The sequence below is a fragment of the Lissotriton helveticus genome, chromosome 4_1, assembly GCF_964261635.1.
Source record: "Lissotriton helveticus chromosome 4_1, aLisHel1.1, whole genome shotgun sequence".
NCBI lineage: Eukaryota > Metazoa > Chordata > Amphibia > Caudata > Salamandridae > Lissotriton > Lissotriton helveticus.
In genome coordinates, this window is record NC_136063.1 from 436,579,519 (window position 1) to 436,723,697 (window position 144,179).

A 144,179-nucleotide genomic window follows, 5' to 3' on the forward strand; every position below is an offset into this window, starting at 1 on the left:
GGAAGTGCGGTCGAACTAATCATTTCGAAGCGATGTGTGGGGAATACAACAAGGAGAGATGAAGTAGTGCAACCAGGACATCTCAGTCTGACACACGCAACAGCACTTCGAGAGTATCCCGGTCCGACACTCGAAGACACCATGCGCGAGCTGTCCAAGAACTGACTGAACAGTCCTCTGGGTCGTCACACTCCAGCAGAGAGTCACGGCGGTCCAGGTGGGAACGGAGGTCACCATCCAAAGACTCGAGACCCTCATCCAGAGACTCAGCATACACCATCGAATACCTGAACCTAGCTGCAGATCCGGACCAACTGAAAACATATCCTCGTTTGGACATCACAGTTGGCAATCATGACACAAAGTTCGTACTGGACTCCGGTGCATCCTTGAACCATATTCCGGTCACCGAATATGAAAGAATGAGTCCACGTCCTCCTCTGACATTTGCACCAGTGAGAGTCTTCACGTGGATGGCAAAGAAGCCACTTCCCTGCCTTGGGAAGTTTTCGACGACCCTCAAGCACGAGGACACAAACATATCAGCGGTCATCCATGTCATCAAGGGCCCAGAAGCAGACTGCCTGCTGAGCCTTCCGACAGCTGAACGTCTTCACCTAGTGGAAATCCTTTTCAAAGTTAGCGGCAACCAAGATGTGACCCGTCAATTTCCCAGACTATTTCAAGGACTAGGCAAATTGAAAGTCTGCCAAGTGCGATTACATATCAATGAACAAGTCAGACCCATCGCTCAACATCCGCGAAGGGTACCGTTCCATCTTCAGACTGCTGTTGAGGAAGAACTCCAGGATCTGTTAGCTGCTGACATCATCGAGCGCACGGATGGTCCAACACCGTGGGTGTCCCCAGTAGTTATAGTACCCAAGAAGGGCACGGCCAACAAAGTCAGACTCTGTGTGGACATGCGCCTGCCCAATACTGCAATCGAAAGAGAACGACATCCGGGACCCCATCTGAGCGATATGATCTCCGCCCTCAATGGTGCAACAGTGTTTTCCAAGTTGGATTTAAATAAAGGTTACCATCAGCTAGAACTAGATGTAAAGTCAAGATACATCACCACATTCGCAACCCATCTGGGGTTGTTCAGATATAAGAGACTGAGTTTTGGAGTTTCCTCCGCAGCCGAAATATTTCAGGAAGCAATTCGGCAAGTTATCCAAAACATTCCCAACACGCTTAACTATAGCGATGACATCCTTGTATATGTTCTGATCTACAAGAACACGATATTGCACTCAATCGTGTTTGTCATGCGTTATTGGAGGCCAACTTGACTCTAAACAAAGAGAAATGTGAGTTTCACCAGAACACACTGAAATTCTTTGGCCATATTTTCTCAGGCGCTGGCATGAAACCTGATCCTGACAAGATCATGACCCTGAACAACACCAAGAGTCCCCAGGACGTCAGTGAACTCCGATCGTTCTTAGGCATGGCTAGTTACTGTGCTCGCTACATATGGAACTATGCGACTATCAGTCATCCCCTCCGCATCTTGACCAAACAAGGTCAACCGTTTGAGTGGACTCCTCAATGTGAGCAATCCTTCAAGGAAATCAAGAAGGCGGTGGAGTCTGCGGATCACTTGTCATATTTCAACCCGCAAAGAAAGACTGAGATAACTGTGGATGCCAGCCCTGTCGGGCTCGGAGTCATCCTGGCCCAGTATAACAATGACTCAGATCAACGTCGTATCATTGCTTATGCGAGCCGCAGCCTGACGGACCCGGAGAGGGCTTACTCGCAGCCCGAGAAGGAAAGTCTTGCCGTTGTGTGGGTATGTGAACATTTTCATGTCTTCATATACGGCAAACATTTCACTTTAATCACAGACCATCAGGCCCTTGTCACCATTTACGGAAACCCACGATCGAAAATGCCCCCAAGGATTGAAAGATGGGGCTTAAGGCTACAGGAGTACACATTCACCATTATCCACAAGCCTGGCAAATCGGAAAACCCGGCTGATTATATGTCCCGGCACCCACTTGCATCGTCAGTCTCCAAATCATCCATCGCGGAAGAGTACATACATTTTGTGACTGACCAAGCCCTACCCCCAGCTATCCCCATGGATACCATCCGGAGAGTACGGCTCAAGACATTGTCCTGCAGAAAGTCCTTCGCAGGGTTCGAACCAACCGGTGGAGACATGATCCTCAGGATGAAGAGACTGATCCCATTATCAAACGAGAAATGCAAGCCTTCCGGCATGTCTGTGGTGAACTGTCAGCCACCACTGATGGCATCCTACTGCGAGACCAGCGAATCGTGATCCCCACTCAACTAAGGCAAGGAGTGGTTGCCCTTGCACATGAAGGACATCGGGGGATTATGTCGACTAAACGTGCGCTACGGGAACGAGTATGGTTTCCGTATCTGGATCAACTGGTAGAAGATACCTTGAAGGACTGTCACCTCTGTCAGCTCACCAGCAATAGTGATCCTCCAGCACCACTGCACATGACCACTTTGCCACCTGGAGTATGGCAAGAGATCGCCATTGATTTCTATGGACCCCTGTCATCTGGCAAATATGTGCTAGCCATCATTGATGAGCATTCTCGCTATCCCATGGCATACTTTGTACCATCCACAAATGCCTCTAGTACCATCAAAGTCCTTGATGAAGTCTTTGCCACATGGGGTGTTCCCACAAAGGTGAAAACGGACAATGGACCTCCTTTCAATGGGCAAGACTTTGCAGCCTTTGCGAAACACCTGGATTTTCATCATCGCAAGATCACACCCCTCTGGCCACAAGCTAATGGAACAATCGAGAGATGCATGGCCACACTCAAGAAGACTTTTCAACATGCTACCACGGAGGGTAAAGATCTGCAAGTGGCTCTCAACGAGGTCCTCCGAGCTTACAGGACAACCCCTCATGCAACGACTGGGCAGTCCCCGGCGACACTCATGCTAGGACGTCCCATGAGGAATCGCATTCCAACGTGGGAAGGGGCCTTGCGAACATCATCGCCCGCGCGAGACCATCAAGAGATGGTGATAACGGACAAGCGCAATAAGGACAGAATGAAGTCATATGCAGACCGCCGGAGAAGAGCGAGGTCACTGTCCTTACATGAAGGGGACCATGTGCTCGTCAAGCAAGAACAGCAAAGGAAGACCGACTGCCTGTTCAAGGATGAACCTTTGCTAGTCACGAAAAAGAAAGGAACGATGCTGACTGCGGAATCGGAGCATCGGCGAGTCACGAGAAACATCTCGCATTTCAAGAAGTTATCACGAGACACCACCGGAACCGTGGTGAGTGAAATGGACACTCCCAGTTCGGATGAACCACGTTCAGATGGTTGCGATAACACTGGTCCAGTCAATGAGACACTGAACAATACTAGTCCGAGAGCCCGGTCACCACGACCTCATCGCGACACACATCCACCCAAAAGACTTATTGAAGAAATGGACTGAGAAGTCAGTATGTTTTGTTTGTTTGTTACAAAGGGGGGAGATGTTATGAAGTTAGCAGGCTAGTGGTTGTGGGTGGAGTCTAGGGGTGGACAGGAAGAGGAGGGGACGGACAAGGGAAGAGGCAGTTAGAGTAGGGACAGGGAAGGTAATAGAAGCAGACAATAAAGCTCCAGTAAAACAGTAAGCAGAGTCTGTATTTCTTTGTAGCACGATGCTACAGCTATATCTGAACTCTATTGCAAGTTGCTATGTGGAAACATACAAGTTTTTTTTTTATAAAAGTCAAACAAACCAAAAAACGTTCTTTTCAGATTTTGCATGATTATGTTAACTTGTTATTTTTGTAAAATAAGGTATTTCCTTTGTAAATGAGGAATGGCATTATTTATTGTGGCTATATGGTTGCATCCCCATATGTTTGGGGTATGTCCCCCGGGCTCCTTTATATCCTCGTGTGAAGAGGTTCAATAAGCTCATTACAAATTTTGATTATTAAACTTCATGTTTTATTTCTCATTTCTCACTGGTCATTTTATTCATAAACCAATGTTTTCATTTTCATTGTTGTACTAAACATTTCATCTCTCCCAATGCATTTCGGCATATCACGTGCCTTCTTCCAGGGGATATTTCTAGAAATCAAAAAAACGGAATAACGCAACATTTACCATTTGTTTCGTGGGTCTATACACAATACATATAAAAGTAAAACACTGTTTAAACCAAAAAGCTTCCCCTGTTTCTTCATAGGTCGTGCCTTACTGTCTGAACTCTAAATGAATCATAACAAAATCAACAGTGATCACTCTTGTGTTCATAACAGAGAATTCTCGTGTCGAGTGTCCGTGTAAGTGTGTTTGAACTAAATCTCCAAACGTAATGTACGTCAGTTAAACCGAAGACGGTGATTATATAATAACGCTATGAGAGTTGTATGAACTAACTGCCAAAGATAAGACCCTGATATTCCTTAAGGGATGTTAGAGCTATGCTATATTACGCTTAAGAATGCGGGCTTACCGTGAAGTGTTTGTTTCTCCCGCGACCGCGCTCCTCACCCGGAAGTGTTTGGTATACCGTATATATGGTACCCCCCAACATTTACATGCACAAAGCGGCAGGCACCGCGCGGTGCCTGCCGCTTTGTGCATGTAAATGTAACACATGCAGTTTTAACATTGCAGCGGGTGCTGCTTCAAGCAGCACCCGCCGCAATGTTAAAACATACAGGATGTGACCGCCAGGGTGGCGGTCACATCGTAATTTGCATGGAGGGACCGCCGCTGCCCCTGCGGACGGTCCCTCCACCTCTGGGGTGGCGGACGGACGCAAGTCCGTCCGCCATCCTAATCGGCCCCTAAGTACTTGATCCCTGCTCTGGGGCTTCAAGATAAGACACCTTGGCTGTCCTGTGCTGGTTGGGGATTGGTATACAAAACGGATAGAATAGTTTCTACATGGTTCTCTTGTCTAGGGCATGTGGTAATTCCCTGTCCTTTTGCATAGACACCTGAGTCAAAACACCCTTGCAATTTAACATTCGTACAGTAGCTCCAATGTCCTAAGCAATGGCCCCACCAATATTTTGATCACTTTTCTCATACGGCTGTTAATACAGCCTTTTTTTCTGTGCGGGCTTGGGTATGTGAAATTGCAACATACCATCTTGCCCAGGGCGCAAGTCCTAAGAAAATAGTGTGGGGACTATTTTCACAGAAAGTGACGCCACAATAAATAATCAAAAAGGATAAAAGGGCGCACTACGTGTTTTTTAACTGTCTTTGAAGTTGTGTGGTTCTCCGGGGTATCACTCTCCGTTACAAGTGTAGATTAATAGTTATATGGTTGCATCCCCATATGTTTGGGGTATGTCCCCCGGGCTCCTTTAAATCCTCGTGTGAAGAGGTTCAATAAGTTCATTACAAATTTTGATGATTAAACTTCACGTTTTATTTCTCATTTCTCACTGGTCATTTTATTCATAAACCAATGTTTTCATTTTCATTGTTGTACTAAACATTTCATCTCTCCCAATGCATTTCGGCATATCACGTGCCTTCTTCCAGGGGATATTTCTAGAAATCAAAAAAACGGAATAACGCAACATTTACCATTTGTTTCGTGGGTCTATACACAATACATATAAAAGTAAAACACTGTTTAAACCAAAAAGCTTCCCCTGTTTCTTCATAGGTCGTGCCTTACTGTCTGAACTCTAAATGAATCATAACAAAATCAACAGTGATCACTCTTGTGTTCATAACAGAGAATTCTCGTGTCGAGTGTCCGTGTAAGTGTGTTTGAACTAAATCTCCAAACGTAATGTACGTCAGTTAAACCGAAGACGGTGATTATATAATAACGCTATGATTTATTCAGAAAAAGCACAGAAAGAAATAATACATTACATTATTCGAGCTTTCATCCACAACCGTTGAAAGAACATTTACCATACAGTCAATTATTGCGAGCCAAAAGAATAGTTTCTGATCCAAACAGACTGGAGCAACAGATCAAAGATATGACATTGAGGTTCAAAAAATGGGGGTATCCTGATCATATCCTCCAACAGGCGCAAGAACGTGTCAACACTAAAACCAGAACAGAACTAATGACCAAAACACAACCTAAGGTTAAAGAATCCATTACAGTAGTCTCTAAATATTCTACAGTCAGTAAAAAATACAAAAACATCATCATGAGACATTGGGACATTTTGAGAATTGAACAAGATTTTCAACACATGTTTGATGAGGATCCTATCTTTGCCTACACAAGAGCCAAGAACTTGGGTGAAAGATTGAAACAATCACAGATTGCACCTATGATACATAAGGGGACACTCCCCTGTTGGAACTGCAACCACTGTAACAGTATAATTAAAGGTACAGTTATAAATCATCCCATGAAGGGCAACAAAATTCACATAAGAGCAACAGCGACGTGTGATTCCGCCAGCGTAGTGTACATGTTGAAATGTCCATGCGGAAAGACATATATGGGCCAAACTGATCGTAAAATAAAAACGAGACTTTATGAGCACAAATCGAACATCAGGACTAAGCAGATAAAATCAACAGTGGCTCAACATTTTGTGGAAATGAACCACAACATCAGTCAACTCAGATTCTGTGTTCTAGAGAACGTATATCGAAGGGAAGGACAAGACCATAAAAAAAGACTATTACAAAGAGAAAACGATTGGATTTCTTTATTAACCAGCATGACCCCATACGGCCTTAATGACCGTATGGAATTCACCTGTTATCTGTAAATAACGCCTGTTGTTCCTTTAATGCGTCAAGTGACTATGTAATCACAATAGAGCCGTTTTGCATACACATACATTACCAAGATTTAACATCATACTGTTTGAACACAACATGACACCCTCTTAAGAAAGCTCAGGATTTTTTTGACTTGAGACGCCCGGTAACTCACACACATTTTACAAGTGTACACCCTATTATTTTGTTTATCTGGTAATTTTTCAATTCAGACTCGCAGTAGCCTATACTTTATTGTTTCACACTACACGAGTGCAACAGCGCGCATACAACTAACGAGCGTTGCCTAGCAATGAGTGCAACGAGCGTAGCTTAGCAACGACAGCCCTACATAGTTAGACCTTCTGGATACGGTATACCAAACACTTCCGGGTGAGGAGCGCGGTCGCGGGAGAAACAAACACTTAACGGTAAGCCCGCATTCTTAAGCGTAATATAGCATAGCTCTAACATCCCTTAAGGAATATCAGGGTCTTATCTTTGGCAGTTAGTTCATACAACTCTCATAGCGTTATTATATAATCACCGTCTTCGGTTTAACTGACGTACATTACGTTTGGAGATTTAGTTCAAACACACTTACACGGACACTCAACACGAGAATTCTCTGTTATGAACACAAGAGTGATCACTGTTGATTTTGTTATGATTCATTTAGAGTTCAAACAGTAAGGCACGACCTATGAAGAAACAGGGGAAGCTTTTTGGTTTAAACAGTGTTTTACTTTTATATGTATTGTGTATAGACCCACGAAACAAATGGTAAATGTTGCGTTATTCCGTTTTTTTGATTTCTAGAAATATCCCCTGGAAGAAGGCACGTGATATGCCGAAATGCATTGGGAGAGATGAAATGTTTAGTACAACAATGAAAATGAAAACATTGGTTTATGAATAAAATGACCAGTGAGAAATGAGAAATAAAACATGAAGTTTAATAATCAAAATTTGTAATGAACTTATTGAACCTCTTCACACGAGGATTTAAAGGAGCCCGGGGGACATACCCCAAACATATGGGGATGCAACCATATAACTATTAATCTACACTTGTAACGGAGAGTGATACCCCGGAGAACCACACAACTTCAAAGACAGTTAAAAAACACGTAGTGCGCCCTTTTATCCTTTTTGATTATACGATTCGTCCGATCTACCAAGGGCGGCACACCCCAAAGGAAACATACCAAAAAACAACAATGCAGCATGAGGAAATTTTCGGTATGACAGACAATAGAGCTGAAACATTTGCATATAAAGATGACGAAGCTTCCAGGATTTATGCTCTCATTAACGAAGAAGCAACAGACATAGCCACGAACCGTACAAAGGAACAAAATATAAGACAACTACTTTATCTATCTAAAAAAGAAATAAACCAACGCCTGCATGCAAGTACTATGATCAAATACCACAAGGCGCAGAGGATACCGAGAGGCCTGAGGATCCCGCTTAAACCTTCACTGTGTAAAAATTTTCAGAAATTTAAGGACAGATGGTATGCAATTTTAAATAAATGTTCATTAGACCTGATATTATTGATAGTTGAAGAACTCTCAAGTATCTTAGAAGAACTCGCCAGAGATATCAGCATAGTAAAAACAGAATTGGAAAACAGTTACACACCGGAAGAACTAACAAAAATTCTTGAAGACATCAACATTCAGTTATCCAAACACACAACTGAAGTAAGCGAACGTAAGATAAGGAAACTGAGAAGGGACACCATCGACTATAAGATGGGAGAAGTTTACACATGGGCGGACATTTACGCCAAACGACGCCAAAACAAACCATATACAGCCAACACCGATACGTCCTCCTCAGAAGGGGAAACCACCAACCAACAGAGAAGAGGGGACCGTTACCAACCACAAAGGACACAAACAACGTCTGGTGCAGTACAAAGACACACTGAAATAGCATCAACTTCTACAGATTCTTTTTTAGAGGCAGGTCAAGACAGACAAGAAGACCCAGGAGGGCAAAAAGAAAAAACAAAAGAACCCCCACAAACACGGACAGTAACGGCCAAGAAGGACAAACCAAAGACAGTGAAATAGTAGAGAACTTAGTAATCAACATCTCGGATGTTCAATTGAGCCAAATTCAGATCCAAACATTACAAAAGGGAACATCATTTGTCCCAACGTCCAACACGAATAAACTTGAGATTGATATCTCATTTTTTAAACTAATGAGAAAATTACGTTTACGCCACTTTTTCAACAACGTAGTCCAAACAACCATGGAGACAACAGAGGATCAATTAAGAGGACTAAGACCAACTAGTGTATATATGGCTCCAACGTCTCACAAAACGCTTGACACATTTGAAACTCTGGTAAGAAACGACATAAACAAAATGAATTGGCAAAGAGTATCAAAACATAAGAACTTTACTCAGAAACAAATGAACATTCTCAAAACCATAGCTTCTAATCCTGACATAACAAGCACCAAAGCAGACAAAGGAGGAGCAATTGTAATTATGAACACTACATATTATAACAGCCAAGCAATCCTCCACCTCTCGGATCAAGAGACATATCTTAAACTAGATGGAAACCCAACAACACAATTCAAAGCAATTATTGACACCATTCTTTCAAACGCATTACAAGAGGGGATTATCACTGAGAAAACAAAGAAATACCTCACACAGGAACATCCCAAAAGTCCAAGGTTTTTTTTGGTACCTAAAATACACAAAAATCAGAAAACTCCTCCGTGTAGACCTATTGTCTCCACGCTAGGCAGCATACATGACCCAGTTGGAAGATTTTTGGACAAACATCTACAACCAAGCGTGATATCAACTCAAACATACATCAAAGACACTACAGATTTTTTATTGAAGTTACAAAGGCTAGAGTTAACAAACATCGAAGACATACTTTTATGCAGCATTGACGTCACAGCTTTGTACACATCAATACCCCATTCAAAAGGAATTGAAGCAATAGAATATTGTTTATTGAGAACAGAGTTGGATGACAGTTTCAAAATATTTCTGATGCAACTAATGGAATTCACGCTATTTCATAGCTACTTTACATGGAATGACCAATGGTACCAACAAAAGACAGGTACATCAATGGGAAATTCGGCAGCCCCGGCGTATGCCAACATTTTCATGAGCAGATTTGAAGAAGAGAACATATTGAACAAAGAAATTTGGAAAAATCACATCAAGATATTTTTAAGATTCATTGATGATATCTTTTTGCTCTGGGAAGGTCCAAAAAACATCTTGGAAACACAACTGAAGCAACTGAACAATATAGATTCACGCATTTAATTCACCTATGAAATACAAGAGGAGTCAATATCATTTCTGGATGTGAGAGTTACAAAAACAGCGACTGGATTTCAGACTGATTTATTCAGAAAAAGCACAGATAGAAATAATACATTACATTATTCGAGCTTTCATCCACAACCGTTGAAAGAACATTTACCATACAGTCAATTATTGCGAGCCAAAAGAATAGTTTCTGATCCAAACAGACTGGAGCAACAGATCAAAGATATGACATTGAGGTTCAAAAAACGGGGGTATCCTGATCATATCCTCCAACAGGCGCAAGAACGTGTCAACACTAAAACCAGAACCGAACTAATGACCAAAACACAACCTAAGGTTAAAGAATCCATTACAGTAGTCTCTAAATATTCTACAGTCAGTAAAAAATACAAAAACATCATCATGAGACATTGGGACATTTTGAGAATTGAACAAGATTTTCAACACATGTTTGATGAGGATCCTATCTTTGCCTACACAAGAGCCAAGAACTTGGGTGAAAGATTGAAACAATCACAGATTGCACCTATGATACATAAGGGGACACTCCCCTGTTGGAACTGCAACCACTGTAACAGTATAATTAAAGGTACAGTTATAAATCATCCCATGAAGGGCAACAAAATTCACATAAGAGCAACAGCGACGTGTGATTCCGCCAGCGTAGTGTACATGTTGAAATGTCCATGCGGAAAGACATATGTGGGCCACACTGATCGTAAAATAAAAACGAGACTTAATGAGCACAAATCGAACATCAGGACTAAGCAGATAAAATCAACAGTGGCTCAACATTTTGTGGAAATGAACCACAACATCAGTCAACTCAGATTCTGTGTTCTAGAGAACGTATATCGAAGGGAAGGACAAGACCATAAAAAAAGACTATTACAAAGAGAAAACTATTGGATTTCTTTATTAACCAGCATGACCCCATACGGCCTTAATGACCGTATGGATATCACCTGTTATCTGTAAATAACGCCTGTTGTTCCTTTAATGCGTCAAGTGACTATGTAATCACAATAGAGCCGTTTTGCATACACATACATTACCAAGATTTAACATCATACTGTTTGAACATAACATGACACCCTCTTAAGAAAGCTCAGGATTTTTTGACTTGAGACGCCCGGTAACTCACACACATTTTACAAGTGTACACCCTATTATTTTGTTTATCTGGTAATTTTTCAATTCAGACTCGCAGTAGCCTATACTTTATTGTTTCACACTACACGAGTGCAACAGCGCGCATACAACTAACAAGCGTTGCCTAGCAACGAGTGCAACGAGCGTAGCTTAGCAACGACAGCCCTACATAGTTAGACCTTCCGGATACGGTATACCAAACACTTCCGGGTGAGGAGCGCGGTCGCGGGAGAAACAAACACTTCACGGTAAGCCCGCATTCTTAAGCGTAATATAGCATAGCTCTAACATCCCTTAAGGAATATCAGGGTCTTATCTTTGGCAGTTAGTTCACACAACTCTCATAGCGTTATTATATAATCACCGTCTTCGGTTTAACTGACGTACATTACGTTTGGAGATTTAGTTCAAACACACTTACACGGACACTCGACACGAGAATTCTCTGTTATGAACACAAGAGTGATCACTGTTGATTTTGTTATGATTCATTTAGAGTTCAGACAGTAAGGCACGACCTATGAAGAAACAGGGGAAGCTTTTTGGTTTAAACAGTGTTTTACTTTTATATGTATTGTGTATAGACCCACGAAACAAATGGTAAATGTTGCGTTATTCCGTTTTTTTGATTTCTAGAAATATCCCCTGGAAGAAGGCACGTGATATGCCGAAATGCATTGGGAGAGATGAAATGTTTAGTACAACAATGAAAATGAAAACATTGGTTTATGAATAAAATGACCAGTGAGAAATGAGAAATAAAACGTGAAGTTTAATAATCAAAATTTGTAATGAACTTATTGAACCTCTTCACACGAGGATTTAAAGGAGCCCGGGGGACATACCCCAAACATATGGGGATGCAACCATATAACTATTAATCTACACTTGTAACGGAGAGTGATACCCCGGAGAACCACACAACTTCAAAGACAGTTAAAAAACACGTAGTGCGCCCTTTTATCCTTTTTGATTATTTATTGTGGCGTCACTTTCTGTGAAAATAGTCCCCACACTATTTTCTTAGGACTTGCGCCCTGGGCAAGATGGTATGTTGCAATTTCACATACCCAAGCCCGCACAGAAAAAAAGGCTGTATTAACAGCCGTATGAGAAAAGTGATCAAAATATTGGTGGGGCCATTGATTAGGACATTGGAGCTACTGTACGAATGTTAAATTGCAAGGGTGCTTTGACTCAGGTGTCTATGCAAAAGGACAGGGAATTACCACATGCCCTAGACAAGAGAACCATGTAGAAACTATTCTATCCGTTTTGTATACCAATCCCCAACCAGCACAGGACAGCCAAGGTGTCTTATCTTGAAGCCCCAGAGCAGGGATCAAGTACTTAGGGGCCGATTAGGATGGCGGACGGACTTGCGTCCGTCCACCACCCCAGAGGTGGAGGGACCGTCCGCAGGGGCAGCGGCGGTCCCTCCATGCAAATTACGATGTGACCGCCACCCTGGCGGTCACATCCTGTATGTTTTGACATTGCGGCGGGTGCTGCTTGAAGCAGCACCCGCCGCAATGTTAAAACTGCATGTGTTACATTTACATGCACAAAGCGGCAGGCACCGCGCGGCAGGCCCGCAACGGCCCCCAAAAGCCAAAGTCCACATGCTTTTCCACGGCGGAAAAGCCGCCGCGGAAAAGCATGTGTTCGTGCAATTCCTAATTTGGCTGATGGTGTCTTGCAGACACCGTCACCAAATAGCCCTCCTCACACCGCGGATCAGCGGCGGACGGACCTGCCGTCCGCCGCCGGTCCAACCGCACTCCCACCGCCATCCTGATCTGGCGGTGGGTCTTCTATTTCACTGCGGCGGATAATCCGCATACTCCGGGCCGGCAGTGGCTTCCGCCGGCCCAGAGTATGCGGATTATCCGCAATCATAATGAGGCCCTAAATGTGGGAGCTATCAACAGGGGCACTAAAGTCACTCCAACGTCGAAGAGCTGCCACAGCCTTATTATAACCATCCTTGCAGTCATAACTAATCTCGTTTTGCTTATTATGTATGCATGCAAGCATATGATAAACAATGTGTGTTTTCATTTATAATGCACACCGTCAGGTTTATCAATATTTCATTGCTAATCAGTGAATGAGGCAAAACACGAGACTAAAGGAAAAAACAACAATTTATGCTTCAATAAACAATCTTATCAACCATACAATAAAACAGCGAGGAGTGAGATTGTTGCTTTTAAAAAGATGCTGTTGCCCAGGGAATTTCAGTGATGATAATCAACCTATTTACAACTTTTAGATATTCTTTTGGAAAACAGGTACCTGGCCATCCATTGAGCTCGGTCTGTAAAAGCTCTCTCCTGTCTTCTTCAGCAACCTCATCTCCTCATCCTTGTGGAACAGGAGGACACCCCTGCTGCTCCCTTCAGCTTCAAATAGGTCATACCTGGAGCGGCTGCTGAGTGGATGTAGTGGTGGGGCAGAGGATGAAGGGGACAACGGACGAGGGGGGACACGGCGGAGGGAGAGGAAAAGGATATTAAACATTTAGAAATAAAAATAAAAATAACTTACCTTTTGCCTGCTGCCTGACATTCTTCTCCATGTCCTTTCCTTGCTATAGCAGAAACTCCTAGCCTCCCCTGCGGCCAATCCTGATGCTGCTTTCATGTTGGAAAGCAGCGTCAGGATTGGACTGAGCACTGGGACTTTGCACTCCCAGGAAGACTGGAAACAATGAAGCTGGGTTCAAGACAGCCCAGTGCACATTTGGGTTTGGCCGGCCTGAGATGGCCAGCCAAACCCAAATGAGCACTGATAGCCGTGCTGCCCTCCACTCCATCTCATGACTGCCCGCGATGGCCCTGCCCCCAGGACGCAGCAGGGAGAAGTTGAAAAATAAAACGATAATAAACTTGTTTTATTATCGTTATATTTTTCAACTTTTAGGGTGGCAGTGTGGGCGATGAAGGAGCTGCCACTGGGTCATGCCAAGATAAACAATGCACCAGGTCCTGCCCTGACACTTCGATTCATATCATAAAGCATTGTTGGCATTCATGCCCCAAAAGTCAGTGGAACTTGGCACTTTTATGTGCAGTTTTCAGTTGTAATATGGCCTTGTCCGGGACGCACTGCTGGTGGCACCAGGATGCATTTGCCTAGACCTGACATATGTTTACCCCGGCCTTACCAACAAATACTACTATGCCCACGCTGATAGTCTGGCTCTCTTACAATGTTTGTTCACTGTGAAGCATATGGATAACATAGTATAACGTTGCAGGGTTGCTTTTATCCTATGCAAACTCTTCAACAGAACCTTTTTACTAGACTGATATGCATGACTACATTTTCAATTACAACGTAATATCAGTACAATACATGGTGTTCTACAATCCCTGTATAAAAACCTGTCTCTAATTTATTTATAGTAGGCGACTTGTGACGCACCCAGTCGCATATTATATAGAAATGAAGTGAGAAATTAACTGTAATAAATTATTACAGTTGAGTTCCTATGTCACAGTGTCTTCTGCCAGAGCCAGTAGTCAAGGGGAAAGGCAGGTAAGATAATTGAGCATAATTAAAGAACTATTCAAGGAACAAAATGAAACATTACTTTTTTTTCTTCTGCTCTGTTTTTCTAGTGACATGCAGCAATGAGATATTTATGGTAACATGTTTATTTTTTACACTCTCAAAGGTAATTATAGAAAAGTTAGAAACCAGCTGGATGTTTCTACGCATTCTGAACTTCTGGGCCTTCATAAAAAAAACTGAGTTATAATAAATTCATTCTATTATCATTTTGCAACAAATATCTAACAGATTTTTGACGTGTTTATTTTAGTGCTAGAGATTCTACTTTTTTTTCTTTATGTGTGCTAACTTGGTCTCTCTTTCATATGAGTGATCTATGCACCAAGGATTTAAGTGATTGTGGGAAAGGTGATGGTCTAACCATGTATTATTATTAATAAAGTACCCCTTGCACATCATAACAATATTGCAAGTTATTTTGGGTTTGATAACTTTATAAAGCAACTCTGCCTTCAACCTCATTCCTTATGTATGGTAATGGAACTCCTCTGTGACTTGCAATATCATTATAATGTGTAATATACAAACACATTTCACTTTTTCCCTAGACCATTTTGGTCCCGGAAACTAACACCCATGCAGTCTTATTACGGGTTTACCATCCAGTCAGATGCTACAATGTGAATTCTGAAACTTCATTCTTTTTTTTAGGTTTAGCAAGCTTTATTAGCAACAAAGAATGTAAAGCGTAAAAGACAATTATTACATATGAAGTACAAATTGATAAGAATAGTAACAAAGCAGTAGAAGAGGAAGCTGTTTGCAATTTTTTAATATAAATAATGGTAAGGGGAGGATAGGAAGAGAAATTAAAATAAATTATACATCATACAACTGAGGGTTGAATAACATTACACAATACTATATAATAACCTAAATTGTTGAAGTACCTAGAAGATAAATATAATGGCAAGAACTAATGAAAAAGAGAGCAGAGAAATAACAGTTCATGGGAGTTTAAAATTTTCAGAGCAATTGCAAAGTTAACGATAGCCAAAATAAATCTCAATTTACATGCTGTTTACATGAAGAAGCAAATGCAACATCTTATCTATGATCATAAAAAACATTATTCCAACAAGCTTTAATTGAAATTCTAGAGGCACATTTCCAATTTAATGTATTATGCTGAAAGGCTAAAGCTATCATTAAGTAAAAAAAAACATGTTTGCAAGGAGTTAATCCAAAAGTATCTGATAAACTATGAGAAAGAGTAATACATTGGACTAGGGACATTGTAAATTGAAAATGAGCGAAAAATGGGACCAAGCCATTTTCTGAAAAGAGGAGATAAGTGTACAAAGAAAAAGAAGATGCAACAAATCTGCAAAAGGATGGCCACAAGACCAACGCAATGAGTTATTTGTGTGAGAAAAAGTGGCAATAGAAACCTGCGTGTAATATAATCTGTGATATAAAAAGAACAAGGTTTAAGTAGTGGATGTAGATCTAGAGATCTTTAATGATCTAGTCCAGATCTTCTCCTACAAATCAGTGCTCCAAACACATCCCAAATCAGGTTCCCAAGCAAGTTCCAACTTAGTTTTAACACTTTCAGGATTTGGGGCTGGCAGACATTTATAAATCAAAGCAGCTTTTAGGAAAATAGTAAGTATCTTGAGGAGGGAATCATCCGTGGGGATAGTAATAGATGCCAGAAATTAATAAAAAACATTTAGAATAGCCTACATAAGAATTGAGTACTTATACCAAAAGGTCAACTAAAAGTAACCTGAAATTGCAGAAATGAACAAGGAGTCACACCATCAAACAAACCTTGAATTAGAAATATACCCCTAAGTCTCCACGCTTTCCAATAAAGAGGTCCATTATTGACAGTGATAAGACAATTGTACCATAAGGGAGATTGGAGAAAATCATCTCTATAAAGAACTTTTAGGTGATGATAAGGGGTCGCAGCAAAGAACAGATATGTTTAAATAGTGGAAGAGAGGTAACAGCAGTCTTTGAGGAAAGAGCAACAACTTCTTTTAGAGAAAATGGTTTAAATAAGGAGTGCTCAATAATACACCATAAAGGTAAAAGGTGGGAGGAATCAGAAAGGAGCCATTTAGAAGCCTGTTGCAAACAAAAAGCTTTATGGTAAAGTCGAAAGTCAGGAAATTTGGAAAGTAGCGAATCTATGTTTTTAAAGTAAATGGATGGAATATGAAGAGGAATTGTAGACAAAATCTATAACAAAATGGGAATAATCATAATTTTAATAGAGTCAAGATGTCCCCACCATGAGAGAAATAACGGATTCCAAAAAGAAATAAGTTTTTGAACTCTATTGAATCCTTCCTTCATATTGATTATACTTGTATCCAAAACAGAATTAGTAAACCAAATACCTAAATATTTAGTTCTAGAGCTGTTCCAGAGGAAACCAGTGGAGTTGAAGGATTGCTTTACACAACATTTGGTAATAGGAGGATTTCTGTTTTATCTGAATTGATTTTGTATCCTGAAAATAAAGAAAAGTCAGAAATGTCCTGCAATAAATGGGGGATAGACACGTGGGTTAGAAATAAAGAGCAGGATATCATCAGCATAGGCGGACTACTTTAAATGTCGATAAACGTACTGAAAGCCAGAGATAAGCTTATTATTACAGATACGGTATAAAAAGGGTTCAAGGTCTAGAATAAATCAGAGAGGTGATAAAGAATCCTGACAAACTACCCAATGTAATGGAAAATACTCTGTGGTACGCCCATTAACTAAACCTGAAGCATGAGGGGCTATATGGAGTAGAGAGATAAGGGAGATAAAAGAATGTCCAAAGCCATGCCAGGTAATAGCTTTAAGTTTAAGCAAAAAAGACCAGTCAACTCTGTCTAATATTTTCTCCACATCAATGGAAACCGCAGCCAAAGGATAAGAAAGATAAGGAGCTTAATTTAAGACATTAAAGAATAACTGAGAGTTAACTGAAGTTAATCTGCCTTTAACAAATCCACATTGTTCTTTACCAATGAGATGAGTTAAAATAGGATCCAGTTGTAAAGCTAGCGCTTTAGCAAAGATCTTATAATCCACATTCACCAAAGAAATAGGGCAATAATTCTTACAATAAACAGGATCACGACCTTCTTTAGGGATTAGACATATTATGGTCTCCTGAAACATGCCTCCCGCTCTACCCAACTCATGAAAAAAAAAAAGTTCTAGAAGCTTAGAAAGTAATAAATTTTAAAAAAGTAAGTACAATTCCAGCGTAAAACCATCCGGCCCTGGAATTTGGCCTTTTTGAAGAGAATTTAAAGCTTTAGAGATTTCCATAACCGATTACTCAGATTGAAGAGATGCAAAGTTAAGAGTATCCCAAAAAGGAGAGGGAATATCCCTAAAATAGGTATTGTTAAAAGAAGAAGAGGCAGAAGATTCAAGGGTATATAACTGTTGATAACATTGCGCGAATTTGTTCTAAATCTCCCGATCTTTAAAAAGGAGGGTCCCATCTGATGACTGAATAGAGTTAAGGAGGACATGCTATTACCAAGACTTAAGATAATTACCCAAAAGGGAACCCACCTTATATTGCCACCATAGTAGCGAGCACTACTACGCAATAATATAGAAGAAGTTTAGCGCAAACAAGCTCGGAGTAGTGTCAGAAGAAATAGTATAAATTGGTGTTCCAGGCATTTTATGTTAGCTAAGAGAATTTTGTGTAGATTGAGAAAATGTTTCTTTTTTTTGGAGACATAATCAATAATAAAGCCATGGGCACCAGCTTTAAAGGTATCCCACAATCATTGGGGAGAAGTATCTGGTTTTGTGTTTAATAAAAAGAATTCATTAGCAAAGGAAGTGAATGAAGAAGAAAAAAGAGGGTCCTGCAAAAGAGAGTTATTAAAACGCCATCTATTGACCTAGGGTGTGGAGGGAGCAAATCAAAATCCGTGACAAATGGGGGATGATCAGAAATAACAATAAGTTTGAGTGAAGATGAAATATGGTTTTGAGACAAAAACTTAGAAAGAAAAATATAATCCAGTCAAGTGAAGGATCCAATTGGGGGAGAAAGAAAGGAAAATTCAGTTGCATCTGAGTTACACAGGCACCAAGCATCTACAAGGTGAGTTTGTGAGATTGTGGTATTAAATTATGACTTATGGGAAACAAATCGGACACTGGATTTCTGATCCAGAAATTGATCAACAATTTGATTGTAATCACCATCCAAAATTAAAAAAAAAGTTTTATATTGAATGCATTTTTTAGTAATATTAGGCCAGTATGTGTAGTCAGGATGAGTCTGGCCAAAAACATTAAAAACAGTTGGAGAAATATCATCAATAAGTAATTTAACACACAACCACCTATCCTCAGAATCAGTTTCTTGGAATAAAACAGAACATTTCAACTTTTGATGGAATAAAATGATTACCCCATTTTTCGTGGTGGGCGTACCAGAGTCTAAACCTGTACCAACCCAGTTTTGTTTAATTTTAAAAGCTTCCGTCTCTGTGAGGTATGTTTCTTGCAAAAGAACTAACATGCGCTCCCCTCCCTGAGACTTTATTCTAAAGAGCACAAGATGAGACATAACTATAATGTAGAGATAGAAAGGATTATGAAACAAGTTTACAAGAAGAATAGGAGAATGCTCTGCCCAAATGGAGAGAATTAAATCTGAACCAGATGAAATAGCACATTTAAAGATATCTCATATTTTCAAACAAAATGAAAGAGATTAAGCAATGATAAATTATATAATCTGACCCTAAACTGAATAATTTATTTCCATATGCGCCACCCTTTAAAGAACATGAGGGAGGAATCTGAAGGATCATCTAGCAAAGTGTGAAATGGGGTCCAAAATAAGCCATGTTCCTGAAATCCAGACTTGAGTGAATGATGGCTTTAGCAACTATTATTGTGAGAAAAAGATACGAAAGGGAAGGAAAATTCTCTGCAGGCAAGATTTTGTTACCTCAGATATCTGGGGTTCTAATGAAAGTTTAGTTTCAAGAATGATACTAAGATTATGGTCCGGGCCTGGGCTAAGTGTAGAAGAATACAAAGATGAATCCCACTTACGGATCTATTTAAATATGAGAAGAATTTCGGTTTTACTGGGATTTAACATCAAAATGTTCAACTTCATCCTTCTTTAAGTGACTTCTAAAGCTAATACAAAATCAAACTAATTATCAGAGGGTTAGTTGAGAGGCTAACAGATGAGCTGAGTGTTTTCTCCATAGAAATATGACTTCACTTAAAATTTCTGTAACAGATAATATAGAGGTCTCAGGTATTAATTGAACAGCAACAGCACCGCGGCCCATGGAGGGAGTTCTGTGGGGCAGGCAGGCGGGGAGGGGCAGGGTGGGGGATGGTAAACACCGGAATATGGATGATTGCAGGTAAGTAAACAATTAAATTAATAAAACGAATTTCGAAGCGCGCCCTGCATCGCATTTTGCGATGCAGGGCACGGAACGAAATTCGTTTATTTAATTTAATTGTTTATTTACCGACAATCATCCATATTCTGGTGTTTACCACTCCCCACCCTGCCCCTCCCCCGCCCCACCTGCCTGTCCCACGGAACTCCCTCCACGGGCCGCGGCTGAGCAACAGCACTATTTTAGTCCACTGTGGGGCTTCCTGATGGGAGAGGTTTCTACTGAGATTGGAAGTGTCCATTCTATTTGGTAGAAAAGAGGTAATCCAAGCTAAATACGTGCCATTAATTAGCAAAATAGCAAGGAATTTTAAATGAATTGTGATTACTTTCTTAGATGCCATTGTCATCACAACATTAATGAAACTGATTTTAAGCAAGCTATTTGGGTGGTTCACAGGAACCTTTAGAGATCGGCGACACACTCAAGAAAGTCCTGAACACCTCCATCACCATTGCCTCCTTCCCAGCAAACTGGAAATATGCTGAAGTGAGGCCCCTGCTACAGAAACCATCCGCTGATCTAGCAGAACCGAAGAACCACCGGCCCCTCTCCCTGCTCCACTCTCTGGCAAAAGTCCTTGAAAAGGCACTCAATCAGCAACTGACTGAACACCTGAAACACCACAATCTCCTAGACCCCTCTCAATCTGGATTCCAAGCCAACCACAGAACTGAGATAGCCCCGATTTCAGCCTCCAACAACATCAGAGTCCTCCTGGACCATGGCAAAACAGCAGTCTTAATCTTCCTGGACCTGTCTACTGCTTTCCACACCATCTCCCACCACATATTGATCAACACACTACACCACATCGGAATCCAGGAAAACTCCCTCAAATGTATTGCTTCAGACCTAGAGAATCTGCCTCCGACTTTTTGTCTCAGAACCCAAGAAGTTCATATAAATCATTCCACAAAGATCCCCCCTCAACTCCACCCTCTTCAACATGTACATTACCCCTCTATTCAATACCGTCAGATCGTATGGCCTCAACACCATCTCCGACGCTGATGACACTTAGCCTCTTCTCACAGTCAGAAGACACCTTCACCACCAGAGCCAAATTCCACATATGTATGATAAACATCGCCGACTGGATAAAGGACAACTGTCTCAAGCACAACTCTGATAAGACAGAAGTCCTTATCTTAAGGAACAACACCTTGCCATGAAATGACGCCTGGTGGCCTGCTGTACTCACACCCCAACCCCGTCAGACCACACCCGCAACCTCAGCATCATCTTGGGCAGCAAGTTATCCATGCAGAAACAGGTGAATGCAGTCTCATCCTCCTGCTTCAATGCCTTAAACATGCTCTGAATATTTTTAAGTGTCTCCCAAACAATACCAGAAGGTCCATCACTCAGGCCCTCATCACCAGCAGTTTGGACTATAGGAACACTCTCTTTGTAGGAATCACTGAAATCCTCTAGAAGAGACTACAGACAATAAAAAGCCCTGCTGCAAGACTCATCCTCAACCTCCTCAGATGAACCCACATCACTTTGCACCTCAGAACGCTACACTGGCTCCCGATCCAGAAGAGATGCCATTTCAAAATGCATACAAAGCCCTACACAACAAAGGACCAGCATACATGAACAAATAAATGACCTTCTACTAACCAACGAGACATCTTTGATCCACCGCCCTTTCCCTCACAGACACACCCCAGATCCACCTAGCCAACAGCGGAGGATGCTTCTTCTCTCACCTGGTGGCCAAAGCGTGGAATGACTTTCCCCTGCACCTCAGGACCATCTCATTGCTCTTGGAATTCAGGAAGGGACTCAAGACCCGGCTGTTCAAATGATGAAGAGCACCGTGAAGCAGCAAGCAACGTCAGTGCCGTGAAACACTCTTGGGTAATTTGCTATGCTTTATAAATCTTGATTGATTGATTGATTAGATCCAATTCAAGATGTCTCACTTGCTTATTAGATCACCCACATGTGATAAGAGATTTGGTTGACATTCTGGACTTGCATGCAACTGGATCGACTTGGTGTTGCAGGAAAAATTGAACACTAATCCAAAAATATGACTCCTTCTGCGATGGGTCATTCAGTAACTACAAACTTTTTTGTCACCATTCAGTGACTTGGTTGCGGATTCAGGCTTGTAATAGTATCCTGGGTTCTATGGGAAGATGGCTGTCAGATATTTTGCTTTATTTTATAGAGTTCTACCTAAAACAGATATTACTTACATAACATATTGAGATTAACATAAAATTCTCTAAGAGTGCACCTACAGAGCCATTGACAGTGCTTCAAGTGCCATGTACTCAGAGTAACACCTGGCTTCACTTACACCCCAGTGTCTGCACTGGGCCCTGTAGACCACAACAAGCTGCTGTGCCATCCAGAAAAAGGACTCAGAGAGTTAGAGCTCACATGTACTGTGACACCTGCAGATCCTGCAAATTTCACAGGCCAACTCAGTTCTTTATCTTTTTGAGGTCAGTCAACGTAGAACCATTACATTGGGTATTTAGAGCACATGGAAACAGCAAGAGTCATTGTAAGAAGCTATATAAAAGAAGTTTCCGTTCCTGTTATCGATCACTGCACCCAATCTTTTGAGTGCCTTCAATGCTGTTGTCGAAAGCTGGGGAGGGACTCCTGCAGAGAAACTCAGAGCTGTAGCTTTAATTGCTGTTATACATTTTCCTGCTTGATGTTCTTGAGCACTGGTGCTAAGTAGGCCTGGTTTGTTCCTTGGGCACCCAATAAAGGTGTGCGCAGGTGTAAAATGGAACCATAATCTAGATCAGGAGTCAGGATATAAAGATATTGCTCTGATGGATTCAGTGCTTAAGCAATCACATTTCAAAGTAAACAGCAGTAGTCTGCTAAGCATCAGCATCTATTTAATTGGGTTTTACTGGCACGTCTATCTGTAATATATAAAATCTTGTGGACGTGCTTGTAACCTACACAGGAACACAAGTTAGCCACCTAGCTGTGACTCTCCAACAAAGTCAGTCAATCAGCTTGTACTCTCCTGTGTCCTTGTGAATCCTTGTCACATAGCTCTCCCTGCCACCTACCCCTTAAAGCAGTCCATGTAAAATAAAGCAGCCCCCTGATGCAATCCAGAACAACAGGTACCCCATTGCTACAACATAACAATGATTATAATCCAAAACACAAGTTCTAATATGAGAACCAAAAAACTCCATCACTACTGTATACAAAATAACATGCACCAGTCACACTCACATCATATAGTGCGAAAAAAACTCTACAGGTATCGCTACCATTGAGTAGACCTCCAAGAATGGCTGTATACTAGAGACCCTCAAGTTGACAAACAAGACAGAATAACAGACAAGACACAAATCCTCTGCATTCTAGCACATTTCCATTGAAAATGAACAGTTCGGACACTGTTATAATTCTCTCTGACTGTGGTACTGGGTTGATTCAAACCAACAAGTAGAATGTGAGAGCATCCTGAGAGAATCTGATCACTGGTGTTATAATACAAATCCCTCAAAGATGTGAAGACAGAGACCTTTTGGATACAGTAGTATTAACCAGCAACAGACTGCACTCCCAATGCATTGCATTTACCACCCAAATACTCTCTATTGGAAACGGACATTTTTGCTTGGTGTCACTACAAATTTTTTGCTTTGACTATCTTTGCTGGCTTTAGAACCCTGTGCACTTTACCCCTTCTAACTAATGTTAAAGGGCCTGTGCTTCTTTCCACTGTCCTGTATTGGCTTACCCTGAATGGCACATTTAACTTGCTTATAAAATCCTGGTATGTGGTACAACAGTGTATACAGGTCACACGCGGACTGCAGCACCCTTTGTGACATCCACTACATGTAAACACTGGCTGTGCAGGTTTACACTGCAATTTCGACCTATCAAAATAACCCCCCCACCCCTCACCCAGAGGCCCAAACCTTCCACTTAAATATTAAATGGTCTCCCATGAGTAGGGTTTACTGCCCATAAGGCAGGGTGCATGGTACTTAAAAGTAGGACATCTAACAGGTTAGTGTTAAATATGTCCTTACAGTGAAATGGCCCTAACTGCCATTTTCACAGTAGCAGGGTTGGCTATTTCATAAGAAAGCATTTGATACAGTATTGCATTTACTATTGCTATCTCTGGCTAGGAAGATGCAACAAAATTATTTTTTGGACTTTTTGACATTTATTTCAAGCCTAATTCCTTGGTGAAGTAGGGTTTGAAATGTATATTTTGGAAGAGCTTCTTTTAGAAAATTACCTTCACCTTCCTATTACCTCTAGGAACTCATTTGTATGACCTGTTACTGCTACCCAGGAGTTGAATAGCCTCCTTAAAGCAGTGTGAATGTGTTCCCAGAGCTGAAAGGAAGGCATTGGGTGTGATGAGGTGTTCTGTTTCTCTGACAGGAGGACCAATCTGGCCTACGCAGGTACTTAATTAACTTCAAAGATGCCTACCCCATCACAGACCGATGTAGCTAACACCTGGGCTTGCCCCATCCTTTTTCCATCTAGTCAGCCAGGCACCAATCCTAATGGGAAAGGAGCTGCCCCCAGAATTGGTTTTGAGTTACCATAGAGGAGGGGTTGCTCATTTTCCTGGCCACACCTCTAGGACAGGCATAGGAGCTCTGCACAGGAGAGTAAAGGTTATGCCATCTTAATTTTAGGTAGAGAAGACAGTTTGCGATTGTTTGCAGTAAGACACACAGGATTTGCTGCAAACATGGGTATGGTCAACATTGGGAAGTGTTCCCACATTGGTTTTGAAATAACCAGAGGTTTCCCACATCCACATGGTGGTGTCAGATATAAATGTGATACTCAATGTACCCTACTCAGAACACCTCTGGACCTGTGGAAGAACAGAAGAGGAATGGACCTGTAATTATGTGCATTGTGGCTCCTTGAGCGCTTTTAGCCTCGTGTTCAGTATATATAAAGAACTATTTTTCTATAACTACTTGTGGTGTCTGTTTGTAGCGTCTTTCCTGCGTTATTGTGTATGGTCATAAATGCTTCAAATGCTGCCTCTGAGATAGGCCTGTCTGCTCGTGCTATGTTACCACAGGGTTGAGCAAGGGTTATCAAAGGGTGTAGCCCCCTTACTCTGACTTAGGAAGAAGGATCCCTATTTGGACCTCGGCCCCAGCCACTGCCAACTAGAGATCCCCCATTTCTAACAGGCTCCATATTTTTTGTACCTGCCCAAAGCTAGGACAATTCTGGGAGAGGATCTTTTCGGCTTTATGCTGGGGAGTTCAGGAACGTTTGAATCTTGATGCAGAGATTGCACTTTTTGGTTTTGCAAGCCAGAGACACAACCTTGGAAGGTCAAGAGGGGAGGAGACTTTTGTAGCAATTGCCTCCCTTGTGGCACGTTCTCTAGTATTTCAGGATTAGAGGTCACAGAATATACCTACTTATTTGGAATGGTTGAATGAATTTATTCGTACAAGGTAATTTGAGGAAGCATATGCCAAAAGAGTAGGTGCCAATAAAAGGTTTAATACTGTATGGAAATATATGGGGAGGTTAGAGACCTTTACGGAGAAGTAGGCCTGAATCTCTATTAAAAAAACTTTAGCACCAGATTTTAGAAATTGGTAGTTTGGAAAGTACTGTAGTAAACTGCACTGCCTGCACTCTTTGGCAAAGGTTGCCTGGAAGATGGAATTTTCTACATCATGTTTTGATGGTAAATCAGCACATTGCACTTTATAGGGAAAAGTATCCATAAGAAACCAATGTTAATTGGATGGGAATAGTACATATTGGTTAAATATTGCATTTTGCATTTTATATGTATATGGTATTTCCGAATTGCACTTCATCAAATTTTCTTCAAGATTAATTTCTATCTTCATGTTCAGATGGTAAATTGGCATATGGAACATTTTATTGGTAAGATCTACCGATAGTAGTCAACATTAATTTTATTGAAAGGACATATAGTGGTTACATATGGCACATTGCACTTTATGTATGTTGGTGTTTAAATGTTATATATACAAGGATGCCTATTAATCAAATCGTTTGCAGCAATTCTTTGTACTCTCTGTGTTTCTGCTCAATAAAAATAAAAATTGTGTGTGCATACATTATGGCAATTCTAGCTTATGGGCTAAGTATCTACAATGGGTAACAAAATATAAATGGTCAGATTTCCCTCACCAGGGTTTATAAAACATCTTTTATAAGGACCCCGCTTATAGTTACATGACCCTCCCCCCCCAGGGACACATAGGGGTGACCTTGGAGATACCTAATATGTGTAAATAATGTAGATTACCACTTCTAAAGTGCTCTTAGTGCCAAATTGGAGTTTGCAGTGAATTTACTTATAAAAGCAGTGCTGCAGAACAGGGCTGCTTTTAAAATGGCCTTAGGCACTCAGCAGTAAACACAAGCAGGTGCAAAAAAGGCTGCTGGCCTCTAAACTTCCATGCCCTATTATGTACTAGGGTCTTATAGGTAGTTTCAATACCCCTGCCCTATTATCTTCGAGGGACTTACAGGGTAGGTCATGCCAATTGTAAGAATTTACTTTTAAAGGCAGTCTGCAAGACTGCATAAAGAAATGACAAAAATCGACTCAGCAGTGCACACATGCAACGTGCATACATTCTGCTGGGCTTCTAAACCCCATGCCCTATTTTCTACTAAGGGCTTATAGGTAGATTAATCCCCCTTGCCCTACTACCTACTAGGGACTTACATGGTCTGTCAAATGTACCCTCATACATAGTTTACCCTATACATGTGGTATATTTTAAACATAGCACTGGCCTGGGCCTGACAGTAGAGTACAGGGCACAGTCGGAGTCAGGTACCACCAGTATCATTCAGCAAAAACAGAATGAGGGTAAACAGGGCAAAAAGATGACTCTAACACTCGTATATTATAAACTATAATATTTTCATATTTTATTAAAACGCTATCCCAGTCTCATCTCTGCCGTCCATATCAGTGACTCATTAGCAACCTATGAGATAAAAGTCTAGGCCCAGCAGACATTGATCCAGCATGTTCTGACCAGCTTCATGACTCTAAAGTGCACGGACTTTGATGCAATTCAATGTAGCTTCGTGTAGTTTTCTAAATGGTACTGACAAGTGCCCCTGATTCAGTCTCCACCTGCCCAGAGAATCTAACAAGATGAGTGGCTGATGTTTCCTAACACACGCCGCTTGCCATGCTATGTATAGGCAGGAATAAGTCCCAACACTCCTCCGGTCTCAAAAACTAGGGTTGTTTACAACTATTTATCACTTTCACTTCGAGGTTGATTGGGAGCCCCTCCTTCTATCTAAATAGTTCATGTTGCTGCTTAAGGAGGGCCACTGGAATTTTGGTAGGCGTGAGAAGCAGAGATGCTTTAAAATCTGTAAATATGTGATGGCATGATGTGTATTAAAACCCCTCTTTTCTCTAGTGTACATTGGTGGTGCTTGCCTGGTACTTAACATTAAAATACGTCTCTTTTGTTGTTATCTGATAAACGGGCATTACAACTTTATGATGCAAACAATGTATGAGCCCTTTATTTACCCATAGGTGCATTCAAAATCGAACTGGGGAGGGCCAGAAAATTAGCTAACGATATACACTACAAATCTGAATCCCATCTGCAAAACAGTACGGTAGGGACAGGGAAATCACAAACATTTTGCAATGTACTTGGTACTTATCTGAGCACCTAGCTTACAATGGAATGTGTCGAGTGCCCGTTGTTTATAGAGTGCAGAAATCGATGCAGTTTTTTCAAGAGGTGTGTAAGAAAGGGTGCCATGTATGTTAAAAAATATTATTTACTAGAAACCTGCACTACTGGAAAATAGCTTTACAATCCTATAATAACCTATACCTAGGTATGCACAATGTTCACACAGCCCTACTACAGGTAAACAACATTACTAAAAAGCCATGTCAAAAATTGGCACAACACATAACAACAAAATAATGCAATAATAACAACACAAATGTACAACAAAACAACACAAAAGCCAACAAAAAATACAAAAAAGTGACAATGATGGAACAGTACAAAATACATCTCAACAAAAGAACAAAACACCAACAGAGCATACCAACAAGCATACCAACATAATAGCACAAAACAACAATACACTAATACTAGTAGAATACTCTATTAGTAGAACAGAAGTGTATAAATGCCACTTCTATTCTACTAATACAAAAAACACATCAGCACACATTTGCAATTGCAGTGTATTATGTTGTGTTGCGTTTTGAAGACCTGCTTTGTGGTGTGGTATTCTTGTGTTTGGTGTGGTTGTGCTTTTGATGCTTTTGTTTTGTTTTATTGTGTTGCTTTGTGATTCATTGTTGTGTTACTGTTAAAATTTACTATTTTGGTGTGTTGCTTTGATGTCGTTATTCTGTTGCCTAAGTGTGTTACAGTGTTATTTTGTTTCATGACAATTGTGTTATTTTTATGTTGAATTGCAGTTTTTTGTGTTGTATGTGCGTTTAGGTTGTGTTGCTGTGGTGGTGATATGCTGCTGTTTTGTGTTATTGCGCTGCATTTAGTTGTGGTGGTGATGTGTTTTTTTTCGTGCTGTTGTCTGTGTTGCCTTATGGCGTAGTGCCTATTATAGTTGCTGTGTTGCTTTCTATTTTGAATGTTTTCTCGTGCCTTGTTTTTTTTCTCTTATTTGTTGTGTTCTGTAGACATTTTAGAAAATTCAACAAACGCTGCTACGTTGCCAATCAAAATTAACATACTTTGCAACAAATATACATTTACCACTGTCTAAGATGGTAACATACCACTGCTACAACTCTTCAATTGTGTAAAACAAGTTTTCCCAAATCTGATAGAGACCATTCCTTACATTGGCACTTCCAGTGGTTTCTTTGTGTGAGCCAGCCCAGCTTCAAAGAGCATTTTTAATTTATGTCGTGCTTGATTTGAAATTGTGGCTAGGTGTGCAGTCTAGACATAGCTTCAATAAATATTTGGATTGTGTGATTGAAAATATCTTCATGGCCTAAAGTATGCCTATTTTTTCTTACATTAGCACAATGTATATTATTAGATTATGCATCTAACAAATCATTTCTGCTTTTCTTACATTTATACTGAGCACATAATTTTGCGCGCTTGGAACCTGGTTCAAGCGGAAAATATCTTGGACAAACTAAAGGCTCTGTGTCACTGCCGCACAAGCTTCACGAGCAGTGTTGATCATAGAATTTTGAAACAATGTGGACAATACACGTGGACAATGTGGACGACTTACATTCCTTTTGTATTGAGGGCATAAGTACTTCATGTACATTTTTCATGAAGATGACCGCTCATACTTAATGCACTTCAAGCCTATAATTCTTATAATATATGCATGTATTCAGCATAGAAAAAATGACACAATGTCGCCCACCTCTATCCTTGACTCCCGGGATGAACGTCTTTTCTCCTCACTCGTCTATGTTTGTATCAGGAACTTCCTTAAAACTAAGATTACGGTATATTTATTTCTCATACGTTGACATTTCTTTTTGTTCCTGAAACCCAAGGAAACCTCCCAGACGTGTGTTTGAAGAGAAACCTTTTTTGTGCATCCAGTGATACTGGAACTGGTCCTTGGAATGTGTCTGAGTGTTGTCGGAATACCGCAATCCAGACATAAGGGCAAGTGAACACGTACATATATAGATACTGTTTTGGCAAACATCCCCTGTTTAAGGTCGGCCAACTAAACATGTTATTTATTCACTGAAAGTGGGAACCAATTAACCGAGCTTGGCATATGCAAACATGACTGGAAAGAGCTGGAAAAGCAGCTGTTTTGTGTAACTGACTGGTGGAGGAACTGAGGGAATCCACAAAAAGGACATTTTTACACCATTAACCAACAACCTCTTATTTGGCCCTGTTCACTTTGACACGGTGATCTTTCACCCGGACACACATTTTCCCGGCCCCTTTCAAAACTGTCTGGGAAGAAAACAGTAATAGTGCAACATGCACCAGGCTGTATTCGAAATATTGTACCAGGGCAAATGTTTTCAACACACATTTGAGCAATTAATATATTGACATTTCACTCTGATGCACATCTGCTGAACCTCTGTGGACAAAAAGTGCGACAAAGATAATTAATATGCACACATTTGCACAGTTGTCCCGGGGCAAAGGTGCCCTGTGTTTTTTGGCCACAGAGTAATTTATCGACAGCGCAATTACTCTGGGGAACTTTTGCAAAATTGCCCCTGTGCAGGAAGGCACTAGGGTAAAATTGGCCCTGGGGGATACCAAAAGAGTGGATTTGTGTGAGGGATGCTAATGGCATCTGAGGGGCATTAACATGCTGAAGGGATCATGGGAAACCGGAGTGGTGACGATGAGATATTAGGCTCTATTAGGGAGGATGGGGCAATGGGGTGGTGATTTGGGCATTAAGAGCTGGGTGGGGCAAGTGTTGGTACAAGGAGGGAATTCGGTTGGTGTCCGAAGGGAATGTTGTGGAAGGTGGTGATCAAACCGGACCAAGGCTTGAGTTCCACAAAGGGGTCTAGAGGTTCCGAGTTGGAATCTTCAGATAAAGGTAGTCTGGATCTCCGGGTGGTGACCCCACACACGGCGGATGACATTATGTAACAAGAGTAGCTGGATTGCGCAGCTTCAACGCTTCAAACCTGGGCCAGCGCCAAAGGAGGTCGTGTATTACTGTTTATATTGACTGGTTTGCTGCATCTTAATATAGCTTTCCCAAGGTAGCAGTGCTGTGATCCCCCTGGAGGTCTTCACCAAGTTAGGTTTGGCCTTCACTGTTTGAGTTTTGTGCGGGTGGAGTTTGGGCGGATGGCCGTTGCCATATTGCCCTGGGCCGGAGAGTTGTTTTGTGTTTGGGGGTGTTACAGTCCTTCAGATATGCCTCTCATGCGGGTGGGGTTACCTTTCTATTGGATCCTATTGCTTTGGGGGGGGCTTGCCTGGGGGGGACTCCTGGGACGTATTAAATGGCGATGGCGCAACAGGACATGAAAATAATTACCTGGAATATTAGAGGCATGGGCTCAATGGCTAAGCGTTATAACATTTATAATTATTTGAAGCACCAGGGAGTACAGATCGCCCTGTTGCAGGAAACCCATTTGACGCATGAAGAAGTGGGCCGGTTGAGGAGACGATTGAGGAGGCAGGGTTATGCCACAGGATATTCTGCGTTTGCCCGGGGGGTGCTGGTGTGGGTATGCCCTGGGGTTCCCTTTGAGATGACCCGCACCCTGGTAGATGATGCCGGCCGGTATGTACTGGTGGCGGGATGACTAATGGGCCAAGAAGTGACTATCTGCTGCTGTTACGCTCCCAACCACGGCCAACTGACATACCTGACATCTTTATCTGCACCCATAGCAGACATAGCCGTGGGACAGTTGGTGTTGGGGGGTGATTTTAATTGTGTAGTAGATGTGTGGCTGGTCTTCTCTCAATCCCCCCTCCCCACCCCCGGCAGGCACACAGTCACATATGACAGCAGTGGGGTTGCGGGAGCGTATGGCACACTGGGATCTACACGACATATGTCGACTGCAGCATATTGGGGACAGGGAGTACTCTTATTACTCACACCTTCATCAGCTCCACACTCGCATTGACGCATTCTGGTGCTCACAACTGATTGGCTACCTTACACATTCTACCGAATACATAGGCTGTACTTTTTCGGACCACAGCCCTCTGCTGTTGCCCTCCGCCCCCTGAAGCATAGGCCACCGATACCTGCCTGGCGGCTTAGCCCCGTAGCCTTGGATGATCTGCCATTTGCGGAATCATTGCGTGCGGCAGTAGACACATACTTCACTGAGAATGTGGACACTGCATCTACAGCTCTAGTTGAGTGGGAGGCTTTTAAGGTGGTGGTGAGGGGGCATTGTATGGGCCAGATCATAGGGATACAGAGGGAACTCCATTGAGAGCTTGCCGGTATTGAGTGGGATCTGCGAACCTTGGATAATGTGCAGGAGCCAGACCCCGGGACCCATGAGCTATTACTGGCAAAACATGTGCAGTATGACGAAGTTCTAGATAGGCTCCGTGCACACCATTATAGAGTCTATATGAATAGAGTGCAGAGTGAGGAGGGGAAGGTGGAGCGCTTGCTGGCGTGGCTTATTAGACCCGAGTCCAGGGGATCCCCGATTACCCAAATAAGAGTGGCGGAGGATAGGGTGGAGTATGATCCGGAAAAGATTAATGGGGCCTTTCAGACATATTATGAAATTCTCTATTTGGCTCCACCTGGCCAGTCACGGGAGGAGGTTGCTGCCTTCTTGGCTCCCTTGGTCTTGGCGGAGGTAGAGAGGAATGCTGAGGAGGAACTGGGGGGGTCTGGTCACACTTCAGGAGGTCAGGGGTGTCATAACCCTGCTGGCTGGTGATAAGACACCGGGCCCAGATGTCCTACCTGCTGAATTTTATACGAACTATAGATCTGTGCTGGCCCCTCGCCTGGTAACTATGTATAATGAGGTCCGTCGGCTGGTGGGATTGCTGCCCTCCATGCAGTCCACTACTGTGATGCTACTCCCCAAGACAGAGCGCCTGGAGGCCGGAGTGCGGGATTATAGACTGTTGTCTATGCTTAACACTGACTTTAAGTTGCTTAGGAAGGTACGAGTGCTCAGATTCCTCCTCCACATGGAGCACCTGATTCACCCAGATCGGAACGGGTTTGTCCACTCCTGCAATACATTGTTTAATTTATGCCGGCTGTACTCGGTTCTGTAGTATTCTGAAGCGAAAGACCTGCCCCGGGCTGCCCTTCTCTCAGTAGATATGGAGAAGGCATTTGATACAGTTAACTGGGACTTCCTCTTGGAGGTAATGTGGAAGATGGGGCTGGGTGAAGGCTGGCTGCAGTGGGTCCAGTTATTGTACAAATCCCTGACGGCACAGGTTAAGATGGGCGGCACTATCTCCCCAGAATACGTGATAACTCACGGCACTCATCAGGGATACCCCTTGTTACCATTGCTGTTTGCACTGGCAGTAGAACTGCTGGTGGCGCTTTTTTAGAGTGGGAGGTGAGGGATTAGGAATATCGCTGAATAAAACAAACTATATACTTTCCCTGTATGCAGATGAGTTGCTGATTTACCTGAATGATGCTGCCAGAGGGGTGGACTCTGCTTTTGTGCTGTTGCAGGAGTTTGGTAGCCTTTCTGGATTACGGGTGAACCATCGCAAGACGCATCTGTTCCCAGTGGATGGAACCTCTTTTCAAACTGATAGTCTTCCTGCTGAATATAATTGGACACCGGTCTCTTTTCAGTATTTGGGAATTCAGATTTTGCATTCCTTGGAGGATATGAGGAAGGGTAACTTGGGGAAAGCAATACGCTCCCTGTGCTCCAGTGTGGCCTTTTGGAGTTCATTGAGACTGCCCCCGATGGCCAGGATATCCCTAACAAAGATGGTAAAGTTGCGCCGGTACTTTTTTGCCAATTTACCGGTTTTGATGCCTGTGATCTGGTTCAGGTCGCTGGATGCACTTGTGTGTGATCTTATTTGGGGGTATGGGAGACGCAGAGTTGCATTGCGAACGCCAAGACGTCCAATAGGGGAGGGAGGCTTAGGTGTGCCGGATTTTGAATTTTACCAGTTGACTGCTCAACTGCAGTGGCTGGTGCAGTGGTTAGGAGTAAACCGGGAGGGCACCTACTTGGCAGATCCAGGGCAGCATTCTAGACTATTATTGGCTACGTTGTTGGTCGCGGCAACCAAAGTACCCTATGCGTCGACCTTACAGACCACCACCTTGCTGGAAGAGGTGTATGGCCGGCCTTCCGGCTGGTCCAAGTTACACCCCGATGTTGCCATTGATAGGGTTACCCCATGGAGAGCCGCAGGTGATCCTGGGGGCAGAAAAACTGCCTGTTTGGGTAGAGTCAGGGATCGATATGACTGGGGAATGTTTTCAGGATAAATGCCTACTCCCATTTGCGGAACTGGTGGAGGGTTGTGGATTGCCTCCTGGCCAATTCCTCATGTACGAGATGCTGGTTAGAACGTTTGACTGACTATGGGGAACAGTGTTATGCAAACAAATGATGGACAGAATGCTGAACAAATCATACATTCACCCCGAGTCATGAGATCTGGGTTAAATCCATCATTCTTTTGCGCACCATGCCACCCCGGTTTAGACCTAGCCATATGCAAATCAGTCTTGACCCTGTGCCTCATGGGAACAGTCCAGACCAAACTGCCAAACCAGGTCCTCCCTGGACCAGAAACAAGCATCCTGAGACCGATTTCTGGGTAATACCCTTCATCAGCCAGGCTAGCTTGAATCCAGTGGCACAGTGAGCAAGGGACCCACGTCTGGGCATACCCATCCCATATAGGGTAAAAAGTGCTTCGCAAACAAATGATGGACGGAATGCTGAATAAATCATACATTCATCCCCAGTCAAGAGATATGGGTTAAATCCGTTGTTCTTTTGTGCACCATGCCACCCCAGTTTAGACCCAGCCATATGAAAAGCAGTCTTGACCCTGTGCCTCATGGGAACAGTCCGGACCGAACTACCAAGCCACGTCAGCAGGGCAGGAGGAACCGGCAACGCATGGGTTTCTTCACTTCCTGGATATACTGGGCACGACTGGACATCAAATTAAATGGCTTTATGCATCACTTGTGGAGACATCCCTGTCTTCATTACTAAATTTGCGGGGGAAGTGGGAGAGATGCCTTAATAGACAGCTCACTGCTGCAGAATGTAGGTGTGTTTTGGGATTCCCTAAGAAGATCTCCCGTAATTTCCGTCTCAAATACCTACGGTTTAATTATGTCCATATGACATACATGACCCCGCATCGCCTACAGGCTGCATTTGGAGGTGAATCTAGAGAATGCCCAAGATGTCGACACCTAGATGTTAACTTCCTCCACATGACGTGGAGTTGTACGATGCTGCAACAATTCTGGGAGGCAGTGTTGATTAAACTCAATGATACTCTAGGACCTGCGCTGGCTCTTTCGGTGGAGATCTGCCTTCTGGGACTATATCCCAGGCCATCTAAGCGTAAGGTGGGAAGTCGGTTAATTGATTTGTCTTTGGCATTACCCAGGCGACGAATTGCGGTCTCCTGGAAATCAGCGATGGGGCCTCGGTGAGGGACCTGGATACGGGAGGTCTAGCGCTGGGCTGCGGCCGAGGGCAGGTCACTGCGCATAGAAGAACTGAAGGGCTTGCATAAGCGCCCTATCGCCGTAGCTTGGAGTGATGTACTGTTTAATTGGGAGCACCCGAGTCACCCTAGTAGTGAGGGGGAAGCGGGATGGCCTCGGCACAGGAGAACTAGCTATAGAACGCACAGGGGAGAGAGTGGAAGACTGTTAAGAAAGCGACAAACGTGAATATTGACCTAGGCCTGGACTGACCCAGACCATCTGCCTTGGAGAAGTGTGGCTCAATGGTTAGAGCAGGCAGAGTGGAGAAGTGTGGCTTAATGGTTAGAGCAGGCAGACCTTGATGCAGAGCTCTGGCCAGGGACCAGGGTTCGATTCCCGCCTCGGCGGGTCTCCGGCTCATTAATTCCCCTGACTGGATATTCTCGCCTCAGTGCCTGTTCTGATCATGGGTCCCATGCTGCAACTCTGGGCAATAGCTTGCTTAGTCTCCACATCGGCCCCAAAAGCGCTGGGATGCCTGGCTGCACCTGGGGGGTGCCCAGGAGTGGACATTGTCCGGTGGAGGTAGCTGTGCGCTTTACAAATTCCGACATTTACATTTACATTTTTGCTTGTTTGTGTTGTGCCTCCCTCCTGGTTGCCTCCTGGTATACCTGTGGGCTACCGATGGATTCTGAGATTGATGTTGCTCCGAGGACGACCGGGTGATACTACCCAGGTCGGCTAGGGTTAGAGAGCGAGTCCCCCAGCGTGGAGAGTAATGGTATTGAAGATAACGTCTGTGAGGACTGGTTGAATGTTTTCTTTTTTCAAGTTATAGTTTAATGATTTATTATGTAATGCCATGTGCATTTGACTCCCATTGACAGAGTTTCGTAATGTTTTTTATCTATTCATAACTTTCAGGCCGCAGGGACCATGAGCAGATGCAGTACAGATATGGTTAACTGTTAGATGGGGTGGTTTGAGTTGCCCACATATGTGAATGGAATATTTGTGGTAGCGTGAATGTTGGTCCACTGTAAAGATTGACTTTTTGCATATCCCCATAGGGTACGAACTGCAGCATGTTGAGGGCTGATTGCCCAAACCGACAGATATTAGATTGACATATTATAATTGTCAACTATTGCATCTAGAAGTTCTCCACGGGAGTGTTCTTTTATATGCTTACAAATGCCAATAAAAATATTTTTTTTTTTAAAAGAAGGTGGTGATTAAACAAGGCATCAGACTGCTAAAGATGTGCTGGGGGACATTACAGGGTGTGGAGGTAAGCTGATGACAAAGTGTGCTCCGAATGGAAAGGCGGGCCATTGGGATGCTGTGAAAAAAGTAATCATTGTTTTTGCTACCAATTTACATCTTCCACATTCATGTAAGTGACATGTTGCATTTTGTTATGATCACTTATGTAGTGCTTTTAGAGCTTAATTTTTCTATAGGTGCTTTTAGCAGGTCACACAGGAATAGAGAGTAATTGGTCGCACTACTGCCCTTCCGCATTTCTGTTTGTATATTTGCATCATGAACATTGTCAGGTATTTGGTTTATTCATGAACCCCATTTTGCATTCCTCTGATGATGTTGCAAGGGGCTGAAAATTCCAGGTGGACAGCTTGTGTCTATAAAGCCTTGAATCCTGTACTGTAAATGTTAAATAGGGCTATGTCACCACAGTGTCTTTGTCCTGAAGCAAAGACACCTACATGAGTTTCCGTTATGAAAACACTGATTGGCAGGCTCAGTGCCTTGAAGACTATCTTCATGGGAACAGGTGACCAAAGATGCAGATCTCAGGGCAGGTGTTAGTGATACAATTACAAGTATATCACATGGGATGCAAGTGGAATAGGTATGCCATGAATGTGATGTGCACCCCACGTGTATCATTTCTCAGTTCGAATTGCTTCAGATATTGTCCTGCTCCTGCAGCAAAGTACTCTCTCCACAATTTTGCCTCCTCACATTTTTACCACAGAGCAACTGCTCCATTCTGTATTTGGCCCTGGAGTAGTTGCTTTAGTTTTTGTGCCAATGACCATAGGATATGGTCTATGCCTATTGCACTCTCTCACCAAAAACTGACCACTGCTGCAGTATGTGGTTTATGTGTACCACACAGATCTAATAACCAGAGCCTGTTGTCTTTTCTTAATGGAAAGGCCCAGCAACAATGGACAGTAGCTTGGGGTCTTGAACTATATTTACGCCCACAGGTGCAGTAAAAACACATCATTTTCACAGAGTGGGGTCAAAGCTAGAAAAGTGTACTTATGTGTAATTTTGGTTGGGTAAAGTTTGTAATTACCAAACAACTGAAGTTTGTGATGGTGTCTAGGAAAGAAACAAAGCAATCTGGGTATAAACATCAGAAATTCCATTAAATTATTTTATAATTTAAGTTAAGATTATAAAGGCACCAACTTGTCCCAGTGTAGCTAATCATTCAGCCTTTACTTCCCCTATTTACAGTACATTGTCTCACATATGAAATCACAGATAACATCCCAAAATAAATCAGAAATTACTTTACTGGGAAAACGACTCACTGGAAAGGAATTCCCTATTACTTACCAGTATTCTTCATTACTCCTGGTCCTGCTGTCCTCGTCCCATTCATAACATATGAAGATAACCATCCACCAGACAGAAAAAAGAACAGAGGAATGCTAAGACCCTTACCCCACCCCCTCTCACTTGGAGCACTTAACCAGCACTTACCCAGCATTCTTACTGAACTACAAAGCCACCAACAGGAAGGCTGGCCGTCAGGGAGGGGAGTCATGAATGGGACGAGGCAGCGGGACTAGGAGTAATGAAGATTACCAGTAAGTAATAGGACATTACCCCCAGGTCCCTCCAGTCCTCGTCCCATTCACGACATATGGAGCATATCAAAGCCAAGAACCCAGCCTTCCAAGCCCACAAAGAACACCCAGGACACCACGCCGAAAGCAGCATCCTAAGCGAAGCAACGGGAGAACCACAGGAAAAAACAGGCAGGACCACACAGCCCACAGCGCTCCCAACCAAAAATGGGCCGCACCACCCAGAACAAGCAGGAGACGACCCGGGTGAACAAAAAGCAGACCAGCAAGCTCAAAGCATTGCCACACAACCAAAGAGAAGGACAACCAACTCCACACAACGCGGAGGGCACTCAACCCACACCAGGAATGCCCCTGAACCAACACTGGAGGAGAAGCCCCCGCCAAGGAAGCACCCGAGACAGCCATCAGAAGGACAGCGATGAGGCCACAGATGGAAGAAGACCAAAGAGGCAAGACACACCAGCAAAGCCAGGGACAGACCAAAAGGGACTCAACCAAGGCCCGGAACAACCAGGTCCCAACACCACAGCAAAAAACACCAGCCCCAGAGACAAATGAAAAGGAGAAGCCGTCACGGGCACACACAATTACTGCCAAAGTCCCCTGATCGGGAGCAGGGGACAGGCCAATAGGCCAAGACCGAGGCAAACACAAAGAATGCAGTGGAATCCGGGACACAACAACAAGAACCCTGCCAAAGGAAGCCACAGCTGAAACCACGGCCACAAGGAAGCAGGTCTGACGAGCACCAGAACTCCAGTAGCCCGAAAACCAACCAGGAGAACCAGGCAGCCGGAAACTCACAATGCCACCAGGAGAGGAAAATACAAGGGGAGAGTCAGAGGCCAGAACCCAGAGAAGCACAACACTCCACCAGGAAAAGAGGACAACAGGAAACCAACCGAGTCAAGGTAAGACACCCCCAAAGGGCGGACCCTCAAGACCCGGAACTAAACCTAACCTGACCGGGACTCAAAAACTAGAGAGGACCAAGGGTGGAGGGAAGGCAAAACCAGAATGCCATTAGATCAAGGACATTCCAACACAGAAAAAAGCTAAGCTGGGCATCAGACACCCAGAGCCAGCAACATTTTAAACCGCCAAGCAGAAAGGAGCCAGCCCAGAAAACCACCACAATGGTGACTAGGCAAAGACAACTAAAACCAAGCTCGGAAAGGAGGCACACCACAGAGAATCCAAGCCCAAAGGTCAAATCCCAGAAGGGAAGTGGTGGCTGAAGCTGTCACGCCACCAGAACCACAGGCAAAAGAAGGACCAGAACAGACCAAGCACCCCATGGGGCATGAAAGACCAGAAAAGGCTCCCACAGTGCCACAAGGCCGCCAACGCCCAGCGCCACTCAAAATCTAGAGACATGGCAGCAGAATCAACAGAGAGCGATCCAAAAAGTCAAGAGCAGAAACATACAGCAACGGTGAATGCTCGCACAATCAAACCTGGAAGAGAGGCGAGGGGAACCAGTGGAACAACCAAAATCCACCTGCCCCAACCAGGAAATGAACAGTGACAGGGCCAACAATGGGATTAACCCCACCACAACCAGGGAGACCCACAGCAGAGCAGCTGAAAAAAGGTGGGAACGGCCCACCACTGGGGCCAAGGCACACTCCTAGAGGACCAAACCAAGACAGTACCACACAACCACAGGCCAAATACCCCCACCCCAACCCCAGACAAAAAATTGTGACGCAAGTGCATGAGGAGGACAAACTAAGCCAGAAAAGACCAAACCAGGAAGGGAGGAAGCACCAACCAAGGAGCAAGCCCCCACCAACCTGACGAATCCGGCTACCAGAGAGCTGAGAGGACACCACTGTCACTGAAAACTCCAGAGAAGGACCAGGTCTCATGGCAAGAACGCCCAGTACCGACCACCAGCGTCGACAGACAATTACTGCTAAAGTCCCCAGATCGGGAGCAGGGGATAGGCCAACAGGCCTAGACCGAGGCACACACAAAGAATGCTGTGGAATCCGGGACACAACAACAAGAACCCTGCCCAAGGAAGCCACAGCTGAAATCAGGGCCACAAGGAAGCAGGCCCGACGAGCACCAGAACTCCAGTAGCCCAAAAACCAACCAGGAGGACCACTCAGCTGGAAACTCACAATACCACCAGGAGAGGAAAATACAGGGGGAGAGCCAGAGACAAGAACCCAGAGAAGCACAACACCCCACCAGGAAAAGAGGACAACAGCAGGAAACCAACCAAACCAAGGTAAGACACCCCCAAAGGGCGGACCCTCAAGACCCGAAATCGAACCTAACCTGACCAGGACCCAAAAACCAGAGAGGACTAAGGTCGGAGGGAAGGCAAAACCCCAATGCCATTAGATCAGGGGAACCCAAAGACCAAACAGGCACTCAAGGGAAGACCCTGCCTCAAACAACCATAACCCCGGGGGCCGACCCAAGGCGGACAAAACAGCTCCAAAGAAGACAAACCCACTGGCCACAGAAGACATGCCACACAACGAACAATACAAACAATGATCAGCCACTGCACACCCCAGACCCAACAGCTGGGGCAAGGGTAACGGAACACCGGGCCAAACAGCCCCCAACCGAACAACCAGCCGAACAACCAGCCCAGAGGGCAATGAGGAACACCCAAGAACCACACCAAGGGAAGCCCAACACCAGCCGCAGAAGGGCCAAGACAAAGCCCAGGACCGCCACAGAGCAACCGGAGAGGCAGACAGCCACAAGCCCCAGAGCCCCAGGCCACAACACTGGAAGGAAAACAAATACCCCCAGGACACGACCACAGGGACAAGGGAGTCAAGAAGCACACCAGAAAAGTGGGGCGGCCAAGAGCCTAACACTGCCGACAACCGCAGAGGCATAGGACAAGCCAGCAACCATAAACCCTGACCAGCTAGCAGAAACAGGAGGAGGTACCCCTCCACCCCCACTGGCCAGCCGAAAACCAGGCACCAAACCAGAAGGCCGAAGCAGCCTAGGTGAACAAGCAACAGCATGCAACACCCAGGCCAGAGACACAAGGCCCATCGGAAGGGGCATAGCCAGCACACCCCAACCGATCAGCAGGGCAATCATCAACCACCCCAGGAAACAAGGAACCAACATAGAAGACCCCGGCGCTGTCTAAAAAGGCAGCAGTAGAAGAACTCCCAAAAGAAGGCCAGACACAATTGCCCCCAGAACGGTAGCAAGGAGACCACCAACATGATGCCCCCCCTCCACAGAGCTGGAAAGAGTGACACAGATAACTAACCAGCCATCCCCAGAACCACTCCACCCCTGAGACAGAGAGAACATCCATCAAAACAAGTCACAATCAAGGTCACAGCAGCAACACACCACAATAAGAGGCCTGGAAGTTAGGGCCGAAATGAACAATCCTGCGTGGGGATCCTTCCCCATGACACGTTCCACCCGCAGGGATGTCAGACACTGATGACAGGCCCATCGGTAAAGACTAGGAGTGAGGTCTGGACCCAAGCAATGCCCTGGCACAGACTTTGGATTCCAAGGGGGCCCATAGCACCCACTCCCATGCAAGACATCCAGAAGAGGAAGGCAAGCCAGACCAGCCCATGGGCAGACGCCCAGAAGCCCACCCCTCAAAGCCCCCAAAGGCCAGGACTGACCCCCCCCTGCCGACCAGCCCCTTGAAACCAGGACGCAACCAAACCTAGAGACACGTGTAACCACAACAATTAAAGGCAGAGAAAAAACGATATGAGGTACTCAACCCCTGGGCCAGCAGACTCCTGACCGCAACGTTTGCCTCAACAACACCCCCAACAGCCAGCTCAGGCGCACACCACCAGCCACACCACCTGGGCAGCAGGCAATTAACCACACTGGCAGCCAGGAACTGCAGGGGCTCCTCCAGCACAGCCCCTGAGCCACCATCTAGTCTCCACAGCATGTCTACCACCCGGCCCAGCCACCAGGAAGATGTGCCCCCTCAACCCGGAACCACCTGGGAGCAATTGCGCACCAGCCACAAAGGGCTGGTCAGTAACATCCACGCCTCCTAGCAAGCTCAGCAGGCTAATAGGCACACAAACAAATCCCGTCCAGGTCAGCTTAGCAGTCAGACAGGCTCTCCACTGAAGACCTTCACTTTAGTCCAGCAGGACCCAGCATCTTGTACCATTCTGTCGGCAGACAGAAAAAAAGACCAGGAAGAATGCTGGGTAAGTACTGGTTAAGTACTCTCCGTGGGAGGGGTTGGGGCAGGGGTCCCAACATTCATTTGTTCTTTTTTCTGTCTGCCATATGTCATGAATGGGATGAGGACTGGAGGGACCTGGAGGTAATTGCAAAGTTGGGGAGTTTCTGAACTAGTGAGTTTGCTTTCATGGGCACTTTCTACTACTCCTCGTACATCACACGAGATCCTGAATCAGAAGATCACAGCATTGAGTGCACAATAGAATACTAAAATCCCTCTCATACATTGTAAATCATATGTACACACATGATTTAATCAATTAACACAGAACATATGATTTACATCACTGGTGCAGCCACTTTTTTTCTTTCTTCTGATGCCTGACATCCTCATTTACTAAGTAACAATATTTCATGATTGTTCTTCTAATTCGGATTTGTATCTATATTTAACACTTTTTCTGCTGTCAACCACCTTACAGCAATGCAATTGAGGGTCACCACTATCTAAACCTACCTTACAGCAGCCAGCCATCCCATTGGTGTAATATTGGGGCACTTCTCTCCTCTCTTTGGGTGAATGCCCTGTAGAAATGCTGACTGTGTTTCCATCTTGGGACTCCTTCCTGTCCCAGGACATTCTTCTGGGACTTAAGAGGATACTGTTTCAAGATGGCCACAATGTAATTCTTCTCTATGGTCCTTTACTTGATTCAAAATGGCGTTGTGGATCCTCAATTTAACTTCCTGCTCTTACCCTATAAATCCATCCGCTCCATGTTTCATAACGCTCTGAATAGTTGATTTTGTCATGTTCCTCACTCCTGGCTTCTTTCCTGATGTCTTTTCTCCTGAATTCATGCCAGTTGTCTTCTTCCCTTATTTCTCTTGCACAGCCTCTGGAATTCTGTGCCTCCTTCTAGTTTTCTGTACTTCCTCAGCAGTGCTCCAAGTACTGGACCTGGTTCTTCTCTTCAGAAGTGCTGCAGGTTCCTTGTTGTTGCGTTTTCGATCATCTACAGGCTAGGCTCCACAAACTACAGGGTAGTTTATTTTGCCTCCATGGCTTTTTCCTCCCTGGGGCTCCTTCATGAAGGCACGATGTACATGACAAATACTTGTCAGCAGCATCATGACTACTGGAAGGGGTTGCCCTTAACTCAAGAAGACCAAGTTTGAGAAGATCAGGTTGCCCAGAGTTGAAGAGTTTATCCAGATATTGGCTCAGTGTGACTGTTGCCAAAACCACTTGTACAGTTCAGAAGAGGCGAGATGGATCAGCCTCAAGACTTGGCCCAGACCGTCCAACAGGAGGTACAAGAACTTTTCATTATTTTGGTGATCCAAATAAATTGAAGGAGTTCCCAAAAAATGTATTTAACTTAGTCCATGTATTTATTGTAGGGGACCCAACATGGTTACAGTTAAGAACAAATATCCCCTTACTCTAAACAAGGATATATTAGACAGTTAGAGGCTCTAAGATCTTCACTAAATTAGACCTCGACGGGGCTTATCATCTCCTCCGCATAAAGAAAAATGGCCTTTAGGACTTCCCTAGGAAATTTTGAATACTGTGTTATGCCTTTTGGTCTGACTAATGCGCCAACAATTTTATAAAGTTTTATGTATCATATCTTTGTCAACATAATTAATTTGTAGTAGCCTATCTCAACAATATATTGGCCTTCTCCAAGGATCCTCGCTCGCTTTAAAATTAAGGTCAAGTATTAACCAGCCTTTATTAGAACCAAGGGGCAGATTTATGTTAACTGGCGCATCCCCAGGGATGCGCCAGTTAATGTGCGCCACAGTGCGCCACAGCTCCGCCACCCATGGTGCGCCGCATTTACAATGCGGCGCACCAAGGGGCAAAAACGGCACAGATGCGTGACGCATCTGTGCCGTAAAGGCGGCGCATTGCTGGAGTTGCGTCGCAAGCGCGACGCAGCTCCAGCAAGGCTCGGGGGGTGCCCTATCTGACCAATGCTGCATCAAGACTTACGCCTGCTTCAAGCAGGCGCAGGCTTTTGACACAGCATTGGCCTGAAAGTGACTGAGTGAAATCTTATAGATTTCACTCAGCCACTTTTGCGAGGCGCACCTGCCCCGGAACGCCCACCCTGCGCCGGAACGCCCACAAGCGGCGCAGGGCTTTACAACGTGATGCATCTGCCTAGATGCGTCACGTTGTAAATCATTCGTAGGGATGCGCCACGTTTACGCCGCCTTGCGTGACGCAACAGCAGCGTAAACGTGGCGCAAGGGCCTCATAAATCTGCCCCCAAGTATTCTGTAAACTAAAGAAGTGTGAGTTTAACCAGTCTGAAGTAGAATATCTTGGATTCCATTTGAACAGTACGCAAATATGTATGGATCCATGAAAGGTCTCTGCTATCATGAATTTGCTAACCCATTCTTACATCAAACCCCAATGCTTCTTGATGTTTGTCAACTTCTAGCAACAATTCATTAGTAACTTTGCTCAGCTGACCAGTAATATCACTCACGTTCTAAAGAAGGAGAAATTGAACAAAGATTTTCAGTGGGACTTCCTCGCTGAGGAAGCTTTTAAAGAACTGAAACTACCATTTACCAAAGCTCCAGTTCTATGATATCCAGACCCAACCAAGAAACTCATCGTTGAAACTGAAGCTTTGGGTTGAGCCTTTGGCGCCGTACTCCTACGGTGGCAAGAAGACAAAGGATTGGAACATCCAATTTCCAATCTATTTCACATTTTGTCTGGTTCTGAGAGGAAACATTTGATTCTGGAAAATGAACTTTTTGCCATGAAGGCAGCCTGTTCTGAATGGAGACACTTTTTGATGGGGGCTCAGGAGCCTTTTAAATCCACACAAATCATCGTGACTTAGAGTGCCTTCAAAGTATACAATGTAGGAACAGCTGACAAGCCCAATGGACTTATTTTTCAATCAATATGATTTCGCTGATGTCCTTTAACGTAGATACCCCGCAGCTCCACCAACTATTGGTCAACATATACTCCCTCCACAGAGACTAGCTGGAGAGACACAGTATACATATTTATAAGCAATCCAATCATGAGGTAGTCCAATAAACACAAGGGGATGAGTCAACCCTCTATATAAATCCAAAGTGTGTATCCAATTTCTTTAATAGTGGTAATGTTCCATAAGACTCCTCTATTCGGTGACGTCACGCAACAAAGCAAGGTGGCTCGATGCACTGTGTAATTTCTTGATAAATGTGCCCCTAAATTCTTTGCTGACGACCGTACCAATTGGACCCCTGATTACAAAGTGGGAGGTCACAGTTTGTTAGCCTCAAAAAAAGTTCTGCCTTCTCATCTCTCCCTTAAAAAATGTAAACCCTGATTCTATGGGCCTTTGAAGATTAACCAAATGATTGACCCTGGTGCCTTTAAGATCTGATTGCCACTGAACTAGGAGGTTGATTCTGTATAATATTCCACCCAGTTAAAACCTTATCTAGCTGACCCTTTTCGGCGTCTGTTTACCATGCCTCCACCTATTATTGTAAACAATGAGCATCAATTTGAAGTACAAGAAATTTCTGACTCTCGTATATTTAGAAGTAGACTGCAGTTCATTCAAATGGATATTCACCCTGTGAAACGTCTTTGGAGGTTGCCTCCTAGGTCCATGCCCCAGTACTGCTACAATATTTCTTTTCAGAAAGGGGGTGGTGATGGACAGAGCATCTGAGTTAAACAGAACACTCATACCCAGTCAAAAGATCAGGGCTTGATCCATCACCGTTTTTTAGCTCACTGCACCATCCCAGATCAGAATCTGGCTATATGCAAATTAGTCTGACTCTGGCCCAGTGCATCATGGGAACAGGGCAGACCAAACTACCAAGCCAATTCTGTACTGGAAAGGAAACAAGCTTCCGGGGACCGGTTTCTGGCATTACAGCCGTCTTCGGCCCGGCTTGCTTGAATCCTGATGGTGCAGTGAGCAAGGGACTCACATCTGAGCATACCCTGCCACTCCTATAGTGGCCAAAACGATTCAGAAAGGGGGTGGTGATGGACAGAGAATCTGAGTTAAACAGAACACTCATACCCAGTCAAAAGATCAGGGCTTGATCCATCACCGTTTTTTAGCTCACTGCACCATCCCAGTTCAGAATCTGGCTATATGCAAATTAGTCTGACCCTGGCCCAGTGCATCATGGGAACAGGGCAGACCAAACTACCAAGCCAATTCTTTACTGGAAAGGAAACAAGCTTCCGGGGACCGGTTTCTGGCATTACAGCCGTCTTCGGCCCGGCTTGCTTGAATCCTGATGGTGCAGTGAGCAAGGGACTCACATCTGAGCATACCCTGCCACTCCTATAGTGGCCAAAACTATTCAGAAAGGGGGTGGTGATGGACAGAGCATCTGAGTTAAACAGAACACTCATACCCAGTCAAAAGATCAGGGCTTGAGCCATCACCGTTTTTTAGCTCACTGCACCATCCCAGTTCCGAATCTGGCTATATGCAAATTAGTCTGACCCTGGCCCAGTGCATCATGGGAACAGGGCAGACCAAACTACGAAGCCTCTTTACTGGAAAGGAAACAAGCTTCCGGGGACCGGTTTCTGGCATTACAGCCGTCTTCGGCCCGGCTTGCTTGAATCCTGATGGTGCAGTGAGCAAGGGACTCACATCTGAGCATACCCTGCCACTCCTATAGTGGCAAAAACGATTCAGAAAGGGGGTGGTGATGGACAGAGCATCTGAGTTAAACAGAACACTCATACCCATGCAAAAGATCAGGGCTTGATCCATCACCGTTTTTTAGCTCACTGCACCATCCAAGTTCAGAATCTGGCTATATGCAAATTAGTCTGACCCTGGCCCAGTGCATCATGGGAACAGTGCAGACCAGACTACCAAGCCAATTCTTTACTGGAAAGGAAACAAGCTTCCGGGGACCGGTTTCTGGCATTACAGCCGTCTTCGGCCCGGCTTGCTTGAATCCTGATGGTGCAGTGAGCAAGGGACTCACATCTGAGCATACCCTGCCACTCCTATAGTGGCCAAAACGATTCAGAAAGGGGGTGGTGATGGACAGAGCATCTGAGTTAAACAGAACACTCATACCCAGTCAAAAGATCAGGGCTTGATCCATCACCGTTTTTTAGCTCACTGCACCATCCCAGTTCAGAATCTGGCTATATGCAAATTAGTCTGACTCTGGCCCAGTGCATCATGGGAACAGGGCAGACCAAACTACCAAGCCAATTCTTTACTGGAAAGGAAACAAGCTTCCGGGGACCAGTTTCTGGCATTACAGCCGTCTTTGGCCCGGCTTGCTTGAATCCTGATGGTGCAGTGAGCAAGGGACTCACATCTGAGCATACCCTGCCACTCCTATAGTGGCCAAAACGATTCAGAAAGGGGGTGGTGATGGACAGAGCATCTGAGTTAAACAGAACACTCATACCCAGTCAAAAGATCAGGGCTTGATCCATCACCGTTTTTTAGCTCACTGCACCATCCCAGTTCAGAATCTGGCTATATGCAAATTAGTCTGACCCTGGCCCAGTGCATCATGGGAACAGGGCAGACCAAACTACCAAGCCAATTCTTTACTGGAAAGGAAACAAGGTTCCGGGGACCGGTTTCTGGCATTAAAGCCGTCTTCGGCCCGGCTTGCTTGAATCCTGATGGTGCAGTGAGCAAGGGACTCACATCTGAGCATACCCTGCCACTCCTATAGTGGCCAAAACTATTCAGAAAGGGGGTGGTGATGGACAGAGCATCTGAGTTAAACAGAACACTCATACCCAGTCAAAAGATCAGGGCTTGAGCCATCACCGTTTTTTAGCTCACTGCACCATCCCAGTTCAGAATCTGGCTATATGCAAATTAGTCTGACCCTGGCCCAGTGCATCATGGGAACAGGGCAGACCAAACTACCAAGCCAATTCTTTACTGGAAAGGAAACAAGCTTCCGGGGACCGGTTTCTGGCATTACAGCCGTCTTCGGCCCGGCTTGCTTGAATCCTGATGGTGCAGTGAGCAAGGGACTCACATCTGAGCATACCCTGCCACTCCTATAGTGGCCAAAACGATTCAGAAAGGGGGTGGTGATGGACAGAGCATCTGAGTTAAACAGAACACTCGTACCCAGTCAAAAGATCAGGGCTTCATCCATCACCGTTTTTTAGCTCACTGCACCATCCCAGTTCAGAATCTGGCTATATGCAAATTAGTCTGACCCTGGCCCAGTGCATCATGGGAACAGGGCAGACCAAACTACCAAGCCAATTCTTTACTGGAAAGGAAACAATCTTCCGGCGACCGGTTTCTGGCATTACAGCCGTCTTCGGCCCGGCTTGCTTGAATCCTGATGGTGCAGTGAGCAAGGGACTCACATCTGAGCATACCCTGCCACTCCTATAGTGGCCAAAACGATTCAGAAAGGGGGTGGTGATGGACAGAGCATCTGAGTTAAACAGAACACTCATACCCAGTCAAAAGATCAGGGCTTGAGCCATCACCGTTTTTTAGCTCACTGCACCATCCCAGTTCAGAATCTGGCTATATGCAAATTAGTCTGACCCTGGCCCAGTGCATCATGGGAACAGGGCAGACCAAACTACGAAGCCTCTTTACTGGAAAGGAAACAAGCTTCCGGGGACCGGTTTCTGGCATTACAGCCGTCTTCGGCCCGGCTTGCTTGAATCCTGATGGTGCAGTGAGCAAGGGACTCACATCTGAGCATACCCTGCCACTCCTATAGTGGCAAAAACGATTCAGAAAGGGGGTGGTGATGGACAGAGCATCTGAGTTAAACAGAACACTCATACCCATGCAAAAGATCAGGGCTTGATCCATCACCGTTTTTTAGCTCACTGCACCATCCCAGTTCAGAATCTGGCTATATGCAAATTAGTCTGACCCTGGCCCAGTGCATCATGGGAACAGGGCAGACCAGACTACCAAGCCAATTCTTTACTGGAAAGGAAACAAGCTTCCGGGGACCGGTTTCTGGCATTACAGCCGTCTTCGGCCCGGCTTGCTTGAATCCTGATGGTGCAGTGAGCAAGGGACTCACATCTGAGCATACCCTGCCACTCCTATAGTGGCCAAAACGATTCAGAAAGGGGGTGGTGATGGACAGAGCATCTGAGTTAAACAGAACACTCATACCCAGTCAAAAGATCAGGGCTTGATCCATCACCGTTTTTTAGCTCACTGCACCATCCCAGTTCAGAATCTGGCTACATGCAAATTAGTCTGACCCTGGCCCAGTGCATCATGGGAACAGGGCAGACCAAACTACCAAGCCAATTCTTTACTGGAAAGGAAACAAGCTTCCGGGGACCGGTTTCTGGCATTACAGCCGTCTTCGGCCCGGCTTGCTTGAATCCTGATGGTGCAGTGAGCAAGGGACTCACATCTGAGCATACCCTTCCACTCCTATAGTGGCCAAAACGATTCAGAAAGGGGGTGGTGATGGACAGAGCATCTGAGTTAAACAGAACACTCATACCCAGTCAAAAGATCAGGGCTTGATCCATCACCGTTTTTTAGCTCACTGCACCATCCCAGTTCAGAATCTGGCTATATGCAAATTAGTCTGACCCTGGCCCAGTGCATCATGGGAACAGGGCAGACCAAACTACCAAGCCAATTCTTTACTGGAAAGGAAACAAGCTTCCGGCGACCGGTTTCTGGCATTACAGCCGTCTTCGGAACTGCTTGCTTGAATCCTGATGGTGCAGTGAGCAAGGGACTCACATCTGAGCATACCCTGCCACTCCTATAGTGGCCAAAACGATTCAGAAAGGGGGTGGTGATGGACAGAGCATCTGAGTTAAACAGAACACTCATACCCAGTCAAAAGATCAGGGCTTGATCCATCACCGTTTTTTAGCTCACTGCACCATCCCAGTTCAGAATCTGGCTATATGCAAATTAGTCTGACCCTGGCCCAGTGCATCATGGGAACAGGGCAGACCAAACTACCAAGCCAATTCTTTACTGGAAAGTGACAGCACAGGCAATCTGAAGGTCAGCTGGGAGTATTCACTAAGTGAAGTGGACAACAGTCCAACAGATACGTCCAGGGTATGTAACTGTGGAGCCGACAGCTCTCATCTTAATAGGGGTCGGGGTGAACTTACGAGCCCGTTCGGTGGCCATAGCAGCTGCCTGGCACCTCTCTCTTGGGATTTTGCCACCGCCTCATCCTTACCTGTATTTCTTGAACATCTGGTCCGATTCCTTGAACCCATTGTTGAGAAGCAGGTTGATCCCAACGAGGGCCAATTCAGCGTCATCGGGAGACTGCAGGGGCGGCTAGGGGCCTGGGGGTTCTACACCCGGTGGGGGCTGCTCGCAGCCGGCCTTGGTGAGCGTGGGGCCTCACAAGCAGGTTGGCAGAGGCTGCCTGTGCGACTGAGTGTGCAGGCAGGATGGAAGGGGCGTGATCGAGTACAAGAGGAGGAGCTTTGTGTCAAGAAAGGAGGGCAAAAAAACACGTACGTCGATGTTTCCCTTAGTCTTAAATTAAGTGAGATGTCCACAATTGCTCAGATGAACTGCGACCTACAAGGCGTCTTTTTTTGCACCACTGCAGGTGGCTGGAGCGTTCAGCTCCAAGAAGGTACCTGAGTCCTTCCTGACAAACCTACAAAACCTGCCAGCTATCTGCTTTTCTTGTGCTCAGTCCCCTGCCCGGTAGATGGCGGACGCACCCCTCCCTGCCAGTACCACCCTGCTGCCCAGCTAGTAACGCCCTCGGCCTTTCCACAGTCTCCTCGACGCTGCACTTCACAGTGACCCCTGCTTCCACATCCAGGCGACCAGCAAGTAACCCCACTTGTCATCGCCGAACATCAGAATCCCTACGCGAGGGGAAAGCAGCGCCGCCATTTTAGACTATGTTCATTTCACTTTCAACTACATACGTTAGGCCCGGTGACAGTGCCATTCTGAGATTTTATCCAGAATCAGGTTGCATTTTTTTACCGGGTTTGAAAGCATATCACGCGCTATTACTGAATTCAACGAAAGACTCGCTTCTTGTTTAAGTTTCTGCCTTACCATACATACTTGTATATTATGTTGGTTAAAATCTCACGAGTGTGCATTTTGTTGTAATTGATGACTTTGGTGCACTATTTTGCGATTTACCACCCGAAGGAAAAGAATGGGGGTTGAAAATAACCGCCAAACGAAACAAGTCAGGTCCCGGGCCGGCCAGCCAATCACAGCGCGGCCCGGGGAATGACGTCACGGGGGTGTCCCGGGCCGGCAGCCAATGACAGCGCGGCTCAGGACAAAGGGGTGGGACTTAAAAAAAGACCGAGAAACTCCCCCGAGTTGCGTTTTCACAAGAAAGCGTGATTGACAGCCTCTGTCTCCCAATGGCTAGCCTCCATTTATGGAGCTAGCCAATGGGAGACAGAGGCGGAACCAAAGCCCATATGTAGGATCATCAGATTTTGCCGTGAGCGGAGCAACTGCTACGCAGTTGCAACGCCCAGGCGAAACCTAAAAATCAGCAATGACATTACTGGGAAAACAACTCACTGGAAAGGAATTGCAAACTTGGGAAATTCCTGAGCTAGTGAATTTGCTTTCATGGCTACCCTCTACTATACCACGTACATGACAGGGGACCCTTAATTAGAAGAGACAAAGCATCACATGCATAATTCAAAACTAAAGTCCCTCTCATGAATTTTAAATCAGATGTACACATATGATTTAATCAATAAACGTGCAACACATCATATACATAAATGTTCTGTTGCAACCGTTTTCTTTTTACTGATGTCTGATATCCTCATTTACTAAGTAACAATATTTCATGAGCCATCTTTTAATTCTTATTTTTATCTACATTTTAACACTTTTCTGCTGACTACCACCCTATGACAATAGCAGTTCTGACTATACACACCCACCTTGCACTAATATCCCATCCCAATCTGAGGTCGCTCTCCTCACTTTTCTACCCTTGCTTACGTCTCCCACTTACAGTTGCCACGCGTGTATAGTGCAATTTGCTTGAGCAATAAACAGAGAACTTTACCAACACAACTGGGAGAGATCTGTATTTTTATTATTCAATGGGTTTCATGCTCTTTGTAGTATTTATTCTTGAGAGGAAGGCTATGGCAGTCAAGATATGATTCTCCTAGTGTTCAGGGAACCGTTATTTGGAGATTTGAAAAAAATCTAATTGTAATGTTTGATCATAGTCAACAGTGAAGTAATTAATTATGTTATCTGTGATTAGTTGTATTTTAGAATAACATTAGCAAAAATATCGTCTGATAGAAATATAGTGCCCTAAATATCATTTACAACAATATTGTCCCCTTGGGTGTCGACTTTCTATTTTAACTCCAAAGGGACATCCTTTTTGTAAGCAAAATATAGACATAATGCACTCTATTCATAAAGGTTAATGTGGTCATAAACCATAAATGCCATTTAGAGTTGCTGGCTTGCTCCTTGTGACCCCTGACACTGTTGTGCTCCTACCACTACTCACTTACTGCCCGGGTCCTCTTCCAGAGTTTTACTTGGGTGGGTGGAACACATCATCAGTGTGAATGGGAGGGGCCAGCAGGCCCCCCCAATCTAAACCTACCTTATGGTGGTACGCCCACCTGTATCATATCGGGGATCATTGCTCCTCTCCTTGGGGAAATGCCCTGCTGAGACACTGGCAGCTTCTTCATCTTGGGTCTCCTTCTTCCTGTCCCAAGGTATTCTGGGACTTAAGAGGTTCCTGTTTAAAGATGGCTGCTATGTCATTCTTCCCTATAGCCCTTTTCCCAATTCAAGATGGTGGCATGAACCCTGGATGTAACTTTCTCCTTTTCCATATGGACACTAGTACCAAAATGCTGGTTCTAGCACACTGGAGGTCATTTTCGACATAAAGGTGGACAATCTGGCATATGGGAAGGTGAAAACTGTGACGAAATACTGGCCCTGACATACTGAGGTAATTTTTGACACATAGGTCACCTTTATATATGAACGACATGAATTGCAAAATTCTGGCAGTGGCATACTTTATGTCATTTTTTAGATCAGGAACGCCCATGACAAAATGCGGGCCCTGGAACAATGAAACATATGGGGCACCTGATGGAGCGAGGTGGCAAACACAACATTTTGTGTACCCCTCGTAAAGTTAATGTCCCATAACAGTAACGTTTATTGATTGCATGTTTTGTGAAATTAACCAACCATAGAATAAAGTGCACACATTATTTTATTATTACACATGGGGAGAACTAATTTTGCTTGCATGTTGCAAATAAACTCAGCTAATATGTATTGTTATTGTATTGTGAATTAATGCACCACTTGGAAAATAATCAAAACGCAATTTAAATGTGCTTATTGTATTCGTTTATGTGATGGAGAGGTCGAAATGTAAGTATAAAATGCATTTATGTGGCTTATTTGCTAGGTAACAACTAACTGGGAAACCTTAGTTAGGTGGGAGGTAAACAGAATGGGTTTAAAATTCAATAATTAATATAAATCTGTGTTTGTTTTCATGATAGTTCCAAAAGTGGCCTCTGAGGCCTGTGCAAAGATGGACGCTTGGGTAAACTGTGCGCAAGAGCTGAACTGCGCAGGCGCGCCAAAACCTGCAAGTCAGAGTGAACTGCCTGTGCTCGAGGAGGTTCAAGGCTGATGTGGCCCGGAACCTTGGATGGGTGCCAAACCTGGGTGACTGAACGTCGAGAACTTGGGAATATTGCCTGATGTTGCCACTCAAGGAAATGGCTAGGCCAAAGACTGTCCTAAAACAATGATTTATTATTTCTTGCTGACACGCTGTGAAAATGATGTTGTAATGGTGAAGAGATGCTCACCCACCCCGATTTTGTCCAATCACAGCCCAAATAAGTGGTGTTAGTTACATTTTAGATAGATTAAGTTAGGGATTTAGGGTATAAAACCCCCTGGTTTTGTCTAGTTGGGGTCGCTTTTTCAATTTCCATCGGAGATGCTGCCCGATTGCTGACCGATTCCTGGATGTAAGATTTCTAATGGTTTTTCTTCCTTGTTTGCTTTTCAGGATAGAAGGATAAGATGAGGGTGTTAGTTAGGGATGTTAGGAGAGAATGACTTTGGAAATATCTGTTCTTTGCTAATCTTTAACTGTTTTTTAAAATAAAGCGATTCTTTTTCTGAGCTCTAAATAAAATGATCATTTTGAAATAAAGTTTAAGATTTCTGAATAAAGATTTACTAATGCCTAAATGTCAGACATGATAAAGTTTTGCTTTGAATAAAAATTAGATAAATGAAGAAGTAAGAGTTGGTCTTTGAATTCTTCCTACGCCTAATTTTCATTCTAGCAGATCCATTGCCATTATGGTGGTGTGTCTTAATAATTTAAGTCTGAATAAAACCATGGTAAAATGTTTTTAAATCTGCAGGTGTAAATAATAGTTAAATAGGTTTAGATGCTCCACCTAAATGTTACAGCGTTTCTCTGCTGTGATTCACTAGAGCCTTGAAGCCGAGTGCAAGTGAACAGGGTAAATGCGTAGTGCTATGGGCCCCACTGATGCATGGTTTGTGTGTTTTAAGGTTTCAGGGTAATGGTGAGTGTTAATTAGAAATGATTTCTGGAGCCGCGCTGTAGCAGTATTAACTTGGTAGCAGAGTAGTGGTTGCTAAGGAAATTAGCTAGGGTTATGGTAAAGTACTATATAGAGTTTGATGTACAGAATTATGACTAACATCTGTTGAGTTTGTATTACGTTACATGTAGTCCTGGAAAGGCTTCATAGAGTAGGGTGAAGCCAGTGCCTCCGTCTGCAGGTGGAGGAAGTGCTGCAAGGTAGTCGCACAGTGAATTAGTCTGTTTCAAAAAAGGAGTATTGCCAAATACTGCGGTGGTATCGGCGCATATCACTGTTTAGGGACCTTAGGTGTGAAAGGATAAATGTATAGTGAGGACAGTCTATGAAATTTCAGCCTTCAAGTATAGGGATCATTCGGTGCTTCCCGACTAAAACTTACTGCTGGGAGAGTAATAGGTCTTAACCCGAGCTTGATCGAAGGGTAAAGGGAGTGGCGTCTCTCTTTTGCTAACAATAGAGGAATTCTGTGGTGGGTTAGTGGACGCGCTGCCTACTGGTATGTATGAATAGGGTTTTCTGTATGAACGTGTGTAAATGATATTGCAATACGCGTTCAAGTAAAACTCTGGGACTGACTCTAAGGAGGTGAAAAAGATCTCTGTATGTGCTTTCCTAGAGAAGCGAGATCGTTATTGCCTGATAGAAGGGAAAAGCCAGTAGTGATGCTTTATCGGCGAGTCTAAAAATTCTGAGGAGACAAGCGTCGTCTACTCTGGTTACAGAATACTATTGCAATTGAAAAATTCTATCACTTTATTAGCGAAACAGATTAGTGGATTTGTTTTGTGTAAGTTACTAACTGATTTTGTAAAATATCTTGTAAATACGGCTGCTTGAAAAACCCTGTAAGGGAGGGGTCAGTCGGCGCTGCAGAAGCCGGAGCGCTAGTAACGTCAAAAGTGTCACGCTGGGATTGGTCCACATGACCAAGACAGAGTAGGAGTTGATTGGTTCATCACAGAAAGCAGCAAAGGCTATTGGTTAAGCACTATAGTGACGTATCGTGTTCTAACTGGTGCATTAGTGCGAACCGTGCTGTGATAGGTTGTAAACTTGTAAACTTGTAAACTTGGGGATTTATAGAGCGCAGTTGTTGCCCATGGGCGTCCAAGCGCTAGGGAAAACGTAGACCTACAGTGCACATGGAGAGGAGAGAAAGATAGCAGAGTTTAGCAAACAGATACGAAGAGATGAGTCTTCAGTTGTTTGCGGAAAGTATTAAGGTTCTGGATGGCTCTAAGATGCAGTGGTAGGGCATTCCAAGCCTTCGCTGCGTTGTACATGAACGTTCTTCCGCCTGTTCTGGATCTCTTTATTCTTGGGACGACTGCCAAGAAGGTCTGGCTAGAGCGGAGATTCCGTTTCGGGATGTACTGACAGATCAGGTTACGGGTGATGATAGGACCCATGTTCCAGAAGGCTTGGTGGGCTATACATAGCGCCTTGAATAGAACCCTTTGTCGGACCGGTAACCAATGAAGGCTTATTAAGCCGGTCCTAACTGAGTGTCTGTGAGGGATTTTAAGTAAAAGGCGAGCAGCGCTGTTCTGAACAGTTTGCAGCCTACGAAGGGTATATTCAGGTGCACCCAGGTAGAGTGCGTTGTTAAAATCGAGCCGGGAGTGGATGAGTCCTTGGATGGCTGCCTGTTTGGCTTCCAGGGGGAGGATGGGAAAGATTTTGTTTAATACCCTCAGAATGGAAAAGCAAGTAGCTGAAAGCTTAGTGGCTTGAGTACTGAAGGAGAGTGTGCTGTCCAGCCATACCCCAAGACTTTTGATTGCGTTTTTAGGGGTTGGCAGTGGACCTAGGCTGGGGGGCCAAAGGGGAAGGGGGAGTGCCGGTTCTGAGGGGTCCTAGGAGCATTAGCTCGGTTTTGTCTCCGTTCAGTTTCAGGGCTGATGCCGTCATCCAGCTCCTCACTTCCTCTAGGCATTCTCTGAGCCCGCCTGGCACTGTTCGGGATGACTCTTTCACCAGTGAGACCACCAGTTGTGTGTCGTCCGCATATGAGATGATTTTAACTCCAAAAGGGCGGACGACACTGGCCAGTGGCCTCATGTATAGGTTGAACAAGGCCGGGCTCAGAGAGGAGCCCTGAGGAACTCCACAATTTAGGGGTCTACTGGAGGAAGCTGAGTCGCCGTCAAAAACCCTGAAAGACCTGTACCTCAGAAAGGACTCAAACCAGGCCCAGGCTCCATCCATGATCCCCACACTAGACAGGCAGCTTAATAAGGTGTCATGACACACAGTGTCGAAAGCCGCGTTTAGATCAAGGAGGATCACTGCCACTGATCCTCCCTGATCCAAGATTTTTCTCGCTTCCTCTACAACCATGAGAAGGGCGGTCTCTGTCCCGTGCTTGGGTCTGAAACCCGTCTGAGTGGGGTCCAGTATATGGTGATCCTCTAAATAGGACACCAGCTGTAGGTTCACATATTTCTCCAAAACCTTGCTCAGCCATGGGAGAAGAGAAATAGGACGATAGTTCGCCAGATCAGACGGGTCCAAATTGGGTTTTTTGATCAGAGACCTGACCATGGCCTGTTTCCACTCGGGTGGGACAGTGCCGGAGGAGATGGAGGAGTTTAGAACCTCTCTGATGACGGGCAAGGTAGTGTGGGATGCTGCCATTAAGATGTCAGGAGGGGCAGGATCGGACGGGGAACCTGATTTAACACTGAGGGCCAGTGAGTCTAAAGTGGAGAGATCTAACGGGGGGAAATGAGTTAGTTTATGGGGGGTAAGGGGAGGCGGCAGGCTGGAGGGGTAGAGTTAGGTTGGGTAGGCGGGTCGGCGTTTAGAGGAGAAAAAGCTGAATAGATTTTGTTTATTTTCTGGTAGAAGAAATCGGCGATGTCATCACACTGGGTGACCGATTTCTCGACATACACTGCTGGGGCTGGGTTAGTTAGCTTTTTAATGATTTGAAAGATCTCTTTAGGTTTAGATCTAGCATTGAGGATATTTTCGGCGAAGAACGCCGATTGTGCTGTTTTTATTTGGGATTTGTACTCGTTTAAAGTTTCACGCTACTGAATTTTATCATCCACTGATTTGTCTAAGCGCCAGCGTCTTTCCGCTCTTCTACAGAAACGCTTTTTTTCTCTGAGGGATTGGGTGTACCACGGGGCGCTTTTCTGAGGCTGCTTCAGTACAGTCTTGCTCATTGGGAGCGTGCAGTCAAGAGTTTGGGAGATCCAGTTGGTATATGCCTGGTTTGCTAAGGCGGGATCATCCTGGATTTCTGGTAATGAGCTGGCCAGTTTTGTGCACCACTTATCCACCTCAAGGCGCGCCCAGGCCCGCCTAAGTTTGGTAGTGGGAGCCGGAGGAGAGGGTTTAAGTGTGGTCCATTTAAAGGGGATTAAAAAATGGTCCGTCCATGGTAGGGTGATACCTGGGTCCACTGTGATCTCAGGGCAGTTTGAGAAAATTGGGTCTAATAAATGACCTTTTTCGTGAGTGGGGGTGGGGACGCGTTGAGTCAGTTGTAGAGCTGCTAGGTCATCTAGTAGGATAGCAGCTGGATGATCAGAGGGGGAGTCGAAGTGTAGGTTCAGGTCACCTAACACGGTGTAACTCGAGGAGGTGCTGGCTCTACTGGCTGCATTCGAAGGAAGGGATAGGAGGAATTGCTTCGGAAGGCCGGGTGGACGATAAATGAGAGTGCCTGAGAAGCAGATGTTAGGTGAGAGGTTGATGTTAAATCCCATACTCTCGCAGTCCGCGATGGTCTCCGGGGAGAGGCGACAGAGGTATTGCTCCTTAGAAATGATGGCAAGGCCTCCTCCTCTCCCTTTTGGCCGGTCTTGCCGAGTTATTTGATATCCGGTGGGGAGGGACTCAACTATCGCTGGATTGGATTCACTGGTAAGCCAGGTTTCCGTAAGGAAAAGCAGGTCCGGAGTATGCTCTTCTATCAATATGGCCATTTCTGTGCTGTGTTTGGGCAGCGAACGGCAATTTAGCAGGAGCATTTTGAAATCCTGGATAGCTGTTGTGCGCAGGTAAGATTTGAGAGGCGCAGAACAGGTAGGGCAGATAGAAGGAAGGTCTATGGCTTGGAGGGAGTGCCAAGGGCATGAGGTAACCGAGGGCCTTAGTTGATAAAGGCATTCTGAGGAGTAGCGTATAAGTGCTGGCTGTTGGGGGGCAAGGGGGGTGGCCCGAGGCCCGATCTCGGCGCGGACGAGCGCAGACGAGCTTGCCTTATGCGCGCCTTTGGCGCGCATTCGTCGCGCCCGCTGTGCTCGTCCGCTGCGCTTCTTGTATATGCACATACTTATGGTCTGGGATTTCCTAGAGGGCGTGGCCTCGGAGTGGGCGTGTCCTGCACCGGGCGGGGAGAGTGGGCTTTCGACAGAGAAGTCCCTGTGGCCTTCCCAGCGCTCGTTTTTGTGAGGGACAGGTGCCTGCACACAGTAATCGTGTGTAGGAGTCAGGGAGAATGTGAAGTTAAAAAAAAATATTAAAATTTTCGGTTTTAAAAGCAGCAAAAGCGTGAACACAAAGCAATCTCCCGGCTGTGCCTCAGGAGGAATACAGTTACCGGCGCACTCGCGACTCAGCGCGCTATTTATGCGTACTAATTAGGGGGCGTGGCCTCGGAGTGGGCGTGTCCTGCACCGGGCGGGGAGAGTGGGCTTTCGACAGAGAAGTCCCTGTGGCCTTCCCAGCGCTCGTTTTTGTGAGGGACAGGTGCCTGCACACAGTAATCGTGTGTAGGAGACAGGGAGAATGTGAAGTTAAAAAAAATTACAATTTTCGGTTTTAAAAGCAGCAAAAGCATGAACACAAAGCAATCTCCCGGCTGTGCCTCAGGAGGAATACAGTTACCGGCGCACTCGCGACTCAGCGCGCTATTTATGCGTACTAATTAGGGGGCGTGGCCTCGGAGTGGGCGTGTCCTGCACCGGGCGGGGAGAGTGGGCTTTCGACAGAGAAGTCCCTGTGGCCTTCCCAGCGCTCGTTTTTGTGAGGGACAGGTGCCTGCACACATTAATCGTGTGTAGGAGTCAGGGAGAATGTGAAGTAAAAAATTATTACAATTTTCGGTTTTAAAAGCAGCAAAAGCGTGAACACAAAGCAATCTCCCGGCTGTGCCTCAGGAGGAATACAGTTACCGGCGCACTCGCGACTCAGCGCGCTATTTATGCGTACTAATTAGGGGGCGTGGCCTCGGAGTGGGCGTGTCCTGCACCGGGCGGGGAGAGTGGGCTTTCGACAGAGAAGTCCCTGTGGCCTTCCCAGCGCTCGTTTTTGTGAGGGACAGGTGCCTGCACACAGTAATCGTGTGTAGGAGTCAGGGAGAATGTGAAGTTAAAAAAAATTACAATTTTCGGTTTTAAAAGCAGCAAAAGCGTGAACACAAAGCAATCTCCCGGCTGTGCCTCAGGAGGAATACAGTTACCGGCGCACTCGCGACTCAGCGTGCTATTTATGCGGTATTTATAGGTTGGTGTTATGGAATCAACAACAGAATAGTACGCGATCTTTTGAAAGCAGGAAAGTTTATTGAAAATGTCATACTACTATTATGATGATGACAGGAAGAAATCTTCATGGTTTAAAAAGCTGAAAAACATGTTTGTAAAAGACAAAGAAGTAGTTACGAGAGAGGGAAAAATACTTCCTTCACCGAAGACACCTGCTTCCTATATGTTGACGAAATATGGTTACCATACGTGTGCTTGGTTGGAAAATTGGGTACATTATACCAAGGATGATGGTGTGTTAGCCTTTCCGAAAGGAGGATCATTTGATTTGGCTATTCTGAGAAATTTGAGAGACAAAATGATGAAACTTGAACCAAGACCTGGACCAACTCAATTTGAGGCGTTAGTTGAGTGGGAAGATGAGATGCATCAAATGGAAAGTGAGAGGTTGAGTAGGCATCGTAGACCGAGAGGTAGAGGCAGAGATTTGTGGGGAGAAACACATGTGACTAGAATGCGAAGATGGAGAAATAGTAGTATGTGCGATGGCATGTATCCCGTCAGATTGGTTGAAGAATATGAGGGACGAAAGAGTACGGAAAAGAAAAAGAATACAGAAGTGGGAAATCAAGGCTATGGTGAAAGCAAATCAGACAATGCTGTTTTAGAAGAAATATTAAATAGGAGACCACCCCCATTCCAGGCAAGTTCTTTATGGACTACCCCAAATGCCCCGATGTCAGAAGAAAGAGTAAATGAATCACCAAGACAACCATCAAATTTGAGAGACTTTCCTGAAAGAGTAGAAACAAGATATGCCCCGAATACACCGATAGGAGAAGCTAGGATTACAGGAACTCCTGTACAAAATAATGATTCACACAGAATTGTGAAAAGTGCAGAAAGACGAAGTAATGAACAGCCAAATATGTCTGATTATGAGCGTCCTGCACATGAATTGATTCAGAACCTTACTAGGAATATGAAAGCTGTAACTGTACCAGTAACCATAGGACCTGTGATACCGGTATTCGAAGATCAGAAAATAAAAGAGCCTAGATTAACCATTCCATTACAACAAAGTTTACAAAGAGCAAAGGAGAGTACTTGTCCTGATCTATCAGAAATAAGGCAGAATATAAGTGTAAATCCACCAGAGTTAACTTTTAATCAAAATTTGTCATGCGGATACCCAACAGGAGCAGAACTGACTCTGCTACTCCAGAGAAAAGTGCAGATAAAATAGATTTAACGCAAACACCCATGGGACCATCAGAAAAAGAGTTGAGTGAATGGATAAGATCATTAAAATTAAAAGAGCAGGAATTAAAAGTGCTGAATGTGTCCAAATTGAAAGTAGATATGGAAGAATTAATAATTGGAACAATTGGGACAGATAGATTAAAAACTTACCAGGATGATGAGCTCATGTTTTTATGTAAAAGCATAACATGGATAGCCAAGACAATGTACGATCAATTAGAAGAAGTGGCAAGTGAATATGGAATAGATTTTTCCAAAATAAAGTCATTGCAGAAATCTTATCGAGTAGATTTTGCAGAAAGAGACATTGAAAACATGAACACTGCAGGAAGACAAGTACAGATAAAAGATTTGATTGTGTTGTTGCCCAAATGGGGTGATGTAGGCAAATGGAGAGTCAAGTGGGCAAAGAAGAAAGAAGAAAACAGTGATAAGTCTACTTTAGCTTTCCCCATTAGAGAAAAGGGAAAAGTGGCAACTGAATTCCCTATGAGAGAAATTCCTGGAGGAGGATATGTACATGTGCCTTGGAGCAGACAAGATATATTGTCATTTACGAATGATTTCCCCAGGCTGAGAGAGAAACCAGTAGAGTGGTATCGACAAGTTGACAGATTTGTAAAGGTGTCAAAAGTATTGTGGATTGATTTGGATGGATTATTTGACATAGTGGTGCCAACAGATTTATGGACAGAATGTAAAATATCTGTGGATTGGCCAAGGGAGGAATATCCCAGAGTTGAGAAAACGGGAGCTCCTTCACCAGACGTGATGAGGAAGTATGAGCAAGTGATAGTATGGTTGAAAAACAAAATACCTCCAAAAGAAACTGATTGGGTAAAGATAGACAGAACAACACAAGAGCCGAAAGAAACTGTGCATTCATTATATGAAAGGTTGCTGTTAGTCTTCAAGCAGTACAGTGGTTATGAGGAATTAAATGAGAAGGACATGAGTCACTTTGTTTATAGATTCGTTTATGGATTAAGACCAGAAATCTCAGACATGATTAGACATAGCAGGATGGATTGGCAGTCGAGTTCAGTAGATAAGGTTCTGAGACAGGCAAAATATTGTAGTGAGGAGATTGATGCAAAACAAAAGAAGCTGAAAGAGAAAGCCATGTGGGCACAAGTAAAAGTAGCAGAGCAACAAGTAGCACAGATGGAGAATAAGAATGTAGGGAATCAAGGTGGGATTAAAGGTAAACCAAAATTGGTGGGGAATATTGATGAATTGAAAAAGAAAATGCCATGTTTCAACTGCGGCCAGATAGGGCATTGGAAACAAGAGTGTAAATGTCCACCTAGAGTTAATGGGGAACATACATCATTGAATCAGCAGGTGCAGTTTGAGGTAAATCAGGAGCAACCGCAGCAACAGCAGATAGCAAATCAGCAAAGTCAGGTGCCGCAACCCCCACTGCCATACAGTGGAAATCAGCAGAGATACTGTGCAGAGACAGGATTCAGAGGTGGTGAGCAGGTAAAAAGACAGCAAAGAGTAAATGCGTGTCCTCAATATTGGTTGCAAGAAGAGAATGGCAGTGAGCCAGATGAAAGTTTCTGATGGTGCCTGAGGGAGGAAGAAGAGTGTGTGCCTGGAGCCACTCTTGAGGTAGATCAGTCAGGTCCATTTGTGAGTGGAAAAGTGAATGATGTGGAAATAACTTTTCTAGTGGACACTGGTGCTACCCGTTCTACTGTTAGGTTAGTGGAAATTCAGAATCTTCTTCTCTCGGGTGAGACAATCCAGGTTGTAGGTGTAGCTAACAGACAAATAAATACTCCTTTGACAAAACCAGTTGAAATAGAGATTGGGACGTATAAAGATATGCATCGGTTTGTGGTGTGCGACAGCAGTCCTGTTAATTTGCTAGGCAGGGATATATTGTGTAAAATGAACTGTGCCATATACTGTTCACCAGATGGCATAGAATTGCAGACTCCAGACGAAGATAGTTTGTATAAACTGACAATGCTCATAATTGAAGCAGAACAAGACAAACTGTTTCCTGTTTTTGATAAAGAGAAAATTCCTGTTGAACTGAAAGAGGCAGTGAAAGAGAGTGTGTGGGATTTCACTGGAAAGGATATATGTTTGATGAAAGGAGTTGATCCTGTGAAAGTGTCCATAAAAGAGGGTGCAAGTTATCCAAATATACCGCAGTATAAAATGACTGCCGAAGTAATTGAAGGAATTACTCCAGTGATTGATAAAATGATTGAGCAGGGAATCGTAAGAGAAATTGAGAGTAGTCCTTGTAATTCGCCAATTATGGGATTGAAGAAGCCAAACGGAACATTTAGAATTGTACAGGACCTGAGAAAAGTCTATAAAATTGTTGCCCCATGTTGTCCAATTGTCCCGAATCCAGCAGTGATTTTGTACCAAATACCACATGATGCAGAGTGGTATACAGTGATCGATCTATGCAATGCGTTCTTTACTGTTCAATTGCATCCAGAAAGCCAACCAATTTTTGCGTTTTGTTTCCAAAATCATATCCTAGCATGGTGTAGAATTCCATAAGGGCACACTGAGAGCCCATCGATTTTTAATCAACTGCTAAAGAAATCATTGGAAAATTTGAGCATGCCTGGAGAATCTGTGTTAGTACAGTATATTGATGATCTTTTGGTTGCATCAAAAACAAAGGATGCCTGTGTAACCGATACAGTGGCATTATTGAATCATTTGGCTGAAGAGGGACATAAAGTGTCTCCATCAAAATTGCAGTTTTGCCAGAAAGAAGTACAGTATTTAGGCCACAAGATTGCAAAGGGAATCAGATAGGTCACAATTGAGAGAATTAAAATGATACAGGGAATTCAACCATCTAAAACTCAAAGACAGGTAAGAATGTTTCTAGGAATGGTGGGTTACTGCAGACAGTGGATAAGTGGATTTTCATTGATTGCAAAACCATTGCAGAGACTGACAAAGTCAGACATCAGAGACCCAATTGTTCTGACCAAAACAGAGATGGAAGCATTTGAACAGCTCAAAACTAAATTGTGTGAAGCCCCAGCTTTGGGAATGCCTGATTACGAAAAATAATTTGAACTGAACTGCAGTGAGCGAGAAGGATGTGCTCTGTCAGTATTAATTAAGAGGCATGGAAAAATGAGAAAACCAATTGCGTATTTCTCAGCTGTTTTAGACCCTGTTGCAAAGGCTTTGCCAGGTTGTCTGAAAGCAGTAGCAGCAACCAGTGTAAGTCTGGAGCAAAGTGAAGGAATTGTGATGGGATTTCCGGTGAGAGTCTATGTACCTCATTCAGTGGAGATTCTCCTCACAAGAGCAAAGACACATTACATGACTAACAGCAGAATGACACGTTATGAGAAAATAATTTTGGGAGCTGAGAATGAGACAATTGCCAGATGTGTGAATGTTAACCCATCAACACTGTTACCTGATACAGTTGAAGCAGAAGTGAAAGGTGAGCTTGATCACAAGTGTTTGGATTTTTTGGAATATTGCACAAAGCCTCGTCCAGACATTAAAGATGAACCTTTGCATGTATCAGACTTTGTGATGTTTGTGGATGGATCATGCTTGAGAACAGAGAGTGGTGTTCTAAGTGCTGCATATGCTGTTTGTACAGTAGCAGAAGTGTTGGAAGCATCTTGTCTAAAAGGAATTCATTCTGCTCAAATAGCAGAGTCGATTGCTTTGATACGAGCATGTGAGTTGAGAAAAGAGGTGAAAGTAACCATAGTGACCGATAGTCAATATGGTTATGGAGTTGTTCATGATTATGGACAGCTTTGGTCCCAAAGAGGCTATTTGACCTCTGCAGGAACACCTATTCGGAATGCAGAGTTTGTAAAGACATTGATTGATATGATACAGCTACCTGAAAAATTGGCTGTGGTAAAATGTTCAGCCCACAAGAAAGGTGAAGATTATATCACCAGAGGAAACAATTATGCTGATGCAATTGCAAAACATTGCGCTAAAAATCAAATTTCAATCAATCAAGAGAAAACTGAAGAACATGTTCCAAGTCCTTTAATGCTAACCACTGTAGTGGAAACTTGGCAGGAAGTGAAGCAGATGCAGGAAGAGGCAGAAACAGAGGAAAAATATATTTGGTTAAAATCCGGTTGCAGACAAAGAGAGGAAGATGAAATTTGGGTTTACAAAGATGAAAGACCAGTAATGCCCGATAGCATGATTTCAGATATGGCCCGAATGTACCATGGTCAAGCACACATTGGCAGAGACGCTATGATTTGTCTCTTTAGGCAGACTTGGTATAATCCTAAATTTAGAATGATTGCTGAAAGTTTGTGTCAAAGATGTTTGGTCTGCCAGCAATTTAATCCAAACAGAAAAACTGTTGTAAGTTTGGGAGCCATAGGACGGGAGGGTGGCCCATTTACAAGAGTTTAGATGGATTTTATTGAATTACCTCCATGTAACAGACTCAGATATGTTCTTGTGATAATCTGTTTGTTCTCTCGATGGGTAGAAGCTTTCCCCATGAGAAGGAATGATGGAATAACTGTTGCTAAACTGTTCTTGCGTGAGATAATACCACATTTCGGGTTTCCGGTCACGATTGAATCGGACAGAGGTCCGCATTTCCAAAATGATTTATTGCAGATGATTTGTGAAGCTCTGGACATTCGCCAGAGACTACATTGTGCATACAGACCTGAGGCTTCAGGAGTAGTTGAACAGGTGAATGGAACAATTAAAAATAGAATTGCAAAAATGTGTTTGGCAACGGGAATGAAGTGGCCAGATGCCTTGCCACTTGTGTTAATGACATTAAGAAGCATACCTGACAGAAAAACTGGATTGAGCCCTCACAAAATTTTGATGGGAAGGGTGATGAGGCAGGCTTATGTACCAGTTAATAAGTCACTAACTATAAATGATGACATCATTCTGGATTACTGCAAGAATCTATCTGATGTGGTAACTTCTGTGCTCCACCAGGTGGGAACTGAATCAAATACCAAAGAGAAAACTCCAGCTCATGATCTAGTCCCTGTGGACTGGGTACGAGTGAAAGTTCATCACAGAAGGAATTGTTTGGTACCAAGGTGGCAAAAACCACGTCAAGTGATCTTGGTCAGTACTACTGCAGTTAAGTGTGCTGGACTGAAAAGGTGGGTTCATGCTAGTCACACCATCCGTGTGCCTGAACCTGAATACCCATACGACGGTGAAAGTACAACTGACTCTGATTCTGAAGGTGAACCAGAGAAGGTTCCAGATATTGAAGATCGACAGGAACATTGACATCTGGAAGTATCAGAAGCCAGTTCTGCGTCTGAAGGTGAAGGTGAAAGGGAAATTGTTGAAATACCAGATTCAGAAGATCAAATTGAAGGTCGAGAATCGGTAAAGACAAGCACCAGTAAAGACGCAAAAGAAAGTGAAGAGAAAGTTGTTGAAAAGGAGAAAACTGTAAAGCAAACTGAAGACTCTGAAAGCAGGAACGGAAATCCTGAAACCGGAGAAAAGGAAGTAACTTACGACAAGGATGAGATTCCAAGTACCAGTTATGAAGGTGTTCCTAACAGAGTAACAGTAGAGAAAACTGAAACTGATGAAGACAAAGACATTGTAAAGATCATAATTAATGATACAGTGGAAGACACTGAAAGTGAAACTGATGACAGTGCAGATGAAACTCCATTAAGAAAAAGCACAAGAAAAAGAGCTTGGGGAGTGGAGCATAATACAATAGAGCCGAAGGCTAAGAAAGTTTGTAAAGGAGACAATTGGCCTAAAGGAGCTGGAGGATTAAAATTCAAAATAGTGAACAAAACAAAAGAGCAAGAAGACCAAGTGAATGAGATCTCTAGCCAGAAAGAAACATTGGGAAAGAAAATAGAGACTATTCAAAGGCCTAAAAGAGTAAGACGTCCAAATCAGAGGTACAAGTCACCTGAGTGGACATATATTGTTCTTCCACCAATTGTTGAAGTAAATAGCAGTCAAGAGAATCTGTATGACCCAAAATCAATTGGGAAAAGTGAGTAAAAAGGTCATCTAAGGGGAAAGATAAGTGTTCGAAGTATATGATATTAAAGTAAAAAGTCTGAAGTCCTGTGAGACGGTTTTGTAAAAATAGAAGAGGTCGGAGTTGAAACAAGGTCGAAGAAAAACTTGTTAGAGAATCTAATTATAGCATTATTTAGAATAGAAATTGACACAAGGTCGAAGAAAACTTGTTAGAGTGCAGTGTGGTGTGAAAATTATAGGCGACATAAGGTCGAAGAAACGGTGTTAGGGAATATGGCAATGAACAATCACAGAACGAAATGTTCTATTTTTAGAAAATGGTGCAGGTGTTTTTCCATATGCATGGGGTTGATGACTATACTATGGATAATGTTAGCTATTGTGATTCCTTTCCAATCTAATTTAACAAAATTAAAACAGAATGAGAGTACAAGCAAGCCAATTGAGAAAGAAAAAGTGCATGAGAGTTATGTATACAAGCCATAGTTGCATCAAGATAGGTCTATTAGTGACTACACTAAAAATACCTTTTCAAAGTTATTGTTGGAGTACATTAAAACAATGAATGTTGATGACTGTTATGTTTGTGTAAAATTGCCAGCATCAGTGTCAGAAGGGGTGACCTATCACCACCTTCCTCTTACTTATGGAGTAACTTGTAGTGTAATTGCAAGTTTGTTTAATAAGACTGGGAAATTGGAGTATCATTATTCCAATGTAGATGAGATATTTGCGAAATTAAAGATTGATAATACACTAAATAAAAGAAAACATGCGGAAGTGATGGAAGAATATTTCTCAGAAGTAGATGAGTTAACACATGAGTATGCATTTAATAATACTTTGACATGTAAAATGAGAATTGAAGAGAAAGCTTTCTTAAACATGGTTGAGGAAAGGAGGATTGCTTACAAACGAAAAGAGAAAATGAAGCATGCAAAGTCGAAATATTACACATTTGATGATGAGAATATTGAAGATAAAAATGTGAATGTAGCAATCAATATAGATGCACTAATGTTGGGAAAATTTTGTATTAGGAGAGATAATTCAATGTAAGACAATTATTTTGTGGGTGCAAGTCAATGTGAAGACACCTATAGAATTATAGGAGGTTGGGGATTTAAAGGAGGAAATGATCCTGTTTTTCCTGGAATTTATTTTATATGTGGAAATAAAGCTTATTATAGACTGCCTGATCATTGGTATGGGACATGTTATGTGGGTTTGGTCTTTCCAAAAAATGTCCATGTAGATAGAGGTACTAATGGAAAGCATGAGATAGGTAAAGTGTTAAGTAGAAAAAGGAGAGAGAGTGCTTTAGAAATAATAGGAGATGTATTTGGAGCACTGATACCAGCAGTGGGAATTTCGTTTAATGCAAATAGAATCAGAAAATTGTCCACAATAGTTGATAAATTATCAACAGATACAGCAGGAGGATTCTTAATGGTAGATACTGAAATGGTTGCTATGAGAGCTATGGTTATGCAAAACAGACTTGCTCTTGATATAATTTTAGCAAAAGAGGGAGGAGTCTGTGGAATATTGAAAGTTCAACACTATTGTACTTATATTCCAGATAAAAGTCAAAACATTGAAAAGTATATTATAAATATTACAGATTTGCATAAAGAAATTGCACCACTGGAGGTTGAAGGTGTCCTTGAAAGATTGGGTAAAAGTTTTTCAGCAATTAAACACTGGTTTCAAGAAATAGGTAGTTCAATTATAGGTAAAATACTAATACCGATAACAGTCTTAGTGGTAGTAATCCTTATGATAAGGTTATGCTGTATATATAAAGGTAGAAGAGATTTCAGAAATTTGATAAAGAAAAGGAATGAAGAACGATTAGCAAGGATGAGAGAAAAGAATGAGATAGAAATGGAGGAAGTAAAAGAAACGGTTTTCAAAAATTCGAAAGAAAAAGAGACAAAATGATAGATGACATTAACAAAAAGAAGTTGAAACATGTTCTGCTAAATTTTCCAAAATGTTGAGGGTTATTTGGTGATGGAATCACCAGATGAGGGAATTGATGGAGCGAGGTGGCAAACACACAATTTTGTGTACCCCTCGTAAAGTTAATGTCCCATAACAGTAACGTTTATTGATTGCATGTTTTGTGAAATTAACCAACCATAGAATAAAGTGCACACATTATTTTATTATTACACATGGGGAGAACTAATTTTGCTTGCATGTTGCAAATAAACTCAGCTAATATGTATTGTTATTGTGTTGTGAATTAATGCACAGCTTGGAAAATAATCAAAACGCAATTTAAATGTGCTTATTGTATTCGTTTATGTGATGGAGAGGTCGAAATGTAAGTATAAAATGCATTTATGTGGCTTATTTGCTAGGTAACAACTAACTGGGAAACCTTAGTTAGGTGGGAGGTAAACAGAATGGGTTTAAAATTCAATAATTAATATAAATCTGTGTTTGTTTTCATGATAGTTCCAAAAGTGGCCTCTGAGGCCTGTGCAAAGATGGACGCTTGGGTAAACTGTGAGCAAGAGCTGAACTGCGCAGGCGCGCCAAAACCTGCTAGTCAGAGTGAACTGCCTGTGCTCGAGGAGGTTCAAGGCTGATGTGGCCCGGAACCTAGGATGGGTGCCAAACCTGGGTGACTGAACGTTGAGAACATGGGAATATTGCCTGATGTTGCCACTCAAGGAAATGGCTAGGCCAAACACTTTCCTAAAACATTGACTTATTATTTCTTGCTGACACGCTGTGAAATGATGTTGTAATGGTGAAGAGATGCTCATCCACCCCGATTTTGTCCAATCACAGCCCAAATAAGTGGTGTTAGTTACATTTTAGATAGATTAAGTTAGGGATTTAGGGTATAAAAACCCCTGGTTTTGTCTAGTTGGGGTCGCTTTTTCAATTTCCATCGGAGATGCTGCCCGATTGCCGACTGATTCCTGGATGTAAGATTTTTAATGGTTTTTCTTCCTTGTTTGCTTTGCAGGATTGAAGGATAAGATGAGGGTGTTAGTTAGGGATGTTAGTAGAGAATGACTTTGGAACTATCTGTTCTTTACTTATCTTCAACTGTTTTCGAAAATAAAGCGATTCTTTTTCTGAGCTCTAAATAAAATGATCATTTTGAAATAAAGTTTAAGATTACTGAATAAAGATTTACTAATGCCTTAAATGTCAGACATGATAAAGTTTTGCTTTGAATACAAATTAGATAAATGAAGAAGTAAGAGCTGGTCTTTGAATTCTTCCTACGCCTAATTTTCATTCTAAGTACTAAGAGGAGAAGGTCCCAGCCTAAACAGACAATTAATATGAAAAAATTGAAATATGAAGAAATCTTACAACGAATGAATCCGTCCACATTGTTTTATTCACAATGGGAGAAAGTAATGCATATCACTTTTAGAACAATAACAATTGGTTGAAAAGTGCCCCGGTAAGGGAAGGGAAGGGGGTGAGTGATTTCAAGTGAGGACAATGTGGTAGGGAAGGAATTGAGTGACAGAATAATCAATCAATTGGAGGTAAAAGGTAAAAAGGAGTTACATATTATGTACAAGAAAATGGACAATAAAGTTCAGACTGTCTATTTACATGGGTCATACTCCACAACGCTCAATCAATGGACAGTTAAGACATGGAGTTGACATCAAAAGAACAGGTAGTTGTCGACGTTTCGACCCTCTGAAAAGCGCAGGTATTTCTATTATCCTTGCCATGGGGTCTTCATCAGGACGTGTATTGGGGCAGGCAACCTAATCAATATATATAGGTTTATTAATTAACTAATTGGAAATGTGTGAAAACATCAACTTATTATGAAGTAAAAACATGAATATGGCACACTGATGTAACTGCGGAATAGAGGTGGAGGGAACCATTAAATCAAACTAGAAAAACTCATTACAAACACTTAAGTATGACAGTTAATTAATCATGGATATGAATCAATCCCATTGAGGCATAACGTGAAATGCCGTCGTTTATGAACTAATCAGTTGTTGAGAGCGACGTGAAAAAATTGGTCACGAGATGATACAGGTGGATGGAGAGGTATAAACAGGGGAACTATACCTGTATCTTAAATGGATACGATTTGGTTACAAGAAGCTCGTAGCTGTGTCTGAAAGGAGCACAAATCAAAAGTCACAAGATCGGGATTGTTATCAAGAGTCATCAACATATTAAAAACCGGACTGGGGTTTATTCCATGAAAAATGACTCACCCAGTAAAACGTTCAAGACGCGTTCCTCGAAGGGGAACTCGTAGCTGTGTCTAAAAGGAGCATAAATTAGGAGTCATAAGGGTTTGTGACCTAGAATCATCGAATTATTCTGAACCGGACAGGAGCTGATTGCATGGAAAAACACTCACCCAGTCACTGCGTTCAAGACGCGTTCCTCGAGGGGGAATAATTGCTTTGAAAAACTCGCGGACCAACGATGTCTGTTGAATAATTAAGAAAAAGCCATAAGGAAAGGCACGCGGCCGTCGGACCGATCTACATCGGGTCAAAGTGCCGATCTGGGACATACACTTACCGGGTGCCGATTGAATCAGGCGGTATACCGGTTGAACTTGCAATGGCGAGTAGGATTTCCTGAATCATTTAGTTGCCATGGAAGTTGGGTCACGTGGTGGGTTACGCTCATAATGGGGTTAGATGAGGGACTTAGTGTGCGTTCCAAGGTTGTCATGGTACCTGGAACGCATCTGAATGTCGAGCCCTAGAGACAGAAATGGCTTTTAATTTGTAATTATATTGCGATAACGGTCATTAGACCTCACCCGGATGTTTGTCATGGTGCATAAGATGCATGTGAAAGTCGAGCCCTAGAGATAAAGGTTTTTTGAACTCACATGGATGGTGGTACTGTCACACGTCACACAAGTAAATGGAATAATGAGAGACTGGTTCTCTTGAGAATGTCTAATGAGAAACATTGAGATACCTTCAATGGTGCTGGCACATGAATATAAGATTGAATGGTTGTATACCGGTGACACCAGTTGGAAGGAGTGGCACAAAATATAGTGCCTCATTCACTTATTGAAAAACTTATACATGCGTAAAAAGACATTCAATTTGATCATGGCGTACCTCTCACATGAGGGTATAGGCCATACAATGAAGCAAAACTAAATACATTCTGACATATATTCGTGAGCCTAATGATATGAACAACCAATCAGTGAGGCACCCTTACGCACTTAAGGCATATGCGTACCTCTCACATGAGGGTATAGGCACAAAATACCGCGTGTGTAGACAGAATTTCAATACACTCACAAAAAGGTTTTGCAGATGCATAGGTTGGTGAAACATACCTCTCACATGAGGGTATAGGTTGTACCAATTTGCTGTAGATTTGAAACGCATTTTAAGATAGGGTGGCCAATTGAGAGAAAGAGCTATCATGCTCGTTGAGTCCTGTATCAATGGAGTCATAGAAAAACATCCATTTCAACTCCCGTATATTTAAGATATTGGAGATATTACCACCCCGGGGACCCAGGGACGCCTTTTCGATCACTACCCATCTGAAACTGTCTGGTGGATGAGATGCTGAGATGAAATGCTCAACTAAAGGGGCCCCTTGTACCTGACACCTGATTCTACTCATGTGTTGCAACATTCTCACTTTGGCTTTCTGTTGGGTCTGGCCTATGTATATTAATTGACACGGACAGATGATGGCATAGATAATGTTCGTGGAATTGCAATTGGTATGAGTTTTTGGCCAAATTTGCTTATTGCGAAATGTGAACTCTTTGGTTTGGATGGTGGTATCACAGGCCTTACAGTTGCCACATTTGAAATGGCCCATAACTGGAGGCAGGTTCCATAGAGTGCTGACAGTGGGATCTTCAGGAGTTGCTAGAAAGGAGCGCACCACAAAGTCTTTAACGCTCTTTGCTTTCTTAAATGCATGTAGAGGTGTGGTAGGTTGATCAATATCGTCCGATATTAAATCCCAGTGGTGATTAATTATTTTCTTAATCCTATTACTTTTGGTGTTAAATGTGGTAACACACACAATCCTGTTTTCTGATTGATCCTTGTTGCTCTTTGGGGACAATAGTTCTTCACGTGGATAATACCAAGCTCTTTTGCGTGACTTCTTAATCAGGCGTCTGGGGTATCCTCTCTGCGTTAAGCGATTTGAAAGTTCCTCGGATTCTGTAAAGTAGTCATCTTTCCTTGAGCAATTTCTACGAATGCGTAGAAATTGCCCAAAGGGTAAATTATCCCGGAGGGCTCTCGGATGATGGCTCTCATAGTGTAATAGCGAGTTCCTTTCAGCCGGTTTCCGATAGAGTCTAGTGAGTAACCTTCCTGATTCCTCATAGATGCTCAGGTCAAGGAAGTTTATCGTGTGATTGTCAGACTCAATGGTGAATTTGAGAAATTCAGACTGTAAATTAAGCCAGGTGAAGAAGGACATTAATTCTTCTAGCTCACCATTCCAAATTAGAAGGATATCGTCAATGAATCTCATCCAGAGACCAAGGTGGTCTCTGAATGGATTGACTGGATTCTAGCAGATCCATTGCCATTATGGTGGTGTCTCTGAATAATTTAAGTCTGAAAAAAACCATGGTAAAATGTTTTTAAATCTGCAGGTGTAAATAATAGTTAAATAGGTTTAGACGCTCCACCTAAATGTTACAGCGTTTCTCTGCTGCGATTCACTAGAGCCTTGAAGCAGAGTGTAAGTGAACAGGGTAGATGCGCAGTGCTATGGTCCCCACTGATGCATGGTTTGTGTGTTTTAAGGTTTATGGGTAATGGTGAGTGTTAATTAAAAATGATTTCTGGAGCCGCGCTGTGGCACACCCACAGCAGATTTTGAAAAAAATAAAGGGGGATCAAAGCCTCGGAAACCGCAGGTTTCATTGACTCAGCACACCATTAAAGGACTTAGGCCCAGATGCATGAAGCTAAATACCACTCGCAGTATTTTTGAGGTATTTTTGCATTTGGGATGCCTCATTCCAAATGCAAAAATCGCAAATTGAGAATTCGCTAAATTGCGATTACTTGCATTTAAGGAATCTCAAATTGAGATTCCTTAAATGCAATGCATTAAAGTTTAAAAAATAGCGATTACGCTAATAGGTCTCGCTAATAGGTCTCGCAAATTACCATGAAGTGGGACGCTCCCGGGCAGCCATGCGCTATATAAATCTTGCTTTCATTTCATTTCATTTCATTTCAAGTACAACTTCATGGTAATTTGCAAACACTTTGAAAAATGCACTAAAGTGCATTTTTTAAAGTTTCATGTTGCGCACACACATGCCCTAAGGGCATATGTGTGCGCAACATATGTGCACAGATCAATTTCAGGGGTGCACCCCTGCACCCTTCAAATCGCATTCTCATTTTGCGATTCGCTAATTGCGATTCGCAAATTGAAACTTCTTCCCATTCATTCCTATGGGCCTCTAGGCCCATAGGAATGAATGGGGAGGTATTCCTTAATTGCGACTCGCAATTTGCGAATCGCAATTAAGGAATTTTAAGAAATCGCTATTTTTAAAGTGATTTCTTCTTGCATTCCATTTTGCTATTCCTTATTAGCGATTCCTTATTTTTCGCTAATAAGGAATCGCAAAATGGATGCTTGATGCATCTGGGGGTTAAATATTTAATGAGTACCCTTAGCAGTTTATGACAAAATTGTGCTTTAAATGCAGTTTTACACAATTCTTTTTCTCAAAATTTGCTGGGAAGATGAAGCCCCCGAAAAAGGTCTTGCTTACTTGCTTCCCTTGCTTTCTACACTTCAGATTGTTATTGTTATTGTTATGTTGGATTTATATCGCGCCAAATCACCTGCAGGTCTCTAGGCGCTCGGAAATCGGTGAAATTTATACAATAACTACATACAACACAAAGAGGTAGTGCAACAGCCAGCCTACATTGCACCCAGGACCTTTCCAAACAGCAATGTCTTTAAGGACTTTCTAAACCGCAGGAGATTCACCTCTCTGCGTAGCCCCTCAGGCAGCTTATTCCATAGCTGAGGGACCAACACAGAGAAGGCTCTCCCTCCCTTGGTTACAAGTTTGTACCGAGGGCAAATCACGCATTATGCCCCAGAACGTCCAAAGATCAAGTCAGCCCCATAATATAAGGGGCATCTAAAATAGACTTTTGCCTGTGTTGTGTTGCTATACTAATCATGCAGTTATTGTAAAACGTCAGCGATGTCAATTGATGTGGTGTTAGGACCATGTGGCATGTCTTCCTGGAAAAATCAGGGTCAATGGTCATATGATGGCATTCCGTGTGATGTCATTAACTTCAAAGGGTATACGTTGTCCCTTCAGCTTATTTAGCATTTTGGTGAATTCACGCCAATGCCATAAACCTCTGTTTGTGACCAAATTTACATTTTTATGCTCATTTTACACATTTCAACCACAGTCCTAAATGCCCCCAAAAGTTTCAGTAGTGGACAGTCCCAAGTGTGCTGTTCCTTGGAAGCTAGGGAACACCGACAAACATGTACATTTACGTGCATTCCCAAACTGCGATCTGATCACTTCCAACCTGTAAATGGTCAGAGATTTTCTTAAGCACAGGGCAGAAGTAACTCCCTTTCCAAGGCATGAAGGGTAACCAACCCCCCCCCAGAGTTAGGAAGGCTGTAAGGGAAGGGCATTCCCCGAGCAAAAAATATTTTATGAGCAATGAGAAAAATGTGCATTTGCACACGAGATGCTATTCCCCACTTGCCTAGATCTCTGCTATGGAGAACTCCACACAGCGGAAATAGGAGGTTGTTGAAAAGTCATATGATCTTTCAGGGAGGAGCATTTTTTCTGGAGTACTTCTTAGAATGGTGGTGAATAACAAAAAGTTGGAAAAACACTTCAGGCAGAGTTGGAGATCTCAGCCTGTACTCTTACGAGTTTTCTGTGAATAGGGCCCATTAATTCTGTCCGACAGTATTTTAGTTACAATATTCTGGTACCATACTTATCATGGCATCTGTGATGTCATATGTGAGTTTATACTCAGGGCAGCTGGAACTGTGCGATTATGCAGCCAGTGTTTTCCACATAATTATGAATTTACCACACTTGCAACTTAATCCATTATTTCATGAATAATCTGCAGATTTTAACAAAAAAAAAAAAAAAAACTCTGTCGCATAATTTGTTCCTGCCCTGCCACATTATCACGGTGGCCCTGATCATAGGCAGTACATTAGAGATGTTATTAAAATGAATACAAATATTTTACTGGTGCACTATCAATATCAAATATTACATTTGCCTATCCGTATGTAGATTGGGACAGAAAAAAAGATTTTTAAACCTTAAACTATTGTTTACTATTACGATTCATGCCTCCTGGCATTTTATAACTATAAAAATAGCTTTGAAAAGCCTTGAACACGAGTTTATTTGAGTCAAACACATTCCCAGGAAGCAAGCAACACCTTCACAGGGCGCTTCGACCTTCAACTTTTTTAGTGCCTTGCGGCCCTAGGCCAGCCGAGGAAAAGTCACTTGACAAAAATCCAGTTGAGGCCATATATTGCTCCTAGTTTATGACCTATGCGTTCACCCCGTGGGAAGATATTACAACTGCAATACACCACAAAAAGTTGGGGTAACTTTTTATAGATTGATAATGAAATGCATTTTTAAAGGCGCAGGTGATACATATTCATAAACTGATGCTGAACAGCAAAGATGCGCACTTTTAAATGAGCGGGGCACCGATAAACCACCGTGTCCTTCACTGCTGCAGACAAGAATGGATTTTGGTTATCTGAAGCTTAGCAGAAGCTCTTATCTTGCTCGCTGTTTACCACCATGAGGCAACATACACAGATTAGCGGATGGACAACAGCAGACGTTAGATTAGATGTCTTCCAACATTCCAGGTGCAAACACAGCAATTGTGGGTGCTAGTTTGTCTTTCTAAATGCGAGGGAAGTGCCCGAATCTGGACAGATGGCACCTTGTCAAACCCGGGCTTGTCACACTCACATAAGCTGCAAATGTCGATGTGGCCCATAAAACACTAAAACCCACCACTGACACCTGGAAACATCACTCTGTGTGATCTACAAACAGGCGATAGAAACGTGTGTGAAAAGCGTGCATCATATTATGTTTATTGTTAGAAAACATGAATAATTTTGCACGACCCCATCCATTTCACCTAATCACAAATAAAAAATGGCTGCATTGAGATTCATGTGTGTATAATCTATTTTTATGATAAAAATCGGTATAGAAATATTAAAAAATATAAAATGAGAATTGGCCTTGTAAGCACCTCAACACAAGGTAAAAATTGTATTTCTTTAGAGGACTGAAATAGAGAAAACGTTGATCGAACAGCAAAAAGTAAACTTGATTTCCGCCGTAAACAGAGGCTTTGTGTCGTCGTATGATGTAGCTAAACTCAGCATCGAACTCGTGAAAGCACATTGAAGACCAACTGTTAGGCTAAAATGAAGTAAACATAATAAAACGTTTTAAAAAATATATATTTTTATTGATTTTACAATAATATCTCATAATTCATTAGTGTCTACAGCAGTCAAAGCAGTAAGTTATACATAATTAATAAAATACCAAAATCTGTGGAAAAATTCATCATACAGCCTTAACATAACCATAAATATCCAGCAGCAGGTTTACAAGTGTTTCTATTAGAAAAACACAACAATAATATCACATAAAGTGCTTTTGTGAGATAAAATGTCCCCAAGGGCAGCCCTGGCCCCTCCCCGGAAAAGACCTCGGCTACGAGACTCCCTCCATTCTCCTACTAACCATTCAGACAGGTGATAATGGGGACCCACAACAGTCAATACAATACACTATACACGATTCATAAGTTGACAAAGTCTGTGCAAAGATTTATCATAAGGCTTTAACAGAAACATGATTATACAGCCATAGGTTTGCAAATATTTCTAAAGTGCAAAATAGGACCAGACTCCTTAAAAAACTATTGTGAGAGCACAGTCCCTCAGAGAAACTCTAGTCCTTCCCTGGAGAAAGGCCTCAACTAAAAAAACTCCCTCCATTCTCCTACTGATCCTTGAGTCAAGCAGTAATAGGGGCCCATATCTTGTGGGCAATACTCTTTTTTTTTACGTCCTTTAAGGTTTTATGGAGGGAAGTCAGTATTATAGACAGCTAAGAGCCTCCTTGTTCTCCAGATTGCAAATGTTGGGGGATCAGAGCTTAACCATTGCAAAGTAATAAAAATGTGATCTTCTGCCATAGCCAAAATAATAATGAGCCCCCCCCCTCACTACGTCTTTCACTTCGTTGTTATCAAGCACCCCAAAATCATTAGAACTGGTGTGCCAATGATTGCCTTCAAAAACCTGCCAATCTCCTGAAAAAATGTATCCAAACTGGGGCAAGAGAAAAACATATGAAGGCTGTCTGCCAGCTGTAAAACACATCTTTTACATTTACCCCAAAACCTACCACCACATATTTTACAGGTGTATGATATAGATTGAAAATTGACAAGAAATGTTGGCTCCTCAAGCTACCTGTTAGGAGTACCGTATTTGCCAATTCCAATGAGTCCTCTATAAAAGACCCCTCAGACCCTAATCTGGATTCCTATTTGGAGTTTTCCACCTCAATATCATCTGGACATCCCTCGACCAGTATTTCATAAATCTGGGGCCTGTTTTTCAATGCTTCCACTAATGGTAACTTCATAACCGATTCTGGATCTTTCGTGTTCTTGACAATAAAAGCCCTTTAATTGTAAGTATTTAAAAGAATCTCCCCTTGCCAATCTATATAACTCCCAAACTCCTAAAAAGGAGCATTGCTGTCCTTCAATATACATATCCCCCAGGGATTTTACCCCCCTTTGTACCCACCTGAATGTTACATGATCTTCAAATATTTGAAGAAGAATTGTTGGTGCCATCATAGGTGTGTAAACAGTCAGTTGGGGATTCCGAATTTCAGTCTCATCTGTTTCCAAACCCCAATGCCGCTTTTAGGTTTTTAAATCTTGTCTTTTTATAATAACTAGGCTGTAAGATCTTAACCAGAAACCCTCTACCCTCACTCCACAAAACTAGGTCGTAAATAGTTGGCTTCTCTGCTGCTTTCATTTACCCCGGGGTGTTTAAGACCAGAAAACCCATATATTGGAGCATACATGCCCAGTAGTACAACGAGAAACTGGGTATTGCCCATCCACCACATTGTCTTTGAAAGAACATCAACTTAGCTGCCCTCCTAATTTGTGTTAGCACCATAAAAATCTAAAACAGATCCTTTCAAAACTGGACAACCAAAATTACCTAATTTCTAGAGGGATCGTTTTAAAAAACGCACAGTACTTTGGGTAAAATGGTCATTTTTAACACATTGCTTCTACGAAACAATGAAAGATGCAAATGATCCATTCTCTCCATCTCCCTTCTAGTGTTGTCTAAGATTGGGGCCATATTCTGACCAACAATCTCGTCCAGGGCAGTTGTGATTTTTACCCCCAAATAAATAGCATCAGAGACTACCAGTGGATCCCTAAATTGCAGTCCTTCTGTGCATAGAATTTGGGTCTTATTTTCATTCAATTTATATCTGGGCCATAAAGGAAACTGCCTACAAGGCACCGGGACTGGACGGTCTGCCCCTCGAGTACTACAGTACCTTCTCTTCCCTTTTGGTCCCTCGTCTGACTGCAACGTTTGCGGACGCATTTGAGAGGAGAGAACTTCCGGGCTCTCTTCGTGAGTCAGTCATAGTGACATTTCTTAAACCGCACCGAGACCCGCAACAATTGTCCTCCTACCGCCCCATCACACTCCTATCCGCTGACTGCAAAATCTTGGGAAAAATCCTGGCAACTCTATACGAACAAATATTACGCCCCTTGGTCCACCCGGACCAATGCGGGTTCGTCCCCGGCAGGAACACGTCCCAGAACATAAGACGGCTGTTCCATGTCCAAGATCAGGTAGGGGACACCTTCCCCCATGAGGCCTGCATCATCCTCGACCTTGAAAAAGCCTTTGAAACTTTGACTTGGCCATACCTCTTTGCTGTCCTGCGACGGGTGGGAATAGGTCCCACCCTTCTATGATACACACGGCTGCTATACACTAACCTTACATCTCGTGTCAGACTTGGTCGGTACATCTCGTCCCGGCTGCGGGTTTAGAGGGGTACCAGACAGGGTTGCCCCCTGTCACCCCTGATCTTTGCCCTGGCGGTGGAACCCCTGGTGATACATTAACGCTGGGAGGGGACCGCCTGGGGTATTCCCATAGCGGACACTGTCGTCTCCATGTACGTGGACGACCTCCTTCTGTACATCCGAGATATAACTTCGGACCTGACACACATATGGACAGCCTTGGCGGAGTTTGCGGAGGCGTCTGGCCTCCAGGTGAACTGGGATAAATCCACAATTTATCCCCTACACCAGTCCCTTGAGCCACGGGAGATACGAGTTGGTGCGCAGAGTCTGCCCTGGAAGGCGGGCTCCCCCGCTATCTCGGTGTCTGCCTATACCACTCCCCCGTGGACATATACGAGGGCAATCACCGTAAGGTGTTAGCCGGCATTAGGTCATCGGTGGGCTTTTGGCGAAATCTCCCGCTGGTGCCGATCGGTCGGGTGGCTATAGGCAAGATGATCATTGTTCCCTGACTATTATATTACTTTACGAATCTGCCAGTTATCCCACCCGGAAGCTTCTTTCGTGAATTAGATGCGCTCCTTCGCGTACTCGTATGGGGGACTGGCCGCCACCGTATAGCTCTCACCAAACTGCAGCTGCCCACCACCCAAGGGGGTCTGGGCGCCCCCGCCTTCGAGTCGTATTTCCTGGCAGCGCAGCTCCAGTGGCTGTCGTACTGGACGGCAGGTAGGCATACCTGGGAGACCTACACAATGCAGGGCCCTGTCCCTATTCCCGAACTTCGCCGTCTGCTGCTCCAAGGCACCAAACTTCGTCGGACGTATCCATTGCAGGTATCGGTGGCTCGCCGGTGGATGTATGACGTTACAACGCATGCTATTACAACGCATGCCTTTACAAAGCAAGTTTTACAACGCAAGTCGTTACAACGACTTGCGTTGGGGGGCGCTGGATAGTGAATAGTTTAATTTACTATTCCAACACCAGTCCCCGTGGATAGTAGGAAAGGTGTTGGAAACTATTCCCTATCCTAGAGCGCCCCCCAGCGCAAGACGTTGTAAAAGTTGCGTTGTAATGGTTGCGTCGTAAAGGTACTTCATTGTAAAAGTTGCGTTGTAAAGGATGCTCCCCCTCGCCGGTATATGCAAAGGATCCACCGTATCGCGGCGCAAACCCGTGCTACTCCCCACGGCTGCCGCTGATTGGCTGGCCGAAGAGGGACACCTATTTCACACACGCCATGCTACGCGCATGGACGGAATCCGAGATAACAGATGCGGAGGGGTTATACGCCGAAGGACAACTTCGTCCATACGAACAGCTCATGGAGGACTACGACCTCCCCCCGGGACAGATTTTAACGCACCGACAACTTATAGACAGTTTTCGCCCATACTGTGATCTTACAGTCGGCGAGCTGGCAAAACACCCAGTCGTCCACACCATTCTATACATGGGCATCGGCCAACACCTTGTGACTTGGCTGTATAAGTCTATACGAGAACTTGCACACAGGCCACCGCATACTCTGAGAGCCACCTGGGTGGACGAGTTCGGGCGACAGTTACATGACAGGGAATGGGTTAGAGCTCTGGAATTCCCCAAGAAAGTGTCCAGAAACGCGCAGTTCAAAAACATACAGTTCTACATTTTGCATAGGGCGTATCAGACACCAGCGCGCCTCCAACGGTTTTACCCTGATACACAGTTCCTCTGTCCTAGATGTCATTCACCGGACGCGCTCTTCCAACACATGTTCTGGAGCTAACCAGTTTTAGATTAATACTGGTCTAACATACTTGACTCTGTCCGCACACTCACAGGACTCACAGATCTACACTCATGGGAAGCGGTTGCTTTGGGAATATTTCGAAGGCCGAAAACACACAAAGTACAGGTCCGCTTTGCGGCTCTGTCCCTGCTTCTAGCCAAAAGAAACATCGCCATGCAATGGCGGACAGCCTCGGGACCCCCGTTAGAGGCATGGGTGGGAGCGGTACAGAAATAGGCGAAAGCGGAGGAGGAAACTCTGAGGGAGGAGGAAGCAAAGGGTCAGCGCACGCATCCCATATCGTTAGAGTGGGCCATGCTATCCCACCAGTTTAAGCAAACTCACACGCGCACTACCCCCAGTGCCTCCCAACGTGATCCTGCGGTCCCGGCAGCACCAACGCCATGCTAGGGTTCATATGCTGTAATCCTCAACCCCCTCCAAATTGGCTGCAGTAGTCTGGGCACACCAGAGCTAGCTGCTCTTCCTGCTGTGTCTGAAGGCACTCTCTATCGGATAGCCTCTGTAAGCACTGTGAAACTCTCCTGAAAGACTGTAGCTGATGCGACCCGGACATTCTCCACAATCCTACACCCCTGACTATGTCTCCGTCCCCCCCTTCCCGCACAAGGTCCTTCGTTTATCTCCCCAAGTTACCCCTCAAACTCACATTACAGCAACAACAGATGGACTAATACCCACAATGTTCCCGCCATATAAAAGCAGTTTGCCTTCTAATTGCATATTTGTACCACTGTGGAGCAGCTTTATGTACCATAATGTAATGTGAGTGCTTTTGAAAAATGTTAATAAAAATATTTAAAAAAATAAATAAATAACAGAAACTGCCTGGCCAGAGCCTTCGATCTCAGGAAGGGCTGAAGCTGGGTGGTGACCACTGCTATATCATCAGAATATGCAAGGGCCCTGTACTTCATGGTATTAAGCACAACTGGATCAATATTGGTGCTCTCCATCAATTGTTCTAAGAAAGGGTCAGGGAGAGGTGTGGCGCCGCGGCCAGGGCGACTGACGCAGGAATTTGGGGATCAGGGTTCGATCCCCGGCTCCGGCGGCAGGTTAGCCCAGCACCATGTGACTCTGGGCAATAGCTCGCTTAATCTTCCCGACGGCCCCCAGCGCCTAGAGACCCTTACGGGTGATTGTGCGCTTTACAAATGTGGATTATTATTATTATATAATAAGGCAAATAATAGCGGGGAGCATAAGCATCTTTGTCTGGTGCCCCTTGTAATATCGATTGCCTCAGAATCTTGTCCCATTATTCAAATGCCTTTTTGGCATCCAATAACATCACCCCCAGTGGTGAACTTGTAGCTTGAGCCCAGTCTAACATCATAATCACCCGGCGAACATGGTCTGTCTTGCTTCTCCCTGGGATAAACCATGCTACAGAGATGACAGTAACGGGACAATGACTTCCCCTAATCGATTAGCGAGTATTTTTTATTAGATTTTATATCCACAGTTGATAAGGGAAATCGGTCTATAATATCCAGGCCACCTTTCTGGCATCCCTTTCTTTTTCAAGACTATAATATTGGTAATTTGCCAAGAGACCGGTGTTACCCCTGCCTGAGCCTGTAAGAAGATCTGCAGCATATCTTGTTGTACCACCTGAAAAACAGTTGGAAAAATCCTGGAGGGATTTTATCTGGGCCCTACGCCTTGCCTGAAGCTAGAGACTGTACCGCTTCTTCTATTTCTTCCACAGTTATTGGGGCTGCTAACATCACATCTTCTTCCCTTGTGACCTTAGCTGTGACCAAATCCCTGAGGTTATTCCCATTCCCATTAGCCAGGGGAGCTCTCTCTTCAGTATACAGCTGTTAACAAAAATCATTAAAGAATTTCCCACTAGATTGAGGCCTTCTCCCACTAGAGTAGTGGCGGGCACGGGCAGACTGACCTTGGGTTAGAGATAACGTGTGCCCGGCCTCACAATCCACTACGGGCGTGCCTTCATTGGTTCTGAATTGTACATAATCTATCTCCATGTTTGCTGATGTCAGTCCTCTCTGCAGCACCCCTAAGAGACTGGGCAGACGGGGCTCCGCTCGAGTGTATCTGAATAAACATATTTGGTTTGTATTCACTAATCTCTGGTCGACTCTTCCTTTGGTATGGAAGGCTGAGAGGTGGTCGCAAGTGACCCGGGTGACCCTAAACGGGTCACTTCCTTCAGTTGGCGCCCGAACAGGTACTCCTTCGGGCGAGTGACCCATCCCCTCCCGCGGACGGGTGGGGAGGTTGAGGCCATCGTCGGGTCAGACGGATGGATCAGGTATCCCTGCATGAGAGAGTTCCTGTATTCGCAGCTGCCCCTTCTGTTCCGCCGGACGGTGCCTCACCCAGTGGTTATCCCAACTGGAGTCCCGAACAACGAAACCCTTGCATCTGACCATTTGGTCTGAAGAGTCGGCAGTGGAGAATAATTTAGTTAGACCTGCATATATCAGGTGAGTTTGTTTTGGTTCTTTGTGGATACGGTGCCATTTTGGTTTGTATTTGGTATGACCTGAGGACCGATTTTGGGTGAAAAGTGTTTGCAAATAATTTTTGCCAGGCATAAGTAGTGAACTTGTTTTTTTTCGAATGCCCGGAATAAGTAAACTGGTTTCTTTGTGCTGTCGTTGTTGTTCTGCTTATGCTCGACTGGAGGATAGTCAGCCAGCGCCTCCAGAAGGCACTCCGAATTTTGATATGTATTTAAAGAATGGCCTTGGCCCTATCATGTTTAGTACACTATGGCACAAATATACGAGGGACAATGCTGAGTTGCGGTGGCCATTGACACGCTCTTATGATGAACAAAAGATTGTTTTTTTACAGGAAAAATTGATTGCAAAGCGAAGTAGGCAGTCTATGTTTGGTTCTCTTCGAACGTGGCAAAAGGAAGCTAAGCAGAGGTAAATGAAAGCAGTGAAAGAGGCCCGGAAGGGGAGAAAGCAGATGTTGATTCAGAAGGCCGTAGCATCCGACAGGGAAAGGCAGGAGAAGGGTGTTGAATGTGAAGATAGAAGGTTTTCATTACAGATTGATAAATCTTATGTAGCCCAAGAAGAACATGATACTTTTATTGAAGAATTGTTAGACACTCGACCCCCACCTCCATATGCCCTACAGAGGATATATCCCGCTATTCCCTCACAGTCCCAGCCACCAGCTCCTTCTGTCGCTGCTGTTTCTGCTCTTGCTATTGTTGATCAGACTGCTTTGGCCACAGCACCTCCTGCCCTTTCTTTGTCCTCGTCGTCTGTGGCAACTATGACTATTAGTACTCTTGCCATGCCTATTGTTTCAGCGTCCCTTTCGCCAGCTCTCACACCTACGACGCAGCCAGCAATGACGTTAGGGCCTGTTACTTCTGTTGCTACTCCCACTCTGTTTTTTCATCCCCTGACATTACTGAGTGGTGGGACACCAGTACGTGGCTTTGGGGATAGAGACTGGATGAAATTTAAGGAACGCATGGGGCTGTTAGTACGATCCGATGTGGGAGATGAAGAGAAAAGGGTAGAGGCTAATCAGGCTGCCCAGTGGGCTCAAAAATCTCATTTACAGTGTGGAAGATGTGTGGAACGTGATGAAAGATCATGAGCCTTTTGTACAACATCATGCTCTTAAGCATATGTCTGCTACTCTGCTTGGTCTTTGGGAGCAGTGTTTCAAAGATGCAGCACCACAGATTTGACATTAAAGATCATATATATGTTACTAATATGGGGCCTGATCAAGTTTTTGGCAGTATTACGACCTTTATTGCTTACGGGGGTAGGGTACTTGAAAAGAGGCCCACCCTATTATCTCAGTTTCCGATGCAGGAGGTTCATCCTATATATCTCTCCAAAATACCAGAGTTAATGGAGCACAGTATTGACACTAGACAAGGTGTGGCTGCCAATTTCCAAGAGCAATGGGTTTATACTCCATGGAAAAGGAGTGAAGTTTTGTCTCTTAAGACTCAGTTACCTGATCCTAGAAAAAATCGTACTGCATATTATAAAGAATTGACTGAAGCTGCCTCTTCAACAGTAATGACGCTTGCGGACTTTGAAATGTTCTTTGGTTTACTGATTACAGTTGATATTTGAAGACAAGTGCACACACAGGATCATGTTGCGGAATTGGGTGGTACCTGGGATCAAATAAAAGTATGGTATCAGGAGAGGAAGCCCAGTGAGAAGCCTAAGGCAGAGATATTTTCTTTGCCAGCCCGCATTATCACGCATATGCATTCTCTTATTCCACCAAGAAAGGTTGATTGGAACAAGTTATCGGCTTGTCGTCAGAAGAAAGATGAGAGTGTGTCTGATTTTTTCACTCGTTTTGAAGATGTGTTTCAGGATTATAGTGGGCAGGATATGTCTATTGAGGGAGGTGTTCGGTTGTTTTTTAATAGATTTGTTTCTAATTTGCTTCCTGAAATAGCAACTCGATTGCAGGCTTCCAAGAGCACTTGGGCCACCTCTTCCCCTTCTGTTATTTTGAATATGGCACAGTATTATGAACACAGGAAATATGAAGATAAGGAGAGGATGGAAAAGAAGCATAAGGATTTTAAGACAAAGGTGTTGTTGCAGCAGGCTTCTAGAAGGAATGGTAGAGGAAGTGGTGACTTGGCTCGACAGCTTCCACACACTAGCAGTCAGCCTAATACTATGCATTTAGGGGCAAATCAGTGTGCCTATTGTAAGGAGAATGGACACTGGTGTAGGTAGTGTCCTGTGTTGTTGCAGAAGGTGGTGGTCCCGAGAGGACGAAGTTCTCGTGGACCAGGTTGTGGAGATGGTGGGGCTGACAGGGCTCAGAATGCTACAGCCTCACAGGGTCGTTCTGATAATAATTACTTTGATGACCCTTGAGGTGGACAGTATTATCATGATGACTATGACATAGATGAGGTGACAGGAATGTCTTACAGCTAGTACACCCAGGCGCAGAGTGAGAGGCCAATTCAGATAGCTGTAGATCAACACATTCCTTGTGTTACTGCGAACTTCCAGGGTTTGGCTAAGGAATTTTTGGTGGATACAGGTGCAACAAATAGTTCTATTTCTCGCTCTTTGGTCCCTAGGGCGGCTCTGTCTGGCCATCATAATGTTTCGGTAGTTTTTTCTAGTGTACCGGTTGTAAGGCCCATTTCAAAACCTCTTGCATTGACCAATGGTCCTTTCCCTGTGGATTCGCCATTTTTGCTGACATCTAATTGTGGTGAGAAATTGATGTGTTTGGATTTGTTGAAAAAGTTGCATGCCACAATTTATTGTTCCCCAGCAGGTGTCTATATGACAATGGGTCTGGATGTGTTATGTGCTAAGCAGTGTCTGTATAAAGATACGCCCCTTCCCATTGAATTTAAAGTTGTGCCACCCACTCTGTGGGCATCAGGCGACACAGACGTAGGATTGTTGCGGATATCGCCTGTTTCGATATGTGTTAAAGATGGTGCCCTTATACCTCGTATCCCTCAATATAAAATACTGCAGTTAGGAGAGCGAGCCTTATTGCAGATCATACAGGATTTGATTGAGAAAGGCGTGGTTGAGTAGACAACTGCTAATTTTTGTGATAGCCCTATTCTTCCAATTCTTAAAAGGGCGCCCCAGGTTCCTCTGATGATCATGAAGATGTTTACCATTTTGTGATTGATTAGCACGAAGTTAATAAAATAGTGATTCCCGAGTTTCCAGTGGTCCCTGACATCACTTCCCCTGTGACAATGATTCCATCTTCTACTAAATTATTTTCTGCCATTGATTTGAAAAATGCTTTCTTTAGTATTCCTATTTATCCTGATAGTAAGTATCTGCTTGGGTTCACCCTAGCTGGTAGAAGTTGTAGGTTCTGTCGCGCTCCTCAAGGCTATACAGATAGTCTGAGTATCTATAGTCGGGCATTGAAAGGTCTGTTGGATTCTTTGTCGCTCCCCACAGTTAATGTATTACTACAGTACGTTGATGACTTGCTCATTGCTTCTGACACAGAACAAGGTTGTAGGGACAGTACAGTTAAGTTGTTGTTGCACTTGGCACACCACGGACATACATTTCAGTATTGTCAACAGGAAGTCACCAATTTAGGTCACCTACTGTCGAAGGAGAGTAGGAGATTGACCATTGTTAAAATGCCCATCCCACAGACTCAGAAAGATGTGCATCGCTTTCATTGGTATCACTTCTTACTGTCATCAGTGGATACCTAAATACTCCTTACTAACAAAACTAAGCATGGGCGTAAAATCCGTTCCGCTTGCGGAATTTGCGGATTTTCGGCAAATTCGCAATCCGCGAACTCTCGCGAATTTGCCGAAAATTCGCAAATTCGCGCGAAGCGGATTTTTTTGCTTGGTCGCGCTTGACAAATACAATATTATACAATTTTGCGGCGTGCGGCGTTCACTTACCGTCATTCAGCGTTTGAAGAGTTGTTTTCTCCATGTTTGCGTGTGCTGCGCCATTTTGGATCTTGCTACGGGATCCCGCGGGAGTTTGTCGACCGCGATTACTTCATCACGGCTTGCCACCTTGCGTAGCGAGAGTTTGTCAACGCGAGTACGTCATAAAGGCCCGTGATCACGCATCGCGGGAGTAAACACTTGCGAACACGTAGATGCAGCGGGCTGCGACAATCTCGCAATTGCGAGATTGCAAAATTTGCAATTTCGCATTAGAAATCCACCAGCAGGCAGCATAAACCTTGAAAATGATGATTTTTATCAGAATAACTCCCCAGGTTGACATATGCCTGCACTTTGTTTTGCAAAGAGTCAATTTTCAGGAAGGAAGTGCCCCACAGTCTCCAACTTCCTGTTCCTGTCCAGCAGGCTCCTCCCAGTGCTTTGTTCATGTCCCTCGCGATCACACGCAAACTTGTACTAGCGAGCCGCACACTTTGCGAGATTACACATAGCGCCCGGAAATGGCAATACGTCACGCAAACAAGATGGCCGCGCCCATGTACGACCGCTAGGGTAACTTTGCAACGTTGCGCTATAAGCGGCTTGCGAAAACGCAAAAAATCACGCGAACTAACATGCCGCAAAAAAACCAAATCATATATTCGCAGCTTCCGAATTCGATCTCGCGCGAATTCGCGCCCCACGAATCGCGCGAAATTGCAGAAAAACGATTTTTGCAAAACTGAAAGCACTCAGCAGGTGCAAAAGTTCAATCTTATCATTAGTAACCATTCCCTGTAGTGCTTCCTGAGAGGCCCCTCCAGAGTTCAGTTGCCTACTTGCAACTATTCTATGACCCTGCTCTGACCCTCACAGCAGGCTCAAAGAATAGCTACAAGTATGCCACAAATGTCCTGTTAAAAAAAATTACACTGCAACAGAAAGCAATTACAGATAAGGAAGCAGGTGCCAGACTGGAAGTTCAAATTCAGTGACACATTAATCAGCCCCTAATTCATTCATGTCAGTTGAGGCAGGGCAGGTGTGCTAACGAATTTTACAAAACTGAAAGCACTTAGCAGGTGCAAAAGTTCAAGCTCATCATAATGAGGAAGCACTTACAGCTAAGGAAGCAGGTGCCAGCTCAAATTCAGTGACACATTCATCAGCCCCAAATTAATTCATGTCAGTTGAGGCAGGGCAGGTGTGCTTTTCATCCATAATCTACAGTGATGAACCAGAGGGTGGCATGGGTGAGCCAGAGGGTGGCAGTGGTGAAACAGAGGGTGGCAGTGGTGAAACGGAGGGTGCTGTGATGAACCAGACGTAGAAACAACATGGTCGCGACCGTTGCTACCCGACAAGTAAGTTCGCGTTTGCGAACTGGTAAAAAACCCTTGCGAAATGGCAGAAACACTTGCGAACACAAAAAAAAATCCGCAAAATTCGCGAGAGTTCGCGAATTTTGCATATTGCGAATCCATAAATACGCAATTTCGTGGATTGCGAATTTGCAAAATTCGCCCATGCTTGAACAAAACCCTTGCTCGTACTAACCACTAAAGATGTGCATGAGCCCCTGCCTTGGACGCATGAAAGTCAGCAGTCTTTTGAGTAACTAAAGAGTGCAATTTGCTCAGCTCCAGTGCTCGGCACGCCTAACTACAGCAAACCATTTGTATTATATGTCCATGAGATGGCTAGTTGTGCACTTTCGGAAAAACAAAAATCCTCTCCGAAAAATGGATAAAACAGATGAAATGACAATGAATCAAATTAAAATACATAAGTCAACTACGATAAATGATAAATGGATATCTACGACTCTTCATGGAACAACGAACAATGACAGAATATAGCAAGACGCACAATAGGAAAAACAAATAATGATAGCAAATCACAAAAACTATGCTTTTGGAATATAAATAGGGTACGCAATAATTTAAATAATGCCCACTTTAACTCTATGTCAAATATCTATCAGGTTATTCTATTAGAGGAAACTTTGTCCACTAATCCTGTAATGTTAGAGGGTTATAAAGGATACTTCGAGCCCGCAATTAAACAACACAAATGTGGATGCCCCAGTGGGGGCCTGGCAACATTTATAGCCATTGACTTGAGAGTGGAGCATGAACAAGTGAATATGAACAGCCCCAATTATCTAACAGTAAAGCTACGATATAAGGAAAATAAACAATCAAAATCTTTAATAATAATTAACTTATATTTACACCCTACAGTAAGCTCAAGGAGTAACATGTGTACTACTCTTACTAGTTTTTTATCCCAGCAAATGATGGAGGACCCATTTGCTGACTATATAGTCTCAGAGGATTTTAATTTAAACTTGCTCATGCCCTATTTAAGAGATGACACCATTCTACAACTGGATTATCAATGGGCAATTCCACAGCACACAACATATACAGCAATGAATCACAGGCAAACCAAAGTAGGTATAAGGTCTGTTAAAGATATAGAAGCAATGGGATTAAGAATTTTAAATGGGAGACTCTCCCAAGACTTACCTCCAGCATGGACATATCATTCACAAAACCACAAATCCAGAATTGATTATACAATGGTATAATTAAATATTTTTAGCAATATAACTTTGTTCCATATTGAGAAGGTGTCTGACAGTAATCATAGTCAGCAAATACTTACTACAAATGTATCCAGTATATAACATCAAACATATCTAACCACACTGGGACAGATGGGAACTATCCATTACAGGAGACTTATCTCGAAAGCACACACTAAAGATGACACAAATAAATTGGCCCAAAAATTGGCTAAACAATGCTTTGAAGAAAAATCTTGATCTGTAACGGAACAATGGGTATATTTTATACAAAAACTAGTTAAAACTTATGAGTTAGCCCCCAAACTTAAGAAAAATCAAAAGACGGAAGCTGGGAAAGGAAATATAATCAATTTATTCTATACAACTCAGATTATGAGAAGGACTCACGACAGTTTTAGGAGACAGATAAAAAATTCACAAATGACATGGAATTCCCTTTTAAATTAAAAAGTATTAACCAAAATCTGCAGAAGTTGATCTGGAACGAAAGGAACCATGCAAAGCATGATCTCTGGGCTGAAGTTCTTCACGCTAGTAATCAAACGAACTCTAGGGAATTCTGGAAAAAGATAAATGATTTAGCACAACCTAATAAAATAGCAGTATTAGCTACTCTGCGTACAAAAGTTTGGATTAGTTTCCTGACAACAGACCAAAATTCAGACAGTGAAACAACATATCTGGATTGTAAAGGGAATATGATTGTAACCTCAAGGTACAATCTGGATCGCAGAATTGATATGTCAAAAAATCACTTATGTAAACTAATACTGAAACAAAAAGATGGTGCACCAGGTGCCAATGGTATACCATTTGCACTTTTTAAGGAAGACCCTGATCTAAAGTCAGATCATCTTACAATAGAGTTTAAAGAAATTGTCAGGACATCGACAATACCAGAATCATGGAAGGGATCATTAATATCACCAATTTACAAAAAAGGAAACTGGGACCAGCCAGAAAATTATAGATTAATCACTCTTCAAGACACAGATGCCAAACTATTCAAAGGAGTTCCATTGTCAAGTCTTTCGGTATGGGCAAAGGAGAAAGAGATAATCCCGCCCAACCAAACAGGATTTATCAAAGGAATGGGCACCACAAGAAATATACTATACCTATCAGTGTTAATGGATAAATGCATCTCAATGAAACAACCCATGTATCTGTGCTTTGTGAATTTTAGATCGGCCTTCGATTGTGTACATAGACGACTTCTGTGGCAAAAATGAAAGGAGCAAGGTATCCCAGTGTCCCTCTTAACATCAATCCAACTCCTTTATTCTGATACTTGGCTCAGAGTTCGGATGGGAGACAGTTCGACTTTAACAAAGGAAATTCCATCTTCAACAGGCTTAAAGCAAGGGTGTGTATTGGCCCCACTACTTAAAAAAATTTTTTTAGCAGATCTAACGACCGCATTGAACAAAGTGAATTCATATCCGCCTAAATTAGCTAATACTCAAATATCAAACTTACTTTACGCAGACAATGTCATTTTACTGAGTCAAACAAGAGTGGGGCTGCTACGTCTAATTAATAAAATATCATTATACTCAAAAGAAAATGGAATAGTTATAAATGAAACAAAGACAAAAATAATGTAGGTTAACAAATATTCAAGGTTTCAAATATAAGAACAAATGGTTTCTTGAAAAAATGCAATTAGAACAAGTAGGATCATACAAATACTTGGGAGTATTATTTGAAGATAAAGTAGCTTTTCGCCCACATAAGACCAATATTCAAAGGAAAGCAAATACTTTGATAGCTGCATTTAAAGTGTTGCAGAAATTGCTAGGAGAGCTGAGTTACAGACTGTTTTTAAAATTAATATTGGCTAAACTATTGCCAACTTTAACATATGGTAGCGAAGCGCTGTGTTTGAAAGACTCTGAGATCATCAAAAATGCGGTGACAAAAACTCATTGATCTTCCTCACAATAAATCGCCGGCGCAGATATGATTGGAATTTGGATTAACTAACCAATTATTTGTACAAAAATGCAAATTTTTAAAAGTATGGAACAGAATAAAAAATGATAACGTAAATCAAATGTCCCAACTATTATGGCAGGAAAAAAATGCAAATAGGAAATCACATGTCTGGAAATATTTACATGCTGCACTAGATAAATATTCAACGACTCCAATATGGGACACCTCAATAACTCCAGAATCATTCCAAAAAACTATTAATAAAATAACAAACCATCTATTGCTGCTTTTCAAAGCGCGAGGTTCGAGGAGCGCGCCATTAGTGCCCGACCTCCCGGCTCCTCGCCATGCCCCCTCCAACTCAGGCGCCTTGCTAGCCCAATGGGCGGCCGGCCGCGGGAATTCTTTCCGGGGGCAGCAGTGACGCACGTCCGGTGCGGGAGAGGGCAGAGACTCAGGCCTATTTAGGCTCCTGGAACTTTGGTTCGGTCTCTTTCCTCGCCAGCACCGGACGGACCCCGGACTGTGCTCCTCCTATTTGTCGACTCCCACCCTCCAGTCCCTTGGATTGGTAGTTTGAGGGTTTTGTTTTTGCAGAAAAGAGGCCACAGAACATTGACATGGATTTACAGGGTTAATGGGAGTCCGCCTTGCGTACTCCCTAGGCCAGCACTGAGGGGAGAGACGGTAAGCTCTCCGCAGGGGGAATGAGGCCACCGGCTGGGGAGGCAAAGGCGCCAGGTCACGAATTAGGGCAGGGGCAGGGGCAGCGGCCCCTTGGTATTCCCTACGAGACTCCTGGGATCCTGGGCAGCCTGGTGGTCGAGGGGTGGGCCCCGAATTTGGCGGACAAGGACCAGAGGGCAGGGGCCCACCACTGAAGGACGCAGGTGGGTTGCGCCTTGCATGAGTGCTCATATTTGGAGATGCAAGCCAGAGGGCCCCTTAGTACTGAGGGAAAAAGTAATTAGTCTAATGGAGAAATATTTTGAATTTCAATATTAAAAATGTGTTGTTGATTTTATTAATTTTAATATGTACTGTTTTAGTCATGTTTATGAATGTTGAAAATTAAACATGGCCGTTTTGCACCCACTCTCTGAAGTATTGAATTTGATTGTGGGATGTATCATTTGACTTGGCGGGCGGGGCGGGTGAGCATGCTGGGGGTCTGGGCCCTAATGGATAAATACTGTTTTGTAAAAAGAAAACATGACTGGCTACTAATGAATGGTTTCACAAAGGTGAAAGTTGAACCGTACCTGGAAACCCCATGGTCTCTGAAGCATAAACGAATCTTCATAAAATCTTGTTTTGGTGCATTTCCCGGCCTATGTCATCTTATGCGTGGCTAAGAACAGATGAAGTGACGCTCTATCGTTTATGCAGTTTGGGAGAGGAGAACATTATTCACTTGCTCTGTGTTTGTCCAGAATTGAAAACTGAAAGAACAACTATACTTAAGAGGCATTTTAACGCACAAGGAGTACGGGCTTGCAGGCAAGCTTTGATAAAGTGTCTACACTCTGACGATATAACACTGAACTCAGCTTTTGTAAAGTTTTTAGTAAGAATTCGAACAAAATTAGACCAACAAAATTAAATTGACATGTGCTGTATGATGTATATAAATATGAAATAGTATTATGAAATTGATATCATCAAATTTAATCTACTTAAAAATATTGCTTCATTTATTCATGTTTTTACTACTTATCCGTTTCTTCTTTTTTTAACCTGGACTTTTATAGCTGGAGTGATTGTTATCACATTGTAAGATTTGAATTAATCAAACAATAAAGAATAAATGAAAAAATGAAATGGTTGTGTGCTTTCTGTTCTAACACAACAATTCAGAGATAAGCAACTGTTGTGTGCCTATTTCTCCGATGTTCTTGAACCTGTTGCAAGAGCCCTCCTGAGCTGTCTTAAGAGCGGTCATGGCTTTGGCCATCTTGATAAGACAATCGGCTGGACTCGTACTTAATACTGATCTCACAGTCATGAAAATCCAGGCTGTGGATACACTTTTGAATAAGACCAAGACACAGCACCTCAACAGTGCGATTCTGACCGGTTATGAATTGACCCTATTTGCAAAACACATCATGATCAAAAGATGTGCCACTCTGAACCCAGCCACGTTACTGCCCCTCCCTTCTGAAAATGAAAAACATGATTGTACTTCTGGATGGAAGAAGAGATGAAAGGACAGGTTGACTTGACTGATGTTCCCTTATCTGGGCCAAAAAGGGAACTAAGTGTCGATGGCTCTTGTTTCAAATTACCAGATGGCACTACAACTGCTGCTTATGCTATCACCACATTGCGTACAGTCGTAGAGATATCACGAGTCCCTTATCAGTCAGCCCAAGCATTTGAGTTAGCCGCCCTTATTCGAGCTTGTGAATTTAGCGAGGGACTGGTTGTAAATATTTATGCAGACAGCCAGTATGCCTTCGGGGTCGCCTACAATTTTGGGCAACTCTGGGCTGAGAGAGGGTTCCTTACGTCCCATGGTGCGAAGATCCAGCATGGTCACCTTATATTGAGGGTTTTGTCTGCTCTGACGCTCCCTAAGAAGTTGGCAGTAGTGAAGTGTAGCACCGATAGGACAATTACTGATGATGTAGGTAGGTGGCCTGCTTTTGCCGACCAGATAGCTAAAGAAACGGCACAGGCTAAAATGTAGAAAATGTTTGTAGCAGGTCCCGCTAGGTGGGTGCCTGAAGTCACTATGTTTGAAGATACGCTTGTGAATGTGAAGGAAATACAAAGCGAGGCTACAATAGAAGAATTAGCAATATAGCAAGAGAGCACGGCACAATTGAATGATGAGGGATGGTGGATTGGCAAGTCAGGGAAACAGAGATAGATGTTGCCCGATGCATATGTTCTCCCTGTGGTTACAATGGCCCAAGGCCCAGCCCATATCAGTGCTAAAGGTATTTTCAAATTGTTAGATCCTGTATGGCAAAATAACAGCAACCCAAAAACAACTGCACGTTTAGTGAAGTACTGTATGGTGTGTATGATGTACAATCCTGGAAAGGGTACCTCTACGCCACCCCGTAATTTTGCATCACCTACTTTCTCCTTTGAGGTCCTACAGATGGACTACGTAGACCTAGACAGGTATAATAACTTGAAGTACGTGTTGGTGGCTGTCTGTGCATTTAGTAAATGGGTTGAGTCTTACCCCACTAAAGACAATACAGCTGTTATGACTGCAAAGGTACTCCTCAAGGAATTCTTTCCTTGTTTCAGCTTGCCCCGTTTGATTTGGAGCAATAATGGAAGTAATTTTAATGCCAAGGTCATTCAGCTAATTTGCGATGGTTTGCACATAAAACAGAAGTTTCATGCTGCAAGCCACCTGCAGTCGGCAGGTTTGGTTGAGAAGTACAATGGTACTCTCAAACTGAAGTTGGCAAAGATTCAAGAGACAACAGGATTACAGTGGCTAGATGCTTTACCATTAGCTCTTTTGTCGACAAGAACAACAGCACATTCTAGGACAGGATTGTCACTGAACAAGGTCGTGTTTGGGCACCCGGCAAATGTCTGGGATGTCCCGTGTCCTCATAGGTTTTCAGATATTGAGTATCCATTGTTGATTGATTATCTTTACCAGTTAACTGAAAATGTGTGGTCAATTCACCAACAGGTCATTGAGTCCCTGCCATCCACACCAGAGGGACCCGGACACGACATTCAACCTGGGGATTTCATACTCGTCAAGAACTTCCAGTGGAAGAAGAGTTTGCAACCACGTTGGAAGGGACCAGAACAGGTCCTCCTGGTTACACGTACCGCTGTGAAGGTCGCCGGCCGGAAGAACTGGGTGAACATCACCCACTGCCGCAGGAAACCTTTGCCCTTGCCCATTGACCAATGGGTGAGAGAAGGCATTGTGGACCCTGAATGTGAGAAAGTGCCCCAGTTCATCTCTTTCAGTGATGGAAGACTGGCTTGGACCAAACGGAAAAGGAGAATGATGAAGTGCTAAACGCAACGGTTCCCCCAGAAGTACGAGCTGTAAAGGAACAGCTGATTGTAAATTCAATGCTGCCTGGGGTCACCAAGTGCCATTTACGTCCTCAGCTGAGGAATAGTGCACAAAATGAGAAGTCAGATTAGACAGGGATGTACTGTTTAAGTTAGGATGTACTTTGCTGCAGTAGTTAGTTTAAGGTGAAGTAAGAGTTGTGCACTGTTTTTGACATTGGACAGGATAAATTAAACGTGCTCCCTTGGTGGGGGAATACATTATCCTGATCGACGTGGGATACATCACAAGCTTAGGACTGAGCAAGCTCCACAGCCGGTGCTCAAGAGCGCCAACGTTTGATGAACAATAGGAGCCTGTACCAGTGAGGTTCTGACTGACACTGGGAACACTTACCTTTACTATCATTTTTGTTGCATTTCTCTCCTTGCTTAATTATGTATCCTTTTGGTCGGCCTATTGATGAGGAAGATCAGTCTTTTTCACCAAGGCGTTCAATGGGGATTTGGTCAAAGAAGAGCAGTGATTACATTAGCAACAATATTTGGAATATCGTGGTTTTTAGAGGAAAGTTTCCTGTACATTTCTTGGTTGGAACAACTCCCGCTTCCCCGGAACACATTTTTGTTACTCTAGCTCCACACAAAGAAATGCATAGGCTGTCCTACACAATGTGTTTACACAAATGTTGCATCACGCTCATAATGTGTCCAATACAACTGATTGTTGGGTTTGTGGGTGGCTCCCTTCAGTCACTCATAAGAGTGACAATCTGTCGTCCATGAAACTGTCATATATTGGTATTTTGTTTGTGGGTCACAAGCTCACGTCTGGCTCCTGAGGGGATGGTCAGGTACCTGTTATCCCTACTTCTTTCTTCCCCCTGTATATGTTGCCCCATCTAATTATGATAAAAATAATAGGCTGCAACGTAGAAGTACCTTCCTGACCCGGCCCAGAAGGGTTGTTGACACACAGGATATAGATCAGACAGATACCACCGCACTGCAATGTTGACATGCTGTAAAGGCCTACTACCTTATTGGGGCCCCATGGTTAACAGCTTTCAAATTTGTCAGCTAACAAGAGTTGTTGAAGGGTTTATCAACATGACTGCTGGGATAAGGACAGATATCACTGCTGAGATCTAGGCAACGTCATTAGTCACTTTGCAGAACAGGATGGTGCTAGACGTCATACTTTCAGATTGAGGAGGGGCCTGTCACGTCATTGATAGTAGCTGTTGTGTTTACATACCCGATAATGGGCCCAATGTTTATTCAGCCATACAAAAATTACATAGAATGTGAGCTGAGATACACCAAGAAACAGGTACTTGGACTCTGTTGGGGTCGTTTTGGAATACGCTAACATCCTGGGGTTGGAAGATCCTTACCTTCTTGGCCGTGGTTGCCAGTATCATCTTTACATGTTGCCTCTGCATACAATGTCTCACAGCTTGTTGCTCTTATTGTGTCAATATCCTCACTCCCAAACAGAAAATGTCAATACATGATACTAATGCTGCCATTATGATGCAAAAAGATATTGACTATTTGATACAGATTGACGAAGGTATTTTTGAGACCACGTCTTTCCTTGCAAACTCCATCTCTGATGCTGACTATAAGACCTGCTCCTAATGCTTATGTTTCTTTGCCCACAGGCATTTTATGTCTTCTTCAACCACCGCATAAATTGGGTAGCGTATGCTAAAAGGAGAGTCTGTTGGAATGAAAATGTTTTTGCTATTTTGTCCGTGCATTGTTCCATGTAATGTTAGCATTCGCGGCACCAATTTGAACCATGCTAGATACTGCTTCTTGCCTCCTCATGAAAAAGGGTTGAGGAAAGTTTCATTTCTCCAAGGTTAGGCCTTGCTTTGCTAATGAATACACTGTTCTTATTAGCGCATACTTTCCCACTAGATAGAGGCCTTCTCTCACTAGACTAGTGGCGGGCGTGGGCAGAGTGACCTTGGGTTAGAGATAATGTGTGCCTGACCTCCCAATCGAAACCTATCCTGCTGTACTTCTTTTTTTAGCTGCATCTGCCTGGAAAATTCCACTATGGGTGTGCCTTCATTAGTTCTGAATTGTACATAATGTATCTCCATGTTTGCTGATGTCAGTCTTCTCTGCACCACCCCAAAGAGACTGGGCAGATGGGGCTACGCTCGAGTGTATCTAAATAAACATATTTGGTTTGTATTCTCTTCTGTCTGACTGACTCTACATTTGCGAGTGACCCGGGTGACCCTAAACGGGCCACTTTCGTCACATTCACCAACTTTAACGCCTTTATGCCTGTAATCAGACCAGCTGGGCTGGGCAAACGTGAGAACAGAAACAGCTGTCCTCACACCGCAGCTGTCTTGCTTTCCAGAAACATGATAAAAATAACTGTTAATTCTCAAACTGGTCTCACATTCAGGTCATGCTTAATTGGAAAGCTTTCTCATCCCACTTGGCTCCTCCTAAGAGGTGTAGGGGACCTCTCTCTGTACACCCTTCAGATGCCTCTTAGTACCATACAATGTCGTCTAAACTGGAATATTGTACTTCTCTCATGGAGGGATTGAGACCAGGCATCACAGAATGACTGCTGCCACTCAAACTTGCTCCCTCGTCCCCTTTGATTGCATGTCATGAGCTTGAAGTTGTTGTCTCATGTTCCTCTCATACCAAAATCTTAAGATATGGTCATGCATTCATGAATGAAACAACTCCAACCTTGTCACTCTCCACCACTTGGAGATGAATGCAACTTCCTGTTCCTGTTATGTAGGACACTGTTTGCCCAGTGTTTTGATCGCGCTATAGTAAGATCTCAAATAAATAAATAAATAAATAACTGCATTGACATCATGTTCTCTAATGGCACATGATTCCTATTAAAATGGAGGTCTAATTCCATCTTCATCACTTGGCCATTTTATGTGAATGTGGGTTTATCCCTTTACCTTCCAGTGCCTCAGATCCATTGTCTGCTAAAATTGTGAGTGCCAGAAAAAAGGAATTTCAGAATCATTTATCCGTATTAAAGATTTTGCCAAAATCAGTTAAAAAAAAAATACCAACTTCAAAATGGCTAGGCAAGGATCCCAATATCAATACAAATTCATGTTTCAGCTGCTAAAGAGTATGAACCAGTGTTTCATTGACAGAAAGTTATTTGGATTGAGCCTTTAAAAAATCTGCAACTTTGAAAACTGGAGCTATTATCACCATCATCTGAAAACAAGCATTGGCAAAGCCAATAAGCCTTGCCACTGCAACCTGGTTTAATGGTTGGTATTTATTTTTTTATTTCAAGTTAATGCTGCAAAATAAATGAATAAATGGAAAAAGAAAACATAAAATCACTTAAATGTGCCTGTCATTTCCTTCAATCACAATTTTTAAATTAAAAAACATATTATTGTATGTTGCAAAAACGAGTTTTTCAATAATGAGCTTTTTACCTGTATAGTGCATTTTATTACTATTTTTTTTAAGATAACATGGATAAAACACCTCCCAACTAAGCACTCAAATTGCAGGCACATACAATGCTAGAATGACGCTGACAGACTTTATAAAAGCAAGTTCTAAAAAAGATACAGAACGTAACCACATTGTAACTGGGTACCCTAAGTGCAGGCAAAATAAATAACTAGGATTTAAAGTTATTATAAAATAAGAATAAAATAAAGCACACCTTGAACCAAATTTGTCACTTAAGAGAAAGGAACTAATTGTAGATCAATGTGCACAATGTGCTTAGTCACTCAAGTGAAGGAGCCAAATGGAACTGAAGGAGCTGGGATCCTTATCTAGATTTTTACCTTATCAATTCTCCAGAATCCCACAACAGGTCGACTGGACCTTTTTGTCTGCTAAGAAGTGTAGAGGGGAGGTTTCCAAACTCATAATCAAACAGCTTTGCAAATCGACAATCAAATTCAATTTCAAAGAACTATGACTACAGACTAAAGTTAAGAATTTATTACAAAACCAAAAATAATTGGACATACAAGCACCTCAGCAAGAGGTTCAAGAAATAGACTGGCACTAATACAAACATAATCCTACGAAGGAGTCTCAGACGACTCAGAATGAAAAGCAAAGTCAATTCTAGGAACATCAGGCATCCAAATACCGTTCCTATTTGAAGTTTGGACTGCATTTACAAATACACAAATTACAAATTACAAATACAATACACACGTTTAATATCATTTCTACCTCATATAAAGCGTTTCGCTCCTATTAAGGCTCTACATTGATTTGCATCATCATGAATACATCGATTACACATTGTACTAATTTCCCAACCTACTGTTATATCTCTAAAACACACGTTAGTATACCCTCTAAATATGTGGGTGCTGACTACGGGAAATATGATGCACCCCTACAATTTTCAAAATGACATGGCGCTCTCTCAGTTCCCCCCTTTGATGACCTGTGTCATCACACAATACACCACCCTCATGGAAAGAACCGGGTTAAACAGAGCTTGTTGCCTTTTCCCTCTCTTAAGCAACTCCATCTTCTTGGGATTCCGATATTGACTGTCCTGCAGTCTCTCCATTTACCTCTCTTGCATTCTCAATGACCTCTCCAGTCTGTTTGATCTGTACCATTTATAAGCTTGTACCAAACCCCACAATCCAATCACACATGCCACAACTATGACAAGTGGTTTCAATACAAAACCATGAAAACCCTTTCCAAGGTTTGCAAACCAACTCCCGACTTTGCCAAACCCTTTGCCAACCTTTCCCACACAGTTTCCTCAGTCAGATCCTCAATTTCACCATGGCTCGCAGTAATGTTGCTTATATATTTCTCCAGATCCTTGCTGTTGTCTGGTATATAAGTACAACATTCTTGGACCTTCAAATGTTTACAGACTCCTCCCTCTTTTGCTAGAAGGATGTTTAAAGCAAGACGATTTTGTAAAACCATAGTCCGTATCGACAACATCTCACCTTCAACCAACACCAATGACTTAGCTTTTGTCATTGACAACTCATCCACAACAGTCGCCAACCTTCTTATTTTCACATAATTCATGATCACTCCCAAAGTTGGTATCATTGCTCCAAAAATGTCTCCAACTATGGCTCCTGCACTTTCACTTCGCTTCACTCTCACGTTGTCCTCCTTCTAAGAGTTCAAAGTCTTCCGTATGTTAAATCTTGGGAAAAATTATTGCTAGATAGCACGTTCCATACCATTTCTCAGGCAGTCGCACATATACATTCCACCCACAAACAAAATAGTCAGTCGGAATAATCTGCACCACACTTTGCAAGAAGTCTTTTGAATAATACTCCAAAGTGAAAGTAGGCTCACACGTGGTATGACCTACATACACATTATCATAATATGTCTGTGGTCTATGAAGGCACAACTTCCCTTTCTGCACTTCATCTAGAGCAATTGGACCATAACTTCCTTTGGACTTGTGCAGCTTTTCTTCATCGGTCCAATCAACCTTACCCTGTCCTGAATCTCGCAACTGCTTTTGTCTCCGGTGCCTCTTCCACTTGTTCTATACATTTCTTCTCTGTGTCTGACAACAAACATGTCAGATTATGGCGATGGGCATAAAACGTAGCCAACTCTTGAGTCGGAATGAAATACGTCCCAAGTCTATATTCTGATTTGTAATAATTGTACTTGTTCAAATGCTTGTAAGCAGGTACTTCAGGAAGTACAGCATCATAATTCGAAAAGAAATATTCAAAATGATTTTGTCTATAGAAAATACTAAGTAGCAAACTACATGAAATTCCATAAGTCAATGGAAGGTGATGGTATCTAATACCTAAGTATGGGCGAAATTTGCGAATTCGCGTTCCGCTGGTTTTTTGCATGTTCGCGGGGTTTTTTGCGTGTTCGCGGGGCTTTTTGCATGTTCGCAGGCCGCTTGCATGGCGAAGTTACCCATGCGGTCGTGTATGGGCACAGCACCCTCTGGTTGACCACTGCCACCCTCTGGTTCATCACTGTCACCCTCTGGTTCACCACTGCCACCCTCTGGTTCACCCCTGCCACCCTCTGGTTCACCACTGCCACCCTCTGGTTCAGCACTGCCACTCTCTGGTTCACCCCTGCCACCCTCTGGTTCAGCACTGTCACTCTCTGGTTCACCACTGCCACCCTCTGGTTCACGACTGCCACCCTCTGGTTCATCAAGCACCTCTGGTTCACCACTGCCACACTCTGGTTAACCACTGTCACCCTTTGGTTCAGCACTGCCACCCTCTGGTTCACCACTGCCACCCTCTGGTTCACCCCTGCCACCCTCTGGTTCATCACGGCACCCTCTGGTTCACCCCTGCCACCCTCTGGTTCAGCACTGTCACCCTCTGGTTCACCACTGCCACCCTCTGGTTCACGACTGCCACCCTCTGGTTCATCATAGCACCTCTGGTTCACCACTGCCACCCTCTGGTTAACCAATGTCACCCTCTGGTTTAGCACTGCCACCCTCTGGTTCACCACTGCCACTCTCTGGTTCACCGATGCCACCCTCTGGTTCACCACTGCCACCCTCTGGTTCACCCCTACCACCATCTGGTTCATCACTGCCACCCTCTGGTTCAGCACTGCTACCCTCTGGTTCAGCACTGTCACGCTCTGGTTCACCCCTGCCACCCTCTGGTTCATCACTGTCACCCTCTGGTTCATCACTGCCACCCTCAGGTTCACCACTGCCACCCTCTACCTAGACCTTTTGTGACGCAGCGGCAGCACAAAAGATGCACCATGGTGCTGGGTATTAACAACGTGACGCATCTGAGAGATGCATCACTTTGTAAAGCCCTGCGCCATCAGGAGGCGTTCCGGCACAGGGGAGGGCGTTCCTGCGCAGGAACGCCTCCTAAAAGTGGCTGAGTGAAATCTACAAGATTTCACTCAGTCACATTTAGGCCAATGCTGCGTCAAAACCCTGCGCCGGCTTGAAGCAGGCGCAAGGCTTGATGCAGCATTGGGGAGATAGGGCCCCCCAGAGCTCCAGCAATGCGCTGCTTTTACGGCACAGATGCGTGACGCATCTGTGCCGTTTTTGCGACATGGTGCGGCGCACCATGGGTGGCGGAGCTGCGGCGCACAATAACTGGCGCATCCTTGGGGATGCGCCAGTTATTGTAAATCTGCCCCTATACATTTAGCCAACGAGGGAGCACTTACTGATTAGACAGTAGAAAGTACTCCAGTTGAGTAGAGGTATTGCACAAAAAGGTGGCATCTTCATGGACAAACACGCAGGGCGGGATTCATTCTGCCCCCTGTTAGACTCGTTTTTTGTGCCCTTCTGCTCTCTGTTAGACTCGTTTTTCCCTTGTTTTTCTGCCCTTCTGCCCTCTGTTAGATTCGTTTTCCCCTTGTTTTTCTGCCCTTCTGCCCCCTGTTAGACTCGTTTTTTGTGCCCTTGTGCCCTTTGTTAGACTCAATTTTCCCTTGTTTTTCTGCCCTTCTGCCCTCTGTTAGACTCGTTTTTTGTGCCCTTCTGCCCTCTGTTATTCCCTTCTTTTTCTGCCCTTCTGCCCTCTGTTACACTCGTTTTTTGTGCCCTTCTACCCTCTGTTAGACTCGTTTTTGTGCCTTTCTGCCCCGTTAGGCTCATTTTTTGTGCCCTTCTGCCCTCTGTTAGACTCGTTTTTCCCTTGTTTTTCTGCCCTTCTGTCCTCTGTTAGACTGCTTTTTGTGCCTTTCTGCCCTCTGCATCACCACATCATCACTCAGCGCTACCCCAGCATCACTCAGCACCACCACATTTTCACTCAGCACCACCACATTATCACTCAGCACCACCACAGCACCACTCAGCACCACCACAGCATCACTCAGCACCACCACAGCATCACTCAGCACCACCACAGCACCACTCAGCACCACCACAGCACCACTCAGTGCCACCACAGCATCACTCAGCACCACCACAGCATCACTCAGCACCACCACATTATCACTCAGCACCACCACAGCACCACTCAACACCACCACAGCATCACTCAGCACCACCACAGCATCACTCAGCACCACCACAGGACCACTCAGCACCACCACAGCATCACTCAGCACCACCACAGCACCACTCAGCACCACCACAGCATCACTCAGCGCCACCACAGCATCACTCAGCGCCACCACAGCATCACTCAGCGCCACCACATTATCACTCAGCACCACTAAGCACCACCACAGCATCACTCAGCACCACCAAAGCATCACTCAGCACCACCACAGCACCAATCAGCACCACCACTGCACCACTCAGCGCAACCACAGCATCACTCAGCACCACCACAGCATCACTCAGCACCACCACATTATCACTCAGCACCACCACAGCACCACTCAGCACCACCACAGCAACACTCAGCACCACCACAGCACCACTCAGCATCACCACAGCACCACTCAGCATCACCACAGCACCACTCAGCGCTACCCCAGCATCAATCTGCGCAACCATTCAACAACAACTGGTTCAAATATGTTCTCTCAATGTTTCAAACTTTATTACAAATGTCACAAAAAGATGTTAATATTTCACTTCTGTTCTTGGATTTTCGTCACAATAAAATGCACTGAACATAATCTTCACAGAAGTTATTTACAAAAGTTTAAGCTATTGCCATTATAAATTAAAATCACTTTTATTTAAGTATTAATTATTGAAAAAAATTAAAAGCCATTGTAATTTGTAATATCAATACAGCTAAGTCACGTAAATGCAAAACATGTTGCATTACAAATGCTATAGGTGTCACATTTGCGAAAGTTATAACTTTGGCATTGAAAATGACAAAGCTATTAATTTAGCTATTTTCAAAACCAACACATAAATAAAAAAAAAATGTCATTTACATGACCAATAGCTCAAACTTTCCTAATGCGAGACCTATTGCATTACAAATGCTTGTTTTTATATCTGTCAGTGCTTCCTGTTGAGGTTTAATTTTCGTGACAGGCGCCTCATTGCCTACTTGTAACTATTCCCTGACCCTGCTTCAAGGGTCAGAGCAGGGTCAGAGAATAGTTACAAGTAGGCAACGAGGCGCCAGGTAGCACTTACAGGCTTACAGCAGCAGGTGCCCAAGTTGAAGTTAATTTCTTTGTAACCCTTTTGTAAAAGGTTACTAAAAATTAGCTTCAACTTTTGCACCTGCTGCTGTAACCCTGTAAGTGCTTGGCTGAAAATTCGTCTCCGCTGATTCGCGGATTTTACCGAGATTTCGCGAGATTTGCGGATCGCGAAATCGTGGAAAATCCGCAAATTCCACGAGCGGAATGAATTTTCAGCCCATGCTTACTAATACCCTCATCTACAGAAGCAGGCAATTGCATACACACATAACAATCTTTCGCATCCATGGCCTCAATATACTCATACAACAACTTTGCATACGCATTAAGCTTGAAATTGCCTCGAGACAGATCTGCATGTAATCTACGACTCTCCCCTAGCAGCAAGGCTCTTTCGTCTGCTATTTTGACCTCTTTTTCGCTAGGAGTAGTAGGTGTAGGTGTTCCCTCTACCTCCACTGCCTGCTCATGTGGTATTAAATACAAAACTACAACTACCAAAATAATGAAGAGTATCACTTCTCCTATAAGTGTCCCTACAATGCACCTAGATCTACAATTCGGATTTCCAGCCTCCGTGGTCTCAGGACAATTTGCAGCTTCTCTTGTTCGGCAACAACCTTCACAGTCTCTTCTCTCCAACCTCTGTTACTTGAGTCAGTTCGAACCACACCTTAGAAGCTGGAAGTCCCCTTTGAATTTCAGTTCCTTATTTACAGATTTCAAAGACAACCCTAACCCTTCTCTGTCCTCTATGGGAAACCCCTAAATTTCTTCTTCCACTCGGACCTAGGTTATCAAATCAAATTTTATTTACAGAAAAGTCTCAATCATCCATAATAAGATTTGTGCCAACCTCTTCTAGCACATATTCCAAAAGTTCAACATGAAGTACAATAGATTCATGAGATGATACTTCAGGACCAAACATAGGAAAAAGCAGTCTACTCATTCATTTCATAAGGCTTTATTCGGAACACAAGGCAAGTCCATAAATGCACAACATAAGACAACAATATAAACCAACAGTCAAAGGCAGGAGATACAGCAATTTAAAAAAGGTTAAAAAAGCATACTTTTCCTTGCATTAATTGATTTAAGGAGAAAGGTAGCCGTATAAAAACAAACGTCAGGATGATGTAAGTTAAAAAGCAGGCTTATGCAGTCTCGTACTGTCCTGACTCCAAACTTCACAAACAGGGGTTTCAAATAAGCAATCCGCAGGTATTTGTACAATTGACATAGAAAAAGAAAGTGCACAGTGCTTTGAGGGGTGGTATTGTCACACGGACAAGGGCCAGCAGGATGTAAATGCTGAGAGGGGAAAGCAACAAGGTTGTGGACTACTCCGATTCTCAGTCTAGTCAACACAAACCGATGTGCCTTCCAGGTCACTTGTGACAAATACGGTTGGAAACCCACAAATTCATTTAGATCATGATAAAAAAACACAGGTTGAGAGTTCAGAGCTTTTTTGATGTCTCCTAGTGGAAAGCTGTTGTAAAAAACAGTGCTTAAGTTCGTTTTTAGACAGCTCAGTAGTCCCACATCGATCCGTGATGATGTTAATGTTAAAGATCTCACGGAAATTATCCACAATATACTTTAACCATGGGATCTTTAAATGATGGTCCAAAGAAAGGCAATCAGAAATAATGGCTCTGCACAATGAGGTCTCTTCTTTTATCCAAATGGAACGCCATAGCATCAGTGGCCTAAGGATGATCAAGTCGGCAAGATGGTAAATGCCCAGTTCATTGTGCACTAAAGCATTAGAAACAGAGCTTGGCAGGCACAAAAGTCTCTTCAGGAAAGCATTCTCCTCAACCTGGAGAGACCCTGCCGGGGCGTAGCCCCAAATGCCCGCTCCGTACAAGGCAATCGAGACACAACGGGACTGAAAGATTTTAAGCATGTCATGAACCCGCCTGTCTCCCAATTTCGTAGCCATTGTAAATATTCCATGAGCACTCCTCGCCATCTTAGCCCGGACATTCTTGTGTTCATTGGCCCAAATGTTATTATTTGAGAAAGTGACCCCCAAGTACGAAAAATTGTCAACAGCCTGGACCTTCTGTCCATCTATATAAAAGGAAAACTGTTTCTTTCTGTTCCTTCACCCGCATTCCATAACATAAGTTTTAGATTTATTTAACACTAACTTTCTGCTTTTAATAAATTGCGAAAAGCCGTCCATCAGCCGTTGAAGGCCGATGGGGGTGCGTGAGATAAGAACGCGTCATCCGCGTACAATAACACAGGGACGTTGTCCTCATTGATTTTGGGAGCATCCACTGCCAGAGATTTGAGAAAAGAATCAATCTCATTAATGAAGAGGGTAAAAAGCAGTGGTGCCAACACACATCCCTGTCTAATTCCACGCCCGATTTTAAACTTGGTAGTACATTCCCCGTTAGAACCGTAACGGACACAAGCACGTAGTTTGGCATAAAGACGTGCTAGGAAGAACACAATGCCCTCGGGTGCCCCTATTTCGATTAGCTTTGCCCAGAGAATGCCATGGTCCACCAGGTCGAAGGCACTACTCAAATCCGCAAAGCAGAGATAAATAGTGCCGGTCTTTGCTAGGGTATATTTACCGATGAGCAGGTCTAAATTTAGACACTGCTCAATCGTACCACAACCCTTCCTGAACCCAAACTGGCTCTCTGCTAGAATGCCATTAGCCTCCACCCATTCTTCCAACCTTACTAGAAGCACTCTACTCATTACTTTTACGGAAGAATCCAGCAAGGAAATTGGACGATAATTCTTAACGTCCCCTCGGTTTCCTTTCTTAAATATTGGGATTAGGATAGATTCTTCCCAAGTAGGGGGCACCTCATTACAGACCGCTGTGTTGAAGATATTAGTTAACAGAGGCCCCCATACTTCCAGGACCAATTTATAAACATCGATTGGTACCCCGTCTGGACCCTGTGCTTTTCCTCCTTTGCTGACCCTTATGCTATCTAAAACCTCTTGGACGGTGATATTAAGTGGCGTATGCGGCCACCTATCCCCTAAATCCCTGGATGCACTGTCTGAATCAAAGATTTTAGAAAAATGGGAAACCCACTCCTCCTTCATAACGTTGGAAGTTAATTCAGGGATCTTATCATCTTTGAGGAATGGGGAATTAACTGTTTTCCAAAACAGGGTACAATTATTCAATTCTGCAGCCAGGGTCAAGTTGTCCCATGCCTCCTGTTGGAGTTCCAATTTCCTCCGTTTGAGGGTATCTTTGTATCTGGCTCTAAGATCTACAACCAAACCCTTATCTCTAGGCGTAACTGATAAAGCTGACTTTAGTTCCTTTAGGGCCAGGGTACAAGCTGGATTGAACCACCCCCACAGGCGTTCCTCCTTATGCTTGAAAGTACTAGTAAGCTTGGAGTCGATGACCGCATTAATACAATAAAATACTCAATAGAGCCGGTGGTACCTTGATAATCTTCTAAAATCCCTGTAATTCCTGCCAGGCAACTAGTGATGATTGAATCGGACATGATTTCAGCCTTATCCCCCTTCCACCTGAGTCTAGTGCCATTAGGTCGCACGGCCTCAATGTTGTTAATAATACACCCCGGGATGGGGGTCCCTTTATTTTCCCATAACATGGCCTCTACTATCAGGCAATTGTGGTCACTAAGCTGGATGTCAATAACTTTAGGTGCCATAATCCAGGCCTCAAGACTCGAGCAGATACAAATAAAATCAATAACAGAATTCGCTCCCCGGCCTGTGAAAGTGGGGCAAATCTCCCCCTGTACATTTTTCTCGTTAACCATATAATACATATTATGTGAGTCAAGGAGACTGTTTAAAGCATCTCCATAATAGTTATGTTGAAAATGGGGGACTCCATCTCCATGACAGTCCACCGCCCCACATACCTTGGCATCTGAGAGTGGGCAGGTAGTGGCGTTAAAGTCCCCTGCCATAAACAAATCAAAAACTACATTGGATTCCTTGAGGATGTCATCCAATGCAGTTGATAGTGCTCTAACCGCCTGATCCCTGGTGTCATCAAAAACGTTGTTATAAAAATGTATTAATAAAATATTCCTGCCTCCTGTATTGTGCAGCCATAGAATCTGGGAGTGTACCCCAACTTGTACATATTTTTTGAGCAACAGAGGAGTTTGGACAGAAATCAAAATCAAAAGGCCCCCCTTAGCTCTACCTGATAGGGAACCGGTAGCAGGTAACTGGTAAGAGACAAAACCATTAAATCCTTTAAAGTCCCTACACCAGGTTTCCTGTAAACAGATAATATCAAAGAGAGCTAAAAATTCAGTCCAACCCAGACAATCTGATTTGGACCTGATGCCCGCGATATTCCAACTGGCAATGTGACAGCTGGAAAGACCGGAGACACCAGGCCCCAAAAGAGAACAGTTACTGACCTGCTGGAGAATAGCGATGTTGGTAGTATCCAGTACTACTGGATCACCCTCCTTGCCCATAGGCGTACAATCTACAGTTGTCCCAGAAATATTAACCAAAGGCCCTGATATACAAACACTTTGTCCCATACCAGACGATACCTGTCTTTCAAACATTTCTGGGGGTACCGTACACAGCTCCAATAATGACTCCGAGCACCCTACTGGATCACCCTCCTTGCCCATAGGCGTACAATCTACAGTTGTCCCAGAAATATTAACCATAGGCCCTGATATACAAACACTTTGTCCCATACCAGACAGAGCCTGTCTCTCCAAAGATTCTGGGGGTACCGTACACAGCTCCAGTCAATCGTTTTGATCCAGCCCACTAAAGCATTGAAAACGATTAACAGTGTTCACCTGAAAACTATTTGAGAAGCTATGCGAAGCTTCTCCCCTCGTTCTCTCCCCCGTGGTTACTAGGATGATGGCTAGTGTGTTGTCTATAGAAAAAACCCAAGGGACGGAGAGAAATGCCCTGCTCATTACAGGGGCGGGAAGTGGCTCAGATCAGAGCTGTTGTGGCAAGGTGTGGGTTACTAAAATTAATAATAACGCAGTCCCCAGAGATGTTCTTCGGGGACGTGCCAATCCAGTTGGTTCTGGTAGTGGTAAGAATTTGGTCCGCCAGAGCCACTGGAAAGCCACACTCCCGATTGAGCCAAGCAACAGTTTTGTATTTAAGGGAGTCGTGTGATTCCATAGAGCGAGGAAGCCCATCCTCCCCGATTGGTGTAACGTTAGTCAGGACTGCCACATATGGTGCGCAGTCAGGTGGGAGGATTGGTTGAGAGAGGCCACAGTTATTAGACTTCCCCCTTTCGGTAATCTTCAACTGATTCCCCGGGGCACGGGTAGTGGGGGGGTTCAAAGGGACATCGTTAGAGCATAAAGATGTTACTGCACTAACATTAATAGTGTCCCCTGTGGACGGTGGTTTTGGTTTACCAGTAGCGCCCTGCCGCTCGATAACTGCTAAAGGACTACTATTTGACTGTGCAGGAATACTAGAACCTGCACGTGCCACTCCAACACTGGATGGGTCTTTGCTGGATTGCACGGGCTTACTAGTCCTGCCCCCAGCCACAGCGGCCACAGCAGCTGGTTGCGGAGAGTTATTTTGCTTTAAGCCGGATTGCACCAACACACCCAATCTAATCACTTCCCTAGAGACAGCCTCGAGTTTATCCAAAAGTGGAAGAACAATTTTGTCTAACTTGGCATCGATCATACCAACGAGCAGCTCGAGCTGATCCGGAGCTAGTTTCAGGTGGGTGGAGTTAGCGTCATTATAAAGACAGTTTAACTCAATTGATACAGTGACGGTGTTCTTTTTACTTTTACGCCCCCCCCCCCCCTTTTTGGACAGTACAGGTCTATTTAGATGTCTCCCTGACCTCAACACTCTATGAGTTTTGGGGGCCATGGAACCCGGGGCGTCAGAGTCATTATGGGACTCGTTTGCATCGGATTCCTTAGCATCGGATTCCTTGTGAGAATCCTCAACGTCATGGATATCCTGTGATGGCTCTATTTCGTTACTGCCCTCCCTAGTTGGACAATCCGGAGAGCCCATTACACAACTGTCATCAGTGGTGGGGATCAACAAGGGGGTAGGCAGAGGGACAGGGATCTCAGCAGAGACCAGTGGGATCGTGGGGTCTGGGACACTTCCTAGACCCAAAGACAGACTTCGTTCCTTATTGATCTTGTCTACTACTTTAACTAAGTAGTTGTCAAGTGTAGAGATAATGGGGCGGGAATTCCCGCCGACTGACTTGGGCATACTGCCTAGAGGAGGGTACAAGATAACCAGCACAGATATTGCCAAATGGAAATAAAATAAATGATAAATCCGAATAGCACTTAATATGAGATGACTTAAAAACACAATTATAAAATAAACAGTAAAACCAATATCAGACCCCTAGATTAGGAACTAGGTTTAGAAATACTAATGTTACCGTGAGTAGACCAAAATTTGGGCAAACGGCAAAGTCTGAGATGCTGGGAGCGAAGAAACAGGGGTTGGGGCCCAGCCCAGCCTCGTCCAGTCGTGGACTGTCGTAGACTGTCCCGCCCTTGTCCCGGGCTTAGCCCGGCGACGCCCCGCACGCTCCCTCGTCGCGGGCACAGCCGGTGATTTTTAAATGCGCCTCCGGGCGCTCCGCCTTCACTTCCTGGTCCTGGGGCACCTGGGAAACGTAGCTCCCTCCACTCGGCGGCCGCGTTGGTGGTTGCGGCGGCGGGAGGGAGACAGGACAGCAGCAGGACCTCTGGTGGCTCCGGTCGAGGTAAGGGCAAGCTCTCCCCTCACAAAACACAGCCCCCGCTCCACCGACACAGCCGGTGATTTTTAAATGCGCCTCCGGGCGCTCCGCCTTCACTTCCTGGTCCTGGGGCACCTGGAAAACATAGTCTCCCTCCGCTCGGCGGCCGCGTTGGTGGTTGCGGCGGCGGCCGGGAGACAGGACAGCAGCAGGACCTCTGGTGGCTCCGGTCGAGGTAAGGGCAAGCTCTCCCCTCGCAAAACACAGCCCCCCACAGCAGTCTACTCAAAATCAGATGACGAATTCTGCTCAAAATCGGTGGATTCGGGACTGTGAGTGTCAGTACACCTTCAATCTCAAGTCCTGGTACCAACAACAGCACGTCCAACTTGATATTAGGACTGGTATTGATCACTGTCACTGCCCTCACCCTCCCCGATCTCAAAACTCCTTGCATCAGTCACAAAGTAAGTCCACTCAGGAGTCGCGTACCTCCTGCAAGGCACCCTCGTTCATCTTGATCTTCTTAGACCCCCACGCGCTTGCCCTTCTTCGCCTTCCTCCGATTCAGATTCCTCAGTCACAGGAGCAAGGTCTCTTTCAGAAACCAGTCTCAGGTTCAGTCGCCTTTGTCTCTCCGGCCACTGCTCCTGTGCTCTGCTGGCTCTCGCACCTTCTGCTTGCTCACCCTGCTCACGACTTCCTTCAACTGAGTTTGACTCTGGACCACTTTCACAGCAACTTTCCCTTTCGGAGTCAGTTTCGGAGCCGCTGCCGTTGTGACCCTCCTCAGTTTGGTCTAGTGAGCAACCAGCTGCATCAGACACCCTCACAGCTTGGCTTGTCCCCTCCTGGGGCCCTGCCACATCAGCTGGATTTTCATTCGGGAAAGGAGCTGTTTCTTCCAAGGGTGCTGAAACTTGACGGGTATGGGAAGCATGTATCCAGTTCGGCAGCCCCCACACTTCAAGGCACTGTGCGTGAATAGGATGACTTGGAAAGGGCCTCTCCAGCGAGCATCCAAGCAGCTCTTTCGCACGTGCTTCCGAACCAACACCCAGTCTCCCGGACTCAGGTCATGACAGAGATCAGTGGATGCCATGACCACAGCAGCCTGCACCTGATGAGGCACAGAACGGACGACATCAGTCCCTTCTAATAATCGAGGATCAGATCATCTGTGATGTTAATCTGGGCTGCTTCTGGCACCGCTGGCAACCTCATAACCCTTCCCATCAACACTTCATGAGGTGAAAGGCCCGTTCTCCTGTCTGGGGTACTGCGCATACTCATCAACACCAAGGGCAAAGCATCTGGCCACTTCAGAGACATGGATGAACACACTTTTCCAATTCGAGCTTTCAGAGTCCCGTTGATCTGCTCCACTATTCCAGAAGCCTCTGGACGATACCTACAATGGAGTCTCTGATCAATGTTCAGTGCTGTGCAAAGACTTCTTCATAGTTTCACTATGAAAATGCGTTCCTTAGTCTGATTCCACAGAGGCTGGAATCCCGAATCGAGGGACAAGCTCCCTCAACAACTTAGCTACTGTAAGTGTGTCGCACCTGCGGGTCGGGTATGCCTCCACCCACCTTGAAAACACACACACCACCACCAAGATGTACCTCAAGTGGTTGCACCTAGGCATCTCAATAAAGTCCAATTGCATTCTGTTGAAGGGCCCCCCTGACCTCCCAATGTGACTCATGGTAACTGCGGTCCTCTTTCCGACATTCATCTGTTGACATGTAACACATCTCTGACATACAGCTTCTTCCACTGCACGAAACCATGGGCTGTACCATGTCTGTCGGAACACCCGCACCATCGCATCTCTTCCTAAATGCACTGCACCATGAATCTGTCTCGCCATCGGACTCAGCATCTCATCTGGCAACACTGCTCTTCCATCACCAGACACCCAAATGTCCACATCCTCTTTCACGCAGCCTGAATTGATCCACACATTCTTTTTGTGGTCTGACACCTGTTCTTGCAAACACTTGAGCTCATCCCAAGTATCTGCCATGGCCAGCATCATGTTAAGATCGATTCTTTCTTTGCCCCCTACAACATGGTTCTCATTGAAGATATAACCTTGTTCGGCACAGAATCGTGCAACTTCGTCCGCATAGCGGTTTCCGAGTGACACGAAATCAGTCCTTTTCCCATGAGCTGTGCACTTTACAACAGTGATTTCTTTGGGACGTTGCAAGGCCTCTAAAAGCAACCTCATGAAGTTGAAGTTGAAGTTGAAGGGTTTTGTAAAAAAACACAGTTGATGGACAGAATGTAGAACAATGTCATACATTCACCCCAGTACAAGGATCTGGGCCTAAATCCATCGTTTTTTTGCACTCCACACCACCCTGGGTTAGACACTGGCTATATGCAAATCAGCTCTGACCCTGTGCCTCATGGGAACAGTCCAGTCCGAACTACTAAGCCATGTCTTTCCCAGACCGGAATCAAGCATCCAAGGACCGGTTTCTGGCTATCAGCCTTCATCAGCCTGGATAGCTTGACTCCAGTGGTGTGGAGAGCCTGGGACTCACGTCTGAGCATCCCCAGCACACTCGGGGTGAAAATTGAAAAAAAACACAGTTGATGGACAGAATGTAGAACAATGTCATACATTCACCCCAGTACAAGGATCTGGGCCTAAATCCATCGTTTTTTTGCACTCCACACCACCCTGGGTTAGACACTGGCTATATGCAAATCAGCTCTGACCCTGTGCCTCATGGGAACAGTCCAGTCCGAACTACCAAGCCATGTCTTTCCCAGACCGGAATCAAGCATCCAAGGACCGGTTTCTGGCTATCAGCCTTCATCAGCCTGGATAGCTTGACTCCAGTGGTGTGGAGAGCCTGGGACTCACGTCTGAGCATCCCCAGCACACTCGGGGTGAAAATTGCAAAAAAACACAGTTGATGGACAGAATGTAGAACAATGTCATACATTCACCCCAGTACAAGGATCTGGGCCTAAATCCATCGTTTTTTTGCACTCCACACCACCCTGGGTTAGACACTGGCTATATGCAAATCAGCTCTGACCCTGTGCCTCATGGGAACAGTCCAGTCCGAACTACCAAGCCATGTCTTTCCCAGACCGGAATCAAGCATCCAAGGACCGGTTTCTGGCTATCAGCCTTCATCAGCCTGGATAGCTTGACTCCAGTGGTGTGGAGAGCCTGGGACTCACGTCTGAGCATCCCCAGCACACTCGGGGTGAAAATTGCAAAAAAACACAGTTGATGGACAGAATGTAGAACAAGGCACAGGGTCAGAGCTGATTTGCATATAGCCAGTGTCTAACCCAGGGTGGTGTGGAGTGCAAAAAAACGATGGATTTAGGCCCAGATCCTTGTACTGGGGTGAATGTATGACATTGTTCTACATTCTGTCCATCAACTGTGTTTTTTGCAATTTCACCCCGAAGGGTTTTGTAAAGCGCTCTACTACCAGGCGGTTTCTTGGCGCTGTAGAAGGAACCTGAAACTGAAGGAAAGGGAGGAGGGGTGTAAGAGGAGTAAGAGTTAAGAGGAGTAGGCAGAGGAAAAGAGATGGGTTTTCAGAGCTGCCCGAAAGTCAAGGTAAGAAGTAGATCTGATGGCTAAAGGAAGGGCATTCCAGAAGAGTGGAGCGAGTGTCGAGAACCTGGAGCCACCCGATTTCTTTTTGCGGAAGCGGGGGACCTGGAGAAAGGACTGGGTGGAGGAACGGAGATTTCTGGTTGGAGTATAGGCAGTGATTTTAGATCTGATGAATGCAGAAGCAGTGCCGGCTAGGGACATGAAAGTCAGGTAGCCCATCTTAAAAAGTGAGCGTTCCCTGATGGGGAGCCAATGGAGGGTCTTGAGCAGGGGGGTGGTTTGGCTGGATTTGGGGAGCCTGTTGATGAGGCGCGCCGCTTGATTCTGGATGAGCTGTAGGCGCCGGCACTCATAGGCAGGGATGCCCACATAGAGGGCATTGCCATAATCTAGGCGAGATAGAATCATTGCCAGTGTGATGATTTTGAGGGCTTCGGCTGAGAAGTAGCCTGAGACTTTGCGGATGGTTCTCAGGGACAGAAAACAAGAGGAGACCACCGAGCTGATTTGAGGTCGCATAGAGAGATCTTGGCTGACTTTAATACCTAGGATTTTCACAGAGGCAGAGGGAGATGGGGGAGAACCAAAGATAGGGGGCCAGAAAGCAGAAGACCAAGGATTAGAGGGACCACCGATAAGAACAAGCTCCATTTTATTGGGGTTCGGTTTTAGTTGGTTGAGGTTCATCCAGTTGTAGATGAAGGTAAGAATGGAGTGGACCGTGGAAATAGAATCAGAAGAGGGGGTGAGATTGAAAATAAGTTGGAGGTCATCGGCGTAATTGAACGCCGTGACCTCCATGTCCTGTAAAGCAACAATGAGCGGGTGTATGTAAAGGTTAAACAGGAGGTGGGAGAGTGAGGAGCCCTGGGGGACTCCACAGGAGACCAAGCGAGTAGGGGCCATAAAGCCCTCCAGACGGACAGCCTGAGAGCGGTCTACCAAGAAAGAGGTGAGCCAGGCCAGAGCCGATACCCGAATGCCGGCGCCCCCGACACGGTCGAGAAGGATGGAGTGGTCTACCGTGTCATAGGCAGCGGAGAGATCGATGAGGACTAGGGCCTGGGGGGAGTTGGTGTCGGCGCTCCGTCTGAGCTCATCGACTACCGAAAGAATAACAGATTCCGTGGAGTGAGCCAGCCTAAAGCCGGCCTGGTGGTCTGCTAGAAGGTGATGTGTCTCAACGTAGTTGGAAAGTGAGGAGGTGATGTGACTCTCCAAGATCTTACCTAGCAGTGGAAGGAGTGAAATGGGTCTAAAGTTAGAGGGGATGGTGGGGTCAGCGCCGGGTTTCTTTATGATGGGAATAACCGTAGCTGATTTGAGCGCATCAGGTACGGTGCCTAGGGAGATGGAGGCATTGAGCAGGGTCAGAGGGGCGGCTGGACAGTGGGAAAAGATTTCCCTTAGGATGTGAGCCGGGCAGGCATCAGCAGGGGAGCCTGTTTTGACCTTTCTCAGTAGGGAGCAGAAGGCCTCTTCTGAGATTGCGGGAAACTGGTCAAAGGAGGAAGCAGGTGGGGGTAAGGGAGGGCAAAAGAAGGAGGGAGGTGCCAGGGGGATGTTCTGCTTTATGGTGGTGATCTTCTCAATAAAGAAGTCATTAAGAGTGTTGCAGAGGGATTGGGAAGGGATGGGTCTGGGCACAACTCTGTCGGAAGCAGCAAGCTCATTCACAATCGTGAAGATCTCCTTGGGTTTATTGGCTGCCCGATGGATTTTCTGAGAGAAGTTTTCTAACTTGGCTGTGAGTATGGCCTTTTTGTAAGCCCGAAGGAGAGTCAGGTAATGAGTCTTGAGATCCAGGCAGTAACTGCGGCGCCAATGGCGCTCAGCCTGCCGGAGTGCCACTTTTTGGGTTTTCAGGGTGTCGGAAAACCAACGGTTGGCATCCTGGGGCGGCGCGTTCTAACCCGTCTGAGAGGTGCAACTAGATTGCAAGCCTCTAAGAGCCAGTTATCAATGGTAGTTACCTGCCTGTTAAGGGGTATTTCTGCAGGGTGGGGGCGGAAGAGGCTAGGGAATGGCCTAGGGCGGTAAGACCACCCTATTCCAGTTGCGAGCAAAGGTATTTTTGGGGAGAGGAGGGGTATTGATCTTCCACAGGGGAATGGAAAAGGTAATCAGGGAGTGGTCGGACCAGACACAAGGGGATATCGAAGGCAGCGAGATTGAGAGATTGGTAGACCAGACTTGGTCAAGAATGTGACCGTGAGTGTGGGTGGGGGAGAAGATGTGAGGGGTAAAGTTCAGGCAATGGAGGGTGTTAGAGAAATCTTTGGACATGGTACCTTCGCATGGATCACCCAGCCAAAAATTGAAATCACCCAATAGGAGAACAGCAGCATTGTTAACCACAAGAGTAGCCAATAGGTCCTGTATGGCTGGAATAATATGGGGCATAGATTGAGGGGGACGATAAAGAAGCACAAGAGTGAGTGGGATCGCGAGATTAGTGGAGCGTACTATCAGAAGGTCAATGGAAGGAATGGGCTGGTGGGCAATGAGCTGGAATTGGAAGTTAGATCGCACTATCATTGCCACACCACCGCCGGTCTTCCCCTCAGGGCGGTCGGCATGAAGGATGTAGTAGAGCTCCGGAAGGGAAGTGAGGATGTCGGGTAGGGAGGCGGCGTGGTACCAGGTTTCCGTGATAAATAGAATCTCAGGTTTAGTGGTCTCGAGGAGGTCAAAAAGCTCTAATTGGTGCTTGACCGCAGACCGGGTATTGAGGAGGGAGGCTGAGGCCGTGGAAGGGAGGCCTTCCAAGTGCTGGGAGCGGGAGGGTGAAGGGGCTGGGCGTAAAAGCACCGTGCGGGGGTAAGGGTATGGGTATGAGCAGTTGGTGGCTTCAGGTTGAGCAATATCAAGGGAATGGATCTGCGCCAGGGTGAAAGGGCTAATAGGCCAGTCACCGTGGCAGGCCAGAAGTTGGTTGAGCGAGTATGTGGTGGGCTGGGCAGGGTGGATGGCCCCGGGGCCCGGCCTAGCGCGGACAAGCGCAGACGGGCTTGCTTTGGCACGCCTTCGGCGTGCAGGCGGCGCGCCCACTGCAACGCGTCCGCTGCGCGTCCGGGGTAAGCACATCATTAAAGGGAGAGCAGGGGAAGGTGTGGCCGACCGGCAGTGGGCATGGCCTGGGCCAAGGGCTTCCCTGACAATGGCGGCAATCCCGCGGCAGCGCCTTAATCGGCTGCGTGGAGCAAAGTAATCAGGGGAGCAGAGGTGAGTGACCCAAGGCGGGGGTGGTCACAAGTGAGGTTAAAAACAAATCACACAAAAAAGTTTAAAAATAACAACACTCCCGGCTTCCGCCTCAAGAGTCCGATCCCTTCTAAGACGCACTGAGAATAGGGCGCGATTTATATAGTGGGGGGGGCGTGGCCGAGCGGCAGTGGGCGTGGCCTGGGCCGAGGGCTTCTCTGACAATGGCGGCAATCCCGCGGCAGCGCCTTAATCGGCTGTGCGGAGCAAAGTAATCAGGGGAGCAGAGGTGAGGGACCCAAGGCGAGGGTGGTCACAAGTGAGGTTAAAAAGAAATCACACAAATAAGTTTAAAAATAACAACACTCCCGGCTTCCGCCTCAGGAGTCCGATCCCTTCTAAGACGCGCTGAGAATAGGGCGCGATTTATATAGTGGGGGGGCGTGGCCGAGTGGCAGTGGGCGTGGCCTGGGCCGAGGGCTACCCTGACAATGGCGGCAAACCCGCGGCAGCGCCTTAATCGGCTGCGCGGAGCAAAGTAATCAGGGGAGCAGAGGTGAGTGACCCAAGGCGAGGGTGGTCACAAGTGAGGTTAAAAACAAATCACACAAATAAGTTTAAAAATAACAACACTCCCGGCTTCCGCCTCAGGAGTCCGATCCATGAACTCCCCATTGTGGATGGGCGATCCTGACGAGGTCATGTAACCTCTCTGGGACCACAACTGTCCAAAGTCATGAACCACACCAAACCCATATTGGCTGTCAGTGTAGACGGTAATCCGAATTTGATCTGCTGCTATGCAAGCTCGCGTCAAAGCAATGATCTCAGCCACCTGAGCGGAGAATACTCCTTCGAGGCATGCAGCTTCAACTACTCCGGTAATGGTACATACAGCAAAGGCTGCTCTCAACAAGAAAATGTCATCAGGGTCAACCAATGGTTCATCGACAATGTCAGGTCTCGGTTTGGTACAAAGTTCAGTCACATCAAGACAATCGTGGTCCGCACAATCTTCATCAAGGGTGTTTGGCAACAGCATCAAGGTAGCAGGATTCAAAACAGAACACCTCTTAAGGGTCACATTCTCCGCAGCAAGGATAACCTGCTCGTAGCGTGTGAGCAAATTGTTCGTCAGGTGCTGTGTCTTGGTCCTGGTCATCAAAAGCTCAACAGAATGTGGTACAAATACAGTAAGCTGATGACCCATCAAAATGCTTTCACATCCTTCAATGCTGACACCTGTTGCAGCAACGGATTTGAGACATCCGGGTAACGCTGAAGCTACTGGATCTAAAGTAGCCGAGAAGTAAGCAACTGGTCTACGGACAACTCCATGATCTTGTACTAGTACTGTCAAAGCGCAACCCTCTCGTTCACAACAGAATAGTGAAAAAGGCTTATTGTAATCAGACATTCCCAGTGCCGGAGTCCGACAAAGATCCTCTCGCAGCTCAAGGAAAGCCTTCATACATTCATTGTCCCATGGTACCGGATCACTCACATCCTTGTGCATCAGTCTCTGCAAAGGCTTGGCCTTCAATGTAAAATTGGCGATCCATTGGCGACAGTAGCCAACCATCCCTAAAAACATTCTGACCTCTCTTTGAGTAGAAGGCACCATCATACCCATGATTGCCTCTATCCTGTCGGGTGACACCTTCCTCTTGCCTTTCTCTATTCGGTGACCCAAGTACTGCACCTCATTCAAACAGTACTGTAACTTGTTTGGCGACACCTTGTGTCCATTCTCTGCCAAATGATTCAGTAAGGCAATGGTATCAATCCTGCACGCATCCTCAGTCTCTGACACAACAAGGAGGTCGTCAATGTACTGTACGAGAACCGAATTCTGCGGCAGTACAAGACTCTCGAGATTCTTTTTTCAAGATCTGATTAAAGATCGATGGAGTCTCTGTGTACCCCTGAGGGATGCGACACCATGTTAAAACATGGTTTTCCAGTTTAAAAGCAAAAATAAATTGGCTCTCTTCATGCAAAGGGATTGAGAAGAAAGCCTGACACAGATCAATCATGGTAAACCACTAAGCTTGGCATGGAATCTGAAACAATATCACAGATTGATGCGGTACCACTAGACAACTATGCTGTTTACCCGGCGCATGTCCTGCACAATTCTGAACTTCCTGCTTGGTTTCTGCAATCCCATAATAGGCGAATTACATGGACTGCCCATTACTTCCTTCAGGATCCCCTGCTTGATCATAGATTCAATCAGAGGTTTCATCCCTGCAATCGTTTTTGGAGTCAGATTATACTGAGGCGTTCTTGAGAATTCAGCATTCAGCTTGACCTGATTCTTAACTGGTTCAACTCCTTTAATCAGTCCTATGTCCTCTCCAGTAAAGTCCCACACTTCCTGTGAAACTGAATCTCTCAAATCTAGTGTTAGCTCCTCCACTGTCAAAACAGGATACATCTCTATGCGAACATGATGATTTGCAACCTTAAAGGTAGAGTCATCATCATTCGTTTGCAATTCCACTCCTTTGGGGGTACAATAGATGGTGCAATTAAGTTTACACAGGAGATCCCTCCCTAGTAAACACACAGGACTCGAGTCGCACACCACAAACTGGTGTCTGTCACAAAACGATCCTATCTTCACAAGGATCAGTTCTGTCAAGGGATGTGTCATCTTCCTATTTGCAACACCTACAACTTGGATTGTTTGTCCCGAGAGGGGTAGGTTGGGGACTACTGCAGATCTCACAGTAGAACGGGTAGCACCAGTATCAACCAGAAAGGTGCTGAGGTAACCATCAACATCCGCTTCCACAAATGGTCCCCTCTGGTTTACCTCCAAGACTGCTCCAAGAGTGCAGTCTTCCTCCCCTCTCAGGCACCGTCATGCCAACGGGTCTAAGTAACAATCATCACTCTCATCAAAAAGAGGCACCTGCTGGTATATTCGAGTCCCTGATGAGATCCTCGGTGGCTGGGGAACCTGTACTCGCGAAGCCGAAGTCCCCCCTTTCACAGTTTTGGGCTTTAACACAGTTGTTGTCACCTGTGGCACCCATACCTGTTCTACCTCTTCCTCCTGCTCAACCTGATTTGCAGGATTCAAGGGACTCTCGCGTCTCCAGTGTCCAATCTGGTGACACTGATGGCAGGCAGTAGTCTTTTTCAACGTGGCTAGATCTACTCTTGGCTTGGAATCCTCTACATTTCCCTTTATCTTGTTCTGACCATTCTGTTTCCTTCCCAGCGTACCTCCTCCAGACTGCACCTGACCTTTATCAGCCGCCTGCATCTGAACCAGCATCAGCTTGTCCTTAAACTTTTTGTTTTTTGAGTCTATTACATCACTACAGTACCTTGCATACCTCAAGATTTTGTCCAGCGGCTTGTTCTGTCAACAAATCAAATGCTGCTGGATCATAAGGCAGATATCCGGTCTCAATCCCTGGACAAACTTGGAGGCAAACTGTCCCATGTCCTTCGAATCCATCACATCCAACCCACTGTACTGCTTAAAAGACTTGCAACAGTCTTTCGTAATATTCATGCACTGTCTCCTTTGGTTCCTGAACATTCTGATCTATCTTCACCCAATCAACATCCTGTGGGGACACCTTAGACTTTAGCCATGTGATCGCCTGTTTGTACTTCCTCATGACCAAAGGCGATGGCCCGTTTGTGACAACATCTCGGTCTGGTTCAGCAGTAGGCCACTCAATCGCTCCCTGGCATGCGACCCACAAATCTCCTGGAACTACAGTGTTGAATAAAGTATTCAAGTCGATCCACAACATCTTGGAGATCTTAACGAACCTCTCAACTTGCTTGTACCACTAAACAGGGTTTTCCCTCAACTTTGGAAAATCATTCGTGAATGCTGCCAAGTCTCCCCGACTCCAAGGCACATGCACATATCCTCCACTGGCCACTTCCCATAAAGGGTATGTCCCAACTCCTGGTATTCCCCCTCCTAGATTGGGTGTCTCTATCACACTCCTTCAGACACTCTTTTTCTTTGACCACCGTTCTTCCCAATTGTCGAGCCTGTTCCAGGCTCGTATTCCTATGATCAGCTCTCTAATGTGAGTCTTTAAGCCAATTACCCTCTTCTCTTCTAGGTCTTGTTCAGTGTATTGCAACCGATGGTTTCCCTGCAACATTTTTGTCCTGAACAAGTCTGCATCATATGTTTTTGCCAACTCAGTCAGTTTCTCATGTGTCGACCTCGCTTTGCGGATCACATCCTTCGCTACAAACAGCAACTCGTCTGGCTCATAGAGCTCAACTCTCTCTAAGGGTAAATTTCCCTCAACTATCTCGTCTATTTCTGCCTTGAGTCTCATTACGTCCAGATTTTTCGACCTTACGGCTGCTGACAGATACTTCTGCTAGCCATACCACTCAATTCCCTACAAGCACTGTCCTGTTCTCGCCACCTACTATCTTCGGGTGTTTCCCTAAAACTCATCCTGTTCTCCGCACTCCCATGGTGCCACTCCTTTCTTGGCCCCTCGCTTTGAGCCCCTTCGATAGTCTCCCATGTCCTTAAGTCAGGGCCTTGGCTCGCCAAGAGATTTTGGCCACGGCCCCCTCAGATCCAGAGACACTATAGGACCAATGGTAACCGGTACCTTAAGGGCATCCGGCAACCTCTGTGGACTAAGACTTCCTACGTTCTACATATCCCCTGCTGAGAGCTTTTCCACTACTTCCACACTAGGCAGAACTTTTTGTTCTCCAACTCCTTCTATTGGGGCTGACTTCTCCCCTTCTGACTCTGGATTGTATGGAGGTGGTCTCTCCTATAACATCCTTTCTAACAAGCTATCATCCGTGTCACTGTCATCATCTTTGTTAGATTTGGGGGTCTCTAGTTGGCACAAGTAGGTACTTGTGACCAATAGGGACCCTCTCCTCTAGTCAGGACAAGGGGATTACACTCCTAAAATAACCCTTGCTCACCCTCTAGGCTGCGTGGCACGAGCAGTCAAGGCTTATTTCAGAGGCGTTGTAAGTTAAGCAGTTGTGACCACATACAGTAACCCAGGGACAACACTACAAACGGACACCACACAGGTTTTATATAAAAAATAAGTAGACTTTATATAGAGTTACCACAACACTATAAATGACAAAAATACACACTATGATTACTTTAAGATGGTAGATTTAAGCTTAGTTCAGTTCAGTTCTTAGATGCAACACTCTGCGTCAATGTACCTTAAGTTGCGTTGCGCTTCCACGACAAGCAATGTCGCAGCGATGGAAAATGCGGCAAAGTCAGGTGCAAAGAAATAAAGACATGAAAGTCTTCCAGATGCAGCACGCTTCTCGGGGATGTGAGAAGTTCTCGGTTCGATGCGTGGACTGCAGCGGCGACATCCTTACGATGCGACAGCAACAGCTCCAGCGGCGACGCTCTTCTCCACGATGCATGAAGCTTCCGCTCGATGCGAAAACTACAGCGGTGACATCCAAGATGCAACGGCAGCAGCTCTGACAGCGGCGCGCTTCTCGGGGATGCAAGGTGCTCTTGGTCGATGCGGTGCAATGCGACAGTTCCAGCGGCAACACCCTCCTTCTTTGGAGTTGCGACGGCAGGCACAGCGACGGCGACACACTCCGACCTCGTTGCGAGATTCTTCTCCTGTTGCGGTGCAGTGCAACAGCTCCAGCGGCGACACCCTCCTTCTTCGGAGTTGCGACGGCAGCAGCAGCAACGGCGACCCGCTTCCTCTTCATTGCGGCACACTTCTCTCCGATGCAGTGCAGTGCGACAGTTCCAGCTGCGACACCCTCCTTCGGAGTTGCGACGGCAGGCACAGCGATGGCGACACGCTTCTTCTCGTTGAGTCGCGCTTCCAGCTCCTTGCGACACGCAGTTCCTCTTCCTCAGAAGGCCCAAACCAGCAGCAGGCCCTTCCAAAAGAACTCTGGGGAGCTGGGAGGTGAAGCCTGTTGTCCCTGAGACTTCAGCAGGAGGCAAGCTCTTTTCTAAGCCCTTGGAGATCCTTCACAAGTTGAAAGCAAAGTACACAAAGTTCCTTTCTCCTTCTTTTGGCAGTAAGGCAACCACTGCAGGCCAATCCCCCTAGCAGCACTTCAGTTGGGAATAGTCTCTCCTCAGTTTCTTCAGGTTCCTCTCCTCGGTAAAGGTTTCTTCTTGTAGTCCAAAGTGATCTAATTTCATGGGATCAGGGTCCCCATATTTATACCCCAAAATCCTTTGTTCTCTGAGGGGAGAGGGGCCTTTGTCCAGTCCAAACCAGTTCTAAAGCACTCTGTTTACCAGACTTCTCCTTTCCTTTCACAGTGCAGGGCATGCACATCAGACGCCCCACAGGAGGTGGAGCCAGCATTGTGGAAGGCAAGTACAGTCCTGGAGCACTTTGTTTACAGGACTCCTTCTCTTCTTTAAGTGTGCAGGGCAGACATTAGCCACTCCCCAGGGGGTGGTGCCATCATTGTGGAAGGCAGGCACAGCCCTATTCAAGGTTCAGGTGCAATTCCTCCCTCCCATCTAGATGCAGAACTCTCTATTCACCACTCGGTGACTCATCCTGTCTCCTGGAATTCCCCAGCCTGTCACTCACAAAACCAGACATAGGAATACACAAACTAGCAGAGGCAGGTTTGAATGGTTAGACAAACAAATACCTACTTTCTAAAAGTGTTATTTGCAAACACAGAATATTAAAATAAACTTTACTAAAAGTTGTATTTTATTATTCTGAGTTCAGGCATACTAAACTTGAATTTCTACCATGTTCTCTGAGCCTGTTAGGATTATAAAATGCAATAACTCAACAGCCCATTCTGGCCTATGGAGAACAGGTAGCCTTGCAATAGTGAAAAACAAAAATGGCTGTAATTCACTATTAGGACATGCCACACACATCAGGGCGTGTCCTACCTTATACTTACAATGCACCCTGACCTTGGGCCTACCATAGGGGTGACTGATATGAAGAAAAGGGAAGGTTTAGGGACTGGCAAGTGGGTGTACTTGCCCAGTCAGCATGACAGTACCAGATTGCACACAGGCTCTGCAATGGCAGACCTTAGACACATTTAACAAGGCTGCTTCTGTGGGTGGCACAACCAGTGCTGCAGGCCCACCAGCAGCCTTTAGATTTACACGCCCTGGGCACACTCAGTGCACTAGACTAGGGTCTGACAAGTAAACCAAATAGCCAAACATGGAACCACTGATTAATATATCAATTTACAGTAGGGAGCACTTGCACTGTGGCACTGGATAGCAGTGGCATAGTGCCAAAAGCATCTAATACCAGCAAAAATACATGAGGCAACAGCAAAAATGGAAGGGAGACCCACGCCAATGGTGCCAGGTCTAACAATCTTCATCATTCCTTTTCTGGCCGTCCCCTGTCTTTACCAACAGCGGATACAACCTTTCTCCCTCAATAGTCTGTACTCTGCATCTTTTCGTCAATGCATCCCACCTCACATCCTGAAATGCTCTGACTAACCGTTTCACTCTTTCCTGTCTCCTGTCCCTGTTTCTCTCGTGTGCCGCCCTAATCCACATTCAATGCCTCAAACTGTGTTAGTCTAGGCAACGGACGCAACAAAGCCATAATCGACTTCAACTGATATAACACTTCCAATCTGAAAGTTCCGTATCTGGGGAAAGTCAACTCTTCATTTCCATCAGTCATCTTCGCCCAATTCTCAAGCCACAATATAGTATGCAAACCTACATTCGTAGCCATATAATGAGCTGGAGTATCCTCGGGCGGAGCCTCTTCTCCCCCCCCCCCGGGGTTCTAATCTCTTTTCTCTTTTGAACATTTCTCACAACACTTTAAAACGTTTCATGATGAAAACCAACTTCTCTCTTTACACAGCGCTCCTCTATCTTCTGATGATGATCCACCAATCCCAGCGCGGCTTCACACCAACCGCCCTATCCCAGCACGGCACCTCCTGACTTCACTCACCTCCACTTCGCAGCAGTTCCCCTCCTTTACAATTCCGCTCTCACTCACGCATACGTCCCATTCGCACACTGAAATGATCACTTACGACCAAGCAATCACTTCGCTGACTGTACGTCCACAGTCTGACTGTACGTCCACAGTCGCGTAATTGTCACCAAACTGGCAACTGTCTGTCCACGAAACGACCGGACAATCACCTCAACTGATAGGTTACAAACACTCAGCAACCCACGACCAGCGTCAGTTACTCACGCACTCACACACTCGTTCCCCCTATCTCGGTCCAGCGGGCGATCGATGGTGTCTCACGATCCCCTTAACAATGGTCGACAATTACTCTGGGTGTTCGATACACCCGAACCACTTAAGCAACTCCTTGAACCTAAGATTTTCCCAGGCTCCGCGTGCTCACAGCCTGATCTAGTTTCACACAACAGGCATTCCAACTCCGCAAGACATCACAATACAACACAAACATCGCAATCTAACAACATAAAACCTTATTCATACTCACTCTCCCACAAACTGCTGCTGCCTTTGCCGCACTGTCTCTCTCCGTCGCTTTCCATGAAATGCCGTCTTCTGCCGACAATCCACTGGGCAATCATCACCTGACTTCTATGGGCCTTAGAACTCTTATCCTAATCTAGAAATCCCCTCAATCTAGAGACAACCACCCTACTCTGCTACCAACTGAAGGGGCTGGGATTCTTATCTAGATTTTTACCTAATCAATTCTCCAGAATCCCAGAACAGGTCGACTGGACCTTTTTGTCTGCTAAGAAGTGTAGAGGAGAGGTTTCCATACTCATAATCAAACAGCTTTGCAAATCGACAATCAAATTCAATGTCAAAGAATCACTGACTACAGACTAAAGTTATGAATTGATTACAAAGCTAAAAATAATTGGACATACAAGCACCTCAGCAAGAGATTCAAGAAATAGACTGGCACGAATACTTAGCAATTCTCTTCAGGCAAGAGTAAAAGCGTAAGCCATGAAGACTCCTTAAGAAGTGCATTCACGTTCTCAAATGAGTACTCTAAACTACTGAACATGTTCTAAGATGCTCCTTCCTACACCCCACTCTGCCCAAAGTTTCCTCAGTACTGTCTAAGTTGCCTACATCCTGCTCTAGCAACTTCCTGACAAGGTCTGCTCTGCACCCTCGGGGTCTGTCCCTAATACAAAACTCCCAAAATCGTAGATACGCCCAAGGCACGCCCCTCTGGGCAGGTGTTTGTCTTTGGATTTTTCCAGCATGGCATCCTTCCATCCAGCGTCCGTTGAGGTGTCCTTGGATCCCAGGCACCTTCTCGCCAAATGTTGCAGATGAACATTCCTCTGGCACCTACTCGCCCTCACTCCTATCGGCCTAACTTCCAAACAATGGATCTTTCTACCTAACAAGCTCCGTGGCCTTGCACCTGCAGCTGAAATACATGAGAAGCAACCTTATGCACATCCAAAGTTACAATTCAATATTTGCTGAGAACAGCACCCTTCCCAACAAGCAGCTGTTTCACAAGAATAACCAATGCTAACTAAAGAAATTACAGTTAGGCCTCTACTGGCTTTTCTTCATGTCCCAGGCCTTTACGCGTTTAAATGCATTTCTAAATTAATCTACATTATAAGCAATGCAATATATTCCATTACAAAGACAACATTACATTTCATCTCTAAACGTAAGTTCTTTTCGACAATAAAACGTCACATTCTATCTCCTTCACGTGCAACTTTTAATATGGCACGTTTATTAATCCTACAATACACACATTTAATAGCATTTCTACCTCATATAAAGCGTTACGCTCCTGTTAAAGCTCTACATTAATTTGCATCGTCATGAATACATCGATTACTCATTGTACTAATTTCCCAACCTACTGTTATATCTCTAAAACACACGTTAGTATAGCCTCTAAATATGTGGGTGCTGACTACGGGAGATATGATGCACCCCTACAATTTTCCAAATGACATGGTGCTCTCTCAGATCAAGTGGGCTAACGCATTGCTCCATGCTATGTGCTGTGTTGGGCCGCAGCAAAATGTGAATGACAATTTAACAAATCAATGGATGAAGCCCAATGACCAAAAGCCTTGCTATGTATGTGTATTGTCTATGGATTTTTGGGAAAATAATTGTAGACTGGAGAAACAGCTAAATGTGTCATAAAGGCCAGACCTCTTGCAGGCCAGAGGAAGGATACCGTTTGATGATAGGCATATAGACAAGCAGTATAACTACCATCGCTGTGATACATTGTCTAGAATGCTCTAGACAACAGGAGTCGATATTCTGCTTCCCTGGCTACTTGTACTCAGTCAATGCACCAACCTTGTTCCAAAATATCAGTTTAACTGCAGCCGATGCAGAACCCACTGAGCAATATTTGCAAAAGAAGGGATTCTGGTAAAGATTAGTCCCATGATAAGAGACCGGGACTCTAAGAGGAAACCCAAATCCTCTTTCATAAAAGAATCACACACACAAGGAACACTCGGAAATGTATTGGTAATTTTAAAATGTTTAATTTTAAAAGTCCAATCTAGTGCACATTGTATGAATTGCAACAGTATATAGCACACACTCACTAATCTCCAAAGAATCTCTGGGTACTTTTGATGGATAGTAATAATATCAATGATATGTTTCAGTTGAAATAATAAAATGCCATGAATGTATTCACAGAAGCTTATCATATTTAGATGTAACAATCAAAGGACTATCTTATTATGACTTTGGTGGTCTTCGGCTGCGACCCCCATTGCCGCAGTCCCAGGAGTATAATCCTGGGCGGGCAGGTGGTGTTGCAGTGATCTCCCAGCGCCGGTATGTAATGCTCATTGGAGAGCTTACACAGCGTACCGCTGCCATTACAGCACCGACTGCTCGTCCGTACATGGTGTGGCATGCACCATATCATAATACCTCCCAGTGCATGCACGACCATGCACTTGGGGGGGTCAAGTCATGTGCCACCTGCACTCACCCAATGGGCAGTTTTGCCCGGGTGCACTGTTGGGGGTCCCCTCTTTACCCTTCAGCCAGATTTTTCATGGGAGGCCCATAACAAGGCTTGCAGAAGGGCAAGTCTTAATAAGGACAGTGGTGCTGGAATCGACGCGCCTCCATTCCTCCCCACTTCACACACTGCCAGCACTGTGGGATCTAGGATCCTGGCGGTGCCGGCAGTGTTGTAGCGGGCTCCTAGCAGTCATCCCACTGCAATTGAAATATGATGGGCCGACCACAGTCAACTGTCTTCCACCGCGAGTACACCGGTCCCAGGACCGCCGCACTCGTAATATGGCCTTAAATAACAATGTTAAGAATATGTATTGGATAAAATCAAAGAGGTACATTTCTTATTTCTTTTATATTTAACAAATTCACGTTTCATATCAAAATGGAAGTTCCCAGGAGGGAAAAAACATGTTTTCAACAAATGGCGCATGATGCCTTGGTGCAACAAAACTGGGACTCCTTGAATGGACGTGGGAGTCAAGTGTTCAGCTGAAGTTCAAACAAGACAGAGGGTCCAACTGAGCCATCTGAAATAAGTGGCAGGGTTCTCAAATATGCATAGCCAGAGCCAAAATAAGGATTTTTGGGGCCATGGCCACAGATGAACTTTGGGCTCTCCAATTTGTACAAAGTAGGTTTAGGGCCTTCTTATAAGTACGGTGGTCCACAAGACCGCCGTACTCATGGTGACTGTCCGCCCACTGCTACACTGGCGGTCCGCCCAACATATTAGTGTGGTGGGGGCACCATGTTTTGTTAACAATATATTTTATAGCGATAATAAGGAATATTCTAAATCTTTACAATGCTGCTTATTAATTTTTAAAGTGTGAACCACAAAACGTTATCGTTTCCCGGCACGAAAGCAACAGAGGCATCTTGTTTACAGTGAAGTGTTGTGATTATAAATGGTAGAATTGTTCTTATATTTATGTTTGCAAATAGCAACATTACATATGGTCTTAGAGACTGCATAAAACCGAGGAGAACCTCTCGCATCGCGAATCGCGCGCGGGAGCGTCCGGGCTAAGCCCGGGCAAAGGGCGGGCCCTCTGTGGCCCTCAGAGGCACAAGGAGGACGGGACGGGCCACCCCACTTGATTACATCACAGAAGGAGGTATTGTGCTGCAATTTAATTGACCTTTCTGGCGTTATTACTATCATAAACACTATGTCCATGTGGGAAGAGCTGTGATGTAATAGTGATTGATGGAAACGACGAGCTCTTGAACACCACATGTCCATTACAGGGCTTGGGCTGCTGCCCTGTCACAGTGTGGTTGTAAACCTCAGCTGTAAATTAGCCTTTGTCCTCCTACAATAGGAACAGTCTAGCAAAAACTGCCAAGGCACGTCCCCTCCAGGTGGGAACACAAACAACCACAAATATATTCTGCCTACAGTCAGTAAGGTAATTTTAAACACTCCCTTTCATATCATATAATATTTATTTAGCAATTTTTGTAAAAGACTTGCATGTTGCTTAATAACCTCTTGAGTGCATTGTGAAAGTAAGAAAAAGCAAAGGATGGGAGTTGATGCTGGGAAGCATTAAGACTAGAGAAGATATAGAGAAGCAGTTTAATGGGCTATGTAGGGTTGCCTTACTGAATATTGATCCCCAGAATGTCATGGTATAGGAATCTCAAGGGCAGAATATCTAGGGCCAAAATATCAAAAGGTAAGTGCCTGTAGGGAAGCATAGATTTACCATTCCTAAATGTACATTTACATACCTTGAAGTATCGTGTACTGCATATGGTACAAATATGTGAAGTTAGGAATAGAAAATCTAGACTTATTTAACTCTCAGTATTTTTTTTTCTCCTATATTTTGTCCTGTGTAAGCAGATTGAAGACAAGCTAGGAACATTGTTTTAAGTAGGTTAGCATTCAATTGGGGCAGAACATTCGAAAATAGGCTTAAAAGAGCTTGCGAGGAGCCCAATCACAACATTGCATGCATGGGATCAGGCGATCCCAATGATGAAATATGCTGCCTACTGTAAGTGAGGTCTACTTCCTTTTTTTTAGCAATAAAGAGTACAACATTTTCTGCTGTAGATAATGACCATAAACAAAGACTTTCTTAGTCTTTCTCGGGGCCATTTTTGTGTTTAGGAAATAATTAGGAAAGTTTACTGCTTCACCTCAAAATGTTATTGTTATTTAGCGAGGCAGTGTCATCCCATGACATTATTCTCACCTTCAGTGGACTAAAAGCAGCAAAGGTTCCTAAACAATTTGTTCAGGTAAACCTGTGAGATGTAATATGAATCCACACATACTTTGACCTGCTTTTTTTCTCAACACTCACTAGTGACTAATATCCAATTAAAACAGCAACCAGGGGAGAAGAAAATATTCAGGCCATCTCCGATGAAATGGTGGAGCAAATCCTAGAATATCCTTCAATGCTTGGTCATATTAATAACACAGAAGCTTTAAGCCATGATGGTTGGCAAGTTCTACACCCTTCAAAAAAGAATCAAATTAAGACAGCACTACATGGTACAACTATGATGGACTACATTAAAAGGCAACATCTAAAGGACTTACAGAGATCAAGGAACGAAGGAATATTTTAGAGAATAACTAATTTACTAGTCTTCCTCGTTGCCCCAGTGCATGTTATGTTTACTTAAAGTAATTCCATCTAAAAGGTGAAGTAACTTTCCAGGATGGAATGTGGAAAGGATCACCCCTATATTTAGTGGAAGTGTGGGTAAGAGTTAATCATGCTGAAATATATTTTCAATCAGGAGAAAAACAAAAACTATGTGCGTTTAAACATCAGCTCCATTAATCTGTGTATACTTCTACGCTATGTAGAATTCCAAAGAGGGAATAGGACCCTATGGAAGATGTTATATGAAGCACCTGGAAGTACACATTTTCATCTGTAATTAGCACACTTTTCAAGCATAATTCTTGCAATGTTTTGGAATAGGTGAAAACTGTACAATTACACTCAGGTCGACATGTAACATGATAGGTAAGTAAAAATGTCAGCTAAAACAAAACGCTTTAAACTTTAAAACCTCTGAAATTCACCTGTTGTTGTTAACTGAAGAAATAATAACTTGAACCGCAGCCATCCACAGTGTTGTCATTAATCATGTCATTTCAGATCCCATTGGTGATGTTATTCGTGATGTCCTACAACATGTCATGAGAGATCTAATATGTGAGTTCATAAGTAGTGCATGTGGAGGGCATATGTTATAGTTTCTTCAGGTAACTATAACTGGTGAATTTCAGTTGTATTTATAGTTTTAAACATTTTGTTTTAACTGACATTTTTACCAAACTATAACATTACTTTAACCTTTGCTTTTTTCAGTGAATTTGTAAGGTCTTTTAACGTAAATTATGGTGTGGCTCACTGGTTAGAGGCAGCAGACCTGAAAGCAGAGGACGGCCCGGGACAAGGGTTCTATCCCCGACGCGGCAGGGTCGTGGACCAGGGTCAGCGGACTCGATAATTCTCGCCTCGGTGCCTACTATAACCAGGGATCACACTCGGCGACTCTGGGCATTAGCTCTCCTCATCTCCACAACGGCCCCCCACATACGCCGGGGATGCCTGGTTTCACCTTGGAGATACCCAGTAGGGACCATCTCACAGGGAAAGCCAGGATGGGTTCCCCAGCGGTCTACAGTGCAGAGATACTCCTTCGGGAGTCGATTCTAGCGCTTTAGAAACCCACAATTAATTAATTAATTATACCTAAGTATAACGTCACATTAATCTTTGGTTTTCTCAGTGAATTTCTAGGGTTCTGTAACATAAAGTAATGGATTATTACCATATATACCCTACAATATCGACCACGTGCCGAGCCAAAACCTGCACACATCGTGGATTTGGGAGCAGGGCCTGGCCCAGCTGTTAGACAGTGGCATTTGCCAAATTATAGTTAGGTTACAGTTCCCATACAAAGAGCGTTTTTTTGTTTGTTTTGCTAATAACTTTGGCGACATATGATGAATCTTCATGAAACTTTTTAGAACATAAGCTCATGCAACTCAGCTCGTTTCTGGACATTTGCAGTATGCTCTATGTATTGGGGGCTGATTCAAATGGGGGGTTCCAAAACGTGTTTTTTGCTCGGTAATTCTCATATGAATTTTGGGAAGTGATAAAAAAAAACAGCTGAACAGAATGACACCAAATTTGGCAGAAAGCTAGATATTTACTCAGCGTGCTTTTTTAAATTTGGTGCATATCTGTTAAGCCATTTTTGAGAAAAGAAGGGTAAAACAATTGTGATATCTCGATGGTTGATTACACAGGAGTACTGTGGTACTCCCTTGATAACTCAATTTTCAAAAGTAAAGCATTCCAATTGTCTTAGAGGGTTTTTTCCAGTTGGACTCTTCAGTCCTGCTGGACCGGTACCTGTCCTTTGGGATTGAATATTCTGATTGTCTGGCCACAACTTGAAGATAAATATTGCAGCCTCCATTGCAGGACATGGAGAATCACAGTCTCATGAACGTAAAATAAAAATCACATATAAAGGGGCAAGGTAGAGGTACCCTGACCCTCTGGTGCTTCTGGGGGGATCCGGAAGGATGTTCCCAAGTGTCAAAATGAAAAATAAAATGTTGTACCACAGGTACCACTGTACTTCTACATCTGCTGCACCGATCGCGACCACAGTGGGTATTGCGCGACTTCGCATGGTGAAGCTTGCACGGTCTTGCAGTATCAGGAGTTGATGCTTGTTAGTGGTACCGTTGGAGTGTCATAGTAATAGGAAATAAAAGAACACAAATATATGATAGATGTGAAGTAGGGGGTTGGCTGCCTGTGGCCTACTCTACACTGTATGGTAAGAGGTATGGCAGCAGGTTAGGTAGCTAGGCCCTGCAGCCAATCCCACGGTGAGCATGGACTTCGGCTGTGCACGGCAGGGGCTGGCTGCTCACAGGGATCGGAGCAGGCCCTGCTGCAAATGTCACACTGTTTACAGCCGGGGCAGGGGTGTGGTTAGCTGCCCTTTCATGCAATGAAACACAGCAGTTTTATTTGCTGACCTTTGTTGCTTGACCTCTCTGTAAATGTGGGTATTCTAGTCTGATATAGCTAGTTACTGTAGCTTTCAGAGTCCCAATCTGATATTATAGGTGTTCACCTTTAGGTTCAACCTATAAGACTAGAGTGGGTCTTTACTGGTTACTGTAGTCTGCTGTACCAGAGTATAATGATATATCAACATTAATAGTCAAATATGACAAACAACATGTTAGAAATGGGAGGCCTCTAGTTGGCAGGTTGTTACCCTGTCAAAGAAGGGACCCTTCTTATAGTCAAGATAAGGGAGCTACACTTCTAAAATGCACACCTCCTTGGTAGCTTGGCACGAGCAGTCAGGCTTATCTCAAAGGCAGTGTGTAAAGCATTTGCACATAACATACAGTAATACAGGAAAAACACTGCAAAATGACAACACATCAGTTTTAGAAAAATAGCCAATATGTATCTGTGTAAAACAAGACCATAATGATAAGAATCCAACACACAGTTATTTCAAATATTCATAAAGCAAAATTTAGACTTTAAAAACAGTTCGTTGAAGTTGATAGCTCCGTCCCCAGCTATCATGGCATTGTGAACAAACAAATCCAACAGTTCTGGCTGACCGCAGCATCGTGGACCAGCTAGGATGTCGGGAAGACCCACAAAACATTTAGAAATGCATGGTTTTGGGGACCTTGTGATCAGCTCCGATGAACAGCGTGCAGTGCCCTCAGGTCATGGTGCAGGCAGCGGCTCGGTGACAGCTTCCAGCGGTGTCGGTGAGACCATGGCTGTGGTGCAAAGTGGGGCAGTGCTAGCTGGTCACGGTACAGGCAGCGATGACGTTGTTGCTGAAGTGCTGTTGGCAGCTGACAAACTGGAGTCAATGGCACCAATGTTGGTGAGCCAAGGCTGTAATGTGGGATGGGGTGATGCGTCATGTAACTTACAAGCGGTGCCCCCAAACCATGGTGCAGGCAGCGGCGTCAAGGTCAGCTTGGAGCAGCACCATCGGTGATACCAGGCCTGCAGTGTGAAGCAGGAGTGTGCTCCGTGTTCTCCACGAGCGGTGTCCACAGGTCAAGGTGCAAGCAGCGACGTCAGCACAAGCAGAGGCTCGGTGGCGGCGTCGGACGGCATTGTCAGTGAGACCAGAGTTGTGGTGCGAAGTGCGGGGGGCCCTCTGTGGTACCTTTGCTTAACAGAGCCAGGGAGGGTGTTGTTGACGGCATCGGGTAATTTTTCTTGTTTTGCAGCACAAAATACACCATTCATAATGCTGGTAGCAGATGAACTTGAAGTCTTTGTTGTTCCTGAGACTTCTTGAACAGTGGGCAAGCTCAACCTCAAGCCCTTGGAGACACTATGTAAGAAGATTGCAGAAGATTCAGTCCAGTCTTTCTCTGCCCAAGACACAAGCAACTACTGCATGCCAGCAGAAAAAAGCATCAAAAGAGGAATGGGAGCGACCCCACACCCAAGAGAAGGGGTAACACAGGTAGGTAAAGAACACATTTCTCCTGGGAAGAATTTCACTACACTGGAATCAGTGATGTTAATTAATCTCAACCATACAGACTTATTCTCTCATCCTCATACATCCACGACACCTATGGTGTCCTCAGTCACGACAGGGAAAAACCAATCAGAGCCCAACAAGTCAATTAAGTTAAACAATACTCATAAACAACTACAATGCAAGAATAGGCAAGTTAATTTTAATAAAATGACATGCAATTTACAAAATGATTAAAAACCTCTTTAAGCAAGTACATAATGTACATAAATGGTGATGGACATAGATGTGCTAACAATACAGAAGAATAAAACGAGAGAACAACAGACAGTACATAATCATAAAAACATCCTAGATACGTTACTCCACATGGAATTCATTATATCTCAAGGGTGTCAATGAATCATGTCGTCTATTTGACACCCAGGCAGATCCTGGGATGTAACACCGTGTAATGCGCGACGCGTTTCGATGGCAAATATGTGATTGTAAGCCACCTTCTTCAGGACAATATATATAAAAAAAACGTTCTCTCCCAATCAAAACCACAGATATATCCTAATCCAAAAACTTATAAACAACATATTATATACTAAAACATTTCAGACCTGATTTAAAATACATTGCATTGCCTAATTTCCCACCCTTCCATATTCTTGCCTCCCCTGCCCGAACCTGTAGGACCAGGGGATCTAGAGATTTCTTTTTTAAAGAAAGGACATTTATATCACCAGTAGGTCCCCCCCATGAAATTGGATCAACAGACGCATTAGGTAATGATAGGGCATACAAAACATTTTCATCCCCCGTGGGTCTCCCCCATGGTAATGAATCTACAGACATGCTAAGTCATGACAGAGCATATAAACACAACTTTATCCCCAGTGGGTCTCCCCCATGATGATGAATTAACAGACATGCTAGTTAATAATAGGGCACGGTCATGTCTAAACCTTGTTTTACCGAAAACCTATACAAGGATTCCAAGATGGGGCATCTCTAGATGTAGTATTGTGAAAAATAACTGTCCATAGGGTCCCCACTTTCCATTCATCCAGTCATTCCATAAGATGCACAATGCCTGCACCATCTTCCATTCCTGCAACATCTTCCATTCATAATATATCCCATTACCATCTCCTTTTTGGACAAGGTTGGAAAGATAAATAGAACACCTTTACCCACGTCTTGATATCTCTGGGGTGGTTCAGAAGATTTATTGCAAATTATAAGATCTAGCGGGGCTCCTTAGGGCTCCAGTCGCTTTAAATGCTGACACTATGGACAAAGGACAATGATCCAATTATATTTCATGTCAGGGCTCCTTCCTATTTGTGGTTGAGACATATTTATTTTATTTAAAAAACCTCAACCTTAGGACCTACCGGTAATTTAAAATTTAAAATCTGGGTGTCCTCCACCGGGAAAATGTTGCCAGTGATTAAAATGATATTCTTTTTTGGTCTAAACACAAGGAAACATACAACGAAATTCTATTAATGTGATCCCACTGATCTTAATCAATCCCACTACCTCCTACTGTATTGGTGAAGCCTACTTACCAGAGTCAAGTAGCTACATGGGCGTAGTCCAGCTCGCATGTGTATCCACATCCACTCTATTGTCTGATAAGAGTGGTAACTCTAAATGAAATACCATATTTATGAATATTAGTTTTATATCTATATATAGCTCGTAAGAGACTAACCTCCTTACACTGGTCATATAGTCAGTATCCTCGTTCATTTATTTAAAAATTCCAAAATCGGTATTTCCTATGCTAGGGCGACCCTGATGTTTTCAACCGGACACATTGTGCCTAACATCGACCAAATACTTAGAATGACCAAAAATGTTTTCTTATATCCCGACCCTATTAATGCAGTCCCTGTGAGGAAATGTCCCCTCTCAGTATGTGATCTCGGGCCCCACACGAGGAAAGTCTCTAGGATAAGTTTGCCTAAAGAATTATAAAAACCCACGGGAGTCCGTAAATCAATACACCCCCAATCTCTTCCTATATTAGTCCCATGGCAGTGCGCCCCATCGGACCTTCCACTCTCCTTACCTTGTAGCAAAATCACAGCTCCCTCCCGGCCGTCGTGCAGATAGATTTGTGAATACTATTCACCTCAGGTGTCATATTTAACCCCAGTTCAATTTAAAACACATGGGTAAAAGCGCGCTCGTCCGGAGGCGTGCAGAAACGCCCCCACGCCAGCTTCGAGGAAGACGGGCCTTCTTACTGAAGGTAAAAAGGGCGATGTCTCTTCATGTAATTGCCCGTGTCTACGCTGGGCTTAAAAGGGCAATGTATTGTTGTTGGTCCCACATAGCTTGTTTAATCGATGAGGAACCTATTTATGATGTCTCTTCTCAAATAATTTCAACTTTAGGTTGCTATTTATAATGTTTAGATGGTTTAACTGAAAATTATCGATGCTATGAATACCTTTCCCTATTATTATTTAAAAGATGTCTTTATACTGTGTGTTCGAATCCCTCCTGAGGCGGAAGCCGGGAGGTCGCTGTGCTACTGTGTACAATCTTTTCTGTTGCTTGTATTTTAAAACTGCTTTGCCTATTTAGCTTGACCAGCTTGATTTACTAAGCGTCATTTTTAAACATTGCTGTAGCGATCAGCTTGAGACAAATATTTTTGTATTTTAATTGCTGTGTGTAAACGATCGGCTTGACTCACTAAGCCGTTTAAACTTGCACTTCACACTTGGTGATCCCCTCGCTCTGCTTGGACCTCTCAGCACCTCCCCACCCTCGTATTCTCACTCTTACCGGGTCTGTCCCAGCCGACTCAGGCGCTGAGGACATTTCTCCATCCCTGGGCGAGATCTAAACCGCGGCGGCCATCTTAGGTCGGGGAAAGCGTCAGACGCTTCCCGGTGGACAGCATATAAGAGGCACCCGAGTTAGGCATTCCTCTCTGTGTGTTCGAATCCCTCCTGAGGCGGAAGCCGGGAGGTCGCTGTGCTACTGTGTACAATCTTTTCTGTTGCTTGTATTTTAAAACTGCTTTGCCTATTTAGCTTGACCAGCTTGATTTACTAAGCGTCATTTTTAAACATTGCTGTAGCGATCAGCTTGAGACAAATATCTTTGTATTTTAATTGCTGTGTGTAAACGATCGGCTTGACTCACTAAGCCGTGTAAACTTGCACTTCACACTTGGTGATCCCCTCGCTCTGCTTGGACCTCTCAGCACCTCCTCACCCTCGTATTCTCACTCTTACCGGGTCTGTCCCAGCCGACTCAGGCGCTGAGGACATTTCTCCATCCCCGGGCGAGATCTAAACCGCGGCGGCCATCTTAGGTCGGGGAAAGCGTCAGACGCTTCCCAGTGGACAGCATATAAGAGGCACCCGAGTTAGGCCTTCCTCACTGTGTGTTCGAATCCCTCCTGAGGCGGAAGCCGGGAGGTCGCTGTGGTACTCTGTACAATCTTTTCTGTTGCTTGTATTTTAAAACTGCTTTGCCTATTTAGCTTGACCAGCTTGATTTACTAAGCGTCATTTTTAAACATTGCTGTAGCGATCAGCTTGAGACAAATATCTTTGTATTTTAATTGCTGTGTGTAAACGATCGGCTTGACTCACTAAGCCGTGTAAACTTGCACTTCACACTTGGTGATCCCCTCGCTCTGCTTGGACCTCTCAGCACCTCCTCACCCTCGTATTCTTACTCTTACCGGGTCTGTCCCAGCCGACTCAGGCGCTGAGGACATTTCTCCATCCCCGGGCGAGATCTAAACCGCGGTGGCCATCTTAGGTCGGGGAAAGCGTCAGACGCTTCCCAGTGGGCAGCATAAAAGAGGAAGGGCATGCCTCCGCACAGCGGACGCGAGCAGCGGTCGTGCTAGGTCCGCGCCGGAGTCGTGCCAGAGTCCTGCCCGTCTGCGCCCGTCCGCACCAGGGAGGCACCAGGGGCCAGGCACACCAGCCCCCATAATAGAGATCCAGGTATTTCCAGAGAATCCATACTTTCTCTCAATATTCACTCTATACATTGTCGCAATGTTCTGAACCCTGACACATGGGTAGGCCCAGTCAGCTGCCAGCACTGTAAAGCTACATTTGCCAGAGAGCCAACAGCCAATGAAAAATCGCGCCCTATTGTCCTGCAAGGGGGGCTTATAAACGCTAGGTCTCTGTGCAAGAATGCTCTACATATCCATGACTTGATCATGGAGGGGGATTTAGATTGGCTCCTTATCACAGAAACCTGGCTAAAGACCTGGTGCTACCCGGATATAGCAGTAGCCCTCCCGCAAGGTTTCTTAATTCAACATCTGGATAGGCAGAAGAAACGGGGAGGAGGGCTGGCCATCATCTACCGTGACACCATGAAATGTACCACGTATGAGCTACCAGATATCAAGGGTGCAGAGGCCATGGCCTTTTGTTTAAACATCCATGATTCCTTTACATTCTCCGGTGCCCTTGTGTACCGTCCCCCGGGCCAACCCAAAGATTTCCTGGAAAGCATTGGTGATGTTCTGAGCGAGCTCACGCTCAGATTTGCTCACTTCACGCTGCTTGGAGATCTCAATCTCCATCTAGACTCCCCGGAAGGACCTGGGGTAGCCTGTTTCATGGACATAATCAGCGTCCTCGGCCTTAAACTGATGACGCAGGAACCAACTCATACTGCAGGCCACATACTAGACTGTATTTGCTCCAACTCAGACGCACTAACGATTAAACCCCCTAGCATCCAAACCTGGTTAGATCATATTTGTCCCATTTGACCTGTCACTGGGAAACAATGCCCCAAGGAAAACCACCTAGAAAACAACCAGGAGCTTTAAACCTGACTGGAAAAAACTACTTACCCAGCCAGATCTCTTAGGGAAAGCAATAGAGAGCAAACCCACACTAACTGGCTATACCTCGACAGACAATCAGCTGCTCTGTGAATGGATCATGTCACTTAGCAAGCCATCAGATCCAATGAGCTTAAAAAACACTTCACGCAGCATGAAAAATAAAAAGAGGGCCCCATGGTTCTCACAAGCGCTAAAAGTGGAACTAGGCGAAGTTAGAACGCTGAAACGAAGGTGGCGTAGAAACTATGAGGCTAACGACTGTAACACCTATAAAGCAGCCCGGAGGCAGTACCATGCTTCAATTAAGCGGGCAAAAAAAGCCTATTACCTAGAGAAGATTTCCTCTTCTGATAATGGACAGAAAGAAATCTTTAAGATCGTGAATAGTTTCACCAACCCCAGAGCCCTCTCACAGGAAATTCCACCATCCTTGCCCCTCTGCAATTCCATTGCCAACTTCTTTGAAAAGAAAATCATAGACATTGTCAAGGATTTTCCAAAACCAACACTGACCGCCTCAGAAACTGAAAGGAGGGAGTCAATTAAGGAAAACACAAATTTGACCTACTTTAATACATTTGACCCAATCTCCTTAGAGGAGTCTCATCAGGCCATTCTATCGAGTAAATCCGGATCTCCTTTCGACCCCTGCCCCCCTCTGTTCCTACAAGCCTTGGTTAACGAGGTAAACCCCATAATTAACAGCATTATTAATTCCTCACTCTCCTCGGCTGAAATCCCTAGTGAATGGAAACTAGCAGCCGTCAAGCCTCTCCAAAAGAAACCCCTGCCTGATCCGACTATCCTCTCCAACCTACGTCCCATCTCGCTGCTCCCTCTGTTGTTTACACTCACTGAAGCATTTGTCAACAAACAACTCACAAAAGTTTTGGAAGAAAATCCTGCATGCCAACCAATCTGGGTTCAGGGCCAAACACTCAACCGAATCTGCCCTTCTATTCACGGCAGAGACCCTGCGAAAGGCCATGGACCAAGGGAAGAAGGCCGTCCTGATCTTACTTGATCTGTCGGCGGCCTTCGACATGGTCTCGCACACTATCCTGATTGACCGTCTATTTAACTCAGGGATAAGAGAGGTAGCGTTGACATGGTTCAAAATTTTTCTTGGCCAAAGACGCCAAGTCACTGTACTAGGGGAATTCAGCTCTGAGGAAAAATATATCAGTGCAGGGGTCCCTCAGGGCTCCAGTCTGAGCCCTGTACTTTTCAACCTCTACATGGTTTCCCTGATTAAGCTCATTTCCTTCTACCAGATCAGCACAATATCATACTCCGATGATACACTGCTCATCCTGGTGCTGGACAGAGAGCTGCCTGGAGCTGAAGAAGACCTCAAAAACTGCCTCACGGCTACTTTCGAGTGGATGAAGTGCAACCACCTCAAATGTAATTCAGGGAAAACCGAAATCCTGCCTTTTGGTCCTCAGAATCTGTTCTCGCCCAAACAGTGGTGGCCTGAAGATGCCGAAGCCCCCCCTAACACCATCTCCTCTGCCCGTAACTTAGGCATTAGGTTCGATGACGCTCTGTCATTTAAGCAACAAGCAGTGGCCGTGGCCGGCACCTGTTTTCCCGTCATCA